The sequence below is a fragment of the Oryctolagus cuniculus genome, chromosome 4, assembly GCF_964237555.1.
Source record: "Oryctolagus cuniculus chromosome 4, mOryCun1.1, whole genome shotgun sequence".
Taxonomy (NCBI): Eukaryota; Metazoa; Chordata; class Mammalia; order Lagomorpha; family Leporidae; genus Oryctolagus; species Oryctolagus cuniculus.
The window spans coordinates 12,842,624-12,985,811 of NC_091435.1; the positions used below are offsets into that span (position 1 = coordinate 12,842,624).

Sequence of the window (143,188 nt, forward strand, 5' to 3'; positions counted from 1 at the left end):
CAGAGACTTAAGAAAAACATCCGCGTGGAAACAAGAAGGGAGGAGAGTGCTAAGGTGTTTCTTAAACAACAGTGACATTGTTTGTGCTCAATTCAGCCCACAGAAGCACAGAGCTGATGGGATTATTTCATGCAGAAATACTAAAGTGATCAGGACACGTCAATCCTTTTCAAAAAGAACTCTGGTTAGGATTTGCTTCTGAGCCACGCTCATGGCTTACTTTCTATTTCAGGGACTAGCAGGCACCGCTGCTGCGTGTGCCGCCGGCATCGCACATGGGTCCCGGTCCTTTTCCCGGCCTCTCCACTTGCAATCCAGTTTCCTGCTAATGGCCTGGAAATACCAGTGGAAGGTGGCCCAAACGCTCGGGCCCCTGCCACCCATGTAGGAGACTCATATGAAGACCCTGCCTCCTGGCTTCAGCCTAGCCAGTGAGCCAGTAGATGGAAGATTCTCTCTCTCTCTCTCTCTCTCTCTCTCTCTCTCTGTCTCTCTCTCTCTCTCCACCCCCATAACTCTGACTTGCAGAATAACTAAATAAATCTTTTTTAAAAAAGATGTAATTCAATGCACTTGATTGCCTGTCTATTTCTCTAGACATGACTGCAGATGACTTCTGGTTGTGAATATAGCTTTGAAATCCACCCACAAGGGAATCAGATTTGCCACTCATGGGAAGTTTAAGAAGCCGATGAATCAGGGCTCTTTCAAGAGGGAGCTCTTTTTGGGCAGAGGCAAGGAAAATACAAATGAGCCCAGAGCAGCTGCCAGTGCCAGGAGGCAAGGATGTGCTCAAAACACAAGAAAAAATTAAAATTTTAAAAATTAAAAAAAAAGACACAAAGGGAAGGGGGCACATCCCAAAGACCCTGGAAAGAGAGTTCCTGATGACCAAAGCCAGAAGAATTTGAGCAACAAAACAAATAATGCAGCACTGGATGATACCCAACATATAAAATAAATATTATGAGGTTTTTGTTTTTGTTTTTGTTTTTGTTTTTTTTGACAGGCAGAGTGGACAGAGAGAGAGAGAGAGAAAGGTCTTCCTTTGCCGTTGGTTCACCCTCCAATGGCCGCCACCTCTGGTGCGCTGAGGCCAGCGCACCGCGCTGATCCGATGGCAGGAGCCAGATACTTATCCTGGTCTCCCATGGGGTGCAGGGCCCAAGCACTTGGGCCATCCTCCACTGCACTCCCTGGCCACAGCAGAGAGCTGGCCTGGAAGAGGGGCAACCGGGACAAAATCCGGCGCCCCGACCGGGACTAGAACCCGGTGTGCCGGCGCCGCTAGGTGGAGGATTAGCCTAGTGAGCCGTGGCACCGGCCCACTATGAGTTTTTAATAATAAAAACAAGTGAGTAAATAAAACAATGCGGGGAGGCACATCTTTCTTAAAGAAGAATTTCGGCCAGCTCCGCGGCTTAATAGGCTAATCCTCTGCCTGCAGCGCCGGCACACCGGGTTCTAGTCCTGGTCAGGGCGCCAGACTCTGTCCCGGTTGCCCCTCTTCCAGGCCAGCTCTCTGCTGTGGCCCAGAAGTGCAGTGGAGGATGGCCCAAGTGCTTGGGCCCTGCATCCGCATGGGAGACCAGGAGAAGTGCCTGGCTCCTGGCTTCGGATTGGCGTGATGCACCAGCAGCAGCGCGCCAGCCTCGGCGGCCATTGGAGGGTGAACCAATGGCAAAGGAAGACCTTTCTCTCTGTCTCTCTCTCTCTGTCCACTCTGCCTCTGTCCACTCTGCCTATCAAAAAAATAAAAAAAGAAGAATTTCAAATAATGTGTGTAAATATTCTCTCCTCTAGGAGAGAATCCCCACTATGCACAAACCTTAAGGCTGGGTTTAGTGATTGACTTCCAAAGACTAGAGACAAAAAAGGGAAAAGTGACAGCACCACAGTGGAGAAGCTGACAAATCCTACCCTGCAGAAGTGGTGCGGTTCCATGGCGAATGGTGTCACATGAGATTATCCTCCCTGACAATGTGAAGAGCTCATTCTAAGGTCCCAGCCTAATCCCGATTAAAATGACAAACAGGGGGACATTCAACAGGATCCCAGGCCAGTCCTTGTCAAGTCCCCCAAGAGGATGAGAGGCAATGCAAGACTGGCCACCTAGCTTAGGGGAGACAAGACCAGCCAGACGTGAGGCTAAATGCAACAGGGTACCCTGGGCTGGGTCCTGGGGTGGAGGGAGGACGTGAAGGGGAAGTAGGTGGCATCTGGATCACTTAGACCAAATACCTGAGGCAGCAAACTTGATCAAGAGAAAAGTTATTTAGCTCAAAATGTTGGAAACTCAAAGTCCAAGATTGGGTAGCACCATCAGTTTGACCCCTGGAGAAGGCAGATGGCCATGGCGGGAGCAGACTAGAGCCCTGGCCACATATCAGGCTGGAGAAGAGACAGAGGCTGGACTCAAGGTCAGGCCTTTATAACAACTGCCTTGTGAGAAGGATCTTCTGAGGGAGGTACCCCCCAGTGACCCAAGAACCTTCCACTGAGCCCACCTCCTAAAGGTTCCATCACCTCACCAGGCAGCCCCCTGGGGAGCAAGGTTTTAGCAGGATTCTGTAGGACATCCAACCTCCAAACTAACATCCAGACCATAGCAACATCCCGATGAGGCTGGGCATCTAGTTCAGAGGAATCCCCCAATGACAGTCTCTTGGTTCTGACCAATGTTCGATGGTTATGATAAGATGTTAACAATGGAAGAAATGGGGTGATAGGTATTCCAGAACTCTCTATACTTTTTTTAGCAACTTTTCTAAATAAAAATTTTCAAAATAAAAGTGTGTGTGTGTGTTTTGAAGAGCATGAGGAATTGCAGGTACAAAACAGGATTCTATAAAAGTGTTTTGAAAAATAGTAGTGACATTAGAATGCAGGTTTAGTCTCCCAAGTCTCAGTGTTTCATGTTTCTTTTTATCTCAGTGAGGAGTCCCACTAGAGAGAGAAGCAATCTGCCCATAGCTTTCTAAAGCAGATCAAGGCAGAAACCTCAGGCTCTTTTACTCTATATAACAGCACAACACCACAGCCAGCACACACTGGCTAATCCTGTGGCAGTCACTTTGCAACTGACTGGTCTAAGTACCTTACATTGATTATCTAATCATCATTTTTACTCTCTAGCCCCAAGTCCCTATTTTTTTAAGCATTTGTTTGTTATTTGAAAGGCAGAGTTACAGAGAGAGAGAGAGAGAGAGGTCTTTCATCCAGTGGTTCACTCCCCAAGTGGCCACAAAGGCCAGATCCAAAGCCAGGATCCAGGAGCTTCTTCCAGGTCTCCCACATGGGTACAGGGACCCAAGCACTTGGGCCATCCTCTGTTGCTTTCCCAGGCCATTAGCAGGGAGCTGAATCAGAAGAGGAGCAGCTGGGACTCTAACTGCTGTCCATATGAGATGCTGGAGCCGCGGGTAGAGGCTTAGCCTACTACACCACAGCACCAGCCCCTCCAAGTCCCTATTTTGATGGCTCCTGTTTTGATGTATCTTTCACTATACTGCCTAAGTGGCAAGGGTGGAAAGAAAGTGGTCATTGTGGCTCCAATCTGGAGTTTGCACGGATGGCCCTTGCTGGTCAGTCATCTCTGGGCCACTTGACTTAGTAAGAAGCAAATAGGAGGTGGCACTGAGGGGAATTGTGAATGGGCTGTATTGGAGGCTGGGGTTGGACCAGGTAGAGTCTGGGTTGCTTTGCACTACAAGGGGGAGCATGGGAGGAGCAGGTCTGGGGAGATGTGAACATTGGCTCTAGACGGACCATATTGAATGTGGACCCTCTCTGGAGTTTGAGCAGCACGTCTGCTACGCCAGAGAATCTTGTTTCTGGAAATAGAGAAATAGCGTCTTGGGGTCTACAATATGTCGATGATCAAACAATGTGAAATCCACGCATAGCTTTTCATTATATACATTTTAAGGAACTTTTTAAAGACCCTCACAGACAAGAATTTCAAAATATTTTGCACCAAAATAAACCTATCTTTTAATTCCATTTCCACGACCTTTTTGAAGTACCCTCATACACACTTGGGGAGAACCACAGGTCACAGCAAGATGTCCCGCCCACAATTAAGCGCTCCCACTCCCAACCCCTGGCGCCCCACTGTCTCTCTGGTTCCTCTGTGAAAGCTCACGTCACGAGATCACCAACCCACCTGGCCCCAGGGTCTGCCTTCGGTGGAGTGTGCCCGCCGGGCACTCCGCATGGTCGGATAAGGATCCTTCTCCCCGTTTCTAAGCAGCCCAGCGCTTCCACGCAGGTCACGTCCTAACGTCCCATATCTGGATACCTCGAGGCTTCACAGAGCTCAGTGCCCTCACAGTGCCCGAAGCCCCACGTCAGGTCCAGCCCTGCCAGGCTTCCAGCCTCAGTGACAATGGAGGAGGACTCTTCTCCTGTGGACTGGGCTAGATGGTGTCCCCCAAATCCACGTCCACCAGGGCCCCCAGAAATGACCTTATCTAGAGAACCAGTCTTCACTGATGTGGTCTGTCCAGATGACGCCACAGTGCATGGGGCTGCGGGGGGCACTGTGAGGACTGAGTTTCTGTTTCAAGCCGTCCCATGCGTGGTGATTTGTTATAGCAGCCCTAGGAAACACGCGGCCAGACAGCTGGGCGAGAAGACGGCCTACTGCCCTGCGAGACACAAGCTGACAACGGCCGGCTCCTGGTTCACGGTGGACCTCTGGCCCTTGGCTCCTGCAGGAACCTTGGCAGCCATTAATCAGGACCATCAAGACTCGGTTGGAGACAACCAGCTCCCCTGCTTCCAACTCAGAAACAACCAGAAAACAAGTCAAATATGCTCCCCAAAGCAACCACCTGGGCTGTCCTTCTGCGTGGGCCACCTCCCAGTCCCCCAGGCCAATCCTCCAGTGGGGGCACCCACAGCCTCCCCTTTTCCACTTGAAAGCTGTCACACTCCTCTGCCTGCCTTTGCATCCTGGCCAAATGCACGTGCGGATGGCTGACCCCTTGCCATGGTCAGCCTTGAGTAAATGACCGATCTGTGCTGCCGGTGTGGGCTGCATGGTTCCCATTCCTGGGGCTGTGGGTGCTGGTTTGCTCAGGCTCAGTGGCCACAGTGACCTCATGGCATCATCTTCCCTGAGCTACAAGCCTGGAAGTCCAAGATCAAGGTGTTGGCAGGTTCGGTTTCTTCTTCTGAGGCCTCTCTCCCTGGATAGCAGTCACTTCTCACTGTTTTTTTTTTTTTCTGTGTGCTTGGATCCCTGATACATCCCACCGAGTGTCCCATTCCCTCTTTCTATGAAGGCACTGGTCAGACCAGGTTAGGGCCCACCCTAATGGCCTCATGTTAACATAATCACCTCTCTCTCTCTCTCTTTTTTAAAAGATTTAGTTATTTATTTGAAATTCAGAGTTACACAGAAAGAGAGAGAGAGAGAGAGAGAGAGAGGTCTTCCATCTGCTGGTTCACTCCTCAGTTGGTTGCAATGGCCAGAGTTGTGCTGATCCAAAGCCAGGACCCAGGAGCTTCTTCCAGGTCTCCCACATGGGTTCAGAGGCCCAAGAACTTGAGCCATCTTCTACTGCTTTCCCAGGCCATAGCAGAGAGCTGGATCGGAAGTAGAGCAGCCAGGACTCGAACCAGCACCCATATGGGATGCCGGCATTGCAGGCAGCGGCTTTACCCACTATGCCACAGCACCAGCCCCAACATAATCACCTCTTTAAAGGCCCTATCTGCAGCCCAGTCTCATTCTGATCCTGGGGGTTAGGGCCTCAGCAGGAATTTGAGGAAGGACACAGTACAGCCTGTAACGTGGAAAGTGTCCAGATCAGGTGGAATGAGATGGAGCTGCATGAATGCCACCTGGATCAGTTACATGTCCCCTAGTGAAAATGCATCATGTAACTGATGGCGGCTTTTAGATAAATGTGTCCCCTCCTGTCCCTCCCCCCCACACACACACAGCTGCAGGCTTGGGCGGACATAGCAGGAGAGAGAGGTTAACACAGATTTCAGGGTCAGTGTTCACTCCCGCTTTACAGAAGAGTCTGGGGCTAAGTCTACTGGCCTAATAAACCGTTGTGGGTGGACGGAGTGGAAAATAACAGTCCCGGCTTATCTGACCCAAGTCCTGTAAGGTCACTAGAAGACAGCAGTCAGTGGACTTCCATGGATTTGATAACGGGGGACAGTGGCTTTGACACACAACGGAGTTCCATAATTCTCATTTCCAGGGTGATGGATGGACCTGTGGTGGGACGGACAGTGCTGTCCTCCATGAAGGATACCGACACCCCAAGTCAGAGGTCCCTTAATTCCCCAAGCTGCCCATTATTTTTGTTTATCTTGCATGGGAGAACTTACACCCTAGACTAGGGGAGTATCTTTTCCTTTAAGCACCCTCCAGAAACCCACTAATCTAAGTCACCTAACTCCTGTTAATGTTTGGTCTCAACTCTAGGTTGTTGCAGGTCCATTGGTCCATCTGTCCATCTTTTCTTCCTTCCATCTACTCACTCATGCATGCACCCATCCATGCACTCATCTACCTCTATCTATGCATGCAGCCATCCATCAACCACCATCCATCCATCCCTCAGTTACTTATCCATCCACCATCCAACCACCCACCCATCCATGTGCTTGGATCCCTAGGTATAGACACAAAGATGAGTAAGACAAAATCCCAGCGTCCTGGCAGGCACAGCAAGGCAAGTGAAAAGACAGCACTGCACTCAGGACTACAGCACACATACACACCTAGGAGCATACAGCAGAAGGCAAAACAACGCATGCTCAGGACAGAGAGCGAGCGCTCGCATACACACTCTCCCCTCAACACTTCCTCACACATCGGTTTCCTTCTTTCTGCTGTGGTCATCCCCTCGCTCACTGCTTCTCTGCCTCACAATTTTGCAAAGGGGAGTGAGAGGACTCCAAACTTCATGATACCCCCCCAAACCATCCCCCTGAATTCTGGGCTCTCCATCCAGTTTAGTGGGAGGAGAACTGAGTTTGGAGACAGAAGTTACCCACAGCACGTCAGGAATTCTTTACTGTGTCTTTCTCCATTCTGGCCCAAAACGCAGCCATCTGTAAGAGAAAGAAGCCGAACCTGACTTCTGCTTCTTAAAATGACCCCTTCCACTGTCCCAAAGCAGAGAGAACAATGAGGGCTGTGCTCACAAAATTCACACCGACTTTGCATTCAGATACGCAACACATGTTAGTTTTAAGTACAAATATTTGGGTTTTGAGTTGCCAGTGAGTTATAAAAACTGCTCTGTGAAGCTGTACTGTGTTTATCCTGAAAAGCTGGGTTTCATGGTGACTGCTTCAAACTCCTGGGGACCCAAGCCCAGACCTGGGAATCTTCCAAGGTCCTGTGAGTCTCTGACTTGGGTCTGAATGCTCTGAGAGTGAGGATGGCTTATGTAACAGAACGGACTGTGGGTGGGAACTGAAGTGGTTGAATGGGCTCTTTGGAGCTCTCTGACTCAGATGATACAATTCACCTTTCAGTGCCCAGGACGCCTGTCCAACCCGTGGTCCCACGTCATCCAGCTGTGAGTAATGGTCACGACTTGTCTACAAGCATCATTCAGCTCCATGCTGCGCTCGATTCAGACTCGTTCCCCAAGACCCTGAGTAAGCGCTGTCTTTTTACCAACAAGCAGGAGACTATTTGTGACAGGCCATTCACAAGGCTTGAATGGAAAACAACTTGAGGGCCAGGGCTGGCTCCATCCTTTCCAGCTGGGACAGGGATGAATCTCAGGGCGGGGACTCCATGGCGACGGCAGCCTAGTGACCAGTGTGGCTCTCCTGAAGCATAATTGTGCCTGGGGATGACAGCCAACCCCAGAAACCCATAGAGAGAAGCTGGGTCTCTCCCCACCTCCACATTCCCTTGGGTTCAATCACTTTCTAGACTTCTCAAAAAAGATTTTTTTTTAAAAAATTTTACTTGAAAAGTAAAGCGACAGAGAAAGGGAGAGAGAAATCTTCCATCCACTGGTTCAGTTCCCTAATGGCCACAATGACCAAGACGGGGCAAGGCTGCAGCCAGGAGCCTGTAACTCCTTCTGGGTCTCCGATATATATAGCAAGGACCAAACTACCTGGGCCATCCCCCACTGCTTTTCCAGATGCATTAACAGGGAATTAGATCCAAAGCAGAGCAGCTGGAACTCCAACCGGCACACGAATTTGCAATGTCTGATTGCAGGCTGTGGCTGAACCCGCTGTGTACCTCCCAGATCCTTAACCAGCTTATGACCATGATCAACAAACTCAAGGAGCTCTCCGATAGTGAATTCCCGATACAAGCTTATGTGAGACATGACTGCAGAAGCCCTGGTTGTTGAACGGGGTGAGCTGCCTACCCCGACCTGTAAAACCGAGCAAATGTGACGCTTCATAGAGTTCTTGTGTGGCTTAAATCAAGGGCCAAATCCTGATGCAGATCCTTACTGTAGGTCCACGAGATAAGAATGGTTTTCACATTTTTAAAAGTTACAAAACCCCAAACATGAAAAAGACAGGAAACAAAGAACAGGGAACAGGCTGCATGGTAGGTAATCCACCAAGCCTGCAGTATTTACTACCTGGGCGTGTACTGAATCCAGTGGCAGCCCTCTGCAGTACAGAAAGGACCACTTGGTATACTGGAAAATCAGTGCACACTGAGCCTACCTCTCAGGTGATCGTTAGAAAGGTGGATCTCACACCAACAAAAAGAACTTCCTGGGCAAGGGTGAATGGAATTCAGCACATGGGACTAAACTTGAAGATTTGTAGCACATACAAATCTTGCCATTGGCTTTGTCCCCGTGTTCCCACGTCCCCAGACCACAGACTAGTGGCCTAAACAACAGAAGTGTATTTCCTCAAGGTTCTAGGCGCTGGAGTTCAAGATCAAGGTGTTGGCAGGTGTGGTTCCTGGGCAGGCTTCTCCCCTTGGCTACATTCTCACTGCCTCTTCTGTCTTTCCTGTCTGGGTTCTTTCTTGTGCCCGAATTTCATCTCACAAAGATACCGAATCACCAATAGCCTCATTCCAATTCACCTCTGTCCCAAATAGAGTCACATTCCAAGGCACTGGGAGTTAGGGCTTCAACTTGTAAATTTGGGAAGGCCACCACTCAGCCCCAAATGCTCCCCTTCAATGAAATGAGATACTAATATTTGCCAACACCAATCCCTTCCTTTAGAATAAGTGACCCTTACAGTGCTATAACTGTGTGACCGTGGGGAAAGGCCAGGCCGATTTTAGGAGACCTTCCAATGCTAGGCATCTATCTCCCCTATGGAGATAAACAGTAGCTGAACCCCAAAGAGTCACATACTCCCCCACGTTTCTCAGCTGTCGTTCATTGGCAAGGCTAAAGGACTAGTTCCAGCCAGTGGGCTGCCAGGGGCGGTGACGAGCCGCCCACCCCCACAAGGCCCTTGAGGGTCTCGGGGAACCCCCTGGTCTCATCCTTCCTCTGCTGCAGCTGTCAGATAAGATTGATTTTCAGTGGGTGGAGCCCCCAGTCACCATGTGGAAGATAGCTGCCTGAGTCAGCCAAGACGCCCACAAATTTGTGTTGGAAATGAACCTTCAGTAGGCAAGACACAGAGAGCTGGGTGTAATTTGTTAGCACAGCAAAGCCTAACATCTCTCACACACGGGTTGCCAGAGGAGTGATGAACCCTGGTGAAGGGGTCAGGGCAGGTGTTCCTGTCTGTCCTGCCATGAACACACTGCCCAACCTCTTCCCATACAGGTTTGCAACTGGCCCTTTGCCAGCTGACTATGGTAATGGGACTTAGAGAGAACACCCGTGTGTTACAATACAGGGCTTAAACACAAGCTACAACTTTTGCTTTCGAAATAGCTCACAGGCCATCTTCTGAGTTGGGAATCCAAGTAGCTCAGGGTCATAGGTCAGATCCATCTTTTCATCACCTGTAGTGGCAAGTTTCCTAGTATTATCTTCTGCAATGTGCCATCTTTAAGGTTTTTTTTTTTAATATTTATTTATTTGAAAGTCAGTTACACAGAGAGGATGAGAGAGAGAATATCTTCCATCCACTGGCTTGTTTCCTAGATGGCTATGATGGCCAGGGCTGGGCCAGGCTGAATTCAGGAGCCAGGAGCTTCATCCGGGTCTTCCACATGGGTAGCAGGGCCCAAGTACTTAGGCCATCTTCTGTTGCTTTTCTCAGGCCATTCACAGGCAGCTGGATGGGAAGTGGAGCAGCCAAGACTCGAACCGGTGCCTATAGGGGATGCTGGCATTGCAGGTGGAAGCTTTACCTGCTACGCCACAGTGCTGGCCCCGTACCATCTTTAAATTTTAAACCACACAACTCTGATCTTTCAGTTGCATTTGCTCCCCCTCAAGCTAGTCTTTTCCCCCAGATGTAGCTCCCCAAAATGCCTCCTGCCTTGAACCCCACTCAGACCAGGAGACCCATGGATGCAGACCACAAAACCTGAAAGGCCTCCCTACTTCTTTTCCAAATCCCGCCTCTCCCTGGTGCCAGACATCAGGCCTCAGAGCTAAACGTGTGTCACGAGAACACGTGCACAGAAAAGCAGCACAAATATATATACTCCATTTGTCTTTGCAACCAGATGTCTGAAAAGCTCCCTTGACAAAAAAAAAAAAAAAAAAAAAAAAATCTGCCACAAATAATACACCCATTTACTACTCAGGAAATACGTTCCTTTCATTGAAAAGTGATGACATTAAATTGAACCAGCTCCCAGCACTGTTCTGCATTATCCTCACCGTGCCTTTAGCACACTGAGCATCCCAGAGATTTCCAGCCCCGCCTAAAAATGTATCCGTTTTGCATTCTGTTTGGTCTCACTTTATGCTAGGGAGCTTTAAAAAAAAAGTTTTATTGACTTAAGCTACTAAAATCCAATCCCCTTTTAATAACTAACATAGAGAGCAAGGTCATGGCGGGATTGCTGCCTACGGCGGAGATGTGTTGAAGAAGACAGGGTCCCCAAGGCGAGCTGTCTCTCTCCAGCTTTTGGAAGACGACAGTGGCTGGCAGGAAGGGTATGAAGTATAGAATGTCTGGGCGCTGCAAGGCCTGGCCCTTGCGAGGACCTCAAAAGTCCTTGTTGCAATGGTGCCTGGATCTGCCGACTGTCCCCCAACCATGGCGGTTTTCTTCGGGGGAGCAGCCCTGGCGTTGGCTCACTTGGGAACTCCAAGGCATCTTTAAAAATTACATGGGACGCCAGATTTCTCTTTTTCCAAAAGGCTGGGGTGGACAACGAGGTAGCACCTCGCCCCCATCAGAATGGCTCTTCTCCAACAGACAGACAGTAGCAAATGCCAGCGAAGATGTGGAGAAAGGGGAACTCTTACACAGTCTTGGTGGGAATGTGAATTAGCACAGCCACTGTGGAAAACAGTACGGAGACTTCTTAAAAAACTAGAAGTAGGGGGCCGGCACCATGGCTCACAAGGCTAATCCTGCAGCGCCTGCATCCCATGTAGGCGCCGGTTCTAGTCCCAGTTGCTCCTCTTCCAGTCCAGCTCTCTGCTGTGGCCCAGGAAGGCAGTGGAGGATGGCCCAGGTGCTTGGGCCCCTGTACCCGCATGGGAGGAAGCATCTGGCTCCTGGCTTCGGATCAGTGTAGCTTTGGCCATAGCGGCCATCTGGGGGAGTGAACCAGCAGAGGGAAGACCTTTCTCTCTCTCACACTGTCTGTAACTCTACCTGTCAAATAAATAAATAAAAATCTTTTAAAAAAAAACTAGAAGTAGATTTACCATACAATCCAAAAATCCCATTTCTGAGGATACACCCAAAAGGCTTGAACATACTGTATCAAAGAAATACGTGTACCACATGTTTAAAGCAGCACTGTTCTCAATAGCCAAAATTTGGAACCATCCACTTAGCAGAGGAGTAGATAGAGAAAATGTGAGATTACACACACACACACTGGAATATTCTTCAGCTATAAAAAGAATGAAACTCTATTATCTGCAGCAAAATGGATACAACTGGATCATGTTGAGTGAATTAAGCCAGACACAGAGACAAATACTGCATGTTCTCCTTTCCATGTGGAAGCTGACATTAAAAAAAAATCAAGAACAAAGAAACGCCTGCATCAGTTTTTGCAAATATAGTGTTTTTCTCAACCTTTGCTTTAAATCTTTGTTGAACAAATCGTTGAGGATAATATACTGCTGGGGCTGGTGTAGATCCATAGTGGGTAAAGCCGCTGCCTGTGATGCTGGCATCCCATAGGAGAGGCAATTTGTGTTCCAGCTGTTCTGCTTCCCATCCAGCCCCCTGCTAATGGCCTGGGAAGGCAGCAGAAGATGGCCCAAGTGCTTGGGCCCCTCTCACCCTTGTGGGAGACCTGGAAGAAGCTCCTGACTCCTGGCTTTGGCCTGGCCCAGCCCCAGCTGTTGCAGCCATTTGGGGAATGAACCAGTGGATGGAAGATCTCTCTCTCTCTCTCTCTCTCTCTCTCTCCCTCCCTCCCTCTCTTTGTAACTCTACCTTTCAAATAAATACAAATAAAATCTTTAAAAAATTATATGCTACTATAGTTTTAAAAAAACCAAAAGGCAGTTACGGTATTGAATCAGAGCATCTCCTAAAATGTTGTAAAATGTTGTGGTTCCTACAAGGAAAAATCATCAGCACTAGCACCTGTTCTTTTCTCCTAATCCAGATTCACAGAGAGTGCCGTGTCGGGGAGACAGCGAGGACCCCTCTGGCCTTGCCAACCTCCGACCCTTTGCTCCGTTGCTATACAGAAGGGGAACAGGGGGTGGAGGGTGGCAGATGGGAAATGCAGGTGTGAACGGTTACAAAGCGACAGACAACTGGACAGTCCCAGTACCTAATCTGAACCTCCCACACCCACCCCCACCCCTGCCATCCCGCTTCCCCTGTCCCTGACCAGGGCCTTTGTAAACGAGGACAATATCCAGAAGACACGTTCAGAGGCATCACTTTCCCTGCACCTGGGGCCCTTGACCTTGGGAATGCTGGTTGACCTTGCACTGCCATTGGCAGTCAGGCAGGTGGCCTGTGAGGTGTGATGATGCAGGTGGCGTGGAACCGGCTGCTGGACCAAGACCTTCGGGTAAAAGATGGCTCTCATCTGAAATGCACTCAACATTCCAAGCTTGATCAACCAATAAAGAAGCAGTCATCGTGAGGGAAAAATGTATTTCACAGTCGTTACAAAAGTACATATATCTCGTAATGGTGACATAAGTACAGTCCTTATTTGCGACCGAATCGTACAATTCAAATGGACTTTTCCTTCCAGGTTTCTCATGACAGCTCAGTCATTTCCATCAGCAGCTGCCGGAGCTCACAGGCTGACGGGAGACACGCGTGGGTCAGACGGACAACATGCCTGGCGCTTACCCAGGGGACACACAAAGTCTCCCATATAAATATAATAAAATAATAAAGAATTTATCACTTCTTCCTGGACTTGGTCTCACAGACTTGTCAGGTGCTCACACACACTCACACAATGCTCGCAGTTTTCTCCCCTTTCTCACTCCCCCACAGCGATCACTGGGTCTGGAATTAACCTGAGTTCAAAGGTCAAGGTACCAATGGCGACAGTGGTGCCAGCGAGAGCCAGGGCACCGCAGCTGCCCCTGAGGCACGCAAGGACAGGAATCATGGACACGTTCAGGTTCCTGGAGGAAAGTAAAATACAAGGAAAAAAAAACGGGCAGCAGGGGCGCCAGAAAGTCCACAACACACAGGCACACACCCCACGCCTTGCAGAACGCAACAGCTGCGGCTGGAAACCATCCCCCACGAAAGAGGTCTCCCCACCAGCCCACAATCAAAGCATCCCATGAGCCCCGGACAGGGGGTCGCACAGAGGATTCCTGTCTTCTCTCTGCTGAAAAAGCTCTTTTCCACGTGAGATGCTGCACCCTGCTCCATACAAAAGAGTAACACCGGCACTCAGGAGTCTTGCCCTGGAGTTGGAGCAACCTCTGCCCATCCCTGGCGAGGACTCCAGCCACAGTCAGCCGGAAACACGGTCACACGGTCACAGTCGGAGAGCTGTGTTGTCTGCTGGCTTAGCTGGGGCTGTGCTGGGCCAACGGGATGTCACAGACCAATGAGAAAGTGAAGATTCACTTGCACACACTCTGGCCTGCAGGAAGCGATGGCTGGCTTGGCAGTCGGCAAGGGCAGGGACGGAGAAGCCGCCCTGGGGTGGCCACAGTCTGGGCCACCTGTTACCCATCTCCTGCACTAACCCTATGCACCTGTGGCCATCCTTCTCCTTGCAGTTCTGCTCCCCGCCCCAGGTACCACATGGACGCAGCCCCCGCCGGGCTCCAGCTGGACAGTCAGACAACACCGGGGTCCACACAACGCACACTCAGGGACGGCACAGACACAACACCAGAGACACATCTTTGGTTCGATCCTTGGCAAAGGTGTGAAGACGCCAGTGTGGACGGAGACCCTGCTGGAGGAACGCTGCTTTCCCTGTGGAAGAAGCCGTCCGGCACACGAACACGCTCTCTACTAGGCAGCTCCCGGAAGCCGAGCTGAGCCCCTCACTGCACCTTCCTTCGGGCCGCTGGAGGATGGAACAGCACAGAACGCTGCCACGGCCATCCTCGTCTCTCTTCCTAAAGAACCAATCGGAACCAGAGCCTGTGCGGACACAGAGGGATGAACGTGGGGTCCTGGGTCCCTCCAGGGCCACCGTCCTGCCGCCACCACACCCTCACCCCAGCCTCTGCCCAATGAGCTGGATCCCGCTACGAAACAAGCACTTGGCGGAATGGCTTTCCTCACTCCAGCCTGGTTTTCTGAAAATGACGCCATTTCCACTTAACGACATCACACAGAGGAAAATCCCTTCGGGGGCAGATCATTCGACCGTTAGCAAGATTCAGCCAAACTGCAGAAATGCACCTGCCAAAACCTGGCTTGGGCAATGAGAGCTTCAGTTTTTTTTTCTTTCGTTGGAGTTCATAATGGTTCCATCTTTGACCAAGGCTTCTCCCCATGTCTTCCTCTGGGTCCGAGGCCCATGGGGGCTTTCGTGGCTACAGAAGGACCATCTGCTCACCCCCCATAGCGGGGCTGTGGTCTGGAGAAATTGTGACACTGTTGGTCCCCGTGTGAGTGAGGCACACAGACAGGAGGCTGGGGTAACAGGCTGTCCTCGCAGGGGAGGTGGGCGGGCGCTTGGTGAGGGGCCCAGGAAGAGGATGGGATAATTGAACCTGGCTGTTCTTGTGGCCAGCCTTCTTAGCCATGTCCAGCGTCTCCAGGGATCCCCAAGCGAGGCTGGGTGCTGCAGGCTGGGGGGCTGTGCCTTTGGGATGTCTCCAGGCTGGTGTGGACAAAGGATGTACCTGTGAGGTCCCTGCCTGTTCATGCCCCTGCACCCACAGCTCTCCCTGGGGAGCCCCAGACCTTGCAGGCCTGAGCTAACACTGGCCCTTGATGCCATCGGCCAGGTCAAAGGGCAGGCTCCCGGGGGCTGGGGGCTGCAGCGGGGGCAGGCTGGCCTCCAGGGCCCTCTCGGCTGAGGGCTGCAGGCTCTGGTGGCGCTTCCGCAGCATCTGCCCGATGCCCATCATGGGGAACCTGCCCCGGCTCTTGACACAGTTGGGGCTCCCCAGTGGCTGCGGGGGGCCGCCACTGGGACCAGGAGGCGGGGCACACATGCCCTCCTCCTTGGGGGGGCTGCTCTTATCTTCGTGGGCAAAGGAGACCAGTGTGGGATGCAAAGAGGTGTGCAGGGGTGAGGCGCTGCCGGGAGGCGGCCCCGGGGACAGCGTCCGCTCGCTGGAATTCCTGCGGCCCAGGCTCACGGGTGAGTGCAGGACCCTGTGGTGATGGGCCGGGGACAGCAGTTCCGCGGGGTCGTCGCGGTCCACGGACTCGAAGGAGCGCACCATGTCCAGCACCAGGGGGTCCTCCTTAGGGGGAACGCTGGCACTGCCGGACCCCTGCTGCTGCGGCTCCAGTTTCTTTACGATCCTGGGGGTCCTGGGAGGTGGCACCGGGATGAACTCCATGGAAGAAGAAGTCACACAGTTGGAATCGGACGTCTTGCGGAAGATGTTGCGGCAGCCAAAGGAATCTGCACACCAAGAAAACAAAGTCAGGAGGGCAACCACGGAAACCACGCCCAGTCATGAAGCCACGCCCAACCACAGAAAACCACGCCACGCCCAGTCACAGAAACCACACCCAGCCAGCCTCAGAAGCCACGCCCAACCACACACAGAAAACCACGCCTAGTCACAGAAAACTACACAGCCTGCCATGGAAACTCTACCCAGCCACGGAAGCCACGCCCACCCAGCCATAGAAACCGCACCCTTGCCTTTCTCCTGCCTATGCTGGTGGCCAGCTGGACAGCACAGGGACCGCATGGAGGGCAGCAGAAACCAAGAATTTCACGGCTGTGGCTGCTTAAGACAGGAGGGAGCAGCAGCACCCTGCAACACTCCCCGGCCACAGGCCTCCCGCCAGCTTTTCTAGGGCGTAGTAGACAGACGGCTCCTGGTCCCGGCTTAACACCTGCTCCCCTTCTGGCTGCCTAAAGTTCTGGGCCCTGCCAAAGGGCCTCAGAAGAGAGAAGTGCACACACGTGCCAGGTCTCCACAAGCTCCTGGAAGCGCCGAGCCCCTGTCCTGAGCCCCCTGCAGGCCTGGTCATCAGGTGGCCACACGGGAAGGCCCACTTCCCTGCTGACCCGCTGCCTCACCTGTCCCTTGAGAGAAAAAGCATGCAACAGGAAATGCAGTCCTGAGTACCTCCCAGTGCACAGCTCGGCAGCGTTAAGTGAACCCAGCGCCAGGTCTCTCTGCATCTTAAAATCTAATGCTCTGTACCCCTCAACACTGGCTCCCCAGTCCCACCCCCATCACCCCTGGTAGCCACCATTCTGGGAACCCAAACACTCCAGGAGTCCCACACAATGGACTCCAATGGCGTCTGTCCCCATGTGCCCGGCTGATTGCACTCTAGGCTCGTCCCTGCGTGTGTGGGTCAGAGCTCCCTGCCCTTGGAAGGATCCTCACGGCTTTTGGTCTCCCCAGAGCCTCCTCCAGCTCCGACCCGGGGCCCAGTTCCCTTCCCCATGCGGTGAGTGAAGGCGGCCGGCCAGTCCCCAGGGTTTCCACCCCAGCTGGCACAGACCAGGCTTGCAAACTGTGCCAGAAAAGGAAGGGAAAACCCCCTCCAGACTCGGAGCTGCGGGGACCCAGGCCAAGTTCATGCAGAACGAGCTTCTTTTTCCTTCGTAACATTTTATAGGTCCCTTCATGGCCCAGCTGCAGGAGCAAATTGCCGCTTGGTGAGAGCCACGCTGGGAGCAGCCGGGGACACTGTGCAGCCACCGCCCCCCTTTTGTACATAAACACACAAACACCCACATCAGTTTCCCGTGCTGGTACAGAGGCCCAAGATCCACCCCGCGGGCAGGGGACAATGTCGCCAGCAGCGAAGGCCTCCAATGTCCCCATCGGCTGGGAGCCCCCAGGAGCTGCTGTGTGCTCAGCACCAAGGTGGGCAGCTGCTTTGGGCAACATGGGGACAGCGGCCACCGTCCGGGAGCAGCTTTGCCCCACGATCTCTCCCCTCTATTCCCGCAGTGACAGGTGCCTCTGCCCTCCAGCCCCGGGACACCCCTGGCACAGTGGTTTCAGTCTGGTTTGTCCCCTCCAGGTCCCTGGCTGGAGGCTGGGTCCTGGGCAGGGTTGGTGAGGTCGGGAGGCAGAGGCATGGTCTTAGTGGGAGGTCCTGGGGTCAACAGGGGCTGCCCTCAGCAGGGACGAAGGTGACTCTCCTGGGAGAGGGTGAGCGGTCCTACACTGGGGTTGGCCCTGCCCAGTCTGCTCACCAATTCCACTCTCTCCCACCACCCAGGATGCTTTGGACTCAGCCTGCGCCAGGACTGGACTTCCAGCCTCCAGAATGTGAGCTCAAGAAACCTCTTTTTCGGGCCGGCGCCGCGGCTCACTAGGCTAATCCTCCACCTTGCGGCACCGGCACACTGGGTTCTAGTCCCGGTCGGGGCACCGGATTCTGTCCCGGTTGCCCCTCTTCCAGGCTAGATCTCTGCTGTGGCCAGGGAGTGCAGTGGAGGATGGCCCAAGTGCTTGGGCCCTGCACCCCATGGGAGACCAGGAGAAGCACCTGGCTCCTGCCTTCGGATCAGCGCGGTGCACCAGCCGCGGCAGCCATTGGAGGGTGAACCAACGGCAAAGGAAGAACTTTCTCTCTGTCTCTCTCTCTCTCACTGTCCACTCTGCCTGTCAAAAAAAAAAAAAAAACAAAAAAAAAAAACTCTTTTTCTTCACTCCCAAGCCTGCTTCAGGCATTTCATTATAGTGACAGAAAGCAGACCCACGTCCCCTCTCTCAACCTCCCTGCAGTGCGGTACCCTCGTGCTGGGGAGTCCTCCTTCCTTCCTCCCTCCATGCTCAGCCCAGAGCAGGGCGACTCATAGTCATCAGTTATCTGTGATGTGCGGACAAGCCCACATGCAGGCAGCCTACATGGAGGTTTCATTTCACCCACCCGAGGGCTCCAACAGGCAGGAACTGTTACAAGTAGAGGAACCAATGAAGACCATCAGAGGGTAAGGAATGTGGGCCTAGAGCCAGCAGCAGAGCTGGGACTTAAACCTAGACTGCAGCACCCTACCCGCACCCCAGAGTCCAGACCCAATCATACTTCAGTGCCTCCGAGGGTCCACTCTTCTGGGGAAGCCCCCCATGACACCACAGCCCTGCTCGCTCTCTCTCACACCCCAAATCTAACAATACCACACCCTCATCCCTGGTTCCACAATGCTGTGCACCCCAATCTCGGCTCTGATGTTACCATGCACCCCAGACTCTGCTCCTGTACCCCTCTCTAGCCCTGTACCCCTCTCTAGCCCTGTACCCCCAGCTCTGCTCCCTCAATGGCACACCCCAACCCCTGCTCCTGCAGCACTGCGTACCCCAATCTGTTTTCATAATACCACACAGCCACTTCTGTGTGCTCAAGCCATCCCTGCACAGCCAGGTGGCTAAGGCTACCAGCTCTGGCAGCGGTGTGTTCTCAGGTCCCCTCAGGCGAGCGTCCCCAGGAACCAGCCATGTCCCGGGGACAACACATCCATCTGGGATACGGGCAGAGCAGACACAGCTCCACATGAGTGGCCTCGGGGGGAGGCCCCAGAGCCTACGCACCTTTGTCGGGGAAGCCAGACCTGGAGGCCTTCCGGTCCCTGGGCAGCCCCTTGCTGCCATGCACCTGCGCCATGAGTGAGGCTGGCGGTGGCTTGTGTGCTGGCAGGTTCTTGTCCAACTTCTTGGAAAACGGCCGGTGAAGAAAGTCCCCTCGTTTTTCTTGTTCTTTGGGCTTTTTATCCTTTGAATCAGAAGCGGACACACATATTCAGAGGCACGGGAGAATACACAATGGAATCCCTCTTTAGTCGTCCAAGCAGACTACAGAGATCCAGCTTTCGAATGAGAAACGAACCAAGCCCTGGCAAGTCTCCCTCTGCGGGGACAGCAGGTGGGCTGGGATTGCCTTGAGCCCCTTGCACTGTTTCCAGGTGTTCCTGCAAGGGCAAGGCCAGTCCCCCACGGCCAGTTATTCTGCAGGAGGCAGAGGAAGCAAATCAGGACTTCTGGAGCCCTGCTGTGTGCAGAAAGGTTCACGCCCTAAGATCCCGTGCACCGTGCAACCTGAACCGACACTGCTTCCACCTTCACGTCACATTCTGTGGGCTCAGTCAAGCCACGGAGGTGACCAACACAACACGGAACAACAGACCCACGGAGCCCTGAGCAGTCCTGGCTGGATTTCTGGTCCTTTCTACCCGAGAGTCATGGAGGCGATTATTGGCGGACTTAAAACCAGCACACAAACACAGCCATTTTTGCTGTTAAGTCTTGCTTTATTCAACGACATCATAATCCTTCTGGTGAGAGTGCATTTGACTATTTTCTGTATATTCAACCTCACAGCCTTTGGCGGACAGCCAGGCACTTCAAGAAAGCATAATAAATAGTTATTGAAATGTATAAAAGAAAAAAAAATGAGATTGAGCCGAATTGCGTGCAAGCTTCTGGGGAGGGTGGAGCCATGAGGAATGGCTCCTTCCCCAGCCCGGCTCACTGAGCTTGGTGTTGACCGCTAGACAGAGGCCACTGCAGCCCTGACCTCATCCTGGGTGAGGGGAAAAAAAAAAAAAAGGACCAATTTTTATGTTTTTGCCTTCAACGTCAGAACATTTGCAGTTCAACAGAGCTCATCTATTTTTCATTGATGTTGTTGCAAAGCCTCTCAAAGAAACATCTCTTTGCACTTTTTACAGCCCTTTCTAACAAGGATGTTCAAAGCCGCCCAAGCTGGGGTTAATTATGTCCAGTGTCTGAGTGGGAACGAGACGGGGAAGTGCGGGGGCTGAGCCGAGCCCTGAGCACCACATCAAGGGCCGGGGGCTCCCTGGGGGCCTAACTCTTTGTTGAAGTGGCAGAGGGGAGCTGGGAAGAGAAGACAGAACTGCAAACTCCTGCCCCAGCACCCCAATGCCACCAGTCTACACGGAGAGTGCACAAGGCGTCAGATGTTCCAGTCGGCAAGAAACAAACTGCTGTTATCCCTTTGCAAATAAGGAAACCGCCTGCAGCCGTGGAATAAGTCACCCAAGAGCAGAGCTCAGACTGAGATTCACAGCCTTGAACTTGGCGTCGTGAACCCTTGACAGGTCCTGGGAGGTGAGACTCGTGGTGGTGGGGGCGAGGACAGACACCGCGGGAGTGTCAGGGAGCACACCACAGTCCAACACACGGCATGATGTCATCTGGATGCTACAGAGACCCTGTGCCCAGGCTGTCATCATGGGATGGCTCGAACGTCCCCTCCAAAACTCAGCTGACAAAGCAACTGTCGTGGTGACGATATTGAGGGGTGCCCATCAGGTGATAGGCGCTCTACTCTCCTGCCTGGATGAAGGAGCTGGGTCAGACATGGCAGGGGTGGGCTCCTGGCACAGGAGAGGAGTCTGGCCCGCTATTCCTCTCTCTCTCTCTGCACACTCCCTCACTCTGGGACGCCCTCTGCTATGTTGTCATGCAGCCAGAGGGTCCTGGGCCAGGTACCAGAGCCATGCTCGTGGACGTCCAAGCCTCCTGAACTGCGAGGAATAAATCCCTGCTCTTTGTAAATGACCAGGTCAGGTGTACAGCAGCCGCAAATGGATAAAGACCTGCAGGAGCCTAAGAAGGGGGCCCCATGGGTTCCAGGAGCCCACGGTCGAGCCCAGCAGAGGATGATCCTACTGCTTCTTCCCATGAAACAACAGCCCGTCTTCTCTAATGCAGAGAATGAGCCTTCACACACACACACACACACACACACACACAGCCTCAACAGGGCCAGGACTGGCCTGACGTCTCACAAAATCTCCTTCCGCTCAGTGCACCGACTCCACCTGTTAACACCTTACACAGCACAAAAACCAAACGTACTTTGGAGAACCATTCTTAAACACGATTTCAAGAAAAGACACCACTGCCATTCACCCCCTTTAGAACTGTTTCTGAATGATCGGCAAACCCTCCCGCGGGCTTCGCTGGAAGCCCCGTGCTTACAGAGCTGCCAGAAACTTCAGGGGTTCGTTTCACAACCCGCCTTTGGTTCTCAAAAGCTGAAGGATCAAGATGCGGAATTTGGGGGGTAGAGGGCCAGGATCACCACCCAGATAAGAGTTCATCCGCGCCCAGAGGGCTACGAGGCACGGAAGGAGACCAAGGCCGGTCTTAGGCTGACCTTCTCCTGCACCCGACAGAGGGCTCTTTGGCAACGAGCAGAAGGGGAAAATGATGCATAACTCCGCCAACCATCTCCGAACATCCTGCAAAAGCCACCCTCGTGGGAATCAGTCCCAGCATCCCGCACACTGGCATCGCCTCCCTGAAAACAAAACAGAACAAGCCGAGAATACCCTACACCAGCCTGGAGGAGCCGAGCGCCTTCCTAGTAACCGGTTTCTAGGGAGCCGCCAAGAATTCGCGTGCGATTGCTCCGTGCAGAGGGGTCCCCAGCCCGGAGGACACGTGCGTGTCTGCAGCCGGCCAACCTCACGGCCTCTGAGCACGTGCTGCCAAGTGCAACCTGCGACCCCGTCGGAGCTCCCCACGTGCACGACCAGGGAGCACCATGCTCAACTGCCTTATGCAACAGAAAAAGATCTTCCGAGGGACTAATTACATCCCCCTTCCAAGGGCACACACACCCCACCCAGCCACGCTGCTTCCTGCTGACACCTGGCCTCCCCTGATTCTCCAGGCCAGGCCTCCCCAGCATGGCTCATGTGGGTCTGTGTGTGTGTGTGTGTGTGTGTTGGGGCCAAGGGCTGATGGGATTCAAGCTGTCTGTCCCCTCTGCACCCTCACAGTGCTGCAGCCCGAGAGGGGACCAGATGAGGGCCCGGATGCAAACCACACAGCCAGCAGCTTCCAACCCTGTAACCATCAGCCGCAGGCATGCAGGGACATTTATGAAGCCATTCACCTTGCAGACCTGGCCCCTCCAAGCTTATCTGCCCAAAAGGCTTTCAACGTTGAATGGCGCTGCTGGAGGACGGGAGAGGCCGGGAGTGATAATCCACTGGGCTTCCAGACGGAGCCCTGTGCAGACACCTGTGCCTCCCGGGTCTGAGCTCCCGGGGCTGGTCCCCAAAGCTCTCTTCCCTGACAGCTGTGCCAAGGGGATACCCTGACTCCCCTAAGAGGGGCTCTAAGTTCCCAAAGTCCCCAGGACCCCAGCCACGGGAGCAGCCGTGGAAGTGTGGGATCATTCCTGGCTCTGTTTGAAATTGCTGGGTGAGCTTGGGTGAGTCACTTGAGAAGGGGGGTGTTCCCCCAGCAGCAACCCAAACCGTGGGAGCCTGACCCCACCTGGCCCCGGCTCCATTGTCTGAACCACAAAGGCGTCAGGTTAACAGGATGCAGGCTGCCTGCCAGCCAGGCTCTGAGCAGGCCTGCTGCCTGGGAGATGAGCCTTTTCCCTCGCACTCAGAGGCATGGATTCAGGGTTGCCTCCGGCAGCAAAGGAGCCCTGGGCTGAGCGGGCAGCTGCTGTCCCGCTGAGGACCTCCAAGAAGTCCAGCTCCTCGTGGACCTATCTGGGGCTTGATGTGCCCTGATGACTGGTAAGCTTCACCCAGCTGTTTGGAGTGGCAGAACCAGGTGCCAACTTGCTACCACCTGGGCTGGCCCAGGGGCCAGGTGTTGTTGGTAGGTCGGTCTTGGTTCCTGGCTGGGAATCAAATTCACATAAGGGAGTTTCTTTGATGTTTGTCTCAGGAGAAAAAAAATGAGTTGATAAAAAAAAAAAAAGGAAAGAAAGAGAGAGAGAGAAAGAGAGAGAGAGAGAGAGAGAGAGAGAAAGAAAGAAAGAGAAAGAAAGAAAGAAAGAAAGAAAGAAAGAAAGAAAGAAAGAAAGAAAGAAAGAAAGAAAGAAAGAGAAAGAAAGAAAGAGCGAGCTAGGCCACTAAGCCAGGAAGCTCTAGACTGTTCTAACACCATTTTGCATACTGGTAGAAACGGAAATGCATGGCCCGGCGTGTGGTTACAGCAAGACCATAAACACGAGTCAACGCAACACAGAAAGCACCGATCTGACCTCAGGAGATTCTGCCAAGCCCACCCACACCAGGACTCTGTAGATTTTCATTCAGAGTAAGGACACAGCTGTGCAGAACCTGGTGGCCCTGGGCAGAGACTGACCAACCCCTAGGATCAGATGAGATGGTTCATTTCATGTGCCAACTCAGGGGCCAGGGTGCCCGGCTGTGTGGTCACACGCCAGTCTGGATGCTGCTGTCAAAGTGTTTTTATTAACGTGATGAGTATTGAAATCCGGAGACTTGAAGTAGGCGATCCTTGAAACAGTCAGAGGCCTTAAGGAACAAAAAGCAAGGAGGACTTTTGGAAAAAGAAACTCGGTCTCAGAGCCCGCAGTGTGGCCTAGCGGGTAAGGCTGCCGCCTGCGACACCAGCATCCTTTAGAGACTGATTCGAGGCCTGGTTGCTCCACTTTGGATTCAGCTCCCTGCTAATGAGCCTGGGAAAGCAGTGGAAGATGGGCCAAGTGCTTGGGCCCCTGCACCCATGTGGGAGACCTGGAAGACACTCCTGGTTCCTAACTTTGGCCTGGCCCAGCCTTGGCCATTGTGGCTATTTGGGGAGTGAACCAGTGGATGGAAGATCTCTCTCTCTCATCCTCATCTCTCTCTCTCTCTCTCTCTATCTCTCCCTGCCTTTCAAATGAATAAAAATACTTAGGGCCTCTGAACTTGCCGGTGCCACATCAGCTCTTCTCGTCTGCAGCCTACAGGTCTGTCCCACAGATTCCAGACTTGCAGGCCCCAGGTAGCACGAGCCAATTGCTTTAAATAAATCTGTGTCCCCCTCTCTGTCCATCTCTGCGTGTGGGGGTGAGTGTACTCTCTCTCTCTCTCTCTCCTCCTCTCTGTCCACAAGTGCCAAGTGGGCTGAGTGCATTCTATCTCATACTCTCTTGCTCTCTCGCACGCGTGCACTCTTTCTGTCCCTTTGTGCGAGTGAGGGTGAGCGTATGCATGTGCATACGTGTGTCTGCCTCCCCGGCGATCCCGGTGCTCACCTCACAGCCCCCGTGCTCTTACCTGCACAGTGTGGAACTCAAGGTCTCTTGTCCAGGTGTCCAGGGAGGCCTGTGAAAAGCAGCACTGTTCAGTAATTTGAGAGGCTGCACCTGTTACTTAATTCCCTAGACTCTACCCCCTGCTGTTTCCCTAGCGGCTCTGGTTGAGAATTATTTATTTCAATGTTTACAGACAAAAAAAAAAAAAAAAAGACAAACCACAGACTCCTAAACTGTAAACTGTAGTAGAAGTTGTAGTAGGTGTCTGTCCTACCTCGCATGCTGAATAGATTTTAAAATCTAAGACACAGAACAGAGGTCTGCTCTAAATATACGTGAGCAGCCCCCATCCCCCCCATACACTTCCGCCAACAGAAAACAGCTCCCAGAGCAAGAGACGGGCCCCAGCTGGCACCTGGAAGGTCCCGCCCCCACACCAAGGGCCTCTCCCAGCCACTGTGGGAACATATGTAGCTGCCATTCTGATTTCCAACAGTGTCGTCTGACCTGCTCCTGAACTTTGTCTGTAAAAGCTGTATAGATTCCCACTTGCAGATGTGCACAAAAATAAGTTTACCTCTATAATGTGCAAAAAAAAAAAAAAAAAAAAAAAAAAGCTGTACAGACTCCTAAGTAAAGAACCAAACACCGGTGTATTTACCCTGGCACTGCTGTGGATGGAGTTGTCTTCTCCCAAAACCCATAGTCCTAACCTCTGGGACCTCGGAAGTGGCCCTGCTGTGGAGAGAGTCTTTACAGGGCTACTCAGGTTCAAATGAGGGCCCTTCTGCAATCGCCGTTGTCTTTACAAGAAGGGGAAATGGGGTGTAGGCTTGCACTCGGGAGAACCTCCTAAAGGCAGACATGGGGTGATGTGTCAGCGAGCCAAGGAACAGCAGGGGTCACCCGCAACCTCCAGACACGGGAGCCCCAGGGACAGACCCTCACTCGCGGACCCGAGAGGCACTGGGGACTGAGCGCCTTGGCTGCCAGCACTTTTCTATCAGGTGGAGCTGGGTCTGGGTCTGGTAGCAGACGGAGTCCTGGACTGAGATTTCTCCCAGATACTCCCGGTCTGCTACATCCGGGTCGTGACAGCAGCTGCAGCTCTAGAAGACGAACGCAGCCCCCGCAGACGAACGCAGCCCCCGGCTACGCGTGCTCTGTGCCACGTTCCATCCCAAACACCACGGCTACTCTGCCAGTGCAAAGATGACTCCCTGCTTCTAGGGCGCCTTTTTCTACAAATGAATGCATACGTGCCAGTTTACAAGTGGTGACAGCCCCGCCCAGACCCCCGCCACCCACAGCCCCCACGGAGTCGTTCTTAGGAAGGGTCCCTTGGGTGCAGGGAGAGGTGCTCTCGGATGGGATTCACGCCCCACTTTGACAGACACATTCTCTGCCTTTGACAGGAAGATGGGACAAAGGAAACGGTGAAGTCACAAACTCCCCACACCGCAATCCGCAGAGGGGCATTTTCCGCAACTTAATTCAGCTCCTTTGTCCCCCAGGATAAAGAGAACTGCGTGGGCAGGAACAAAGAGGCCATTGCTTGTACTCGGTGCCTGGGACACAGCTTGACAGCCCCAGGGAGGACTCAGACCCTGAGCTACACCCCCGTGAGCCTGCACACGCCAGAAACTCCTGCCCGCCCTCCTTCTGCCCCTCTGCCCGCACTTGGACGCACGGGTGCCTCCCGGGCCGGGCCAGGGGCTCTGAGCAGCCCCCACTGTGAATCGGGACCCCTCAGACTGCCTGACTGCGGCTTCTAACGAGCCCTGCTCCACTTTCTAGGTTTCAACAGAGACAAATTGGCTAATCTGGTAATAGCTGTAATTTAATTAGCAGAAGCATCACTGCAGTTTGGAGAAAACAAATGGATCCTAGAAACCGAAGCACCGTTTGGCCATTAGCGTTCCTATTTAAATCCTAACTGTTCCATAGCTCAACAAATGCTTCACGCACACACCAGGGGTTTTCAGGCCAAGCGAAGCCATCCTCTGGGAAGTGTCTGGATGAAGAGGGGGCTCCTCTCCCACCAGACACCACGGCTCTGAGGCTCGGTGTGAGGGCTGCACGCTCACAGGCACAAGCAAGGGGACTGACAGGCCACTTACGGCACAGAGAGAGGGCACTCAGTGGCTACGTCTGTGCTATTATTTGAGACCCTAAAGGGTCAAACACAAACCAGGAGGCAAAGGAGACAAACAGCGGGTTCTGGACTCCAGGCCGGGTGGCTACCCTTAGTGCGCATGCCCAGAGGGGACCTGCCTGCTTCAAGGTGCAGCCACGGGGGGCGGGGGGATGACCGTGCCACCTGTGCACAGTGCTGCAGGTGGCCCCCTTGTTTAATCAAGCCAGGGGTCCCAGCTGGACTGTTCCACCTTCTCCAGTTGCTTGTCCTGGTTCTACGTATTCTCTGAGACACAGGGCAAAGTACACCAGATTCTTCCATTTGCTTTGTTAGCAAATATTTATTGATCACCTGGTGCCCACCAGGCATCGAGAGCCCCTAGGGGTGCCGGGAGAGGCCCGAGGAACACAGTCCCAGTGAGAGAGACGGTGGTCAAGTAATGTCCAAAGAAATGAAAACCATGAATGGGACAAGCTCCAGAATGCAAAATGAAGTGTGACACGGGGACAGGAGCCCCGGGTAGAGGCCAGGAGACAGCGGGGACCCTGATGGGCTGACCGCATCTCGAGATTCAAAAGGGACACAGTTACTGATTCAGGAGGGAGGCGTGGGGGGAACATTCCAGAAGAGGAAACAGCATGTGCAGGTGCCACAGCAAGGTGGCAGGGTTGAGTGTGCCGTGGGCGTGGGGCCGGGACACAGGCAGGAGAAGGAGCCGAGTGGACCGCCCAGAGCAGCCTCACCCTGGAGACACCACTGGCTCCAGCTGCCGTGTGGAGCAGATGGCTCGGAGCGGCCACAGGGAGGAGGGGGACCAACGAGGTGGCCCCAGCAGGGGTCCAAGCGAAGGGGCAGGGTGGCTCGGGATGTGGATGGAGGCGCAGTGGGTGCCGAGGGGCTTAGGGGCCAAATCAGCAGATCTCAGTGAGGGGCTGTCCCTGGGGATGTCCCCACCCCGCCCCCTGCAGCAGGTCTCACAGCAGGGAGGCGTCTGGCCTGAGGTCAAGGTCAGGACCTTGGCATTCGCCATCCCATTCCCCACCTTGACTTTCTCCACCCCAGCGCATCCTTCTCTGCACTCTGGGCTCTCCTTTGATGGCCAGAGTCACTGACAGGGGACAGCATTCCCTCTCCTGGCGTCCCCTATGCCTGGGACCCTCCAATCCATGCCCCCTCTCTCCGGCCCTTTCTACTACTACAAAGCTCTTCTCCCTCACAGCTTCCAGCCAGCCACTGCTCAGCCCACTCTGCTGATAGTTTCAGTTCCCATGCCCCCCCCACCCCACCCCCATCCTCTCCCTGGCCACCCCTCGCTGCCTTTTGAGCTGCTGCCTCCATCTGCCCCTGGACCTGCCCCTCTCCCGTGCTCCTATCACACTGATGCGTGGCACCTGCCAGCCTGGTACTGATGGAGCCCAGGACAGTGCCAGGTACCACATACACTGCATGGCAGGCAGGCATGGACCCCACAGAAGAACCTCCTGCAGTGGTGGGCGTGGCAAGGGAGTCAGGGTGGGAACAGTGCTGGCAGGGAGGGGGGTCCCTTTGCAGTCTCGTCAAACGAAGACATTCCTGGCTGTCCTGGGAAATACTACTGTGGCAGGAGGACCCAGGGCACACGAGCAGGCCTCCTGGGGACAAAGAGCTCACCTGGGTCAAGGTGATAGAAGAGCCCAGGACCCCCAGCCCCCCAGCCCTCCATCTGGAATCCACAGACACCATCTCCTTACGACCAGGTATTGGGGCTCCAAAGCTGTGACAATTTGCCATGGGACACGCGTCATTACTAAATGTTCCCTGAGCAGTGCCCTGGCTAAGAGCCCGGGAGCACCCACTAGCAAGGCTCGCTTTCACTAGAACCTGGCCCGTTCCTCACCTGCCTCTCCTTCCCATGCCCACCCAACAGCACTTCCAAGCGGCCAGGTCTACCCTTTGTTTCTCCTCCTTGGACCCATCCCGAGAACTTTAACAAAGTCTGACACCCAAGGGCCGCCTCCTGAGAGTGGATGCAATTGCTCTGAGCTGTGGCCTCGGCTTCCAGGGGTCGAAACACTCCTGGCGACCCGCATGTGGCCACAGGGGGAGCTATGGATTGCAGACAGCAATGGCGGCTCGGCTGCACACCAGCTCTCTCGCCGCTTCCACGCCCCTCAGTAGCCGGGTTTCCTTTCCACCATGGCCCTGACACAGATCCACTCCCAGGGACCCTAGGCTCTGCTTCAGGGTCACTCACCTCATAGGGCTCCTTGGTGGCCCCGCACTTCTCTATCTGGTAGAGCTGGGTCTTGTAGCACACGCTGTCCTGGATGTCGGATTTCTGCCAGAGAAGGGAGGAAAAGGCATGGCTTAACTCTCAGGAAGTAGAGCCGTCCATTAAGTAGTCATTAATTTTTAAACCTGAGCCTGGCTGACAAAGTGCGGCAAAAAGTTGGCAAGCCAGTGAATCGCCGGGCAGGCTCATCCCGGCGTGGCCTGCAGCGTGGGGCGAGCCCTCCTGGTACAGGCTCTGTCAGCAAAGGGCCTGCTGACCACGGGCGGGTCACTGCTCCCTGCCGGGCCTCAGTTCTCTCATCCATGCAATGAATTTTGTGAAAGCAGGGGTCGGCGTTGTGGCATAGCAGATGAAGTTACCGCGCCAGCATCCCATATGGGTGCCAGTGTGTATCCCGGTTGCTCCACTTCCGATCCAGCTCCCTGCTCATGTGCCTGGGAGAGGCAGCAGAAGATGGTCCAAGTGCTTGGGCCCCTGCACCCATGGGGGAGATCCAGAAGAACTTGGCTTCAGCCTGGCCCAGCCCTGACGGTTGCAGCCATTTGGGGAGTGCACTAGTGGATGAAAGACCTCTCTTTATGTCTGTCCTCTCCCACCTCTCCCTGCTCCCCAGTAACTCTACCTTTCAAATAAATAAAATTAAAAAAAAAAAAGTGTGAAAGAAGAAACCAAATGGAAGAGCAGGGAAGGACTTACATTATTGAGCCACTAGATAGGATACAGATTTACTTGTTTGCTTAATTTAAAATAGCAAGTGTGCATGTGTGTGCACACACACAACACACTCACCACCCAGATGAAATGAAATGACTGATTCATTTCTCAACAGCCAATAGTTAAGGGATGCCCGTACAGGCTCTCAAATTTAAAGTATTTGCATCTATTTCCCAGTTTTTAAAAAGAGGGAACCAAGGGAGAAGGGGAGAAATGACAAGGAACAAATGCATCATCACTCATGCTCTGGTTCATTAGGTTGGAGTTCAACATTACCCACGGGTTGTTAGTAATTGCTTGGGAAGATTCATAACTGGGACAGCACATACAGGGCGACTAAATTAACCGGTGTGCGAACCACTGAGCAGACCAGCTGTGGCTGCCTGCAGAGATACACGCTCTGCGGTTGAAAACAGTCATCAGCTGGGGTACGGTCTCAGACCAGGTCCGCCCCGCGACTGAAGAGCTGAACGCAAGACACACACAGCCCCGTAAAAACCGTCTCCAGTTAGCGCTGCGTCCCTGAGTGTCCAGCAAACGTTCTCAACAAAGCCGTGTGCAGCTTCGCCACCCTTGAAACCCGGCGTTAGGCAAAGCGGAGGAGCAGAAATAGAGCAGATGGCAAGACACCCAGACAAGCCATGACACAGCCGGGGGCTTCAGACAGAAGGTCTCTCTGGCTGGAGAGGAGCTGCGCCATCGCGTAAAAACATCCTGAACGAGCAGAATGTGTACCTGTAAACATGGAAGCAGCCGTGGGAAACTGCTTTAAAAACTAGGATCCCTCCAGCTTCCTTGGTCAGCACCCAAAGCACTGGTTTGCCAGGAGACGAATGTCTGATTTCTAACTTAGGAGAGTAGCAATGTCTCTCATTAAATGCATGACATCATGAACCTGATGCTTCACCAAAACACATTTCATTTGAAACAGGAATTCGAGGTGTTAATCCTCTTGTCTTTCTCTTGCTTGAGAACAATGTAAACGCTCATTAACTTTCTAGCAGCACTGTCTCCAAATGGCCTGGCCTTGAGCCCCTGTAAAGTTGTGAGCAGGCACCTAAATAGTACGTGTGTTTATGTACAAATTTAAAAGGGTGAGAAACAAACTCAGGATCTATGATCATCTTATAAAGGAGGAATGAGAGGGGCTGGCGCTGTGGCGTAGTGGTTAAAGCCACCACCTGCAGTGCCGGCATCCCATATGGGCACTGGTTCGAGTCCCAGCTGCTCCACTTCCAATCCGGCTCCCCACTCATGCGCTTAGGAAAGCAACAGAAGATGGCCCAACTCCTTGGGCCCATTGAGACACGGAAGAAGCTCTTGGCTTCGGATCAGCCCTGCTCCAGCCATTGCTGCCATTTGGGGAGTGAACCAGCAGATGAAAGACCTCTCTCTGTCTCTCTGCCTCTCTGTAACTCTACCTTTCAAATAAATAAATAAATCTTTAAAAAAATAAAAAGGAGAGAGAAACGAGAAACAGCTTTAAGTCCAACATATTGTCTTTTAAGCTGCTCATGGTTAGCAAAGAGAATTTTGCTGAGTGGTGGAAGACTTTCCCACCCTCTCCTTGGCACCTAATAAAACAACACAAATCATGACGCCGGGGTCTGGATGTGGCTGGAGTGCTTCTCCAAAGGGTCTGGTGCTGGAAGTTGGGTTCCCCACGTGGAATCTCTAAAGGAGGGCTCTAAGAGAAGGCAATTAGGCCACAAGGCTCCAGCCTCATGATGGGATGAACGCTGGTCGCCAGGAGCGAGTCAGTTCTCACGAGAGTGAGCTGTGCGGCCACCCCACACGTGAGCCCTTCTGCACACGCCCAGTTTCCCTTCGGCTTCTCTGCACGTGGTAATGCAGCCATCGGGGCTCCATCCTGAGGTCCAAGAGACGGGGCCACCCAGTGTTGGACTTCCTGTCTCCACGACTGAGCTAACCAAACCTCTCTTCCTGATGCAGTGACCCACACTCAGTGCTTTGTCATAGCAACAGAAAACAGACCAACGCATACACGTACCCCCAGTGCGGCCTTCCTGGGTTTGACAGCAGCTTTCCAAAGAGTGACACGGTGACAGGGACAGCACCTCTGAAACCCAGCCTCCCAGCTACATGTCTGCCCCATCACAGCTTACATAAAGCACATTTTCCCAGGACACCGTTCTTATTTTCAAAATCTTTTCCGGCTGAGAACATTTCTCACGTGCAGCTTTCCTTTGGTGGCTCACCAAGAAAAACAGAATTCTGGGGATAATTTCTTGCTGAAGCAAAATCGAGCACACAGCCAACGCTGAGTCAGCTTGGAAACATCTGTACTTCCGCCCGACAGTTTAACAAACCTCCTATCAAGCTTTTTCAAATACTCATCAATGTTTTCTATACATCTCCCAAACCTATTTGCTAACAGGAGACACACCCTGACCATCTCGTCTTCTGGGTGTTATTTTGGGCATTTCTGCCATGGAAGGGAGAACATCATTACCCCACCTGCAGGTGGATTTTCACCTCTTACCCTAATGTGGAAATCTCAGAAGAGTCCCCCGCCTCCAAAGAAATTTGTTTATTTATTAGAAAGAATTAAAGAGGAAGAGGGGCAGAAAATAGAGATTGTCTGCTTGTTCATTCTCTAAATGGCTGCAATGGCAGGGGGTGGGCCAGGCTGAGGTCAGGAGCCAGGAGCGTCTTCTGGGTCTCCCACTTGGGTGCAGGGGCCCAAGGACTTGGGCCATCCTCCACTGCTTTCCCAGGCACATTAGCAGGGAGATGGATCAGAAGTGGAGCAGCCGGGACATGAACTGGTACCCATAGGGGATGCCAGCGTCTCAGGTGGTGGCTTAACCCAGTATGCCACAATGCCATGCTCCAGAAAAGGTTTCTAAAGCTGTTATTTGGTGAAATTTCGTGACACATTGTGTTGTCACGTGACTTTGAATAGCCCTGAAAAAATTCCAGACGTCTGTCCTCAAGTTGCAGATTCTAAATGTCTTCCTAGCAGCGACAATTACACACGATCAATCTCAAGGTGCCTCAAGGTCATGGCCAAGGTCACGTAAGTGGATACATAATCGGGTTTCAGATGGGCTTCCTGCCAATTCTGTATTTCGCTGGCTGACTTCCTGTTCTATCTGATCAGCACCCCCATTCAGAGCGGAAGCAGGAGTAGCTGCATGTAGAATAACGCACGGCTCTATACGCAGTTGCTATGGTTTGCAAGCACCCCCAAAAGGCCTTGTGTTGGAAACTTCATTCTTAATTTGCCAGTGCCTAGTGGCAAAGTCTAACGAGAGGTCATTAGGTCATGAGGACTCCACCCTCAATGAACAGATTAGCATCATTCCAGAAGGAGTTAGTTCTCGTGGGAGTGGAAGTTCACAAGGCAGGCATATGGCCTGGCAGTTAAGGTGCCACTCGGGAGGGCTACATCCCTTACCAGAGTGCCTGGGTCTGAGTCTCTGCTCTACTCCCATTTCCAGCTTCCTGCTAATGTCCATTCTGGGAGGCAGCAGGTGACGCCTCACATGCTTGGGTCCGTGCCACCCGCACTGGAGACCCGGACTGAGCTCCAGGCTCCTGGCTTCAGCATGATCCAGTCCTAGCTACTGCAGGCACCTGAGGAATGAGATCCCTGTCTGTGTCTCTGTCTCACTGTGCTTCAAATAAATAAAAATTTTTAAAAAAAATTTTCTTAAATGATCCATTTGGCTTCCTGAGCTCTCTCCTGCCTTCTGTCGTGTTCCGACGCAGCCAGGAGGCCCTCACCAGAAGCTGAACAGGTGCCAGCACCAAGCTCCTGAACTTCCAGAACTGTGAGTCAAACAAACCCCTTTTCTATATAGAGTATCCCTTCTGTGCGATTTGGTTACAGCAACAGAAAAGAGATACCAGGTTTCTTTGCAGAATTTATTTTAAGCCGTTGTCCATTTGGAGAGAGATGATTAAGTCAAAACTAGATATGGAAGCGTGCTGATCCCCTTACCCAGGTCCACAGGGATGAGGATGAGGACGGGGTTATCAGGGTTTCACTATCCACCCCATGCGGTGGGGCTCTCCCCTGTGTCTCACACAGGACACGGGACATGAACTTCCCCACGCAGTCGGAGGGAAGATGCCATGATCCAGCTAGTGAGGGGTAACCTGTTGTTATAATCTGGGGGCGTAAATTCAAGCAGTGGCTTTTCTCATGCACCATATGCTTTTTGTTTCACTTTTTAATTTATTAAAAGGCAAAGAGAGGGGCCGGCGCTGTGGCATAATGGGTAAAGCCGCCACCTGCAGTGCCAGCATCCCATATGGGCTCTAGTTTGAGTCCTGGCTGCTCCACTTCCGATCGAGTTCTCTGCTACGGCCTGGGAAAGCAGTAGAAGATGGCCCAGGTCCTTGGGCCCCTGCAGTCATGTGGGAGACCTGGAAGAAGCTCCTGACTCCTGGCTTCAGATCTGCACAGCTCCGCCCACTGCAGCAATGTGGGGAATGAGCCAGAGGATGGAAGATCAATCTCTCTCTCTCTCTGTCTCTGCCTCTCTGTAACTCTGCCTTCAAATAAATAAATAAATCTTTAAAAAAAAAAAAAAAGGCAGAGAGACAGAGTTTCTATCCATTGGTTCACTCCCCAAATACCTACAACATTTGGGGTTGGGCCAGGGCAGATCCAGGAGCCTAGAATTCATACAGGTCCCCCACACGAACAGCAGGTTCCCAAGCGGTACCCAAGAGAAAAAAATCTCTTGCTGCCTCCCAGGATGCACATCTGCTAGAAGCTGGAATCAGGAGTAGAAGTAGGAGTCAAACCGTGGCAACCTGACAAGGGCCGTGTCTTAGCCACTGTGCCGAACACCCGCCTCGTGTGCCATCCTGTAGAGATGAATATGAAATCCCCAATGCCCCACAGAGCTAAGAGGTGGCAGCACACTGAAAAGACAATGGGGTCACGGTGTAGTAGGTTAGGCCTCTGCCTGCAGTGCCAGCATCCCACATGGGCACCGGTTCAAGTCCTGGCTGCTCCACTTCCAGTCCAGCTCTCTGCTCATGCCCTGGGAAAGCAGTGGAGGATGGCCCAAGTGCTAGGGCCCCTGCACCCGCATGGGAGACCTGGAAGAAGCTCCTGGCTCCGGCCAGGCCCAGCACCAATGATTGTGGCCACCTGGGGAATGAACCAGTGATAAGAAAGACCTCTCTGTCCCTTCTTTGTCTAACTCTTTCAAATAAATAAAGAAATCTTAAAAATAAATAAATAAAAATACAACAGAGAAGCGGAAGGAAAAAGAGGCTTGAAGCCCCGCCCTCCCTCCCCCCCAATCCTCCCACGCTAGCCGGGGCTTCGCTCGTGGGAGAATATTTCAAAAAAAACCGCAGACAAAAGGCGCCACCCGAGCAGCGGGTTCGGCTGCTACTCTATCCGCATTCTGGAAACTCAGGCTCCCGTTAGGAAAGCAGCAGCTGGGCTCAAGTGTCGCCCAGCGGCGGTCTGAGGGCGGAGGCTCCCTCCAGGGGCCGGCTTACCCCCGACAGGTAGCGCTCCAGCTTCTTGTTGAGGAGGAAGTAGACGGCGAGGATGTGGCAGGCGCGGTTGGAGAGCACCGTGTTGACCACGTCGCTGTTCTTGTAGCCCAGCTTCTCCGTCATGTGCAGCACCACGCTGGGGCTCAGGTCTTCCAGAGAAATCCTGCCAGGTGGGGAGACACCGCGTCACCTCTCCAGCTTCAGAGAGGCTCGGAGGCACGGTGGCAGAGACCCCGCCGGCACGGCCCGCTCCCCGCCCCCTGCACGATTACAGAGGCGTGGTGGGAACTGTGTGACTGGCCTTCACCTGTCCCTGCTGTACCGATGAACTCCCTAGTATCCCCTAGCGCTCAGATCATACTCCAGCTCCCCAAGGTCCCCTGATTTCTTTACAATTAGACATTATTTCCTTAAAACGTGTGCATTGCCGTGGGCGGAGCCCACACTTAACCTGCCCTCTTGGATGGGAAAGGAAGCTTCTTGGGACAAAACATCAGAGAAATACCATTCAGGAGCCAGCGCTGTGGCGTGGTGGGCTAAACCACTGCCTGCAGTGCCGGCATCCCATATGGGCAGCGGTTCGAGTCCCAGCTGCTCCTTCTGCAATCCAGCTCTCTGCTATGGCTTGGGACAGCAGTGGAAGATGGCCCACGTCCTTGGGCCCCTACACCTGCATGGGGGATCCCAAACAAGTTCTTGGCTCCTGGCTTCAAATCGGCCCAGATCCAGCCATTGCAGCCATTTGGGGAATAAACCAGCGGATGGAAGGACTTTTTCTCTTTCTCTCTCTCTGTCTGTAACTCTGACCCTTAAATAAAATCTTTAAAAAGTGGCAGTCCCAGAGTTAAAGCCTGGGCAGCCTGGCGCTGGGTCTGGGTGCACACCTCCCCTCTCACCGCCTCTTAGAGCCACGCCGAGCGGTGACAGGGAACTGGCCGTCAGCCGAGGTTGCTGAGGGAGAGAGCACAGTGGCCTTGGGGGGCGGTGTCATTAGAACCCTCCAAGTGCCTCAGGAGAGACCCCGAGGGGGCCCTTTGCAGAGAGGCTGAGGACCACAACACCCAGAGAAGCCCTGGCTGTGACGCCATCGCTACAAAGACGAGGAGACGCACTTGCCCCGTCACAGGGCCAGTGGCTAGGGGTGCCAGGAACAAAGCTAACCACCAACCACTGTCCGCCATCCGTGGGCGTTGGCTCTCCCTCCCATAGACTGGACTACGTGCTGTCCAAAAACATAAACAACAGACCCAGCCAGCAAACAATGAAACCAGCCTTCCTCTCTCTCGTTTGCTACCAAATTACAAACTCTAGATAATGAGTGGGAAGGGGATTGGAACGAGTGTAAACAATGTTAATAGCATGTTTATTTAAAAAAGAGAAATGGGGGCCGGCGCTGCGGTGTAGCGGGTAAAAGCCATTGCCTGTAGCCCCGGCATCCCATGTCTGGGTCGGTTTGAGCCCCGGCTGCTTCACTTCCGATTCAGCCCCCTGCCCATTTGCCTGGGAAAGCAGAAGGCGGCCCAAGTGCTTGGGCCCCTGCGTCCACTTGCAGACTCGGATGAAGCTCCTGGCTCCTGCCTTTGGCCTGGCCCCGCCCTGACCACTGTGCCCATCTGGGGAGTGAACCAGTGGATGGAAGGTCTTTTTCTCTCTAACTCTGCCTCTCAAAAAAAAATTTTTTTTTCGAGAAAACACTTAACACAGAAGGTGCAGGCTGTTGGAAAATACCTAGTAATTCTGGTGTGGGTACGGCCCTGCCCCTGGTCCAATCAGACCACACCCATGATCTAACCCCTGGCCAATCAGGTCACGCCTATAACCCAGCCCTTGACCACTCAGGTCACACCCATGATCCAACCCCAGAGCAGCCTACAGTGATACACAATGGCCACACCCTCTGCCAAGAGCAGGTGCCCCAGAGGTGTGAGTCGCTGGGCAGGGCTAGGGCTGGGAGGTGAGCAACAGAAACACCACTTCTGCCTGATGTTATCTGATACAGGGGCGCCCTCCCAAAGCACAGGTGGTCAGCTGACTCCTGACCGACAGTTATGTGTGTCTGAAACACTTCCCTGCAACGCTGGCCATACTTGGTGCTTTGCACCATCATTGTGAATCTGTGTCATCTCTGCGTGTCTGCAATAACACAGAGGATGGTAAAATGTTCCAGGACACTGCATATAATGGGAACTAAGTAAAATCACATTAAATCCATTTTCAACCCCTCTGGTCTAATTCTGTCCTGTGTTACCCGTGTACCTGTGCTGATTGGAGAGGTGGGAGCTGCCCGGGGCCCTTGTGGGGAGACAGGAAGAGGCACTGGAGTCAGGAGTTGGGCTCTGCAGAGACATCCGCACCTAGACTGGGGTGCAGAGCCAGGCACCCAGCGAACCCCTGCCGACTGACCAGCACGGGCATTTACTGCAAAACATGGGCCTCGAAAGCTATTTGCCACTCAGCCTGTTGGGGATCGACTCAGAGGCCCAGCTGATGCCCCAGGAGGGTAGTGTAAAGCCATGGCTTTTACTTCTACTTTTTCTTTTCCCAAAAGGAAAACATCAGCGACACCCAAAAGCACTTAAATCTGGTACTCGCTTTGTTGCGAAACTCTAAGACGAAAAGAAAAGATTCCCTTCTCTGGTTGCACATTCTTTTTCATTTTATCAAAACAGGAAAATGGTCAAAAATCTATTTCTCGCCATAAAAATAAGTATTTTCTCAAAATAAGGATTGTGACCCACATGGGCCTCCCACAGCAGTTTAGAAATCTGGCTTCATGATCTACAACTGACCACGGATTTGCCTCTCGTGCAATGGGAATGCACTGGGTCTTCCACAGAGAGAAGACCCAGAACTGATGCTTCCTTTAAGATAGAAGAGCGTCACCATTTTCACAGCCCCCGCAGCTGCGTAAGCAGCCCACACCCTTCTGACCAAATCCAAATGCAGAAATGGCCAATCCGGCAAAACCAGCACAGGAATCTGAATTTAGGTTTTAATCTCCAAAGCGTGGCTACAACGGTGTGTGGATGCTACAGAACGAGCTGTTACGTCACGACTGTCTGTGGGTGAAGACACAGCCGGTGAGCTGGAGACATCCCCCCGGGGCCTCTTCCTTTAGCAGAGCACCTGTGTGCTGTGTTCCTGGGCAGGTGCCCTGGGCAGGAGGCACGGCCCCCAGCTCTGCTTTCTGTCTCAGCCGGTGTGTGTTTCCGAAAACTGAGTTGCTGGTGGAAAAGCTCTTCTATTTCCAGGTTCCTTGGGTAACCTAAGTCCCCCCAGGTTTGCTCCCATTACCCCCATGAGCCAGAAGCTAGAATTCTAGAAGGCAACGGAGAGAAGCCAACACCTCCAGGGCCATGGGTGTGGATGCAGAGCCCGCAGCCCCTTGGGTTCTGCGAGAACCCCTACCTTGGACGGCTCTCACTGCTCCCCCTAGAACTCAGCCCTGTGGGTAAGCCTCGGGGAATGTTTCTGCATCTTCTCAGGCATCCTGAAAATACAGCCCCAGAGGACACCTCCTCCCCCACCCTCTCTCGTCTGTGAGTCCCTTGATCGGGGCTTTTCTCATCCCCACTCTGGGCCTGGTCGGTTGTGCAGGGCCCCCTCAGTCTGAAGGAAGAGGAAAAGGGGTTCCAAGCCCAGAGGTTCTGCAGCCAGGTGTTCGCCATACGAGTTCTAGAGGCCCCACGGTTGGGCAGCACAGAAGGCCGCGCACCAGGTGAGGACCACAGAGGGACAGGGCGTGCTTTCCGTAGGCCCACTGCCACGGGGAGAAACTGGGCCACAGCGCCCCTGGCCCGGGGGTCCTGTCTGGAAGAGACGTCCTTATGGAAGCCGGCAGAGACCCTCACGGCGCGGCCCAGGGAGGTGCAGCCTGAAGCCCACAGCACCCGTCTCCCTTCCCTGGGCCCCAACACGTCAAGGCAGGGGACCCAGAGCAGCAGAAGGAGTGGTCTGGCAGCGTCACGGGACTCTGTATGACGTCATCGGCAGCTGAGATCATGGTTGTACCACACACACAGCACACACACATACACACACACACGCGTAAATACAGCCACACATTTATAGATACACGCATATTCGTAAACATACCTATGTAAACACAGGCAGACTAGACACACGTACTCACGTGTACACACACACTTATACATACACTAAATGCAGGCACACCCAGACACACATACTCACACACACACAATGTACTCATATGTAAATGTAGTCACAACCAGATATACTCACACACACTCACATACGCTTCATAGAAAAACATACACTTATGCACATATACTCATAAACTCATAAACACACAATTACATACAGATATACTCATCAACACAAACACATAATACTTATATATATACAGACACATGTACATGTATGTAAACACAGGCAGATCCACACACAGAGACATACATAGGCACATACACACTGACAGACATCCCACACACACCTGTGTAAATGGTCCCTTTCCCATGAACTAAACAGAGGTGCCCCTCTGAGCAAGGCTTGGTCAGGGGTGTGTGGCCTGGACTTTGGCCTCCACTCCTCTCTGCCAGGTGTCCCCCACACGGCCACACGGGATGGCCCCACCCATCCTTGCCCTCCTGCGCCGTGATGGGCCTGTGGGATGTGATGGGCCCACGTGTGGACGTTGGGGTGCAGCGTGGGGGAAGGGCAGCCGGGAGATGGTGCGGCTTGTCCTGGAGTGGTGCCCAGCTTCCTGTCTGGAACCACGCATGCTCACAGGGTGCGTGCCACCTGGCCCGAGAGGGCGTCCCACTCACCTGTTGGGGTAGGTGACATTGCAGGGCACTTTGCCTGTGTAATTCTCATTGAGCCAGCGATTCGCCAGTGCTTGCTGGATATTGGGCCTCTTCACAGGGTCTGGTTCCAGGAGAGAGCGCAGGAAGTTGATGGCTCCTGGAAGACAGGGAGCCAAGAACACATCCAGTGAGCGGGCCGCACGCGGAGGCGCCCCTTCTGATCTGCTCTATGCCGATGGAGCCCGGGGTGAGCTCCACCTGCCTTTAAAATCCCATTACCCTCTGGTCACCACAGAGGGGATTCCAGTCTAAGCAATGCAACTGCCAAGGTGATAAAGCAAGACCTAGTTCAGGCTGGCCCAAGCCCTGCAGTTCCCCATACAACCCGCAGGGTTTTCCTCACTGCTCGCGGGTGAGCCACAGAGATGCTCTGGTCATGGGCTTGGAGGGACGACAGAAAGGCAGCATCGGATGCTTGTTCGCTACGAAGGCTGCTGGGCCCACAGGGAAGCTCAGAGGGGGACAGGCGACTAAAGCGCACCCTCTGACCAGCTCTCATCGTGGGACCCTCATAGCCTCAGGGGGCCAGGGGCGTCCTGCTTTCAGGTCCTACTTCTCCAGTCACTCTCCACAGCCACCCACTTCCTCCCCACGCCCTGGCAACTGAAGGTGCACCCAGGTGCCCACCTGGTCAAGCCCAGCGGGCCCATGCGACCCCTGTGAGTGACATGCCCTTGCTGGGGTTAAACAAACTCTGATGGTGACTCGCATTTTACAATCCTAGATTGTGCACAAGGCGCTGCTTGGGCAGAGTGTGTGTGCGCCAAGAACGTCTGTCTTTATTTTGCAGTTTGCTGCGGTCACATCAGGCTGGAGTTGGTGCGTAAGGAAAGGATACGAGGCACTGTTGGCAAAACCATCACATCCTTGCGACCTCTTTCCTTCTATTTTGGACACAAGCCGTTTTTGAAAATGCCTTGGGTCTCCTTTCATGGAGCAAGCTTTTACAGTGCACCTGCTGTCAGCTCAAGCCACCAGAGACAGAAGACAGTTCATCTCCAAGCAGGGCATTGGCATCCTTTCTGATTGCAACAATAGAGACAACTGCACGTCGCGTTCAAATATGTTTACAATGTGCAGGAAGGTCACAGGCTGCCAGGCTGCTCAGGCTGAGCCCACGGAGCACGCCCTCACGCACACACAGACGCCAGGGAGTCCTTCGAAATGAAGAGATCCTGTCTGCTTGGGGCCTGGCACCGTGTGCTTTCTTATTCTATGATTTCTTATTTTATGGCATTTTTTTTTTTTTTGACAGGCAGAGAAGACAGTGAGAGAGGGAGACAGAGAGAAAGGTCTTCCTTCCGTTGGTTCACCCCACAATGGCCGCTGCGGCTGGCGCACCGCGTTGATCCAATGGAAGAAGCCAGGTGCTTCTCCTGGTCTCCCATGCGGGTGCAGGGCCCAAGCACTTGGGCCATCCTCCACTGCACTCCCGGGCCACAGCAGAGAGCTGGACTGGAAGAAGAGCAAGCGGGACAGAATCTGGTGCCCCGACCGGGACTAGAACCTGGTGTGCCGGCGCCTCAGACGGAGGATTAGCCTAGTGAGCCGCAGTGCCGGCATTTTATGGCATATTAATGGAACGTATCTTCCATATAAAAAATCTTATGTAGCTTTGTGCATGACATCCACTTTACAACATACTAAGTAATACAGCTGGCGTCGTGGCTCAATAGGCTAATCCTCCGCCTTGTGGCGCCGGCACACCGGGTTCTAGTACCAGTCGGGGCGCCGGATTCTGTCCCAGTTGCCCCTCTTCCAGGCCAGCTCTCTGCTGTGGCCCGGGAGTGCAGTGGAGGATGGCCCAAGTGCTTGGGCCCTGCACCCCATGGGAGACCAGGAGAAGCACCTGGCTCCTGCCTTTGGAACAACGCGGTGCACCGGCCGCAGCACGCCAGCCACGGCGGCCATTGGAGGGTGAACCAACGGCAAAGGAAGACCTTTCTCTCTGTCTCTCTCTTACTGTCCACTCTGCCTGTCAAAAAAAAAAGACATACTAAGTAATACATCCTGAAAAGAGCATCTTATTTTGCATGGTCCCCAAATGTTTCTATCCCTCGATTTTCTAAGATAATCTGGCAGCGCGAGCAAACACATAAAAAGTCTCACTTTCTTGTAGGCTTCAAGGTGTCATTGTGATCCTGTTCTTTAAAGACTGATGGGCCTTATGTCAGCCCATTCTCTGCAGGGTAGAAGCAAGGCCATCAAAAAAGAGGCCAGTTTTGTGACCAGAATCAACTCAAGAGAAACTATCTTTGCTAGGTGTTGCCACCAGGGAACTCACCCAGGGTGGGTTTCATGCAGCTCATGAGGCCAACAGCAGGTCACTTCCCATTAAGGATATAGAGGACATGGGCAGGTGCTTGGTGCAGCAGATAAGACTTGGGGCACTAACATCCCAAATCTGAGTATCTGGGTTCAAGTCCTAGGTTCGCTCTCAATTCCAGCTTCCTGCTAATGCACACCCTGGGAGGCAGCAGGTGAGCTCAAGCACTTGGGTCTCTGCCACCCACGTGGGGTCCTGGATTGAGTTCTGAGCCCCCAGCTGTGACCTGGCCCAGCCCTGGCCATCTGAGGAATAAACCAGCAGGTGTAAGATCTCTGCCCTATCTCTCTCCCTCTGCCTTTCAAACAAAGATAAAAATCGTTTTAACAATTTAAAAAAGACAAAGAATGGAGTGGATAAAAATACATGTGTAGATGGCGTCACAGTCATGAGGTTCACCGAGTACTGTAAGTTCTAAAGCTGGGTCTCCAAATAAAACTTTCCTAAAATGCTCTCCAACGCTCTCAACACCCAGCAGCTCTCCAGAAAAAGAGGCTCCTCTTGCTGGAATCTGTCTTCCTTCCCTCAACACCTGTGCTTTGCAAGAGTCCTCGGATCTTAACTGGGGGCATTTATCGGCCAAAGGGGAAAAACCAGGAGCACTTAAGGAACCAAACCAGGACGGCCGCTGGGTTAACAGTGCTTCCCGAGACACCTCCGTCACCCACCCGCAGAGCACCTGCACGGCCCCCCAGGGGACACCCGGGCCTAACACAGGGCGATTAACCAGAGGAGCCAGAGACAACCAAATGCACACTCACAGCTGCTCTGTTTTCATAACCAGGCGCTCTGTATCCTCACAAACTGCTGACGCACAAGCCATTTTAGCTCATCTCTCTCCTGGAGAACCGCTCGTCGTCGGACGTCACAAACATGCATCACTAGAGCCAAAGGGACTTTAAGGACATCCTCAAGAGCTCTGAGAAGTGTGTGGAAGGCTCCAGAACACCCCTAATCCCTGAGGCCAAAAGGGGAGGCCCGTTGGGTGTGAACCCAGGGCGCCCTGCCCGTGGGACTCGGGCCTGCAGTGCAAAGCCCTGTCCATCTCAACCTCTGGACTGCGTGGCTGGGTCCCGAGGCACCGGGCCATTGCACTTCTAATCATCTTTCCTCACCGGAAGCTGCTTCCCGGGCTAGAGGCTGATGGGGGAGCTTTCCCGGAAATCCGCACCAGCGCTGGCTCAGCCCTCACGAGGCCCTCACTTCTCCTTCTGCATCACCAGCGGGGGAATTCAGGGCGCCCGGCCCTACTCATCTGAATGCAGTGGCTGCTGTCTGCCTAGCACCAGCCACGCCGCCGCCCGGGTGCAGGAGGGGTCGCTGTCTGCGGCATTCCACGGCCACCAAGGCATGCTCCCCTCTGTGATATGCGAGGGGAAGCTGTCTAGAAGAAAGACTGGAAGCCCCCGGCCCCCAAGCCCACACTGTCGAGGGACATCAGAGCAAAGTGGGCTGATTCTTTGGAAGTCTGCTCCGTAGACTCACCAGGGTAATAAAGCCACATTTTTTTAAAACTCAAATCTAGTTAAAAACAAGTTCTTTAGACTTCATCGAAAAAGAATATTAAGACAGAACAGATGTGATTATTACAAACAGGAGTGACAGGATCATGTGAATAAAGACGTGTGTTAATGAAACACATTAAAACTGGTCTATTTTCAGTTATACTGACGTCACTCAGAACTCAAAGGCGTACATACAACTGATAATAGCCTCCAGTCTTTGAAGGGGAGGTCACCTTTTACGCTCAATAAAGCAAGCAGAGGATCAGGAGTGCCGGGGACGTGGGTGAATCAGGGTTGCAGCCAGGCCAGCTCCGAGACACGGGTTCCTCCCGGGGGAGGTTGGTAAGGAGTGGCCACCTTGCAGGCTGTGTGACATGGCCATCTAACGACAGCGACTCCTGTTTCTGGAGCACTAGCATTTCTAGATGTACATGGATGGTGTGATGGGGGACTGTAACAGGAGCCAGGTGGGGTTGGACAAGGGTGGAGGTACGGGGTGCAGAGGGTTTGAAAACCAAGGCATTGTCAGAGGGGCAGCAGCTGAGGCCCAAAGCGGAAGTCACTCAGTCTGTAAACAAACAAACAAACAGAACAGATGCCCTAGGCCACCTTGGCAGCTGGTGCACAGAGCTGGCCTCCCTCGCTGGGTCAGTTCCCAGCCCTGAGCTTTATCACCCAGGTCGGCAGCCCAGACCCATCCACCCCCCATCCCCAGAGACCCTCCCCTGTGCCAGTATCACCCGTGAGGCCTGGCACAAAGGGTTAAAGCTGTGGTTGAGGAGAGAGATTTATATCGCTCCTTCCTGATGAAAAAGGTGAAGCGGGAACTAGATTCCTTGCCTGGGAAATCAGGTCTCGAAATGCAATTCACGCTTGGCAAGTCCCAACGGCACCTGTGTTGCAGGAATGCAAATATCCACCCTGACAAGTACGTGCAGAGCCAAAGGCCGAAGGAGCAGGCGTCTGCTCGGAGCCACTGGCCCCGGGGACGCCGGCACCACCTCGAGCACGTCTAGTATTTCTCCCTTGGCGTTGCCTTTGGAATCTTTCTAGCATCTTTAAGGGTGCAATTTTACTTCTTTAAGGGTAAATTTAATTTCACGATCAAAAATCACTGAGTACAGCCTGCAAAGGACGGGTTATAGGGGGTACTTCAAAGAGTTCAGAGTAGTGGGTGCAGTGAGTTAAGCCCCCGCTTGGGATACCCACATTCCATATCTGAGCGCCTGACTCGAGTCCCGGCTTCTCCACAGCTCCAATCCGGCTCCCTGCTAATGCACCTGGATGATGGTCCAAATATTTGGGTTCCTGCCACCTACATGGGAGACCCAGATGGGGTTCCTGGCTCCTGACTTCCTGCCACCTACATGGGAGACCCAGATGGGGTTCATGGCTCCTGACTTCAGCCCTAGCTGTTGTAGACATTTGGGGAGTGAACTAACAGATGGATAATTCTCTCTCTTTCATTCACTCTGCCTCTCAAGTAAATAAATATTTTTTTGTTAAGTTCATAGAAAATGGAATAAGCGACAAGTTTATATTTGGTAGCAAAAAAATTGAAGCACATGCATAGTCTTTTCATAATATGCATTTCCCATGACCTCTGCGAAGACTCCTCACGGGCGTGGATTTGCACACACCAAAGCCAGCTTGTCTTCTAATCCATTTTCTATGAACTTTTTGAAGTGCCGCCACAGCATTCTTGAAATGCCACAATTACAGAGTTGTGGAACACAGGAGCTGCTGGCAGGGGTGAGGGTGGGAGGGAGGTAGGCAGCTGTGGCTCCAGGGCCAGGCCAGCACCAGGGAAGCTCGTGATGGAGCTGGACCCCAGCTTGACCGTGGGGACATCACAGAGATCTAAGTGGAATCAAAGTGCACAGAACTAAATCAACACCAACACACATGGGCACACATAAGCCTTGCAACATCTGAATAAGGCCAACAGACCTCATCCATGTTGATCTTCTAATGGTGATATTTCACTAGCTAAACACGAAACAACTGTTGTGGAGGAACTGGGTGGAGTTCTCTGTATTACTTTTTTTTTTTTTTTTAAAGATTTATTTATTTGCTTGAGAGGCAGAGTTGCAAAGAGAGAGAGGCAGAGACAGGGGTCTTCCATCCACTGGTTCACTTCCTAAATGGCTGCAACGGCCAGAGCTAGGAGCTTCTTCCAGGTCTCCCACGCAAAAGCAGGGCCCAAGCACTTGGGCCATTTTCTGCTGCTTTCCCAGGCCACAGCAGGGAGCTGGTGGAAGTGGAGCAGCTGGGACTTGAACCAGCGACCCTATGGGATGCCGGCGCTACAGGCAGAAGCTTAACCTACTATGCCACAGCGCCAGCCCCATCTGGATTACTTATTACAACTGTGTATGAATCTACAATTATGACACAATAAAAACATTTTTTTAATCTTGTTTAGAAAGACTTTATCTCTTTATCCTGATTTATTTTCTCTAGAGCACTCACACCACTGAACATCAAGACACTCATTTATCTGCTCATTGCTTGCCCATTGATAGATAAACTTGACAAGGATCAAGACAATCTGGTGTGTGCTTTGTCTTCCGGACACCCAGAACATCCTCACACATTACGGGTGCATGACACGCAGTCGTAGAGAAAGTGAATGCAAATAAGGCGCGCAGGGAGCGAACGGACGTATGCGCAGGTCTCCCGGCGCTGTGCAACCCTAGGACCGCGACGAAAGCTCCATGGCCCCAGCCTAGCAATCCATTGAGCACTTCCTAGCTGCGCGAGCTACGGCCCTCGGAGCAGAAATCCTACGCCTGTCTGCCCGAGGACAGACGGCACGCTCTGCCTGACAGAGGCGCGAGGGTGCGCTGAATCCAGCGTTTCCAACACAAGCGTGCATTTCTGGGATCTCACTTGGCAAACGCAACAATCCCGGATCTGTGCACGGATGCCTCAGAAACTGGAGAGTAAAGTGTGTGGCAGTCGTAAAAGAAAACGTTCTATTCCAGGCCAGTATCGGAAACTGAAGTTCAGGAATTTTTTCCCCCACAAGCTTTATCTTGGTGAGGCGGAGTTTATTCTAAAGAGCCAATTGAACGACCGGCTAAGCCAAGCTGAGGCCAGGAGCCTGAAGTGGGTTGCAAACCAAACCAAAGATCAAATTGTACTAATTGACTGGCTGTAAAACCAAACCTGCGTTCAAACTGGGAAGTGCCAGAGGACTTCTCCAAACACAGCTGACGCTTCAGTCTAAGGAAGCCGCGGAACCGCTGGCCTATTTAGAACCTTTTGAACTGCTCAAAAACTCAAGCGACAAAACCAATCTCAGGCCTGACTTGAAAGCAACTCGCATTTCTTTCCAGCGAGGGGACTCCAGAAGGCACAGCCCCTTTCCGAGTCAACGCTACAGTAGGGCGAGTCTCCAAACAGCCATGCCTACCACGATCTTTCAGGTGGAGAACAGGAGGAGGCTGGGGTTCGAGATGACAATGCAACAGGGATGGATACAGGGTGGAGTGGGGGCAGGGGGAGGGATGAAGGCAGCGGCTGCTGTGAGAGGCGGGACCCAACCACCTCTTGAGACCTGGTTTCAAAGCCAGAAAGACACTTGAAGTCCTGGGAGAGGCAGGACTCCATGGCCACACAGCCAGCGCAGTAGCTACTACCCCCATCCACAGCAGCGGTCAGCCAGAGTCCAAAGACGTTAAATAGAGAATTCCAGAAATAAGTAATTCATAGGTGTAAGTAACTCTTACCAGGTACACTGTTCTGCTTCATTAGGTTGTTGCTACGGATCTCTCCTTATTTATGCTTTATCAGAGTAATGTATGTTTAGGAGAACACAGAACAGGTGTGTACAGGGCCCCTCACGCTGTGGGGTTGCAGGCATCAGTGGACGACCTTGGGCTGTGTGTCCTACCGTGCATGCGAGGGGACTGCTGTACCCCTGCACCAGGCAGGACAGACGCCCTGAGACCCCGGGTGCAGAGAGAGCAGCAGGTGCGTTACCTGTGGAGAGCTGGGTGGGGAGGGGGTTCATCTCTTTGTCCACCATCTTCTGGTACAAAGCTCTCAGGCTGAAAGGCTCCACGGTGAAGGGCAGGGTCCCAGTCAACATGGCGTACATGTTCACACCTCTGAAAGGAGAGACCAACGCGTGAGACCAGGGCTCCATGGTGGGGAGGACGGGCGAGGAGCACGGGGACTGAGCAGCATGGCTGCACTGTCACCTTCATGCTGACCTCAGCAGGCCCTCACCCTCTTCCCAGAACCCTCAGCGGGGGTAAGAACATCAACTGTGGAGACCCAGACAATGAACTATGGGGAAAGGAGAGACCGAGGAGCGCCCTGAGCGACCGCCTGGTAAACCGGGGCCCCCCCTTCGCGCTCAATGCTACACAAGCTGAGCACCCCCAATCTGCAGACCACAGATCTAGAACTTTTGGAGCACCAGTCTGACATTATCAGTGCAAAATTCCACCCCAGCCCATAAGACGGGCTTTAATCAAAACACAGGCACACTAAGAATATTGAAGAAATTCAGACCAAAGGACAGGAAGAAGGGCAGGGCGACGTGAGTAACGGGAGTCTCGCCATCATGGGGTTTTCCACGCCCAGTACACGAGCTGGGTTCTGGGAGAGGCCAGGCCGACAGACACAGGGCCTGCCCTACAAGGGGCACCAGTCCCAGCCTGGCGAGGTGCCTGCTGACCCCTCAGCCCCGTGAAGCGACGCTCTCTGGCGCTTTGCCCATAACCAGAGAGATTGCTTGCGGTGGTCTCTTAGCCTCAGTTTTCATGTTATTGTTGACTGTGCGACTCTGCCGCGGGCCCTGGCCCCACCTCTCCGCTGGTGGGCTTCACCGCTGCTGCCCAGAGCCAACGTAGAGAACAGCAGCATCTTCCTGCAGGGCTTTGACTTTGCTGATGTGCAAACTGAACACCATTTTGAAGAGAGTTCCCGATCGGGAAGCAACGCCCACCTACCCAGAGGTTGCAAATGTTGAAAAGCACTGGGGGTTTGTGTTTTAAACACAGGCAGCAGGATTCCCAGTCAAAACAAATCCAATGAGAAGCAACTCAGACCCCGAGGCCTGATCCCACGAATGTCAGCGTTCCAGACCCCGACAGGTGCCGGAGCTCATTCTCACATTTCAGGCCCATGCTGAGACCTGGTCCTGGCTCAGAGCCTACAGAGGACGGAGGCAGGGAGACGGACACGTAGACGTCTATTCCACAAACAGTCGCTGGATGCTGCTCTGCCTCGGGCAAGGCTACAGACGCTGGTGATGGGGGAACCAGCGGCGGCTGCCATTTTGGATTCAGTATAGGGAGAAACAGGCACACCTAAAATAAACACAATCCCTACCAGTGGGGAGGAGGGGGCAGAGGTGGGGCTGGGCTGCTTTTGATCACAGGAGAGGTTTAATTAAGAGACAAGGAACCTGCAATGGAGACCAGTGTGTGTGTGTGTGTGTGTGTGTGTGTGAACTGCTCTACCTTCGGCTGGCTGTATGTAGGGATGGAGGGAGAAAATGCATAAACCAAGAAATGAAGACAGGAATGAACAAGGCAAATACAGAGCCGTTTAGAGCACTTGCAGAACACAGTCCTCAGGGAACAGATGCACGGGAGGTGACTGACAGTCTGACGGCCAGACTCGGGGAGTGGGCATCTCACATAAGTCAATGAGAGGGGCCCAGAAGCAGGAGCGGGAGACGGTGACAGTAAAGCCAGCACACCTGCTACGAAAGGTCAGGAAGGAAGCCATGGCCAGCAATGGAAGAAGAGCAAGCAGGCATTTAGACATCTATTTGGAGGGGACATGCCAAGTGGCAGATCTGGAGAGCTGGACCAGTGGCAGGCAGAGTAACGGGATTGAGGGAGCTGGGCGAGACTGCGGGGGGTGGGAGGGAGGAAAAATGGGGGTGGTGATGCCTCTGAGAACCTACTGTGCTGGGATGCACTTCAGATGGGTTTCAGCTCCAATTCAACATCCTTGCTTTGGGTGACTGTTGGAGACTGGTAAGAGGGGAAGCTCAGAACCCCCCAGCCCCCTACATCGTAGACGTTCTGCACACAAATAGGCCCTGGACACATGGCTTTAATGGCTGGAAGCCCCTGTCATGAAGACACTGGAGACCACTGGATGGCCCCCAACCTTCCAAAGCTGCCCGTTCCACCCTGGGCAACTAGGAAGGGCTTCCCAACACCAGGCCAATGCCCACATCTTACGCCCACTGGCTGCAGAACGAGGCCAGGTGCTCTCCGGGAGCCAGCATTTTACCTATGTGAAAACCGGAACTGGAACCGGAACCTCCCCACCCCAGGACCTCTGTACATCATCGTGACATGGTCTAGAGTCCCCGCTGGGTCTCTGCCCCAAACACACACCAACTGGTACATGTAATCAATGAGACTTAAAGTGTTCATGCTGTATAACAAAGACCCAATATCTCAACAGAATTGGAGGGATTTGAGCTAAAAGGGAAAATAAAACACGATACAGGATTTGATTCCAGCTCCCTCTGTGTGCCTTTGTCATGCTGACAGACAAAGAGCTCGGTCCTTTTTACCGTTATTTTTTTCCTGCACATCATTGCCGAGTGATGCTCAACCCACGCTGTGTTTCTCAGGCGGTGGTACATGGACACCTGCCCGGGAAGTCAGTTCTGACTTTCTTCTTCGTAACACACAAAGCCGTGGACAGACAGTAACCGGGGCGCACACTCAACTTCAGTGCCTGCTTTTGCATTTGAGTTGATCAACACATACCTTGTAGCAAAAGTCATCGCTTTTATTGTCACAGAATGACGAGAAAGGACCAGAGGCAGACTCAACCTGCTAATGATGCTTCTGTGCTTACAAAGCTCTTCAGAAAGTTTGTGGGAAACTGGAATCAAAAGATAAGTTATTCTCACGCAAAAGCCAATCAAAATCCATGCAGAGCTTTTTCCTCAGACTCATTTTCTATTAATTTTTAAGAACTCTCATATATATGGATTTTAGCTTTCTTCTTCTTCTTTTTTTTTTTTTTTTTTGCATTTTCCATTAACTTTTTGAAGTTTCCTTGTGAATGTGTAGAGAACAAAGTTTCCTGATGGAGGCTGGCATCCCATATAGGTGTTGGCTGCTCCACTTCCAATCCATCTCCCTGCTGGTACGCCTGGGACAACAGCAGAGGGATGGCCCGAGTAGTTGGGCCCCTGTGCCCATGTAGGAGCCCTGGAAGAAGCTTCTGGCTCCTGGCTTCAGAGAGGTACAGCTCCGGCCTTTGCAGCCATTTGAGTGAACCAGCAGATGGGAGACCTCTCTCTGACTCTCCTTCTCTCTCTCTCTAGAACTCTGCCTTTCAAATCAATGAGTCAATCTTAAAAAAAAAAATTTCCTGATGACTGGAATGTGGCAGTGGTTTCCAAAATGCTGTCCTTGGTTTACGAGCGTTAACACTGGGTAGTTGTCAGAAATGCACATTCCCAGGCCCCCCTCCAGACTGAATCAGAAACAAAGCCTGCCAGAGCGCTGGGTCATCACAACACAGACCTTGGCTGCCCCAAGATCCTGTGCCCAGCAGAGAGAATGATACTCATCCGGGTACAGCGATTCTGTTCCCCAGCACATGAGCCATTGCCATCTGACGAACGTCGCTGACTTGAACATTTTCGGGTGCTTTTAGGCCTCAGTCATATTTACCTTGTAAATCGGTTCTGGCTTTTTCAGTGATACGAGGCTGAACATAAAAGGTTAATCCTGGGTTTGTGCACATGACAGTCACATTTCAATAAAAATAAGACGTTCACATGTGGGGTGACCAAGAATACTCTTCCCTTTACAGGGGTGGGGTGGGGAACGTATGCAAAATCATTTGGCCTGGTCCTGCCAAGGCCACCACAGGTGGGACTCGAAATTCAAAAAACCCACAGCAGGCTGAGTTTTGAGTTGGTCATCTTGTATGGCCCACGAATGATGTCATGTAAATGCACAAATGGCCTTGCGGAAAATCCGTTCCCCGCCCCATGCTTTAAAAGCCTGGTATACAACACTCACGTTTGAAGACTTCTGCTCTGTGACCTTTATATTTCTTTTTACCTCTAGCGGACATGTGGGTTTCCTATCACAGGTGGGGTACGTCAACCAGTGCAGAATGCGGAGGAGGGGCACGTGAAGGCGCCGGCAGGGAAACCCAGTTGAAGAAGTCTGGTGAATGCATGGGGTAAGGGGCCCAACTCTAATCCTTGCTGAAGGTTTCCTTCTTCTTGGAGACACAGACACTCAACTGCCTGCCTCCCCATCACCCACTGGCTTCAAAAGACATCAAAACTCTCCCCACACCACTGCATATTACGTTAGTCATTGCGTCCCTTTGGTATGTGGGTAGCACCGCAGGTTAGGGAACAGGTGCCTGTCTTAAAGATGGCACCAGGGAGCTCTGTGGTCCAGCTGGGATCCAGCCAGTGGCTTCTGCAGACATTCTGACGACCCAGCTGAGTCCAGAATTCCACTGTTCTAGAGGAAGTTTATCATCAACAAAAGACAGTCACAGCTGCTTAAAGAGGACCTCACTCTGTCTCATCCCAGGGTCCCTCCCCTGTAACACTGTGGACAATTAAGAGTTCCCGCATCTCAGGTTGCAAGAGGCACAAGAGAACTGAGCCATAGAAAGAGCTCAAAGGTGCACCTGGCATAAATTAAGTGTTGGACAACTGTGATCTCGTGTTGCACCAAGAAAGTTTTTTAAAAAAAGAACAACAGGAAAAAAAGCTACAATTACATTTGCTCCTTGGTGTCAAATAATAACGGAAACCTCCGTGAATAGTCATACGTCCTAGGAGATCGTAAAAGGGAAACCGGATGCAGCTTCTTAAACCCCGTCGCCTAGAGATTTCATGCATGTTTAATGTCTGGATAAAGAGGAATCTACTCCCTCTGACACTTCAGAAGTATGCGACCATGCCACGGGGAAGACGTGGAATGCAGTCTAAAACCCCGGTAATCCCATAGAATCACGGGGCGTTTGCAAACACGCTCAGAATGTCCTGGTGGACGTTTCGAAATACAGCCCCAGGCTCTCGGCTCTCTGTGGCCGACCCCCAGGAGTCAAACACAGATGTAAAGGGAGAGGAGGAGAGAGTGACAGGGGACTGGGAAGGGGCAGAGGACAACAAGCCAACACGGCTAGAATGTTTCGGAGCAGAGAGGAGTAAGTGGGATCTCTGCTGAGTGGAGGAGCGTGCGGAGGAGGCGGGGTGGAACGGAAGAATCTGATGTCACAATGTAAACAGCGGCACGGAAGGGCAGCTGGAAGCAGAGCAAGAGGCCCTGAGAAGCAGAGATGTGGCATCTTTGGAATTGAGTCTGCGGCCAAGGGGTGGTCCCGACACCTAATCTGATTCACTGGAGGGAATGCCGGGGTGCTGCCCGCCATAGCGGAGGGGGAAGACAGCGTCATGGCTCCCTGCGAAATCGCTGGTGACTTCAGCAACACGCAGGGGCCACACGGTGCTTCTGGATGATTCTTCTAGAGAGGACTTGCCTTGGGGACCTTCACAGTAACTCTCCACCTGACAGTGGTCCCAAGACATCCGTCAGCATCAGCTCTCTGCAGTGCAAGGTCCCACGTGAGGGCCTGAAAGAGCAGGCACAGATCCGCACATCTGGGGAGCTCTGGACTTCGACGCTGCTCCGCTCGACGGTCCATGTCACCAAGAAGTTGTTCCTTGTGCGTGGCAAGACTTTGCTTCCTTTTCCTTTCTCCTTATCGTTGTCTACTCTCACTGGACATGCTAGCTACAGAGAAACAAGCCTTGGATTTTATCAACGAGAAAACTCAGAAGCTAAAGGAAGCTTCTTTCTTAGAAGTGAAACCCCCGGGGCCGGTGCTATGGCACAGCAGGCTAAGCCTCGGCCTGCGGCGCTGGCATCTCATCACGTCCCAGCTGCTCCACTTCCAGTCCATCTCTCTGCTGTGTCCTGGGAAAGCAGAGGCAGACGGCCCAAGTGCTTGGGCCCCTGCACCCACGTGGGAGACCCAGAAGAAGCTCCCGGCTCCTGATTGGCTCAGCTCTGGTCTTTGCAGCCATTTGAGGAGTGAACCAGCGGATGGAAGACTTCTCTCTCTCCCTCTCTGTCCGTAGCTCTGCCTCTCAAATAAATTAATAAAATAAAATTGAAAAAATAACTGAAACCCCCTCAATTCCTCAAAAGGAGCATGAGTTTCCTGTCCCCACCTCCCTCTCCTGCCACCCCTCGTTTGGAGGATATGTGGGATGCAGAGAAAACACCCTCCTGGTTCACTTGCTCCTTGTGGGAAGCTGCTGAGATCTGGGGGTACTGACAACGCATTGTCTCACTCCGTGGAGACGGCAGGGCTGACTGTGCCTCTCAGCCAGCTCACCGACCCAAAGGGCACCGGGGATGCAAAGTCCATGCCCAGCCCCAAGTGAACACGGATTCCTTGAGCGGGGAAGGTGGCCTGGGTGTGTGGTGTGTGACTCTCCACAAGGCACCAGGTCCTCACACGAGGGCCTCGCCCACCCCAGGGGCCCCACGAGAACACCGAAAACAGTGCCGGAATCTCCATCTTTTGGAGCCAGCTATCTCCATTTCTGCTTTCGGGAACTCACAGAAGTTCTCGGGTGAGCATCTGATGACGCTGCAAGTAAAGTTCATTTTTCTTCTTTTCGACTTCAGTAGTAATTTCCAGGACAGTGTCGCTAACGAGCATACCTGTCACCCAGAGGAGAAGTTAACGGGCAGCAACAAAGACCTGACACAGCAGGATGGACTCTTTGGGTTTTGTGTCTGAAATCGCAAAACTCACGGGCAAATACCTCGCTCTCAGCTGTCTGGAGTAAAAGGAAGGAGTGAATCACTTTAAGGCTGTTTTTGCAGTCCCGCAGAAAATGACCATTAAAAATAATGGGAAACTCTCCCAGAAAGAGGGTATCTTTCTTTTTTTTTTTTTTTTTTTTTTTTTTCTTGACAGGTAGAGTTATAGACAGTGAGAGAGAGAGACAGAGAGAAAGGTCTTCCTTCCGTTGGTTCACTCCCTAAATGGCCGCTATGGCCGGTGCTGTGCCGATCCGAAGCCAGGAGACAGGTACTTCTCCTGGTCTCCCATGCGGGTGCAGGGCCCAAGTGCTTGGGCCATCCTCCACTGAAGAGGGCACCTTTCTCACTCATGTTGCCCGTTCCTGCTTTCCTGGGGGAGAGCTTGGAGGCTCAGTTTGTAGGGGAAGGGCTTTCTTTCCCAGGGTCTCCTGGAATGACCAGTGGGTTTTCTTCCTAAGTCAGCCTCAGACCTCTTGGAGAAAAAAAAGTCCCTGCCCCACCCACCCAGGGCCTGGGAGTTGGCTTTTGTAAACTCTTCATTCTGTTGTTTCATAGTAACAGAAAGGAGAGTTTGTAATACCAGGATCTACCCCAGTGAGAGAACCGGCTCCGTTTGCACTCTATGCAGGCTTGTTAAAGGAAATTCTCTTTGGGTTTTTCCATTTCTAATTCTGGCAACAGAATCCTGGGCACCAAACAGAAACCCGACCTCTATCACACACACACTATCCCAAAGCAGTGGGAAATTAATATCCCCTACGCAAGGCTGTGAAGTGTTATGTTTTCTCCAAAACGAACAGCCAGCAGGACCCGGGCCTTTGAGTGTGCTCTTCCCCGAGTCCCGCGCTGGCCCGCCCCAGGCAGCAGGTCCAGCTCCCCCGACGCCTTCCTGGTTTGCTCCTCGGCTTCACCTGCCACTCTATTTGTTTGCAGGTGAGACCCGGAGGCATAGAGGTGTATCGGTCTGTTCAGGCTGCCATAACCAGATACCACAGACTGGGCTCAAACCACAGACATTTATGCCCTTGTAGCTCTGGATGACAGCCCAAGTTCAGGGTCATAGCTGGGTTCTGCTGAGAACTCTCCTCCTGGCTTACAGACGGCTACACCTTCTTGCTGTGCCCTCACATGGCACAGAGAAGACACACACACACACACACACACACACAAGCTCTGTGACATCCCTACGGACATTTAATTCTCATCAGGCCCACCCTCAGAGTCTCACCTGGAAACCACAGATTAGCCACTCAATTTAAGTGGCTGTGACTTCCTATTTTCAACTTTATGATGGCTTGGGAGCAATCCATAAGCTAATATGCTATAAGCTCCTCCCACGAGGCTGGGCAGTGGTGGCGGCCATGCCCCATGTCAGCCCCACAATGGGGAGGGCACAGAACCAACACCCTGCCGTGCGCGGTGCTGCGGAGCTGTGACGCTCAGTGGGACAGGAGTATCAAATGCATTCTCAACTTGCAATGCTTTCAACCCCACTGGAAACCAAGCAGCAGCTATAATTCCCTCCCAAGGGCCCCATCTCCAAGTATCACTGGGGCTAGGGTTTTGATATATTCAAGGGGCGTGGGAGACACATTTCGCTCCCTAACAGTAGACAAGTGCATTGGATTATTTAAAAACACAAGGACACAAATTCCTAGTCACTCACCCCATCAAGAGATGAGGTCTCTCTCTCTCTCTCTCTCTCTGCCCTCTGCACTCAGAGTGTGGCCACACAACTGGCTCGGCCCACTGAGCCCTCATCAAACATGACTCCCGGGAACCTAGAACAGCCGGGTACACTAAGGCTTGCCCTCTCTCCCACCACCACGGGAATGAATATTTTGTGTTTTTCCTTCGTTCCTCCTTCCCAGTAGCACCAGAGCTGGGCTGTAGGGAAGAGAAAGACCGAGGTCTTCCATGGAGGTGACTTTAATTCACCAGGACTAAGAGTGGGGCCCCATTAGCGCTCTTCAGAGTGCCTTCAGCCATACACAACCTTCTTGGGGAAAAATTCAACCAAGTGGAGGTTAGCAGAGAAAGGCCCAGCTGCCCCTGGAGCCAGGGGCATCCTGGCCTGGGGCCACCTCCATCCCTCCATGTCCCTTCCAATGCCACCTGTCACCACCATTAGGGTGGAGTCACTGGTTCTGGTTAATGGGTAGGGACACAGTAGGGGACAACAGGCCAAGGGGGTTAGGGAGACCCTTCTGTGGGGAGCAGGCCCCTCTGTTTGAATCCTGGGGCCCAGAACTGAGCAAGGGAGCCTTGGTGCTCACTAACTTTTAGTGAATTCTTTTCCCGAGTCAAGAGACCTGGCAGAAGGGGCAAGAACAAAGGCCCAGGCTGCAAAATGACGGCTCTGCAGACGGCTCCCCCCCCACGTCCCCCCACGTCTCTCCAGACAGGAGAGGTGATCCGCTCCCCTGGTGCAGCCAGCCAGCCAGAGAGGCCTCAGCACCGTGCTGATGACAAGGAATGGGGTCACACTCGTCCCGGGCCTCCACCTGGGCGCCCTCTACAGCTCTGACGACTCACGTGTCACTCTGGACTTTGAGGTCTGGAAAGGGCCCCCCTCCCCAGGCTGAGCTACGACAACTGGGGACAACCCAGTACTATCTAGTCCCCTCAAGAGCAGGACTCGGGGATGGACGGCCGCTGCTCTCCAACCTACTGACAGCACTTCCCCCGGGGGGCTGTGTCACCTGTCTCCCGTGCCACCACGGTCACAGGACACCCTGGCAGGATCTCCCGGGTGCTCAGCCTCCCATGCCTCCTTTCTTCGTCCCCTGCACAAATTCTCCCTTTCACAGCGTTCTGTATAGCATACACGAGCTCCCTAGCTGTTCCAGAAGTGTCCTTCCCCACTGAGGGAACAGACAAGGAGTCCATTTACAAACAGGGGAATGACAGGCGGTGGCAGGTGCCAAAGGGGAAGTTAAAGGGGTGAGGAGGGCAGGGGACGTAGAGGGGGTCTCTGCAGTGGCTCCCTGGATGAAAATAGGAATGTGGGCGAGGGCAGCATTTGCAGAGCTGGGAACCAGCATTCCAGGCCAGGGGAGCAGCCAGCGCCATGCACAGAGGTGGGAAAGACGGAGGAAGGGAGGCCAGTGTGGGTGAGGACTCACGGGCCAGAGGCAGGCAGAAGGCAGAAGGCAGGGCATGGGCAGAAGGCAGTGGGTGGGTGGCAGGGCCGTGTGCAGAAGCCAAGGCCGTGTGCAGAAGGCAGAAGACCAGGAGAACCAAGTCCCACAAGCAGCACGGCTAAGCCCCCAGAAGCAGTTTTATGGGGCTGGTGGCTGGCGAGAGAAAGGTCCTCAAGACTGGGGCGGGCACAGGGGGCACCCAAGAGCCCAGAATGGGAGCTCTAGGAGGACAGACCATTGCCTTCTTGCTCCCACACCTCAGTGCATTTGGGTGAGGGCCCACCAGTCTGGGCAGGACAGTGAGGGGCGGCCAGCTCCTGGGAAGCCCTGCGCCCGCCCTCTCACACATCTCAGCAAACACTGGCAGGCTCTTTGGGAGGGAGGCGCAGCGGGCAGGGCAGGAGGCCACGCTCCCGTCTGTGGGCCCAGTAACTCACATGGACCAGACGTCGATTTTGGGGCCGTACTTCTTCCTGGCGAGGAGCTCGGGCGCGGCGTAGGCGGGGCTGCCACACTGCGTGCTGAACGGGTCGGAGTAACCCAGGATCCCCGCACAGTTGCTCAAACCAAAGTCTGCGAAGAGGGGAAAACAAAGGCGGCCCGGAATTAGCAATCTGTACAATGATGAGGAAGGAGAGAAACCAAAACCAAGAAACAAAAACACAAAGAGGCAGCAAGGAGAGAAAGCATTTTCTGAGGCTAACCCATAGCTGCAAACCGTGACCCCTGGCCGTGACCCCTGGCTGTGACCCCTGGCTGTGAGGCTCAAGGCTCCAGGGTGTCAGGTGGGTGGGGGCTGCAGCATTGCATAGCTGGGGTGGGGGTGGGGACCAGCTAGAGCGCATAGCAATGCATCCCCATCAAATCAATGCCATCCCAGAAAAAGGACAGACACAGGGAAAAGAGAACAACAAGAGGGCCTGGGGGTGCAGGGTGCTGGCCTCCAAGTGGGGAAAAGCTGGAGGAGACTGGTTTTCTCCGGATTGTCATGTGCCCCCGCCATTTGCAGGGGGAATGTGTTCACTCCATGGAAGTCTTCAAAAAGTTCCTCCAGGGCCCTCCAGGGCATTGCTTTGTTCCTGGGGAGAGGAGAGCAAGCCCAGGGCCTTTTGTGCCTGTTTACTTTTGATCCTAAAGATACTGTAGCTGACAGGTAATTAGAGAGAGCGGCTGGTGCTGTGCCCCCATCTGATGTCTGTCTTCCATCAGAGCTGATCTCATCACAACCGAGCTCTCCTTTGAACCGGGGTGTAAACACCCAGCTCCCCCCTCCCCCCTTCCTCCACCCCTCCACACACCCCCCCTACCAGGACAGAACACAAGGCTCGGGAGAGACCGGCTCCAGGTCCTGAGCCAGCCCTCGCCCTTGCTCCCGCAGCAGGATGACGTACAGTTTCATGACTGCGTTTTCTCCTTGGCTCTAACGTGTCTCCACCTGCACTAAGAAAGCTCGGGAGGCAGAAACCCAGGCTGGGAGTCCTCCCGGGGACTGGCAACACTATGCTTCAGGATGGCACAGCCACGGAGTTCCCTAAGCTAAGGAATGAACAGCTGTTCTAGAGAGAAGCCCATCCGAGAAGCCAAGCCTCTGAGGTTCTCGCAAATTCTCCCATGGGGAAGAATCCAAACCCACCTCATGGCCGGCCAAAGAGCCAAGCAGAATGCTGCACGCTCCCCTGGGTTTCGGTGACTTCCTTCTCTCATTTCACCCCCGTCCTGTCCCCTACATGGCTCCCCTCCTCTGCCCACCCCGTCCCCGCCCATGGCCCAGTCAACACCAGCAGACACCTCGCATCCTGCTCAAGAAAGCCCATTGGATCCCACTGATGGAGATGGAGAACCCCAGGGCCCCTGCTCAGAGCCCACCCTGAGTATCACTGAAACTGGAAGAGAGGGAAGAGATGCTGTTGGGAGAAAAATTGCATCATGGTTCACCTTGGAGGCTTGTTCCACCGCTTGTGGTTTGAAAAAACCTAAAGGAATTTTAATGAGCCAACAAATGCGTAAGTGCACCTATTTATCTAGGGAAAAATGGAAAGACAGTACCATACAATAAAGATGATTGTCTGTTGGGGGCACTATTTTAGAAACTTCACAGAGCCACCATTGTGGCATAATGGGTAAAGCCAATGCCTGCAGTGGGTTCGAGTGCCGGCTGCTCCACTTCTGATCCAGCCCCCTGCTAATGGCCTGGGAAAAGCAGCAGAAGATGGCCCATGTGCCTGGGCCCCTGCTACCCACATGGGAGACTCAGAAGAAGCTCCTGGCTCTTGGCTCATTGGTTCTTGGCTTCAGCCTGGCCCAGCCCTGGCCATGGCAGCCATTTGGGGAAGTGAACCAGCAGATGGTTCTCTCTCTCTCTCTCTCTCTCTCAAAAAAAAATAAATAAATCTTTAATAAATAAATAAATATGGAAAGCTTCATGAACAGGCATGTCGGAGACTCAATCTTGTCCCAGAAAAATGTAACTCTAAATTTCGGAGATTAAAGCAAAAGACACTATTCCTCATCTCAGCCAGGACCCCTTAACAGCACAGGGGCATCCCTTGAGCTCACTTCCTGGGTCATCCAGAGGGCTTGGCAGAGCAGAGGGCAGAGAGAGGCAGAGCGCAGACCAGACCCCCCTCCACTGTCCCAGGCGAGTTGGAGAATTTGGGTCTGGCCTTATCTTAAGCACAGTTTCAAGATGATAAATTAGCAGAAGATGTGGGGAGTGGGAGAGATAGGATCTGCATTTTAACCGACTTATGTTGATCTAGCCAAGAGGGTTTCATTTCAGATACAGAGCAGTAACCACAGCGTGCATAGTTCACATTCAAAGTTGTAATTGCTAAAAGTTTACACATATGCCTGCAATTAGGATTGTGAAACGAGAGAGAAGCCCACCTCCTGGTAATGCCACACAGCTCTGCCTCAGTTAGATCTCGTGAACGCTTCAGCCAGTTTTCTGAGAAGAGGAATCTCAAAGAATAAAAATAAAATAAAAAGTCCCAGGAAACGCGGCTTCGGAACTTGCGCAAAGCTGTTCCGGGTTGCGGGTCCTTCGCGTTAGCTTCAGGCACTCTGACCAAGCAACACACGGCCGTTTCTGAAGGGGGAGGGGGGCGCTCCTGATTGAATCAAATCTTACTCCTGGTAATTGCAGTTCATTTGAAACGTGGCTTAAGTGGACTTATTTAACCAAAAATCTTTCAAAGAAAGAGAAACTATTAAGGGGAAATGATAATAGCTATAATCACCTCTGAAAAATGACTGGGTGGCGCCTTTGAAGAAAAGGAGGTTCAAAGGGCCTTTAAGTTAGAACAGGAAGGCAGCAGAGACCTTTGATCCAAAATCGCCCAAGCCCAAGGCAAGAAAACCCACAAGGCACCGGGTGTTTCTCCCTCAAAACATGAGGATATGCAGGCTGGGCTAAACAGAACGCGATACCAGCAGCTCCTGGGCGGTACAACGTCTCGTGCAATTTCAGGTCATGAGCAAGGGCTGCTGAAAGCGCTTAACAAACACCAGTGTCTCCTTGCCAGCAATGTTTGGACTCCTGGTTTCTCTCTTGTCGTTATTTTTTCAATTTTTGTTTACGTAGAGAGTCCCCCATGCACTGGTTCACTCCCAGCAACAGCTGGAGCTGGACCATTCCAAAGCTGGGAGTCGGGAACAAAACTCAAGTCTCTCCTACGGCAGGGACACAACCACTCGAGCCATCGCTTGCTGCCTCCCAGGGTGCACAGTAGCCGGAAGCTGGCACCAGGAGCAGAGCCACGACTCTCTCCCAGGCATTCCGATATGGGATGTCAACAGCTGCGTCAGACGCCTCCCTGAAATCCTGGCTTCATCCCAGGGACCTGCAGTGCCTGCTTTAAGAGCTGAGGAACAAAATGATTGCTGACATCCGAAAAGCAGCCATCACACTCGCCGAGGGGGCACCGTGGGTGCTGAGGGAGGCGACTTCTTCAGCTTACACAGGTCTCCTCTAAGGGGCTTCCATTAACCCAGCTGTGAGCTACTTTCTATAAGTGCAGCCAGTGTTCACGAGGACTGGTTCCTCCAGAATCTTCTGAGGAAGTTTTTCCTTCATAAAAAGATTATTTGTTGGTGCACATCAGGTTAAACCACCTGCAAGGCCAGCATCCCATAGGGCCACTGGTTCAAGTCCCGGCTGTTCCACTTGCAATCCAGCTCCCTGCTAATGCATCTGGGAAAGCAGGAGAGGTTGACCCAAGTCTTTGGGCCCCTGCACCCATGTGGGAGACCTGGATGGAGTTCCAGGCTCAGGGCTTCAGCCTGACCTAGCCCCTGCCATTGCAGCCACTTAGGGAGTGAACCAGTGGAGGATGGAAGATTCTCTCTCTCTATCTTCCCCCTCCAACCCACCTCCTCTCAACATGTAACTGCCTTTCAAATAAATAAAATATAAAAGTATTTGCTTTTCGACACCCTGATTCCACGGGATAGCTTTATAAATGGTCACCTGGTGGCTTCACTTGAAGGGAAGACAGTGCAAGCACAGAGGCCAAAGAAAGTGAGGCCGGCAATGCTAAAGCAAACTTCTGGGCGATGGTCCCTGGGGATGTGCACGCTGCCTGTGCTCCATGCACCTGCCTCCTCCCTCCGCACGATGCCACATGGAAGAGAATTATTTTACTTTTTACTAGAATGTAAATCTGACCTTCAAAGGCTGTCCCCTGAGAATCTCCACCTCTGCTGCTGTAAGGACAACTCCATCACTGTCACCTCCACATTTTCCAAAGACAAATCGCAAGGAGCTGGCCCGCCCTTCCTGACCCCCAGGACACGCCTCTGTTTAAGGCCACAGTTCCCATAAGGACCTGCAGGCATTTCGACACTGCCTTGCTCTACTGCTTCTGTACTTGGCCCCCAGGACAAGTAAAAGCTAAGCATAAAATAATTTAACAGAAAGAAAGTCTGGGGACCGGTGCTGTGGTGTAGTGAGCTAAGCCTCTGCCTACAGCGCCGGCATCCTACATGGGCCCTGGTTCATGTCCTGGCTGCTCCTCTTCCAATCAAGCTCTCTGCTAATGGCCTGGGAGAGCAGCAGAAGATGGCCCAAGTCCTTGGGCCCCTGCACCTGCATGGGGGACCCGAAAGAAGCTCCTGGCTCCTGGCTTTGGATCAGCCTAGCTCCGGCCATTGAGGCCATTTGGGGAGGGAACCAGCAAATGGAAGACCTCTCTCTCCGTTTTTCCCTCTCTGTCTGTAGCTCTCCCTCTAAAAAAAAAGAAAAGTCTGAATTATCTTGGAATCTTCTAATAGATTCCTTAAAACATTTTTGGCAGGGTGAGGGGGCAGGTTGCTTTCCTCTTAACTGTTACTTTTCCAATAATGGATGATCCATCCACACCTCTCGGTGGTCCTCAATCAAGCAGCCATGAGGGCTGGAGTCCCAGCAGGCTCCTGCCTGGTACTGGGCCAGGAGGCAACTGCCACCCCAGGCTCTCCAACAAGTCACTGCGGTGACCTACTGTGGAATCTGGAGATGAATTCATGGCTTGCCAAACAAAAGTTCCTCCTTGGGCACAGAAGTTGAGTTCACGAAGGAACCTTCTCTCTTCCTCTGCTAGGAAGTTCTTTCAAGCCACAGAGGTAGACGATATTACTTGCATTTGAGGTGGGAAAAAAGAGAGGAAGAAAAGATGCTGCTAATATCTAGGGTAAACACAATGCCCCGAGCTGGTGCCAAGACCGGCCACACAGGCAAAAAGAAAAGAACTTGTTTTCAGACAGCGAGCCACAGAGAGCAGTGGCTCCTGGACCCTGAACAGTGACAGTCCCTGAACAGTTCCTTCCCCGTGGAGCAGACATCTAGCTGTTCTTCTGTGGGTTTGGATCATGGTCATAGCCGGCTCTCCTTATCCTTGGGTTGTGCATCTGTGGGTTCAACCAACCAAGGATCAAAATATCCTCTTCCCCGCCAGCACCCCCCCAAAAAAATTGCCTGCCCTGAACATACACAGAGCTTCTCTTCCCAGTCATTATCCTTTAACAACACAGCACAAAAACTATTTACCCAGCATTTACCCAGCACAAGGTGTTGGAAGCCATCGAGAGATGACTTAAAGTGCACAGGAAGATGCGCGTATGTTACCTGCATACTACCCCATTTAATCAGGGACCTGGGCATCCACTGATTTTGGTCTCCAAGGGAAATCCTGGACCCAATTCCCATCGATACTGAGGGATGACTGTATGTTTTAAAAAGAAGGTAAGCTTAATCCCCCAATTCCCCCTAATGTCCCTGTATTCAAAGAGAAGCAGACTAAGCTATGGTGAAGCTGCAGACAGCATTTCCAACCCAAACTATTTTCCACCTAGTTTTAATAAGATTTTTGCTTCTCTCTGTCTCTCTATGACTCTACCTGTCCAAAAAAATAAGTTTTTTGCTTAATCCAAATAAAGAGTTCAACTCCCTCTGAATTTACAGAGTAGCTGTGATGTAAGCAATCCAGAGAAACATGTTTATTTAGGGCTGTGAAATTCATTTCATGGTCACATTACAATATCATTATCTTCTTAATTACGTTTAATGTATTTAAATTAAATTACTACTACTAGTAAAATTAATTGTCATTTTCCAAACAATGATTCACCGTTGGAAATAAAAGCATGTGACCTGGAATTGGTATCTAGGGATTACAAACACACCACGGATAATTTTCACAGTTGAGAGTTGACAACACAAAACATTTATACTTTTGCTTTAAAAAAAAGTCATACCAATCAGCTTGATATTATTGTCTTCATCTAGTAGCAAATTTTCTATCTTCAAGTCTCTGAAAAAAACAAAATCATACAAGATTTCAGACAGGCATGTGCAACGGCGGAAAGACCTCCTGCATCTGAAAGGGCAATGAACTCTTTTAGAATCACTTTGCACGGAGACTCACTCAACACTATTTACAAGCCAGGATCCGATTCTTTGCTGTAGGCTACAGATGCTAACGACGTCAGAGAGGGCAGAGAGCACAGAGCACAGACAGGATCCTGAAAAGTTTCTAGAAGTGGGACCTAAACCGGAGCCTCCACAGGACCCAGGGTCAGCGGGGAGAGGAACAGGCCAATCAACAGAGGGGCTGCCTACACACCCAGGGAAACACCGGTGGGCCCTGGTTGGTGACACAGTGGAGAGCAGCAGCCAGAGGAAGGAATACACTTGGGGAAGCAGTTTTTAAAAAGAAGGCAACAATGGGAAGCTGACTACAAGCTGTCACAGCAAATCGGCAGGTGATAATACATTGATCTATTTAGCAAGCAGATATTATCGTGGGCCAAATAATGGACTCCAGAGGGGCCAGCATCCTAGTCCCTAGGGTGACACCTGAGAACACGAGGCCAAAGGAAATTAAGTTCCAGGGGGAATGAAGATTGACAGTCAGATAAGGAGTGAAGCCATCTGCTGCTTGAAGTGACAGGAAGCAGTGGGCGGGAGAAATGCACTCGGGGTCATGCTGGGTGTGAGGTGCCTGGGGTAGCCAAGCTGCTTAAGGGCAGAGAACAGGACTGGTTTCCCTACCCCTGCACCCCAGGACCTTTGCACACACATTCCAGGTACTCAGTAAATACCAATGAATCTATGTCACCAAAGAGATCGTTTTGGATATCAGAAGCAAAAGCATGTATTTGGGAAAAGTCTACATGAGGGGAAAAGCATCAAGTGTGGCCATGAAAGCCATGTAGGCCGATGATTCTAAGAATAAGCTCTGGCATTTTAAGTGGCAGGCTGTCAGCTCGGACACACCTTGACTATTAACTTCCAACCTGGGCTGGCGTCGTGGTGCAGTGAGGGAGGCTGCTACCTGTGACACCGGCATCCTCTATGGGTGCCAGTCCGAGTCCCGGCTGCTCCACTTCTGATCCAGCGCCATGGTAATGCATCCGGGAAAGCAGCAGAGGATGGCCCAAGTGCTTGGGACCCTCCACCCACACAGGAGACCCCAATGAAGCTCCTGGCTCCTGGCTTTGACCTGGCCCAGCCCCAGCTGTTGTAGCTATTTGGGAAGTGAACCAGTGGATGGAAGATCTCTCGCTTCCCTTCCACATACACAAAAACATGTTCTCTCCCATTGTTTGGAAACACAACATTTCTGGTCTCTTCATCTTCTTCTTCTTATTTCTATTGTAAGGAACTGAATAGTGTCATCGTGATGGAACAAAGATGGTGACAGACTCACTTCATCAATGCCCAGAAACAAAAGGGGACAGTAGCTAGCGCCCGTCTGGTGGGGAAGGCAGCAGGGAGAGCCACTCACAGTCGGTCCCAGTACTGCCAGCTCCTCCCACCTCACAAGAGCATCGGAAATCCAGCTTCGATCTCAGTCATGCTGGCCACAAACCTACATCGAAAAGTGGTAACCGCACAACAAGGGGTGCCCCTGTGGGCAAGGCATGGCCTGGGGACCACCAGGCTTCAGCCTCTGAAGTGGAAACCCTGCAAGGTCCCGAGAGTGCCTGGGGACAGGGGACAGTGTGGCAGGGAGGCGGGATGGAGGACGACAGGCTGGCGGGGACGCCGCCGGCATTCACAGCAGACTGGGAAGCAACATTCAGAGACAGCAGGGAAGGCGGCCAGGCTGCTGCGCACAAACGGCCAAGGGCAGGCGTTCAAGACAGGAAGACGAATCAAGGAGTCAGATGCGGAAAGAAAAGCCAAAGGACTCAGAAGAGGGAGGCTGGGGGCGGGGGAGGCACCCAGGGCTGGACAGGTGGAGGAGAAGGAAGAGCTGCGGCAGACTTGCAGGCTCGCCCACAGATACTCCCACAGTCCAGATACAGCCGCGACCAGGGAGGACTGCGCACTCACGGTCTCGGGGCACCGCACACCCGCATCTGCCTTTCAACGTTCAAGGAAGAGGAGAGCCAAGTGCAAGTAAATGCATTTTGCATAATGTGCATTTTCTATGAAATTTTTTAAGACTACAAGTCTTTTCTTAACATTTATTTATTTATTTGACAGAGCTAGAGAAAGAGAGAGATCTTCCATCCTCTGGTTCACTCCCCAAATACTGGCACCAGGAGCCAGGAACTCCATCATGGTCTCCCAAGTGGTTGGCAGGGGCCCATGCACTTGGGCCATCTTCCACTGCTTTCCCAGGCGCATTAACAGGAAGCTGGATGAGAAATGGAGCAACCGGGACTGGAACCAGGGCTTATACGGGATGCTGGCATCGCAGGCGATGAGGGTTTAACCACCGTGCCACAACGGCAGAACCTCTGCGAGCCATTTGAAGACCCCTCAAATGTCCAAATACAGGATGACCCCTGATATAAGGTGATCTCCCATTTTTCAACCGGGAAGACCTTGCCCCTCAGAAAACACAATGATTTACTTTTCAGGAATGCATTGCAATCATTCAGTGACACTCGGAGACTACCTGTGAAACTGCGTATTTAAGCCCCCGTGGTACTGAAGACCCCACATTAAAATGTTACCTATAACTGCAGGTACACTGTATATAATTAATTATAGGTACCTTGTTGCAACCCTCACGTTTCTCTACAGTACCAGGAGGCTGAGCCACCAGGCGACATGTGCAGTAGGCTGTGGTCTTCTCAGCTCACTGGACGCTGGAGACAAAGCACATTCTGAATCTGTGTATGACCTTCCTGGGAATCTCATGTCAAACCACAGGCACCCCCTTTAAAATCTCTACAAATTAGCCACTCAGCAAACTGTTTCCCGAAGGGTCTCTCAACTGTGACACGTGAGAGACACGCCACCAAATGTCTTTACTCCCTCCCTCCCAGACCCTGGGTGACCTGCGGGACACCAAAGACATCCATGGGTCAAGTCAAGGCTAACGTATCTTCTCCAACGAGGGCTCTCTTGTTCAAGGCTGAATAACTGAAACGGTGCCCCTATAACTGGGAGATTTCCAAGGACTCCGGAAGACATTTCCTCTCTTTCGAAAGCAGCAAATGCATCACTTACTCAAGCAAATACCGTAATTCCAAAACACAGGCGCACACAAAATAGTGAGCCAGCCACACCCCAAACCACGGTTGTGAGGAAAGTGATTAGAAAGACAGCAGCAATATTCCAATCTAAAGGAAGGCCACCATTTGTTTCAAACAAAATTAAGCCTCTTTGCAGAGGTGGGGGTGGGGACGGGGTTTGAAGACAAAAGGTGCTACAGGACAAATGCCTCTGATGAGGAGGTCAGCCTAGCAGGGCAAGGCACAGAAAGCACTGCCCAGAGTACTCCACCTAGCTGGCTATGGGGCCACAGGCGCCTTGAATGGCCATCTGGTCAACCAGAAGGACCGTTACAACAATCAGCAGAACCAGAGGAGGAGATGGCCAGACAGGAGGATTAGGCAAAATTAGAAAAAATCAGTTCAAAGTCACCAGCTTCCCACCGTGTCCCCCTAGTAGAATGAAAACGAGGGACTCATTCACCCCTTTGCTTTCCTTCCGTCCAGGTTTCTGAGAGATCTCAGGAAAACTCCTCTCACAGTGGGAGGCTCCCCGACTAACAGGGAGTTCAAGGGAAGCGGAACTGCTAGGTCCTATCCAGGACAGCCTAGGGCTCAGCCAGCCTGGGGAGGGGGACATCAGTGTCTCCCGGCTTTTCTTTACTTCCACATTCCCGCTATGTCTTTTTTAGAACAAGATTTATTCATCGGAAAGGCAGAATTACAGAGAGAGAGGCAGAGAGACAGAGAGAGATCGCTCATCTGCTGGTTCACTCCCCAGATGGCTGCAACAGCCAGGGCTGGGCAAGGCTGAAGCCAGGAGCCAGAGCTCCATCTGGGTCTCCCATCTGGGGCCCAAACACCTGGTTCACCATCTTCTGCTGCTTTTCCCAGGCCATGAGCAGGGAGTTGGATTGGAAATGGAGCAGCCAAAACTCAAACTGGCACCCACAAGGGATGCCCAAGTTGTGGGTGGAGAGCTACCCGCTAAGCCAGAGTGCCAGCCCCCTGCTGTGCCTTTTGAAATTTGAAACTGAGCCCAAAAGAAGCATGCTGGGGGAGAGGGGACACTTTCCTCTGGACTCTTGCAAGAAAAAAAGACATCAAAATCTCAGGGCTTTTTAATCAAAAGCTTTCATCATTTTCTTTCCGTTTATTTTTTTCCTTTGGACTCAAAAGGCAGAGAGACAGATGAAGAGAGATCTCTCATCTGCTGGTTCCTCCCCAAATGCCTCTAACTGCCCAGGTTGGGCTAGGCTAAAGCCAGGAGCCAGGAACTTAATCCAGGTCTTCCATCTGGGTGGCAGACACCCAACTCTTTGAGCAGCTTCCCAGGGTTTGCATGAGCAGGTGCAGACCCCGGAAAAAATGGAGACAGACTTGAATCCAGGCACCCTGATGAGTTTTGTAGGCACCCCAAGCAGTGTCTTAACTACTGCACTTAATGCTTGTCCCGAAAATCCTATTTTTAAAAACAGCTTTTACCTAGCTGTTTACCCAAATGAGCAGAACATTTATGGACACGAATGCCTTCAGCAGCTTTATTCATACTTTCCCCAAACTGGAAGCGCCCAAGATGTCTTTCAGCAGGTGCACGGATAAACAAACTGTGCACCTCCGGATCTGGAATATTCAAAGAGGAGAAATGAGCTATCGAGTGATAAAAAGACATGCAGGAACCTCAATGCAAACTTCAAACTGGAAGAAGCTAATCTGAGAAGGCTACACACTGTCTAGTTCCTACCAGAGGATGCTCAGGAAAAGGAGAGAACATGCTGACAGTAAAAAAGAGGAGTGGTTGCCAGAGGCAGGGGTGCAGGGAGGAAGGTTGAAGAGGTGCAGCAGAGAGGTTTTATAGGATGCTAAAAGTATTCTTTATGACATTGTACTGGTAGATATATGACATTCTGCATTTGTCAAAATCTATAACAAGAGTGGACCCTAACATGAACAACAAATCTTGGTGACTAATAAGACTTCTATGGGACCAGTGCTGTGGCACAGCAGGTCAGGCTGCCATCTGCAATGCTGGCATCCCACATGGGCACTGGTTTGAGTCCCAATTGCCCCACTTCTGATCCAGCTCCCTGCTAATGTGCTTGGGAAAGCAGTGGAGGATGACCCAAGTGCTTGGACCCCTGCACCCACATAGGAGACCCAGATGAGGCTCTGGCTTCTGGATTTGGCCTGGCTCAGCCCTGGCCATTGCGGCCATTTGGGGAGTGGACCAGCAGATAGAAGCTTACTCGCTCTCACTCTCACTCTCTCTCTCTTTCTCCCTTTTTTTCTGTAATTCCAACTTCGAAATGGATGAATAAGTCTTTAAAAAAAAAACAACAACAAAGAATAATAAGGCATCCATTTGGAGCTGGTGTTGTGGTGCAGTAGGTTAATATACTAACTGCAATGCCAGCATCTCTTATGAGCACCGCTTTGAGTCCTGGCTGTTCCACTTCCAATCCAGCTCCCTGCTAATGTGCCCTGGGAAAGCAGCAGAAGATGGCCCAAGTGCTTGGGTCCCTGCACAAATGTGGGAGACCCAGCTGGAATTCCAGGCTCCCGGCTTCGGCTTGGCCCAGCCCTGGCCATTGCAACCATCTGGGGAGTGAAGCAGCGGATGGAAGATCTCTCTCGCTCACTTGTTCACTCTCTAACTCTCTTTTTGCCTTTCAAGTAAACAAATAAATCTTTAAAAAATAATAATAATGAGGCATCCATATTGGTTCATCCAGGGTCACAGATGTACCACACTCATACAAGGTAGTGTTAATAGGGGTTCCAGCTGGGGAAGTGGAGGTGTCAGAAAATATTTTTGAAATAAATAAACAATGGAACAAACAGTATGTGGGGTGGCGAAGGTACGTGGGAACTGTAGTTTTTGTGCAATCTTTCTGTAAATTTGAAGCTGCTAACAAAGTGTCAATGTATCTTGTCTCGAGTATCTTGTCCCATTCCTAAGGACATCAATGCTTGCAAGGTTACGGCTACAACCAAGTGGTCCACTCTGCTCCCAGCATCCTCAGCTACCTGAAATCCAAGACCTGAGTCCACCAAGCACAGTGGACCGTCCAGACCCTCCGCCCTGCTACTCATCCATGACCAAAGAGGCCACAAAATGGAGAGGCAGCCTCTTGGATAATAAAGGAAAAGTGAGTTTATGCAGAAGGTTTCCATCTCCGTGTTCTGTCATCCAGAAAACTGGCTCCATCGAGAAAAGCTCCTGTGGTCCACGTGAAAAGTGGGTGTGGACTCCAGCTCGTCCCAAATGCGCACCTGACGATGGGGGGAGGGGCACACTACTGGCCACGCCCACAGGGCAGAGAGGAAGTAGAAGGAGCTCCCTGGTCTTGCGGTCTCTGTAGCAGGTGCACTGGACGATCCGTGCTAACTCGAGAACAAAAGGGAAGGGGAGGCAAGTGGGCCCTGGGTGGATGGGGAAAACCAGCAAGGTGACAGGTGGCCCGAGATGGGGGATTTTCGAGGAGGGGGCTGGGGAAGGGAATGGGGTGTCTGGGAGCAAAGGGAAACTCCAAGGCACCAAGGAGGGGAAGCCGCTGTTGAGGCTCCGTAGCACAGCATGCCAAGAAGAGGGGCGCACAGGCACGGAGGCCTTCCAGAGCCGGCTCTGCTAACCGGGGCTGCAGGGAGCAACGCCCACAGGGAGACGGGCCCACTCCAGGGAAGACTGCTCCCCACAGGCATCACCAGAGCACAAGCCCTTTGTTCCAGGTTCTTTCAGGAGAACAAGCGCAAACAGGCCTCTGCTGACAATAAAGCTCCCCTGGCCTTTCATCTGGGAGGCTGGGAGCCCGGCCATGGTGACGGTGATGGTGACGGTGACGGTGACATGGTGACAGTGACATCCAGGCACTGACCCTCCCCGATGGAAGGCGTGAGGGAGGAGCCTGCTGCTGTAACAGGACAACCCAGGTAGGGCTGGAGGAGCAGATGGGAGCCCAGAGCTGTGCTGGAGTGGGGATGTGTGTGTGTGTATGTGTGTGTGCACCGAGATGTGTGACTCCCGTGGGCTTGTGTGTACACACTGCACTGTGAACCCCACTCACGTGAGTGTGTGCATGTACGTAGGGGAGATCTGTGTGCACTGAGTATGTGCCCATGCACCCACCCATCTGCTGTGTGTCTGAGTGCACGCTTGAGTGAATGGGTGCATCCCCGAGAGGAAGGGGAAAACTGCAGGAAAGAGCTGGACCGGGTGAGGAATCGGGAGATAAGCAATCATCCAGGGAGAGGCGGCCCTCCAGGGCAGGAGAAGAGAGAAGGGCCCAGCGAGGGAAGGCGGAATTCAGGAACAAGCCTGGGGGAGAAAGCTTCCCTGGCAGCCACAGGCTGGGCTGTAGCAACAAGGCAAGAGTGAAGCACCCGATGCCCGTGACCGTGGGCACTCGGTGGCGAGGAGGCGTTCTCTTGGTTAGGTCTCATCATCAAAAGCACCGTGCAAGACCAAACGCTCCGCTCTTCTTTGATTTAGTTAGAGTACGGGCATGTTGGTAAGACGCAAGAAAAAAAAGTCCTTAACCACGTGTCTGAGTGCCTTATTGAAATGAGATCTTTACTGAGTTCTCATCATGTCCCAGAAACAAATTCAACTTATAAAAATGAAAGGGGTGCTCAATAAAAAGATGCCGCTTGATGCACTGTGACCTGAAAAATGAACCAACTGGCACCAAGTCCACAAAGAAGCGCCCCTGAAGTGGTCCAAGAGGAACCTTGGGACTGGCTACTAGAAAGCTTCCATCCCAGTGCAAACTCTGACATAGCTGAATTCATTCATTCAGCCAAGTCCTACCGGGCAGCCCCCTGGGCCAGGCACTGGGCTGAGCTGTGGCCTGTGCAGAATGCAAGTAAGTGATCCTGTGAGAAGGGCTCACTAGGCTAATCCTCCACCTAGCGGTGCCGGCACACCGGGTTCTAGTCCCGGTCGGGGCGCCAGATTCTGTCCCGGTTGCCCCTCTTCCAGGCCAGCCCTCTGCTGTGGCCCGGGAATACAGTGGAGGATGGCCCAAGTGCTTGGGCTCTGCACCCACATGGGAGACCAGGAGAAGCACCTGGCTCCTGCCTTCGGATCAGCGTGGTGCGCCGGCCACAGTGCGCCGGCCGTGGCGGCCATTGGAGGGTGAACCAACGGCAAAGGAAGACCTTTCTCTCTGTCTCTCTCTCTCACTGTCCACTCTGCCTGTCAAAAATTAAAAAAATAAAAACAAACAAACAAACAAACAAACAAAAAACAAAATAGAGAGTGCTCTGGGAGTCTTGGACCCCCACAAGGCCCAGCCTAGAGGGCTCCCTGGAGAAGGCAAGCTTGGAGCTAAGATCTGGAGACTAAGGATTGAGCCTGGCAAAGAGAGCAAGCACAGCACAGGAAGGGACACCTGCGTGGCCCTGAACTTCCACTTCCCCTGGATGAAATGCATGAGTGTCTACAGTGATGGCGTGTCCATTAGACACAGAAGTAAATGAACGAGCCGGACTCCAATCCTCCCACAGACTCGGTCATTACCAGGTGAACATGAACTTGATGCTTACCCAGCGTCTGGGGTCTGAGCACGTTTCATGGATTGATTTACCTAACCCTCGCAACAACCAGGGGAAGTGGGTAATCCCTGCTTCCTACGGTGTGGACATGGAAAGGCAGGAAGGAAAGCTGGAGGAATCCGCCGGCAGAGCCGGCGTGTAGCCGCAGGTGTGTGCCTTTGGGATCACCGCCGCTGACCTCCGTGCCTCCAACCCACGGAGCCACTGGGCTACATTCCCAATCACACACTTCTTTTAAAAAACCCAATTAAACACAAAGCCTACGACACAGCCAGCACCTCTTCTAGTTCTGCGCTGGCCGTCAGAGGCCATGGGACCCCAAAATAGCGCCAAGCAGTGAGCAGAAGCCATACCTCTCTCCCCTTCTGCCTCTCCAGGAAGAACTTCTGATTCCCACAGGCCCGCAGGTGGTGCCTGCTTCTTGTCAGGAGCCAGAGAACAAAGAAGGGTCCCTCCCCTCCACCGAATTCCTCCTGAGCGGGACTCCCAGGCCTCCAGGGGCAGTGGCTGCTGCTTCCTTTGATCTCATTCTCCTGTCCCAAAGCCCCCTCCCCCCCACAGGGTGGGGGGGTTTCCTAGGTGTACTCCCCCTGCTGTGTTTCATCTGCACAGTATGGTACTCTAAATGAATCTCAACCCACGGGATTCCTGTGAGCAGTCCACAGTCCCTGCACCCCAGGCAAATCGGCAGACGCCTGAAATCCTGCTGGACGAGCAGGGACGGGACCCTAACTCCTGGGATTCTAACTGTTGAATTTCTCAGGCAATCCCAAAAGGGAGCACAGAAAAAGCTGACCACGTTCTGCCCTTGCAAAGATGTACAGCCCTGGCATCAACGTTGTGGCACAGCGGGCCAAGCAGCAGCTGCCTATGATGCCTGCATCCCCTATGGGCGCTGGATGGAGTCCGGGCTGCTCCGCTTCCAATCCAGCTCCCTGCTAATGCGCCTGGGAAAGCAGTGGAGGATGGCTCAGCAAACAACAGGTCACCGGCTCAACCTCTCAGCCTCCGATGTCCATGTGTGTGCAGCAGCAGGTGCGTGCAGGTGATTTTCAGAGAGAAAAGCACAGAAATGCTCCTGAATCTATAGTTATCTGCATTTCCAATCTTCTCTATGAAGGATGCAAGCCCTCGCCACGATTGGATTATGAATCTATTTCTAAGGAAAGAGAGCAAAATGTAGAAAACTGGGGATCCAAGAGAAAAAGCATCTGTCTCTGCTATAAAAACATTATTAAATTCATTCCTTTGACATTCTGACAGTAATTGCATGGAGAGCGATTGGATTTTGTGAAGATTGCTTTAAAAGGGTTGTTGAAAATTTCCTGAGGGAGAGACCAGCATGCCACCCGCAGCTCTCCCTCGGTTTCCCTCTGTTGTCCTCGGGATGCTGAGTGGCTGACGGCACAAAGCCCTGATGCGAACACACAAGTCCCACAGAAAGCTTTGGCCCCCTACAGTTCCCCTGTTCTGGATCCCACTGGGGGAGCTGGAACTCCCAGCCAATTCACCCCTGAGGTCTCTGCCTTTGTCTTGGCTTCTTAATAAACAAAGATGGAGCCAGGCACCCCTGATAGCCGGCATCCTCTTAATACTGGCAGAGCTGTGACACCGCAGGCTACGCAAGGGTATGGCTGGGGCAGAGCCACAAACAGGGCAACTCACCTAGAATCTCTGAACGGACCCTTCCCTGTTGATCTAAACCCTTTGTACCAGCGAGGCGCTATCTCATGGCAACACGTGAAGCCGGGTCTCAGTGGAGCCCGGCTGGGGCTGGCGCCAGGGAAGCCCTGAGCCCAGATCCACCCTGTAGGACAGGCGGAGCAGTCCACGGTGCCAGCCCCATAGCGGGGAGGCATCGTTGCACCAAAGAAGGGGCTGGAGCCGCTTTCTCCACCAATCAGAATGTGAGCGGCTTTCAGTCAAAAAAAAGGCACCCCTGGGCCTCGAATCTTTGGAATCTGTTTCCCCTGCAGGTCACATGCCACTCCTGAGAGTGGAAAGTCCCCAAGAGAAGTAATACACACGTTCGCACAAAGCTCGCACATAGCAGACTTACACACGAGAGCCAAGGGATGCAATCAACCCCAAGGTCTGTCAGTGGAGATCAGCCGGGGCGGGCCGTCGGCACTGACATATGCTACAGTACGGACGAACCAGAAGAACACCGTGCTGAGGGGAAGAAGCCCACGGCCAAGGACCCGGCACTTCTGGTAGGATTCCACAAGTACACAACGTCCACAGTGAGCAAACCCACAGAGAGGGAAGACAGGAAGCAGTCACCGGAGGCAGGCGGGAGGGGGAGAGGGAGAGTGATTGCTAGTGCCGACAGGGCCTTTCTCCACTGGGCAATAAAAATTTGCCAAGTCACAGGGTGCAAATGGTTGTACAACTCTGTGAATACACAAAAGTCACCCCTGGATCGTACGCTTTTAAATGGTGACTTTCATAGTAGGTGAACTGTATCTCAGGACGTTTCAACTTTCATGTGTGTATACATACCTGTACATAGACAGCATGTACACACACCATGTGTTTCTGCCTTGGTCTTGCCTTTCTAAATGAGAACACGTGGAGCCTGCACTGTGGCGTAGCAGGTAAAGCCACCGCCTGCAGCGCCAGCACCCATTAGGGTGCCGGTTTGAGTCCCTGCTGCTCCACTTCCCATCCAGCTCCCTGGAAATGTGCCTGGGAAAGCAGAGGAAGATGGCCCAAGTGCTTGGGTCCCTGCACCCACATAGGAGACCAGGAAGAAGCTCCCGGCTCCTGGCTTTGGACTGGCCCAGCTCTGGCCATGAGGCCATTTGGGGAGGGAACCAGCAGATGGAAGATGTCTCTACCTCTCTCTCTCTTAACTCTTTCAAATAAGTAAATCAATCTTTTTTTTTAACAAGAGAACCTATTAAAAATGAATTTTAATTTTTTCAACCCAGGGTAATCACTGACTATAGTTCCATGAAGGAAAAACCATACATTCATGGCTGAAGCCCAATTTTTGTGGGAGAAAAGTTTACTTCCATACAGCGCTAAAAGTAGGAGCCTGTGACCCATGGCTACATGACTCAGAATGTTATTTCCACTCACTTTTTAAAAAAATATTTATTTACTTACTTATTTGAAAGGCAGAGTAACAGAGAGGGAGAGAGCAAGAGGGAGTACTTGCACCCACTGGTTCACTCTCCCAGTGTCTGCAAAGGCCAGGCTGGTCCAGGAACCAGGAACTCTATCCAGGTCTCCCTTGTGGGTGCAGGGGCCCGAGCACTTGGGCCACCTTCTGCTGCTTCCCCAGGCCATTAGCAGGAGGCTGGATTGGAAGTGGAGCAGCCGGGGCTTGAAACAGGGCTGTCTGTGACACTGCCCACTGCGCCACAACACCAGCCCTCCATTCGCCCTCTGAGGGAACAACAGGCTGCTATAAACAAGTTGGCTTTCATAATTATTTTCAGAGTTGCTTTGACTTCTGGGGAACACGCCTCCGCTTTGAGGGCAAGATCACAATTCCAATGGTGATTCCGTTCAACTGGAGCAAACAGCCACTGAGCTGCTACCGTATGGCAAGCAGAGAGAATGAAAGCCCCACCCCTAGCACCAGCAGAAAAACAGCCTCACGTCACCTGAACACTCAACACTTCTCTTAGGCACCCAACCAACAGGTCTCACAAAACAGCAAGAAGGAAAAATAGCACTTAATAGTTGCACGGAACTTATTACACAAACGCTGTTCCAAGCTCTTGGACTCTTAGGAACACCTGCAGAAGGGTTATTAGTCCCATTTTACAGATCAATAGACTGGGGATCACAGAAGTCACCAAGGTCACACAGCTGTTAAAGGGCACACTCAGGACTCCAGCCCAGGAACCCTGGCTTCAGGCCCTCCCCATGAACCGCCACACCGGCACTGCCCCACCACAAAACAATTCCCTGCAACAGTGTGCAAGGATTGTATCACAGGCTGCAACGACCCAGTCTTGCTGGAACCATGCACTCAGCACAGGCTCGGCCACCTGTGACCACGTGGCAGCCCCTCACCTGTGCACCACCCCAGCCCGGTGCAGGTGCTCCACGGCAGAGATGAGCTGCCGGATGTATCTGCGTGCCTCGGACTCCTCCAGCCGCTTCTTCTCGTAAATCTTGTGCATCAGGTTGCCGCCAGGACACAGCTCCATGACCAGGTAGTAGCTGTTCTCCGTCTCTAAGATATCCAGCAGCTGCGTGATGTTGGGGTGGCGGATCATCTGCTGGATCTGGCCCTCGCGCCGCAGGTTCTTGGTGACGTAGGTGTCCTTTTTGGCTCTCTTCTTGTCGATGACCTTTATGGCCACCTACGGAGAAAGCAGAGCCGTGGCCGTTATCAGCTGGTACAGGCAAAGGTTACTCCCCGAGTCCTCGCAGGGACCCTGGGAAAATTCCAAGCTGCTTCTCTGAGCCAGGAGAACAGCAAAATGGAAAACAGCATCAAGGAGAGAAAAAGGAAGGGAGGGAGGGAGGGAGGGAGGGAGAGAGGGAGGGAAGGAAGAAGGGGAGGGGAGGGAAGGAAGGAAGGGGGGAGGGAAGGAGGGAGGGGGGCGGGAAGGGGGAGGGGGAGGGAAGGAGGGAGGGAGGGGGCGGGAGGGTAGAGGAAAGGAGGGAGGGAGGGGAATGAGGGGGAGAAAGGGAGGGAAGGAAGGAAGGAGAGAGGGAGGGAGGGGGAGGGGGAGGGAAGGGGGGAGGGAGGGAGGGGGAGGGAAGGGGGAGGGAGGGAGGGAGGGAGGAAGGAAACTGGAATGCCAGGGAAAGTCAAAAGACTCAATTATTAAAGGAGAGGATGGGATGGACTTCAGCAACTCGCATTGGTGGTTAAGCCTGGGAGGCCTGGAGGGCTGAGGCCAGGCCAATCTCAACTCCTACAGGGCAGCGGGCAGGGGTGAGGTGCTGGTCTCCTCCAGCAAAGGACTCTCCCTGCTCACTCTCAGGGCCCAGCGCCAGGTCTGGACCCCTCCACTCCCCCAAACCATCCCCCACCTTCAGGTCACGGCTAGGGAGTGGGAAGGGCACTACCCAAAGACACTCCCCTAGCTTTGCCATTGCCCTTTCTCTGCCCGGCACAGGCCCTGGGGCCCGGTCTGGAGTTGACCTCCTCCTCTGGGCAACCGCTGGGCCCTGCTGCTGTCAGGACCCAGACCCTGCACTGCTGCTGGGTGGCATCTCAGCTACCCCTGAGCAGCTCCTCCTGGGTCCTCTCCCCAAAGCCAAATCGACTTGTCCTAGAAGGCGGGGAGCAGGAGGTGGGGGCAGGGCAGAGAAAGTAAGCAGGAGGGAGCAAGGGAAGGCAAGAGGGTCTCATCTACCCATATCTGCACCCCTCACCTGTAGGGGCTCTAAGACATTCCACTGGTTTCACCTGTTCTTTCTTATTGCTTCGCTCCCTCGCTAAGGTGAGCAGCCAAGACCAGCCGGTCAGCCCCTCCCCCCACATTTCCTTCCCTTGTTCCCATACAAGCATTCTGGGGCAGTCCAGCACCCAGCTCCGAGGTCTGTAAGGAGACAAGAGCATCCCAGGGACACCTTATAAACGATCAAACAAGTCACCGGTGCAGGAAAAAGACGCTTCTATGTATTTCCCTTTTTGTAATTGGGTTTTGTAACTGCTTCTCAGTGCAGTCTACATATTAGTACAGAGGCACCGACACACAGATAAATAAAATAACAATTGATATAGATAGATGCATATTTGCAAGGAGAGGCTCAACTGTTATTTTTTGGACACTGCTCACAATTCTTTAAATGTGCAGCGTAGTAACTAACGCTAACAATAACATACCGCATACTTGAAAACTGCTAGAGAGTAGATCTTAAATATTCTCACCACACACTCAAAATCACAGCTGTGTGAGGTGACAGATGTCAATCAGCTTGCTTCTGGGAACCACCCCCAACACAGATATACGTATCAAAACACCATGTAAATTTCTCTGTCAAGTAAAAATCAATAAAGCTGAAATAAGTACTCTGAAGGAAATAAAGGACAAAAAGTATAAAGCGAAGGCAAATTTTCAAAGAAGGAAAAGAGAAAGAGAGGAAGAAAGAAGGAGGAAGGGAAGGAAGAGAGGGAGGGAAAGAAAGACGGCCTGGCCACCTCCAGCCTCGGCCATCGCACCAATGCCCTCCAACTCTTCTCCCTGCGGATTCACTGCTGCCCCCAGGAGCCCTCCTGCGGCTTCTCCACCAGTGCCTCGCCCAAAACACACACCATGGTCCAGCCCAGACTCCCAGCTCCTCTCCGGGTTCTCCTGCCACCTCCCTCCCCCACCCAGGTCCCCCAGTCCTTCAGTGGCTGCACTAAGTGCCACCTCCCTTCCAGAGGTGCCTCCGCCCCTCCCCACGCACGAGCAGACGACACAGCACCTGCATTAAGACTTAAGGCACTCACTGCTTAACGTAGGGAACCCTTGCCCTGTGCCACACACAGTATTTTATAAACAGTAAGTGACCCATAGGTGACAGACAGATGGAACCATCAAAGCAAAACTAGCTGTCAACAGCTTATCTGTCATCTCTTCTCAACAGAGTCTTGTAAGAGGAAATTGCTGGCCCCCAGTCCAAAGATGCAAACACCACTCAATGGCCAAGGACAATCATTCAGGGGCTGTGTGTGCCACGCAGCTGAGATGCATCACTGGTCAGCTAGGGCCGATACCCTCAGCCACAGAACTTAAAGTCACACTCTGCCACTGCTTTGGCCCCAGTGAGCTCATCATATGCTAGACTAACAGTTTTATAAACTGCATTTGTTCTTGACAGCCCTCCAAAATCACACCACACACACACACACACACACACACACACACCCGGGTCGCCGAAGAGTTCATGGAAATGCATATTAGGATATAAAAACTAGGCATGCGATTCAAAATTTTTGCACCAAAATAAACATCTCTTCATTCAATTTTCCATGAACTTTCTGTGACGCCCCCTCTGCATATCCCTCTTCTTGAGAGTACAGGGAAACAGGGTGTTGAAAAGCACAATTAAGTGCTGTCTCTGCTTAACCCGGTGTTGCAACTCTAAAAATTACACCCTTGGGCAACCAGCTCTCAAAAGTACAATAAGTAAACAACAGTCAAAAAGCCTGGCAGTCAGGCAATCAGCTTGTTTTTTAACAGAGCACACAATCATTGCCAGGATCATGTATTTAGCTCCTTAACTGCCTCTACTGGACTGCCTGCCTAATGGTCAGCCAAAGATAGTAAACCCTTGTCCCAGGATCGTGTCGATATGATTTTATTTGGGAAAAGGCGACATAGTGGATTGCGAGATGAGATTAACCTGGACTATCTGTGCCCACCCTAAATGTGCTCCCCAATGTCCCTTACAAAATAGGAGCAGAGGGAGATTCCGCACAACACAGAAGAGAAGGCCATGGGAAGGAGGAAGCAGAGGCCCGAGTGCAGGGGCCACAAGCCAAGGGATGCCAGCAGCCAGCAAAAGCCACAGGGAAGCAAGCAAGGATGGCTGGACCCCCAGAGGGAGCTCAGCCAAATCAGAATGCTTTAAGGGCTGATTCTGAGGTCAGAGTGCTATTTAAAGCAATTGTCATTCTACGAGTCTGCTGTGGGGACTGCTTCCCATGTTGGAGCATTCACTCCTTTATAATTCTATTACTATTGCCAGACACTTAATCCTATTCATATGATCACTTTAACACTTAATCCTATTCATATGATCACTTTAACACCTAAGATGGTATTTTTATCACCCAGCTTAAGGGGATTTGGGGTCCCATGACAAGCTTTAAACTATACCCTTAGAAGTAAGTCCATAAAAATGTATGCAGAACTATACAGCTTTACAGTTATAAACTTCATACACTTCACAGCTACAACTTTAAGAACATAGTGAAATCTTCCCACCATGCCCACCCTCCCATCCATACTCGGCCCAAGTGCTTGGGCCCCTGCACCCATATGGGAGACCCAGATGGAGTCCTGAGTTCCTGTTGGCCTCACCCAGCCCTAATGAGGAGTTGCAGCCAGAGAAATGAACTCGTGGGTGGAAAATCCATCTCTCTTCTTTCCTTCTCCCTCTCTATCTCTGTCTCTTCCTCGGTCACTCTACCTTTCAAATAAATGAACAAATAAATACATCTTAAAAAGACAAAGAGTAAAAGAGAATACACCGTCAAATGGCAGTGAAATAAGCAAGCTGGGGGTGCTCCAGACAACAGAAGGGAAAGCCCAGTGGCTGCCACTGGGCCTCATTGATTCTACTGAGGCCTTCCCAGCCCACTCTGGGGTGTGTGTGTGTGTGTGTGCATGTGTGTGCATGTGCACACACAAGCATATGTGTATATTCTGGGGGTAAAAAACAAGACTCCAGCTCGTCAGCACATCCAAGCTGCAAAGACCCCCAACATTTTACAAAGGAACCCATTTCCAGAGATTTCCAACAAGACTCACAGCAAGGCCTGGCAATGTGGCAGCTGCAAGGGATTACTCAGCACTCATGAAGTAATGGCCTGTCTCACAAAATACCAACACTACTCTCGCCCCTCTTCTGTGTCCAAAACTAACAAAGCCTACCAGGGATGCATAAAATTAGCAAAGCAACTTTCTAATAAACAGCTAAGTTCATGAGAAAGAACTGCAAATCCTGCAGGTCAAAGAAGGGAGCAGATCCAAATTCACCAGGCAGCAGCAGCGGCAGGGGGTGTGGGAGCGGTGGATTAAGCTGCCGCTTAGGAAGTCTACATCCCACACCTGGAGTGCTGGCTCGAGTCTTGGCTGCTCCGCTTCCAATCCAGCTTCCTGCCCATGTGCCTGTGAGGCAGCAGAGACGGCTCAAGTGCGTGAGTACCTACCATCCACCTGAGTGGAGTTCCCAGCTCCTGGCTTTTCTGCGTAGCCCAGCCCTGGCTGTTGTGGGCATCTGGAGGGTGAGCAAGTAGACAGAAGACTGCTTCATATTCTCTCTCCTCTCTCTCTCTCTCTGCCTTTCAAATAAACGGAGTGAATATTCTTTAAAAGGAAATAAATTCACAAGGCAGCAGCTGTAGGGGTAGAGAAATAAAGGATAAAGGACAGATCACAAAACCCCAGGGACGAAAGAAAGAAGCAGAGGGCTTGCCCAGCATGGAGTGGGAACGTTCTTGCGTCCAAGGCAGACACAAGAGAGGACACAATACAGGAGACGAAAAGGATCCGTGTGGATCCCAACCCATCGGGACCAAAGCAGCTGCATAAAGAGATTCACACTGGAGTCCGTGCTGAATTTCACCCAGAATGAGGGCTGCAGGGACCCCTTGGGGCCCAGCAATGGTGCACACTTCCAGAACCCAACTGGTCCCTGAGATAATGCCAACACCAGGCGCACAGCGAGCGTTCCTTAAACTCACGCTGCTTCTAGCACACCGCTTTACGTCCAATCAGTCAGCCTGGAGAGGCTGCAATTCAGCCAAGGAAAACAGCCTGCACTGCCCTGACCTGCGGTTGCAAACTCCGCCATGGAGTTGCTTTTCAGTCCCAACGCAGTGGGTTCCTATCAGCCCACTCTCTCATCCTCTTTAAATATTGACTTAGTTGAGACTGTCTACAGAGGATCAGAGCTAACAGGATTTTCAATTCATCCCTGCATCCGAGATCGCCCACCACTGCCTTTAAAATTCATTACTCTGAAACACTTCTAGAATTGTCGATGTATCTAACCTCCGAAGCAAAAAAATCAGATGCAAAATGGATCTTCCAGACGACTGAGAGGAAGGAAAAAATGTTGATCCAAGAGATTCCTCTTTACCATGACAAAAGCATACGCATATGCGTGTTTTACACATTAGCACAAAAACACACATGCGTTTTACACACCATACAAGGCCGGCTGTATTTCAGAAAGTTCATAGCCTTCCCTCCATCAAAGCAGTTTAAAGCAGTTTTCCTCCATCATGTCTTAAAGAATCAAAACACACAGAGACAAGGAGGCCCTGATCCACTGAAGTTTCTCTTTACATGGAAATAAGCAGAAAAAAAAGAGAGAGAGAACTTCCTTCCCAGAACACTTGGGCTTCTTTCTTTCTTGCGTTCTCCTTTTTCTTTCTTTTTTCTTTCTTTTTTTTTTTTTTTTTTTTTAAGATTTATTTATTTGAGAGGCAGAGTTACAAAGAGAGACAGAGAGGTCTTCCATTTGCTGGTTCACTCCCCAAATGGCTACAACAGCTAGAGCTGAGCCAATCTGAAGCCAAGAGCCAGGGAGCTTCTTCCAGGTCTCCCAGCTGGGTGCAGAGGTTCAAGGAGCTGGGCCATCTTCTACTGCTATCCCAGGCCAGAGGAGAGCTGGGACGGAAGAGGTACAGCGGGGACACGAACTCGCACCCATATGGGATATCGGCACTGCAGGAGGTGGCTTAGCCTACTACGCCACCACATCAGCCCCAACTTGGGTTTCTTAACGAATACTCTGTGCTAAACTCACACGAACCTTTCCTCCATCAACACACAGTTATCATGCCCAGAAACACCTGTTGCTGCTCTAGGTGACAAGTGCATGCTACGGGACAGGGGAGAGCCCCAGCCCATTGGTGAGGGATAGTTCAGATTGCCAGTTGTGGTTCAAGATTCCCAGGTGTCATGAACTGAATGGCGTGCCCTCAAAATTCACATGTAGAATCCCTAACTTGCTATGTAACTGTATTTGGAGGTAGGCCTTTCAAAGAGGTTATTAAGGTTAGGTGAAGGCTGGCGCCGTGGCTCACTAGGCCAATCCTCTGCCTTGCGGCGCCAGCACCTCAGGTTCTAGTCCTGGTCGGGGCACCAGATTCTGTCCCGGTTGCTCCTCTTCCAGTCCAACTCTCTGCTGTGGCAGATGGCCCAGGCCCTTGGGCCCTGCACCCGCATGGGAGACCAGGAGGAAGCACCTGGCTCCTGGCTTCAGATAGGCGCAATGCGCCGGCCATAGTGACCACTTGGGGGGTGGGGTGTGAACCAACGGGAAAAGGAAGACCTTTCTTTCTGCCTCTCTCTCTCTCTCACTGTCTAACTCTGCCTGTCAAAAAAAAAAATGTTAGGTGAAGACTCTTGGTCTAATAGAACCAGCGCCCATGTGACACCACAGATGCACATTTTCTCCCCCATCCCTCAGAATGCCCAACAAAGGCCATGTCAGGACACAGCATGAAGGCAGCCACCTGCCTGCCAGAGAGAGGCCTCAGGAGAAACCAAGCCTGCCAACACCTTGAACTTCTAGCATCCAGAAGTCTAAAAAAAAAAAATGAATGTCTGCTGCTTAAGCCGCCTAGCCTGTGGCAATGGGTATGGCAGCTGGAACAGACCAGCAGGTATCTGAACATGCTGCCACTGTGCAGGATTCCCTGCAGAACAGTGAGAGTCTGAGCAAGAACAAGGGGGCCAGGGCCGGGAGTTTGGTGCTGTGGCTAAGACGCGGCTTAAGGCATAGGCATTCCATACCAGAGTGCCTGGGTTCGAATCCTGGCTCGGCACCTGATTCCTGCTTCCTGTTCATGTGCACCGTGGGAGGTGGCTCCCTGCCCCCTACATGGGAGACCTGGATGGAGTTCCTGGCTCCTGACTTCAGCCTGGCCCAGCCCCGGCTGTTGCCGGGCATTTGGAAAGCAAACCCGTGGATCAAAGAAGTCTCTGTCCCTTCTCTCTCTCTCCCTCTGCCTTTCAAATAAAATGAAAATAAATAAATAAATAAATCTTGAGAAAACAATGAAAGCCTTCATTCACCAAGGGCTTGGGCCAGATTCATGGTTCCTCTTCCGACCTCCGCCTGCTGCCCACACCCCTGCAGCTTGGGGCAGCCCAGCACAGCAGCTGGGCACATGGGATCTGAAGCCAGGAGCCCCGACTTCAAACCCTGCGTCCACGATGTGGTAGCTGGGGCCTCTCCATGCCTCAGTGTCCTCCCTTGTTTAAAACACAGAGCAGGGATCCCAGGGGCCACCTCGCAGGGATGCTGGAGAAAACAACTACGGGGGGGGGGGACCCCAGGATGCGCATTTAAAGGCACTGGAAACACCTCCTGGAGCCCCCAGTAAGAGGCAGGCATTAGGACCGGCATGTTTTGTACATGAACAGTGGGCAGACTCGGTAGCCAGGAAGCCCCTGACACCTGTCCCCTTAACTGCCTCTCCAGGGCCCTCCTGACGCCCAGCCCAGGAACCTACACCCCCTTCTAACTCCCACTTCTTGCCCACCCAGGTGCCCTACCTCCCGCTCTTCTCCCTGACCACCTGCCCCGGGCCTCCCTGGGCTCCCACCAGGGACGTACGTGCCACCTCCTCCCTCTCCGTGACTCCGTGGGCCATCCCTAAGCTGTGAGCGCCAGCACCCTGCTGCCCCCTCTCTCCTGATCCAGCCCTGTCCATGGCTCTCTCTACTTGGAGGCACCCTGTGCCCCTCGAACCCATCACCACCTCCCCTTGCTCCTCTCAGGGGCTCCCCAGCTCAGCCTACAGCACCTCCACCCGCAGGGGGGCCCAACTGTGTGTCCTCCTCACCTCTCTCCTCCCCCACTGCTGCAGCCGCAGGCCTGGGTCAGGCCTCCCTGCTCGTCCCCCACCCCCACCCACTCAGGCCTCGAATTCCTTCCCACACAAACTCCATACTCCCACTCCTCTCTCTGGCCTCAGATTACACTGCTCCCCCACCGGGCTGGCTCCGGTCACCCTGCACCTCCCCAGCTGTCACATCCATCACACACACACTTAGTGGTTTGCAACACTCTGCTTTACTCCCCAGAAAGGCAGGAATCTGCCTCCTAGCACCTAGCCTCCTAGCACCGAGGCTGGTGCAGGGAGAGGGAGGGAAAAAGGAAGGGGGTGGGGGGTGGGGGGTGGGGGGCGGAAGGTCCCACCAGTCCAGTACTGAGGTGGTTGTGTAAGTCCTTGGTGGTCTCTACCACTGCCTTGGTGAGGTCTAACCACTTGCGCCCTCAACTTCCTCAACTACAACAGAGCAGTAAACCAAAGCCTCTCCTCCCACCACTGAAATGATAAACGTGGTTTTGTGCATAACTGCGCTGCAGAGCCCACAGGCCCCCCATGAGAAACGTCATCTTCCCGGAAGGCTTCTCTGGGCAGCCCAACTATGCCTCCCCCCACCCCCGGCAGCACCCTGGGTCGCCTGGCCCTGCCCTGTCCTCCTGCCATGACCCACTGGGCTGCAGCACCATTCCCCTGCCTGCAAACTCTGGGGTCAGCCCAGGGAGTCCTTCTCACTCCTTCTCGAGGCTCTGTGGGGCCACCTTTCTGGAACCTTCTTTCTGACACCAAACCCCTTGGACGTGTCAAAAGGTGGCTCAACTTGCCGGTGCCATGGCTCACTAGGCTAATCCTCCGCCTTGCGGCACCGGCGCCCCGGGTTCTAGTCCCGGTCAGGGCGCCGGATTCTGTCCCGGTTGCCCCTCTTCCAGGCCAGCCCTCTGCTGTGGCCAGGGAGTACAGTGGAGGATGGCCCAGGTGCTTGGGCCCTGCACCCCATGGGAGACCAGGAGAAGCACCTGGCTCCTGGCTCCTGCCATCGGATCAGCGCGGTGCGCCGGCCGCAGCGTGCCGGCCGCGGCGGCCATTGGAGGGTGAACCAACGGCAAAGGAAGACCTTTCTCTCTGTCTCTCTCTCTCACTGTCCACTCTGCCTGTCAAAAAAAAAGAAAAAAAGAGTGTAAAAAAAAAAAAAAAGGTGGCTCAACCTCACACGCCCGGTGCCCAGTACTAACAGGGACAGAGACTGAGCTCAACAAGCACGCACGGGGCAATGCCAATGCAGGGTGAGCTGAGCCAAGGAGAAAAGGGGGCCTCCAGCCCTCCCCTGCTGCCCAGGCTCTGCCCCGGCTGACAATAGCCGTGCTGGCACCAGAGAGTGGGCAGGAGGAAGCTGAATGGCTCGGGGGGGTCAGAGCTGAGAGACACGATCAGGATCATGGCCAAGGGGGCAGCAGTGGACTGTGGTGTGGGCTGGCAGGGTCCAGCCCTCCTGCTGCAGGAAGTGCCCTGGTCTGGCTTCCTAAGAGCATGGCGAGGAGTCGGGGCGGGGGGGGTGCAGGGGTAACAGGACCAGGGAGAAACAGAGCAGGGCGGCCGGCGCCGCGGCTCACTAGGCTAATCCTCCAACTTGCAGCACCGGCATACCGGGTTCTAGTCCCGGTCAGGGCACCAGATTCTGTCCCGGTTGCCCCTCTTCCAGGCCAGCTCTCTGCTGTGGCCAGGGAAGGCAGTGGGGTGCTTGGGCCCTGTACCCCATGGGAGACCAGGAGAAGCACCTGGCTCCTGCCTTTGGATCAGCACGGTGCACCAGCCACAGCGCGCCGGCTGTGGCGGCCATTGGAGGGTGAACCAACGGCAAAGGAAGACCTTTCTCTCTATCTTTCTCTCACTGTCCTGACCGCCAACCAATCAGCAACCACACCCCCTGGGGTTGGGCCGGGCCAAAGTCAGGAGACTGGAATCCATCCTGGTCTCCCAAGTCGGTGGCAGGGGCCCAGGCACTTGGGTCATCCTCTACTGCTTTGCCAGGTGCATTAGCAGAGAGCTGGATCAGAAGTGGAGCAGCTGGGACTCGTAAGAGATGCCAGCATGGCAACGGCACAGCTTCACCCAGCACACCACGAGGCCAGCTCCTCAGTGAGTACGTCTTGAACGAATGGATGAACCACAGTGCTCTTCGAAGAAGACGACTCCATTAAGCGGCACCTGTTACAGACTGAACTGCTACGCTCGGATGCTGTGGCCCTAGTTCCCAGTGTGACCGAAGATGCAGATAAGGCTTTGAAAGAAGCACAAGATTAAGCGAAGTTATGAGGGTGGTGTGGTGGTCACACAGGTCGGTGTCTATGAGAAGAGACACCCGTCTTGCTCTCACTGGAGAGGCCACAGCACACAGACCAGCCACGTGCAAGACAAGGCCAGAGCCTCAGGAGAGAACACGCCTGCCCACAGACTGACCTTGAGCTTCTGCCATCAGAACAGGGAGGAGATAAATGTGAGAGCCACTGTGTACGGAGGCCAGGGCCGATGGAAGCTGAAGTGCAGAAAGGAACACTAGGCATCCCTCATTATCCACAGCTGGAGCTGGGGGCGGGAACGCTGGATGGGCTGAATCAAACAAGGTGGGCGCAGGAAGACAGCCCCCAGGGCTCCAGCCCGAGCCTGCGTCCTGTGCAGAAGGCCTGAAAACGTGAGGATTAGCAGGACCCAGCGGGCAGTTTTGAAAATAAATCGGTTTCACGCCTTCTTCCTGAGAAGCGACGTAGGGAAACGCAGCCAGTGGAACCGGCTTCTACGTGGATGCTACCGAGTTCACAGAAAGCAGAAAATAGCCTTTGCCGGCTGCATAATTGATTTGCGCGCCGCTCCCATTCGCAGACGGCGAGAGTGCATCACGGTCCTTTCTGGAGGCCTGTTCATTGCTGCTATTTCTGTGCAAGAGCCCAACCGGGTCTGACCCCTGGCTGCCCTCCTGCTGCTGTGAGCTAAAATACATCCTCCTGTAAATGGGGGGTGAGGGGAGGGGGTTGTGAAGTGTCCTTCTCTGGTTTTGTCAATGCCCCCCCCCCTTCCCTGGGGGAACAGCCAAACTCATTAGCACCGGTCTTGGCCACACAAACACAGGCCGGTGCAGGATAAAGGTAAAAAGCTCAATTCTGGTATAAGAAAAACAGAGGGGCCAGTGCTGTGGCGCACTAGGTTAATCCTCTGCCTGCGGTGCCCGCATCCCATATGGGTCCTGGTTCTAGTCCCGGCTGCTCCTCTTCCAATCCAGCTCTCTGCTGTGGCCTGGGAAAGCAGTAGATGGCCCAAGTTCTTGGGCCCCTGCACCCACATGGGAGACCAGGAAGAAACTCCTGGCTCCTGGCTTCAGATCGGTGTAGCTCGGCCATTGCGGCCATTTGGGGAGTGAACCAACGGAAGGAAGACCTTCCTCTCTGTTTCTCCCTCTCTCTGTCTGTAATACTACCTCTCCAATAAATAAATAAAATCTTTAAAAAAAAACACACACACACACAGAGAAACGCAGCTCCTGTGGCAAGGCTGGGGGGCCCTCCACGCCCACCTTGTGGAGTTCAATGCCACTGTCCCTAAGGGACACCCTGGCTCTGATGCAGCCAGCAAATCATCCTAGAAGCACCATCTGCTCGTGGGAACCAGACACTGGTTCCTGCAGGAGAGGAAAACACACAAACACGGGGCATTCAGGGCTAGCGAGGCGGGACGGAGCGGCTGACTGCACAAGGTCAGGGGTTGAGAACTGGCTGAACCCTTCGCGAGAGCCTGCCTGGTTAGGGAAAAGATGCACGTCTCCTGCCTCCTCCTCCACGAGGTCTGCTCATTATCCACGAGGATGAAATCACCCTGAGCAAACCCAAGTTCCCGTCCAGCCAGAGGTCGCCAAACAGGATTCTTACGGGGACGGAGGTACTCATTACAATAGGCAACGCTTACAACTCTTCTCTTCGGTTTTGGAAGCAAGCAAAAGGCCCCATTTGCAACAGACTGCGAGAATTCAGACATCACATGTAACTCATCTTGCTACCTGCCCACCTCAGAAGTCCAAGTTATAAATATACTGGTTACCAAACTGGGCACAATGGTCTCAAGTCCTCACTAACTTCACCCTACACCCCTCACACACACACGCACACACACACACAGAGCCCTCTCCTCTATCCTCTGCCAGCTTGTCCTCTGCTTAATATTACCCAGAGTGTAGAACTCGGTGACAACGGACAGGAAGCTTCAAGTCACATCATCTAAAAGCAAAAGCCAATGGGGTATACTGGGTATACTGGGTAAAGCGGCCACCTGCAACACTGGCATCCCATACGGGCACTAGTTCATGTCGTGGCTGCTCCACTTCTGATCCCACTCCCTGCTAATGGCCTAGGAAAAGCAGAGAAAGAGGGACCAAATGCTTGGGCCCCCACCACCCCCGTGGGAGACTCACAGGAAGCTCTGGGCTGCAGGCACAGCCATGGCCATTGCAGCCATCTGGGGAGTGAACCAGCACTCCTGACCCACAGGCCTTCCTAGCCCCGCCCTGCGCCCGAGTGGTTGAAGCCCCTTCTTTCCCATGCCCCAATCAGTCACCATGTCTCTTCCACTGTGGCTGAGCGGCCTCCTACACAGCTTCTGCACTCCCCAGCACCCCCTCCCCAACCTTCAGCCCTTTCTCCCACAGAGGCCCAGGGTGTCCTAAATATGTGAGGGTCATCATCTGTGCTCATCTTTAAAATAAACTAGATTGGGCAGCCCTGTGGCATAGTAGGTTGAGCCTCTGCCTGCAGTGCCGACATCTCATACGAGTGCTGGTTCAAGTCCCAGATGTTTCTCTTCTGATCCAGCTCCCAGCTAATGGCCTAGGAGAGCAGCAGAAAATGACCCAAGTCCTTGGGCCCCTGCACCCATGCAGGAGACCTGGAAGAAGCTCCTGGTTCCTGGCTTCAGACCAGCCCAGCTCTACCTGTTGCAGCCACTTGGGAAGTGAATCAGTGAAGGCCTCTCTCTCTCTCTCTCTCTCCCCCCACCTTCTTTGTCTGTAACTCTCTCTCTCTCCTTGTCTTTGTCTGTAACTCTGCTTCGCAAATAAATAATCTTTAAAAAAATAAATGGTCTAGATTCCTTGATAAGAAACTAAAAATCCTTCATGATGCACTGCCAGCAACCCTACCTCTCCCACCTCCCCCTCTTTTTTCCTCCAAACAAGTTTTATCTTGACTGGCTTCTATTCTATCAATTGCTTGTGGTCAAGTAAAGTTTCCATTCCTCTAATGCTTTTGCGTAACTGTTACAGTGAGACACATACTCCTTTTTTGTTGTTGTTCGTTCTTTTTTTGAGTTTATTTTCATTGTGGCAGAAAAACATGTAAAACTTATTATCTCCAGCATTTTTAAGTTTGTAGTGCTGTAGTGGTAGGTATACAGTCAGCCCTCTGCAGCCACCAATTCAACCAACAGGTTCAAAATGTGCTTTTAAAGAATTTTGTTGGGGCCGTGTTGTGGTGCAGCAAGTTAACAGCACTGCTGACAACACTGGCATTCGAGACTGGAGCACCCGTGTGAGTCCCAGGTACTCTGCTCCCAAGCCAGCTTCCCACTAATGCCCCTAGGAAGGCAGCGGAAGATGACCCAACTGCTCAAGTCCCTGTCACCGACATGGGAGACCCAGGTGGAGCTCTTGGCTCCCGCTTTCAGCCTGGCCCAGACCTGGCTGTTGCAGCCATCTGGGAGGGAACCTACAGATGGAAGATCTGTCTTTCTCTCTCTGTCTCTGTGACACTCTACCTTTCATGTAAATAAATGAATAAATCTTTAAGATATTTGTACTGAACATGTACAGATTCTTTTTCTTGCTATTATTCCCTAAACAATACAACAACTAGTTATTAGGTACTATCAGTAATTTAGAGATGATCTACAGTACATAGGAGGGTGTGCCTGGGTTACAGGCAAATACTATTACATAAGGGACTTGGGCATCTGTGGATCTGGGATCAGTGGGGGTCTTGGTACTAAGTCCCTGCATATACCAGGGCACTACTGTACTCACATTGTTGTGATTTCCCTCAACTGGTTTTTTAAAGGTGTGTGTATTTGAAAAGCAGAGTGACATAGAGAGAAGTGGGGGGAGTGGAGAAGGGAGAGAGATCAATCTTCCACCTGCTGGTTTACTCCCCAAATGGCTGCAACAGCCAGGGCTGGGCCAAGCCAAATTCTGGAACCCAGAACTCCATATGGGTCTCCCACATGGGTGACAGGGGGACCAAGTACCTGGGCCATCTTCTGCTGCTTTCCCAGGCATGCCAGCAGGGATCTAAATTGGAAATGGAGCAGTAGCCAGACCTCGAACCAACACTCGGATATAGGATGCTGGGATCACAAGAAGCCCTGTGGGTGTCACATGAAGAGAGGCTTAACTGGCTGCACCACAACGCCAGTCCCATAACACATTTTCTGTAAGCCAAAATCATCTTCAATCGCTCTACATTCTTACTGAGCTACGTTATATTCTCTTTCTCATCCCGCGTCTGTGAGAGCTCACGTGTACTTTCCAGTACAGCTCACCCCCTACAGAGAGGTTCTGGCTGCAGGGCTCTGGGCACCACATTTACCCAGACCGAGTGCACCGTCCGCCTGAGGCCCAGCACTCAGCCCCGCGGTCTGACGCCCTAATGAAGGAATGAAGAAGCACTCCCTCTTCTCGCCTGCAAGGTGCACCTGCCATTGGCAGTCCCACACTTTCGCAGCGCGACGTAAACCACGCCTGGCAGAAGGCATCAGGGTCAGAGGCCCAGTACTGAGCAATTCCAGTACTAACCTCAGCACACCACCGAGGGTTCCTAACGGTAGCCTAGGAAAATCATCCCGAGTGACCGACTGCAAGTGAAACCAAGCAAGCAGCAGTGACAACGCAGTGCGACTGGGATGTAACCAACAGAGGCACAAGAGGCCGATGGGAAAGGGAACACCAGCCGCCACGCTGAGGTCGTAGGAGACGCGGGAGCTCCAGGAAAGGATGGTGGGAGTCATGGCTGTGCACACTTTTGGAATCCCAACCATCACTCGCGTCTGCCGTCCCCCAGGGCCACCAGGGACCCATCCACATGACGTCTTGCACAAACATCTGCAGGTGGCCTCCCCGAGCCCAGGCAATACAAGGCTTCCTTCCTCTCCCCCTAAATCACACGCTGGACATCGGGGCGACCCCAGTGCCTGTGTTCATCAAAAAGGGACCACGGGGGCTTTTCCCCCTCAACTCACTCTGATTTATTCGCGTGCATTTACGGTGTCAGTTTGTACAAAGCAGAATTTGTGTTCTTGCAATGACTCCATAAATCCTCCCGGCCTCCCGCTGCTCCAGCTGGGAGCAAGCAAGTGTGCGCTCCACTGCCACCCTTGACAGCAGATAATGGCTCTCAGGAAAGACAAGGGATTCCCAGCGCGGGGAGCGGGCCTGGGTCTGCCCAAACGTGTGCACGGGGCTGGGGGCTGCCTATAGAAAACACCTGGCTGAGACGGGCAGGTCTCCCATTCTTTGCTTGTCCTTTTTTAATACCAGGTGTTCTCTCAGTCATTTTTCGTACATATCTCCTAGTACAGCCATCACAAAGCCCCACAGAGCGGGCAGCCTCACCAACAGAACTGGACCAGGTCTCACAGATCTGGAGACTGGAAGTCGGAGACCCGAGTGCCAGCAGGGTGGGCGCCCTCCAATGCCTCTCTCTGGCTTGTAGGTGGCCACCCTCTCCCTGTGCCCTTCTCCCTGTGCCTGTGTGTGTGTGTCTAGGTCGGTCCATACTTCTCTTTTTATAAAGATACCAAACTGGATTAGGGCTGACCCTCCTGGCCTCCTTTAAACTGAATTATCTCTTTAAAGACTCTCTCCAGACACAGTCACAACCTGCGGTCTTGGGGGTTAGAACTTGGGGCAGAGGACCCGGAGAGGGGAACCCGCAACTCAGCCAGCAGAACTCAGCACGCACATTTGCAGTAAGAAAGGGAACAGTGGATCTGAGGGAGACAGGCCGAGACACCACCACCCCAGAAGCTCAACTCTGACAGTCCCAGGATGTCTCCAAGCAGACGCGCGGAGTTTCTTTTCGCTCTGTCTCCCGTTCCAGCTTATGGATTTCAATATGCTGGCAGGAAGTCTGCCTGCCGGCGAGCCCTGGACACCTGGGAGTGCACCTGCTGCTCCTCTCGGAAAAAAAAAGGCTGCCGTCTTTTTATTTGCATTTGGGTTTTCCTCTCTTCAGTTGCTTATAGTGATGCTCAAAGCTTAGGAAACACCATATGTTCAACCACTGGACACTGAGGGAAAGGCAAACAGAGACAGAAAGGGGACAAAAGGGGACAAAAGATGTGCTGAAGGAAATCTACGCAGAGAAATCGTCCAAGATGCCGCCGTGTGAACAGAGGAAGCAGTGCTCAGTGGAGAAGAGCTGCGATGTGCCCGCTGGACGGAGGGCTGGGACTGCCTGCCTCGCTTACGGGAAAGGGGGAACTCAAACAGATTCTACGGAGCAACAGAACGGTTTGCAGGCACCGCACTCCCTCCGAGGCCCTTCAAACTCCAGCAGCAGCTGCAACCACAGGCTGAAAATTCACAGCCACCCTGAAAGAGGTTATCATCTTCTCAGTCGACTTTGTTCAGTTTCCTTAAATGGTATCATCAGGCGCCCAGCACTGCAGCATGGGTAAAGCCGCCGCCTGCAGTGCCTGCATCCCATAAGTGTGCAGGTTTGAGTCCCAGCTGCTCAACATCCAATCCAGCTTTCTGCTATGGCCTGGGAAAGCAGCAGAAGATGGCCTAAGTGTTTGGGTCCCTGCACCCACATGGGAGACCCAGGAGAAGCTCCTGGCTCCTGGTTTTAGCCTGGTCCAGCTCTGGCTGTCTCAGCCACTTGGGGAATGAACTAGTAGATGGAAGATTTCTCTCTCTCTCTCTCTCTTTCCCTCTTTCTCTCTTTCTCTCTCTCTGTAGCTCTTTTAAATAAATAATTTAAAAATGAAAAACTGTATCCCGACTTACAAATGACATCGTCCAAATCAGCTATCAAAAAAAAAAGGGGGCATTTAGTCTAGCAATTAAGACACCCACATCCAACACTGGAGTGCTTAGGTTCGAGTCCTGGTTCTGCCCCGGACTCCAGCTTCCTGCTAATGCAGGCCTTGCAAGCAGCAGTGATGGTTCAAGTGCTTGGGTTCCTGCCACCCACACGGGAGACCTGGATTGGGCTCCTGCCCCCCGACTGTGGCCACCTGCCCAGTCCTGCAGTTGCAGCTCTCTCTCTCTCTCTCACATAAAAAACAATGAAGAGGAAACCATCCATTTTTCCCCACTCTTGTTTCTCCGTTCGGCAAGAATCAGAACATGTCTTAGAAGACTGCCTTGAAACATCCCTCTTAGTTTTCTCCAAAAGCTTTTGAGGCTCATCTTCTGAATGTACAGAAGTGGCAGAGTCTCTTAGAAAACCTGACCACTTATAGCACCGGCGGGGGGGGGGGGGGGTGTTCCCGTTAATGGGGAAGGATGCATTTTATTTATTGGAAATTTTGTCTAACATCACCCAAGCACGAACAGAACCCCAAATATTCCAATTCCATCTAAGATATCAATGTTCAGAACTCTTCTAAAATACAGACTTCTAATTTGTCATCCGGTCATTTGCTTATCCAGAAGGGTAACATAAGGGCAAAACTAAGTTAACCCATGTGACCAAGAATTAAAACTATATTCAACTCAACAGTACTTTCAGTGTTTAGTAAACTTATTTAAAAACCACTCCAACGGCAGAAAAGTAACTAATGAAACAATATGAAATAGACGCACACAGAAACATGAATATTTATATAGTCAAGTCCAATAAAATAACCACTTCAAGAGAGCACATTTTCATAGACTTCAAAGGGATGTTTCCCATTTAAAAGAAGGTGATCACTAACTACGAAAATAATCTCCAGTTCTGAGCTATCTTTTTTCATGTTTGGTGGAATGAAAGCTGTGATTGGAGTTATTATTCTCAGTGATTTCCTATCCTACTGGGTCCCCTTCTGTGAATTTGGGTCAAGCACCAGTTATCCATTGCTTTCATCAAAATTAATGCAGCTTTGTTTTGTCAAAATCAGGTTGGGAAGATGCTAACAGTGGCTCTCACGGGAAGCAAGAGTGACTAGCTACAAATCCTATCCTTCCCCTTCACCAAAAATCAAAAGGAGAGAGAGAGAGACAGACACTCTGATTATTTTATTTGTAAAGCTGTGTGAACCTCACACATTTCTATCTTGACTAACCATGTGAGGGACAGTAATTCAACCACAAGCTCCGTGGGTCTCTACGGTCCGTATCAATCAATCAATCAATGTAGGCAGCTGTCTGATTAGCATACGCTTTAGAAACAGTCAGCCCTGCATCCTCAGGTCGAAACTCTTTATTAAAAACCTAGAAAGTTCCAAAAAGTAAAATTTGAACTCGGTGCAGGCACACCCTGCAGAAGTCTCTGTGCTGCCACAGCCCTCGGCCTCCTTCCCACACTTGTGCGAGCGCTGCCGGCCTCCCACCTCGCTCGGCTTCTGTAGGGCTTGTGTGCTACAGCGCCTGCACCTGTACTGAACATGACAGCCTTTCTTTCCTTGTCATCATTCCCTAGATAACACAGTATAGCAACTGTTTACACAGCATTCGCACGGTATACATGCCAGGTATACATGCATAGGTTACACGCAAACACTACACCGTTTTATAGAGGAGACTGGAGCATCCAAGGACTTTGGTATCTAAGAAGATCCTGAAACCAACCCTTCTCCATCCCCAACAGATATCCAGGGATGGCTGTATTCACTGGGAGACCACGTAGTTGTCTACACTGTCTAGCTTAGCTGTCATTGATGAGCTATAGGGACAACTGTCATTTCTTTGCCAACTACATGGTGTGAACTCAAAATGAAAAGGCCCATCTATGGATCAGAGTCAGCAAGCCACATAAATCTCACCTTGGGGTGAGTCTCATTTATTAAGCACTTGACAAGCAAGACCCATAGGATGCTTCACGGGCCTCCCATAACCTACACAACCCCATGGAGAATGCACTCTCATTCCCCCTCTTTTTTTTGGAAAAAGATTTTTATTTGAGAGGCAGAGGTACAGACAAAGAATGGGAAAGACAGAGAAAAAGGTCTTCCATCCGCTGGTTCACTCCCCAAACAGCTACAATGGCCGGAGCTGGGCTGATCCAAAGCCAGGAGCCAGGAGCTTCTTCCAGCAGGTGCAGAGGCCCAAGCACCTGGGCCATCTTCCACTACCCTCCAGGTCATAGCAGAGAGCTAGATCAGAAAAGAAGCAGCCAGGACACAAACTGGCATGCGTATGGGATGCTGGCACCAAAGGCAGAGGCCTAGCCTACCACACCACAGAGCCAGTCCCATTTCCCCCTCTTGCCAGAGGGAAACGCTGGGTTTACCCAGATGAAGAATATGCCCAACTGGGACTTGGCTGGGCCTAGGGCACCAACCCACAGCTCAGCTGCTTCTTGCCACCAAGAGGGGCCTGGTTTGGGGCCGGAGCTGGACTGCCCACTGGGCTAACCAATCACTGTGAACAGCTTGGCTGCTGATTCAATGTTGATCAAGAACAAACAAATCTTTCCACCCAAACGGGCCACTTGCAAAGCATAATCGCCCAGCGACATCCTAGCAAACTCCACTGGCCTCTTACACAGGGGAGGATGTCCCATCAGGCCCAGGAGTCAGAGCAGGGTCTGCACAGGAAGAGAGAGCACGGGTGGTGCCGGGTAAACAGCAGGGGGAACGGGAGTTGAAACATTAGCTAAGCACAGCTGTGACGGAGGTCTCAGACTCTTCCTCCAGGCAGGCGGCCAAGCCACCTCCCCCGCCTTCATCCACAGCCCAAGCTGGCCACTTTGGGCCACCAACCTGAAGCCTCCACACCTACAAACCCCTGACAATGCGTCAACAGCCAAGGCAGCCAACAGGGACGGCGTGGCTGCACGTGGCCACTGCTCCTGATCCCCTCACCCCTGAGGATGCACCCTTTTGACCCAACCAAGTCACACAGCGGACACTCCCCTGGCCAAGCGGTTCAACCGTGTTTCCCTAAAAGCTCATGCGGAAGGCATAGCCTCGGTTCCTCTGCAAACCAGGCTGTGAGCTATACTTCACTCTGAAGAGGTTACTGGGGCGGAACCCAATTCCACAGACCGAGCAGTGTCCTCACAAAACGGGGAAATTTGCATGCAGGGATACTGAGAAAGTTCCAGAAGCTGGGCGCGACGCCTGCAGCAGATTCTTCCCCAGCGCCTGCAGGGTGCACGACCCTGGCAACACCTTTATCTTGCAGCTGGAGCCAAGGGAACCACACACTTTGTGGGGCTTCTGCATGGAGACCCCAGGAAGCTACACAGCATCTGAGCCATCCTGGAACCCTCCTGGGAATTCCTAACCACCAGTCCCGCGGGAAGTTCACAAACCACAACAATCCCACGGCCGACGGGATAAAGGCTCCTTCCAGACACTGATTAACTCAGGCAGAGGAAACCTTTGAACCGGGACAAAGCGCTGGAAGTACAGCCAGAGCGCCACGTGCTCACCTGCCTCCCAGTGAGCTCACCAGGGACCCGCCGTGTGAACAATCGTGAAAGGCACAGGAGAGTTCCTGTTTAAAATCGCTGAGACCTCGTTCTACCCTAAATAATTCCACCACCTGGCGGGGAAGCCCAGGAGGCCACATGGCGAACGAGGGGCGACACAGCCAGGAAGAGCACGGAGCGAGGCACCTGCTGCAGGCTGGGCAGAACACGGCGTTCAGCTGGACTGGAAGGGTGAGCCTGGCGGAGGCACCAGCAGGCCCCACAGCGCATGCTCAGGGACAGAGATCTCCCTCTGCCCGGCCGACCCCAGAGATCCTCAGGCCACTGCTCGGGCTCTCCCTCTCCCTCTCCATCTCTGTAACTTGACTTTCAAATAAACACATACATCTCAGAAAGAGAAGGTGACTGGGAATTCCTGGGCCCCAGGGTGTCCACCTGTCAGCCTTCCCTTGCACACCACACCAGCTGGGGTGTTCAGAGCTCAGGTCTGTGCCCAGAGCCTCGGGGTCTTCATGGACCACCTATGTGTGTAGGACAGGTCTCTGCTGCACGTGGTTTCCCTCCCCAAGTGACCCCCACCACTGCACCAGGAGCCCCGAGCGGCCTTAACAGGGATCGGCATCCCGGGACAGAGGGACAGACTGAGTACCTCGCTCAGAAAACTGGAAAAGGCCGCCGAGGTCTTAACTGCCAGCACCTGGGATGGGACCTTATTTGGCAACAAGGTCCTTGCAGCAGATCCGGGGACGATGAGGTCATCAGGACAGGCTCTGATCTTCTGCAACGGCCTCCTTACAGAACCAGAGCTGTGTACAGGAAACAGACATGCACGGAGCGATGCGAACGGCCTTGGGCTTCAAACACCCAGTGAACCGGGAATTCAGTGACTTCTGTCCCGACACAGCCACATGCACGGCGCTTACACAACTGGAAGTTATTGTCTCACAGCTGCGGAGGCTGGAACTGCAGGGCGCAGGGGTCAACAGGGCCGGTGTCTTCTGAGACTCTCTTCTCAGCTTGGGAGGGTTGTCTTCTCCCCATGTCCCCACTCGGACGTCCCTGGGGTGTGCACACACCTGTGCCCAATACCCTCCTCCTCTAGGGACACCAGTCATTTTGGATCAGCCACGTGACCCACCCAGGTGCCCACATGCACCTTAATTACCTCTGGAGAGGGCCCCACCTCCAAACACACAGAGGTGCTGGGGGTTACGGCTTCAACACAGGACCAGGGGGAGGGCACTACTCAGCCCAAAGCAAGCAGATTTCAGGCCCGGCTAGGTTCAGGGTGACCCCTTCACTTCCCCTGCAAGTGGATGCCAGGCACAGGGAAACTTTTCCCTGCCCAGGGCCATTTGGGCATTGATAACATTATTCACAGGCCATAGAACACGATCAAGTTCAGAATTAACCTGCTGTAGATTCACTGAATTTTGAGTCCTGCCTGCCATGGGTGAGGTAGAGCCAGACCAGATGATTCCACAGGCCTTAGATGGACCACGGGCTGGACGCTCCTCACCCCTGGTGTAGGATGCAAGCCCCCCCCCAACACACATGCACACGCACACGCACACGCACACGCACACAGACGCCACAAAACACCAAGCTCCAGCTTCCAAGCCCTGTCACAGGCAGAAGCTGTGCTGGGCAACTCTGCTTAAAAGGCCGCTTATGCCTGGGTACCAATGAGGCATGGCCCGCCCAGCTGTTGGCGATAAATCAGAAGTTACTCTCCTAATGCGGAAGTTTTCCTGTCACACGGAGATGGATGAGCCTCTGGCATCACACGCACAGAAACCCACAACCGCCACCGTCCTCTCCCAGAAAACAAGCAAAAACCAACCTGTTGAAGGCTATGGCTCTTCATCCTTCCCGTTTGCTTGTAACTGTCACAGCCCCTTATGAAATCGTCACCCTATTCACCCATGCAAGGAAGGAACCGTGCTGCGGGAGCTGATGAGCAATCAGCACTGGGCAAGTTTTCTTACTGAACTTGGGTGGACAGCCTTGGCTCTTGTCGCACAGGCAGTCTCGGGCTGGGCCCCTGCACCAGGCTGAATGACGACTCGGGAGACGGCAGGGTCAGCGGTCTGAGGGCCCCGGGCAGGGCCTCTCCCCAAGACCCCAACAGTTACCAAGGCAGGACAAGGTCTGTGTCTCCAGACAAAGGGAGCGATGCACACGCCCCGAATGCCTTTCTCGCCCAGATTCTCCATCTCGCTTCTCCGGCTCTGACAGAGCGAGCAACACGGCACTTGCCACGGAGGGCCTGTGCAGATTTCGAGCTGAGATTTCCTGAAACCCTGGACTGCTTCTTCTGTCACTCCCGTAGGAAACATGGCATGCGTTTTGTGTCTGTGGTTCACAGCTTGGCTCCACTTTCTCCTCCAAGAGCGCATCTAATTCTTGCACCTGTTCCCAGTGCATTTGGTGACAACCCCTTAGAGGAGGCCACTTCGGGCAGAAATCCCAACCCCACCTGGCGTGCCAGCCCTCTATGCCAAGGTGGACAGGGGATGGTTTTCCTCCCAAAACACACTTTTTCCAACCGCTTTTTCCAACTGCTCTGCCCAGAGGGGAGCCTTCTTTAACTGGTCCACTTGAAGAACTGACTTTTCTAATTGGTTTGCACAGAAGAGATGCCTTTTTCTAATTGGCCTGCTCAGAACGGATGTTTTTTTCTAATTGCTCTGCCCAGAGGGGCACATTTTGCTAATTGTCTATCTAGGCGTAGATGTTCTAATTTGTACAAAAACTCATACAGGTTCTGCATTTGAAAAAAAAAAGGCAATCAATAAATATTTGATTACAAAAAAAAGAAATGATCATGTCTGTAGCCCTAAAGATAATGTTTGGATTGCTTTTAAGGTTTATTTATTTCTATGAGAGATTTATTTATTTATTTATTTGGTTCACTCCCCAAATACTCCCAACAGCTGGGGTTGGGCCAGGCTCAAGCCAGGAGTCAGGCAGTCCAGCCAGGTCTCCCACATGGGTGGCAGGAACTCAAGTACTCAGCCTTCCTAGGCACATTCGCGGGCAGTTGGATGGGGAGCGCAAAGTAGCTGGGACTCAAATCTGACACTGCAAAATGGGGTATAGGCTGTCAAGTTGGCTTAACCTGCTGCACCACAACACCCTCCCCACGTTTCTTTTGTTGTTGCTGTTTTCAAAGATTTATTTATTTATTTGAAAGGCCAAGTTACAGAGAGGGAAAGACAGAGAGAGAGAGATCTTCCATCAGCTGATTCACTTCACAAATGGCAGCAACAGCCAGGGCTGGGCCAGGCTGAAGCCAGGAACCTGGAACTCTATCCATGTGTCCCACATGGGTGCCGGGGCCCAAGCACTTGGGCCACCTTCTGCTGCTTTCCAGGGAGCTGGATCAGAAGTGGAGCAGCCGGGACTCCAACCAGCGCTGAAACGGGATGCGGAGGTGTGGGCAGCAGTTTAACCCACTGTGCCACAACACCAGCCTTGCGTTTCTGGTTTTTGTTTTTTTTTTTTTTTTTTTTTTTTTAACTAGTTACGACTGGGAATTTTCCCTAGCAAATGTCCCTCACCGGACACCCAGCAAATGCCTTTAGGCTAAGAATTAAATCTAAAAATGGACTTGACAAGCATGAAGAGACACCTGCAGGGGGCTGAGGGAACACCTTGGAAGAGGGAGGAGGCGTCAGCTACTTCTCCTTCTCCTGCTCTCCTGGCCTTCCCCTAGGCCTGGGGAGCCCTGCCCGTCCACAACAAAGAGGTCTTAGACACGCCTTCTTTCAGCTTTGACATTTAATACTTCAAGTTCCAAAATTAGCTCGAATTCAAGAAGGGTTCCCACCCCACAGCTAACAGGAAACAATCAATATCCCACTCACACATCGTGGGACACCTGGCAGCCAAGCAGCTGGAGTGGGGTGGAGTGGGTCTGGGTCGGGGGTGGGACACTAGAGGTACAAGAAACACAGCAATTGCTTCCCAATCCACGCCTGGACTCTACAGAGAGCTTAGGTCCCACTGGAAACGACGGAGACTTAAGGCAAAGGGTCAGCGAACAACGCAGCCAAGCACCCCCAAACCACAAATGGAAAAGAAATCATGGGGCCGGCGTTGTGGCATAGCAGGTAACTGGCATATGGATGCCAGTTCAAGTCCCGGCGGCTCCACTTCCAATCCAGCTCCGTGTTAATGGCCTGGGAAAGCAGCAGAAGATGGCCCATGCCCTTGGGCCCCTGCACCCAGATTGGGGACCCAAAGTAGCTCCTAGCTCCTGGCTTCAGCCTGGCCCAGCTCTGGCTGTTATGGCCATTTGGGGAATGAACTGAAGATGGAAGATCGATCTCTCTCTCTCTCTCTCTCTCTCCTCTTTCAATAATCCTCTTTCAATAACTGCCTTTCAAATAAAATATCTTTAAAAAAGAAAAAGAAATCTTAACCCCATGACAGGACCATGTTTTGCGAAGTGTTGGGGAAAGACCGGCCTCCAAATCAAACACAGGGAATTAAGTTGCCTAACTTGTCCAAATGCACACTGACACGGACCAAGGAGGCAAGCACTGAGCTACATTTAGGTGAGCTGGAATTGTTGCCAGTCCTGCACTGTAACTTCAGCCCTGCAACTGTCAATCTAATATGCCCACATTCCCAAGATGCATCTGTGCCTCTTCTGGGGCCGGGAGGGAGGAGACGCCATGTTGACCACATAGAAGTTAAACTCCAGGTGGAGATCCCAGAAAGCTTTCGGCAAGCTAAGATCCCACCTGTTTGATTATTCCATGAAGGCACCACCCCCTCCCTACCTCAAAAAGAGTGAGAACAGGGGAGAGGCTCTCTTTCTTGCCCCTGACCTTGGCTGGAGGTACTACTTGGGCTCCCTCTCTCTCCTCGTGGGCAACCCTCTGGCCCACTCACAATGGGTATTTTCTCCATGTGGACTGGCCCATATTCACGTGTGAATGGATTTTCACTCTCACTTGTAAATGAATCCTGTTCTCGGAGCCAGTGCTGTGGCACAGCGGGTTGGACCACTGCCTCTGATGCCAGCATCCTGTGAGGTCACAGGCCCCATTCCCATCCAGCTCCTGGCTAATGGCCTTGGAAAGCAGCGGAAGATGGCCCAGGTGCTTGGGCCCTTGCACTCCCATGGGAGACCCAGAGGAAGCTCCTGGCTCCTGGTTTTGGTCTGTCCCAGCCCTTAGGGGATGAACCAGTAGATGGAAGATCTCTTTCCCTGTCCCCTTCTCCCTCCCTCTCTCTCTCTCTGTAACTCTGCCTTTCAAATAAATAAGATAAATCTTTTAAAAAAATAAGTTTAGGCTTTAAAAATGAATAAATCCTATTCTCATGTGTGCAGTGTCCTATGCCTCTGCTTGGAATTCTTACGTCTGTGGGAGACAAGGTCCTGGATTCAAAACTAAAGCCCCTCCTAGGTCCACGTCAATACCAACCTGGTAACTCAGAGAGTCACCTGTCAGGGTATTTGTTCTTCCGGGGGTGAACACGCCTCCCAATGGTAAGTGGCGCTCAGTGCCAACAAGGCTCCAGGGAGATGAAGGCAGCAAGGAGTGCAGCAACCCAACTGCCTTGCCCTGTGCTATTAACCACACAGCCATGAAGGACCCAGCACTACCCAGAAGAGACAGGGAGCTAGGAACCACAGAGCAGGCGCCCCCAGGAGGGAAGCAGGATCAAGCAGATCAAAGAAGGGACATCCATGCCCCCGTCCCCTGCAGTGTTCCCCCCACCCACCCTCCTCCCCTTTACCCTTAAACTCCCCTCAGCCGCGACCACCTGGGAGGGGTCTGCTCCTTGCTATCTGAAAGGGCCCAATTCGACACCAATCTAAGTTCAGGGTTCAACAGAGCCTCAAAGTCTAAGTAGAGAAAGTGACAAACCGGCATTCACTCCCTGATGTAACACAAAACGTGTCTATTTCCAGGCTAACTGTGTCACCAATAAAGAGAATATTTCAGAAAGTCCGTGGGAAATGACTTTATAGGAAAAAACTATGCAGGGATTTAAAAAATGTTTTGCCCCAAAATAAATAAATCTTTCAATTCCATTTAAGGTTAAAAGTCCCTCCCCAAGGCAAAGATTTTTTCTGCAGACAACAATGAAGCATTGGCAGGACTCGCTGATATTTTAAGATAAAACCAACAGCATGGCCTGTGCTTCACTTCTGCAGAAAAAAAAAGGGGGGGAGAAAACTAAAAAACAACACAACAAACACCTACCTGGTCTGACTAGACAAAATATCAAGATGCCCTCACTCTGCCCCACTGAAATAAAAAAAAAAAAAAAAAAAAAACATAAAAATATTTACAGCATTACAAATATTTTTCTTAAAAAATGAATTTCCTTAATATCTAAAGTTTGTACAAACCAAGAAAACAGAAGAAGAATGAGGACAAACTGTGAACAATGAAGGAAGAAACCTGCTTCTCAACCAAGGGCTACACAAATCATGATTAGCTCCCCTAATTACCAAACCTCCTCTAAAACTCACTCTCCTATGGCACAGCCCCTCTGAAGAGCCAGTCGGCAATGGGGGACACGTGTCTAAGCACCTGGCCCAGGGACTACTCGGAGAGGCACATACTCAGAAGGTAACAGCAGCTTTGCTTCCGCAGGGGAAACTTGGAAACAACTTCAGTATCCCACATCAGAATGCTACGTACTACCGAAAACAGAATTTTAAGAGGAAAATGTTCTTTCTATTTTAGGTGAAAAAAAAAAGTACAGTGACAACACAGTATGAACCCTCCATCCCAATTCTGCACCAAGTGTTTGCAGAGACAAAGAAAAAAATCAACAATGCAAGCATATGTGTCGCATGCCACCTGGCCCACCTAAATGGCCCCAGAGACTCTCACCGTGTTGTTGACTACAAATGATTTCTATTTCTTCAATTGTGTTTCTATTTCTTTGCCACAAGGAGCCACAAAGGGAAATCATGTTTAATTGACTGGAGGAAAAAAGAGTTAATTTTTTTTTAAGATATCTGAAACAGAGGGGAAATAATGAAACGTGATTAATAAACTATGCTAGCCAGTAGAGGAGCTGACAGACATGTATGTGTAAGAGTATGTGTAAGAAAACTACATGGAAATCACCAGCTATTAGCTCAGGATTTACTACGCTATATGAAAAACCTCCAATGTTGTCCAGTATATCCGTGACTGCAGTACTTAAAGAATATCATTTAAGAATATTTAGGGGCTGGCACTGTGGCATAGCAGGTAAAGCCACCGCCTGCAGTGCCAGCATCCCATATGGGAGCCGGTTCAAGTCCTGGCTGCTCACTTCCGATCCAGCTCTCTGCTATGGCCTGGGAAAGCAGTAGAGGATGGCCCAAGTGCTTGGGCCCCTGCACCTGCGTGCAAGACCCAGAGGAAGCTCCTGGCTGCTGGCTTCTGGTTTCACATTGGCGCAGCACCAGCCGTTGGCGACCAACTGGGAAGTGAACCAGCAATGGAAGACCTCTTTTTCTCTCTCTGCCTCTCTTTCTCTCTCTGTGTAATTCTAACTTTCAAATAAATAAATAAATCTTTTAAAAAATTATATTTTATCATAAAAACATCAATTTATATATGAAAGCATATATATTTTTAAGTAAATATACTGTTGAGTAACAAGCCCCTTAGAAATCTGGAAGATATTTTTCTAACTGTGATTATGGGGGGGGGGGGGGGGCGTTATTTCTACCCCTACATACTAAGGTACCTTCTTGGTTGCTTTAATGGCTCTCAATGATGGAAAAAAAAAAAAAAAAAAAAAACACTAGCTCATTCTTGATCCAGGAAAAGCATCCCAGAGTAATGAATTAGGTGGGAGTGCAATGGCCACACAGCACACTCCCTCCCGAGGGAAACTCAAGCTTTATTACATCAAATTGGCCTTGAAACTAAGACTACTGCTCACAGATGTTGGTTTTTAATAGAATAAAATGTCATCCTATGGGAATGACACTGCACAAACCTGGAGCAGTGTTTCCAAAACAAGTATTCTTTATATTATTCAATGTAAATGTTCGACCGAGAACTGACTCAGACTCGCTCTCTAATTAACATGTTAACCTGGAATACAGAAGGCGCTTAGAAAGGAGACGTCCACATCAGAGCCGCAGTAATTAGAGCTAAAATCTAGTTGACATTAGCGGTAACACTTATCACTTGGTTGGTTTCACTAAACTCCACTTGGTTTCGCTAAAGTAAGGCTCCTATGAGATGGTAAAACAGTCAGATCCCACACTGACAGCCAACTTGTCCCAGGCTTCCAAGCCAAACTTTATTTTCATTCTGGGCACTTCCTCATTCCCTTTGCCTCTCGGGTCCCTTCCCGGCCCAAAGGCTTGGGAGCCCTGGCCTGGCTCCAGGTAACGGCACAATGAATTTTTGTTTTGTTGTTAATAAGTGATCTGTGCTCATTCCTGTAGGAGGACGGTTTAACCAAGAGAGGCGAAGGAACTGTTCGCTGTGCTGGGAAGACATGCGCTGGCAGCTTCACCACTAGATTCAAAAACCTCCCTCGTCATAGGGATTTTCTCCTCATGCAAAAGGAAGGTGCTGAAGGGACACGGAGCTGCGGCTGACCAGAGGTACTGCAGGCAGCTCCCTGTCCCCCTGCTTCCTTCCAAGTCTGTGACCACAAAGTCACCTGTGCGTTTACACTTAGCGTAGTACTATGTAATTTAAATCTTTCCCATTGACACACAACCGCATATGCAATTGCGTTTATACATCTGTGCTTGAATATGCACGCACACAAGCCCTTCCTCTCATAGTGAACTCACAGAAGACAGGTGGGAAGAGGGCCCTCAGCCCCAGGAACCCTATGGGCAGGTTACTGCCCCCAGCAAGCACCCAGTTTTTACAGCCAGGGCTCTGGGCTCTGACTCATCGCCAGCTCCCTGCCCGCTCAGCCGCTCACTCACACTTCCACTTGGAAACCCTCAGTGAGGACTCCAACTACTCTGATGACACGTGGTCTTGAGTGAATCTGGTTTCACCGGGATGCGAGTGGCTTGCAGACCGTGAGACTTCCCATGTTCAGCTCCAAAAGAGTCCCGGGGCATGCAGGGCTGCCGGTCACCCTCATCTGCCACCCCGGGACCACAGCCCCTCTGACAAAGTGTGCACTGGGGAATACAATGTCAGACAGCAAAGCACCCAGGACCCCTGCCAAGCAGCTGGGGTGAGATCCCTAAATGTTAATCATCATCCAGGATCAGGGTGACCGCCTCCGGGTAGAAGCAAACAGCAGGCACTCAGTTCTTTCCCACGGGTGTCCGGTGACTCGTGCTCTGCTCCCAGTGGACACAGGAATCTCTGGGAATCTGGACTTCATCCCAGTGACAGCAGGATTCCTGCAGGGCAGCGACCACAAGTTCCCCTCCTCTGTCTCCCAGCGCCAGGCTCTGTGCTCGGTGGACCCCCTTACTGCTGCCCAGGTACAAGGTGCTGTACACACAGCCCTGGCAAGAGCAGGTGGGCACCAAGAAACATGCCTCATCAGACAAGAAAGTAAGAAGAGAGACAGAAAGATGGCCCAGCTATGTACCAAAGAGCTGTGGGGTAGGGTATAAGACAAGGACTCAAGGGGCCAGCATTGTGGCATAGGGGGTAAAGCCACCACCTGCAATACCAGCATGCCATGTAGGAACTGGTTCGTGTCCTGGCTGCTTTGCTTCTGATCTGACTCCTGCTAATTGCCTCAGAAAGCAGGGGAAGACAGCCCAAGTGTTTGGGTCCTTACCACCCACGTGGGAGACCTGGAAGAAGCTCCTGGCTCCTGGCTTTGGCCTGGCCCAGTCCTGGCCATTGTGGCTATCTGGGGTATGAACCAGCAGACAGAAAATCAATCTCTCTCTCTCTCTCTCTCTCTCTAACTCTGATTTTCAAATAAATAAATAAATACTTAGAAAAAAAAAAAAGACAAGGGCTCAAGCAGGTGGTTAAAATGGCAGAGGGAACCCAGGGAGAGAGAGCAAATAAGTCGAATAGCTCAGAAAATGGGCAAGAGAAAACAAAACAAATGAAAAAAAAAAAAAGCAGAGTAACAAAATGTGTTGGTGGGAATTTGACTTAGGAGATTAATAAACGTATAAAAAACATTACAGGCAAAGAGACAGACTCCAAACCTACATATATCTCCATGTGAAACATCCAAAAAAATATATGTTTGCAAATAGCTGCTTCTCCCATCTGCTGCAATGTCGGCACATTTTCTCCGGGGAAGAGCTGAGGTCCATTCGCAGCCTCACAGCATGGCAAAGTATTCGTGTGCGCGTGGCAGCTCACCTGTCACTCCGGCACCCAGGGGCCCGGCTTGGCAAATCCCTCCGAAGGCACGGCTGCTCCAGGGCCAGGCAGACACCTCGTTCCACTCGCCCAGCACGCAGAGAGAAACAGGGAGTGTGTGGACCCACAGCCTGCCACCTGGGACACCGCCTCCTTTCTGGACCCTGGGGACAATGCAGTGGCCCCTTCCTCCCGGGGCCGGCAGCCTGGCGGGAAAATTCTCAACAGAGACGTCAGCAGGTGAACATGCGGCACGGGGGTAGGTGGTGGGGCGAGTTCAGTTATGTCCCCAAAATTCATTTCGTGACAACCCCCCGTAACTCAGCTGGTAAGCTTATTTGGACAGGGGGCCTTTAAGGAGACGATTAAGTGAAGATGATGTTAACCTGGGAGAGCCCCAATCCGTAAGACAGCTGTCCTTACACAGCGGGGGGGAAAAGACACCCACGGAGGGAAGACGATGCGAACGGACACAGGAAGAGGACAGCGGCCAGCGATACCCCAGGGAGCCACGTTTGGGACAGACCCTACCCCATCCCCTCCAAGCCTGCGGAGGAACTAACCCCACCGACTCCCTGATCTTGGACTTCTGGCCTCCATGAGTCTCCCGGTCCCAGGCCTTTTGTGACAGTCACCTGAGCAAACAAGGGGAGTGAGGACCACTATGGGGCGGAGAATGCAAGGGGTGGGGCCATTTCAGGAATGGTCCCCAGCAAGGCCTCATGGCCACTGTCCCCAGGCAGCAGGGCCAGGCCCCGTGTCCAGCAACACTGCTCTCCAGGGCGTTTCTCAGGTAGACAGAGGTCTGGGTTCCTAGGCCTGGTCTTACACCCATGCAGACACTTGGCCACATGCATGTGACGACCAAATGACCCCGTGGCTCCGGCTCCCTATGAGGTTTCCGCTTCCCTCAACCTTCCCTTCTCTTTCTTGTCGGCCTGCGGCAACAGAACACCACCAATCAAAAGAACTTCCTTTCTCACAGTCCTGGGGGCCAGGAAGGGCAAGATCAAGGCCGCTCCATGGAAGTGGCGCCTTCTCCCCCACCCCGTGCCCTCACGTGGACGGGCCAGGCAGCTGCCTCAGACCTCGTGGATAACCGCATTAATCCTACTCGGGAGAGTCATCCCATTCAAATTCCTCCCAAATCCCATCACACACGGCTGTTGCAACCTCTGAATCTGAGAAGGACATGAGTGCTCTGACCCGAGCAACCAGCCTCCATACATTCTACACCTTTCCCACTTAGAGATGAGGGGGCATGGATTCCGCACGAGCCAGGGGTTTGCAGAGGTCTACACCTGCCACACCCTCCCCCCGCCCTGTGACCGGGACAGAGCAGAAGCAGGTGGCCCAGGGCAGGGCCATGACTGGAAGGAGCCTGTCTCACCTGAGCATGATCTGCAGCCACAGCCCGACGAGAAGGGAGACCCAGACCCTCATCTCAGCAGCACACGGACCGAACGGGCAACAAGACAGCAACTCTGAACACTGTGTAGGCCAATGCTCCACTTGGAATCCGATGAAACCCATGGATCCTCTGCCCAGAAACACGACTACAGACACGCAATTTACAGGGGTCCAGAGACCCCCAAAACTCACCTAGGGTCCCTCTCTAGTGAGCAGAACCCAAGGAAACAACCTCTGAAAACAACAACAAGAAACTAAAGCAAAGACCAACCAGGGAAGGGGGATGGATGGGAAGACAGAGGAAGCTGCACCATATAGCAAACAGAGCCGATTTCCTGCATATATAAAGCGCTCCCGTAACTCACTAAGAAAAAGACCCAGAAACCCAAGAGAAAAACGGGAATGGGCATGAACAATTCACAGCAATGAAAAATAAATGGTTGTAGAGGTACAAAACACACTCAACTCCCTTTTGAAGAAAGAACTACAAATAAAGCAAGACACTATGTTTAACCTGTCAGACTGTGAAAGATCAAAGTGGGAGAGTACTGGCAAAGACACGGCAAAACAAAGTATAACAAAGTATAACCTGGGAAAACCTCTCTGGAAAGCAATGAGGCATTCTACACCCACAGTAACAATAGACACACCTTTCAGCCTGGGACTAGGAATTCACCCCTCAGGGATACTGGAAAGACTTACAAAAGGATGAATGGGCAGGGTATTTATTGCATCGTGGTTTGGGGATAGGAAAAAAAAAAATCGTGCACCATCTAAATACCCATCAGCTAGGAATGGCTAGGTTAACCTGATAGCAACAGTATGCAGTAATTAAAAAGAACAGGGGAGGCGGGTGTTTGGCCTAGCAGTTAGGATGCCCACATCCCACATCAGAGGGCCTGGCTGCCTACCCTCCCCTGCTCCTGACCCAGGCTTCCCACTAACATAGACGCTGGGAGGCGGTGACGAGGGCTCAAGTGACCGAATTCCTGCCACCTACGTGGAAGACCTGACTCGAGCCCTGGCTCAGCCCCAGCTGTCACAGGCATGTCTCCCTTTCCCTACCCGCTCAAATAAATTAATTTCAAAAGCATTTTCATATGCACTGAAATAATTCTGTAAGTTTTTCTTTTTTAGTTTTAATTTTTATTTATTTGAAAGGCATAGCAAGAGAGAGAGAGAGAGAGAGAGAGAGATCTTCCATCTGCTAGTTCACTCCCCAAATTCTCACAAAAGCAGGAGCTTGGCCAGGTCAGAGCCAGGAGCCCAGACCTCCATCTGCAGTCTCCCAGGATGCATTGGCAAGAAGCTGACCTGGAAGCAGAGTGGCTGGGACTCAGACTGGCTCTCCAGGTCAGGACACAGGCCTCCCAAGCAGCAGCTTACCCCGCTGAGCCGCAATGCCCATCTCTCTAGAGTAGTTATGGGGAAGGAAGTTTAAGCCACATTGCTGATTGAGAAAAGCAAGATACCAAACAGCATGTACAGTGTAAAAACCCATCCGCCCATGCCTACACCTCGGCAAACATGTATGTGTGCTTGTGTGCATACATGGTTATCTGGAAGGACCCACAAGAAGCTAGAAGCAGGGGTACCCTTAGGGATGGGACGCAGGAGCTGAGGAGCACAGATGAGAGATGGACAACAAAACCTTTGAATTTCAGACCATGTGACTGGATCAGCTGTGCTACAACTTCACCAAATGCATCTTAAAATGCCCCCCCAAAAAAAGTAAGTAGGAATTTCATAGCTAGGATGGAGCCCACTCAGTGGATGTGACAAGATGTTAGGAAGATGGCTCCACCCTGAGTCGTCTTTTCACCCTTTAGAATATTCTGGAATCACTGCTCTAGTTGTCAAAAGCCCAAGTTCCCATACCTCCTGCAACAACTTGCCCCATGGCTCAGCAATGAGGAGGTGGCAGGGTGCCTTCCCAGGACAGCAGCCTGTGTCTGAATTAGGTCTGCTGCTCAACACATTAGCCAGGCTCTCTGTTGCCAAAGATTTGTCAAGAGAAACAACACAGAGGACGTGACATGAGCATGCCACCCCACAAGTACTGAGTCAAACACACAACGGAGCTCCGGGGCCTGCAGCCAGGGTGGGAGGCCAGAACACTCCCCCGCTCGCTGAAGGCCAGGGCTGCTCCCTCGCTCCTGCTCCAGCAACCACAGAGGGGTTAGCAAGGCAGGATGGGGAGGCCACCCACTTTGTTTAAGGAACCCACCTGGAGTCAGGTGAAGACCCCAGCCTGGGCCTGTCTCAATGAGCAGTGGACACTGGGATGCAGCGCACCACCTTCAGTGCTGAGAACAGACTCCCAGGGCTGCTGGCTCTCAGCTATGCGCTCACCCCAGAAACTGCCCTGAGCCACTGTTCTGTCCAAGGCCATGGTCCCTTCCCAGAGCAGCACCCATCCAGGGAGTGGTCCATGCAGAGGCCTAGTAGGCCAGTCCTCTCAGCCCGGCCTGGGTAACTCTGAAAGACCAGCTGAGCTCTGGGGCTCACCATGGCATGGGCAAGGGCTTTGCTATTGTTATTTAGTTGAAAGGCAGAGAGGCCGGCGCCGCAGCTCAATAGGCTAATCCTCCGCCTGCGGCGCCGGCACACCGGGTTCTAGTCCCCGTCGGGGCGCCGGATTCTGTCCCGGTTGCTCCTCTTCCAGGCCAGCTCTCTGCTGTGGCCTGGGAGTGCAGTGGAGGATGGCCCAAGTGCTTGGGCCCTGCACCCGCATGGGAGACCAGGAGAAGCACCTGGCTCCTGGCTTCAGATCAGTGCAGTGCGCCGGCTGCAGCGGCCATTGTGGGGTGAACCAACGGCAAAGGAAGACCTTTCTCTCTGTCTCTCTCTCTCACTGTCCACTCTGCCTGTCAAAAAAAAAAAAAAAGGCAGAGAGAGGAGAGAGAAAAAGATCTCCCATCTGTGGATTTACTTCCCAAACACCCACAATAATCAGGGCTGAACCAAGTTGAAGCCAGGAGCCAGGAACTCCTTCTGGGTCTCCCACATGGGTGCCAGGGACCCAAACACTTGAGCCATCATCTGCTGCCTCCCAGGGTGCACACTAGCAGGAAGCTGGATCAGAAGCAGAGCTGGGTCTTAAACCAGGCACCCCAATATGGGATGTGTCCCAAGCAGCACCTTAACCCCTGTACCAAACACCTAGCCCACCCCTCCTGGTACCAACAGCCTGAGAAGGCGCTGGTCATTCAACAGTGGCCCCAAAAAACATCGTCAAGTCCTAGCCCCTGGTACCTGTGACTGTGATCTTATTTGCAAACGGGGTCTTACAGATGCAGCCACGTTAAGATGCGGCAGTACTGTATTCGGATGGGCGCTAAACCCAACGCTGGATGCTCCCGTAAGGAGACCCACGAGGAGACTCCAGGACAAGGGCAAGGCTATGCACACAGAGGCAGAGACTGCGGTGCTGCGGCCACAAGCCCGAAAACAGCAAGGGTTGCTGGCAACCACCAGAGACTGGATGGGACAAGGAAGGACCATCCATCCCCCTGGAACCTGAAGAAGGAGCACAGGCCCGCTGACGCGTTGATGTTGAACTTGCAGCTTCCAAAACTGGGAGGGGATGCACCTCTGTTGTCCAAGCCACCCGGCTTGTGGCAATGTGTTCCTGAGCTGCCACAGCAAACAAACAGGGCCAGAGGGAAAATCTGCTCAGGGCTCCTTCCACATAACAGACCAAGCTGGTTCTCGCCTGCCTGGGGTTGCCACAAGCTGGGAAGACCTCAGAGAGACCTTAAGATGCAGAATCTTGGGCTGGTCTTTTTTTTTTTTTTTTTTTTAAGATTTATCTATTGATTTGAAAGGCAGAGCCACGAGAGAGGGGAGAGAGAGCGAGCAAGAGATCTTCATTTGCTGGTTCACTCCCCAAATGGCCACAATGGCCAGAACGGGGCCAGGGCCAAAGCCAGGAGCTTCCTCCGGGTCTCCCATGTGGGTAGCAGGGGCCCAAGGACATGGGCCATCTACCACTGCTTTCCCGGCAACATTAGCAGGGAACTGGATTGGAAGTAGATCAGCTGGACCCGAACCAGTGCCCATGTGGGATGCTGGTATCATAAGCAGTGGCTTAACCAAGTATGCCGCAATCGGGCCCCAGGGCTGGTCTTTTCGATAAGGGCATGGCCACGGCTCTCCCAAGTTCATAGGGGTAGCAACAACCTTCCCGGTACTGTTCAGACTCTCTGCTTCTACCTCCTCTTTCCCGGCCATCTTCTCAGCCAGGAGCATCCTGTCCCACGTAAGTTTCAGTCCAAGTCAGCACCTCCAAGTAGCTGAGTGGAGGAGAGGCTTCACCAGTTAACTAAAATAGGGCTTGGGGGTTACCCACAGGTCTCATCCAAGAGAGCAGGTCTCTTAGCGACCACGCATAATCAAAAGGAGGTGCAGAACCCAAGGCAAACGACTTGATGTCCAAGAGAGCACCCAGCTGCCCAGCTCTCTGAGTGATCGCAGCTGCCGCTCCCTTTTCCTCTTGGAAGACATCCCCTGGGGCGGCCGGTGGCCAGACTCCCAGAACAGTGGCAGAGAGACCCAACAGTCTCGGCAGAATGAGTGGGATTGGCACGGCCGCCGGGAAGCAGACCTGTCGCTGTGACAACACCTGCAGAGAAAATGAGGGGCTGTACCCCTCTTCCGTGGGCACTGCTGCGTTGACTCAGAGCGCCCTTTGAAGTCCACGAGACCTGTATCAATGAACACCAGGAGCCCAGCCCTAACGTGCCAATTTCCATCATTCCAGAGTACTTCAAAAAGATGAGGCAGGCAGGAAGTTCAAAAGAATGAGCCCGCCACTGCAGCCTGCAATCTCCGAAATTACAGGCACGGCCTTGTCACCCGGGACACGCTGAGCAGGTGCTTCTGCGAACGCCTCCTCCTTGCCACAACAAGTCCCCGCGGCGGATTAATAGGAGCTTCCAGTTCTCTAAGCATTCCTTCTGCCTCGGAGCTATTGCCCCTTAGATTTCTAGCACTTAAAAAGAAACGCAGGGTTCTGCACCTGTTTGTTCTAGAAATCCTTGCTAAAAACAGATCTGCCAAAAAAGGCCACCTCTAAAATTAGTCATATTTCCTGCCCTGTAGAACATAGTAAATTGTATTTTTAGTAACTCTTTCACTCCAGGTATCTAGCACTGTCATACTCTGGGCGTGATTACTGACAACTTACGACGCAGGCAACCCTTATTTTTTAGCCCCAAAATAGCTCCAATGAAAATGATAAACAGGCTTTTCTTTTTCCTGCTTACCCAAATGCGAGAACAAGATATTTAAATACCTTAGCCAATCATTTCATGTTCCCAAATTTGTCTCTTACTCACCGGAGGAGGCTCCTGGCTGCCAGTTTTGCCTGCCAACCAAACCAGCTCTAGACCCGAGTCACACCTATACTTTTCTCAATCAAGCTTTGCCAGCTGTCTTGTATCCATTTATTTATTTTTTTTCATGTAAAACTGACTTGCCATGCACCAGGCACGATGCATTTCCTGGCATCAGGGCAGCAAGCATAATCCCTCTGAGTCTTTCAAAGTCATCACTCGACATTTTCGCGCAACGACTGTGCGCTGTGTCAAGGCCACAGAGAAGGATACTTCTCAGAATCTGAGTTTGGGATCATTTTCCCTGCTCCAGTCATCAACGTACGTTTAGTCAAAGACACAGGGCCCGGCCTGAGAATGTGCCAATTTCGAGTTTCACATGATCGGGTGAACCACTTATTTTTAATTCCAGATTAACAAGAGACTGTAGGAGCTCAAAGCTAGAGAGAGACAAAATTAGGTCTCAGCCCAAAGTCCTCCTCTCTTTGCAAGCCCTAAAAGGGCCATCCAGATTCAATGACTTCCAAACTAACAGTTTCCCAGGAACAGCAGTCCAAACACTGCCTGCGCCTCCATGATTCAGGATCCCGTCTCAGGGCCCACGGTAATTCCCAGTAAACCATGCACCACGCACCCAGAGCTTCCTGCGAATGGGCCCCAGGTCGAAACACAACACGCACATAACCCCCCATGCTAAATACCTTCAGCCAGCCAAACTCTGGATTTTGGTCTCCAGCACCCAAAACAAAATGCACAGTTCGAGAATACAGCTCTGAAACAGGCCAAAGTGGGGGCAGCTCCTCATCACCCCTTCTTTCTGCTTCTTCAAGAATGATTCCCCAAGAGAAACAACAGGGAACCCTTGCATTCTGGTGGGCTGCTGCAGCTGATTCTCACTAAAGTGAGCATGACTTCCTTCCCCCTCCAACCCTGGACCTCATCTGAGTGCTTTAAAAAGATAGGAAATGAGAACAGTGAAATACTTTCACCCAAGATAGGAGACCGTGCAAGGGGGAGGGGCCTTCCCTGGTCTGCAGCTACCTTCCTCCAAGCTCTTTCTCACCAAGGTCTCTGTCGGTTCCGCTCACCTGAGCAAACCATTCCCCAGGCCAAAACTCTCAACAGCTCACCTTGTAAAAACAACTGAAGGTTGCTGCGAATTGCCTGGGGTTGCCGTCCCCTTTGCTTTGGCCTTAGAAGGCAACTCTGAAAAGCAAGAGTGGAGATGGGGAATCCTAACTCTCAACCCTTCCCATGCTGAGTCATGCACAAAAAAAACAGAGTGCGGGGGTAACTGTAAATAATCTGTACAATCTGCTACAACTCAAACCTATTAGTTAAGCATTGAAGCTGCTGGAGTTGGGAGATAAATGCTGTGAATGACACCACGGTTTCTCTAGAGCCAGAAACTAAGTGAACTAAAATCCAGATTTCTCCTGAGGCTTGTAGTCCCAGGAGACGGACTTGGAAAACCAAGTTTATCATCATGCACAGCCCTCCCCATTCCCTTCGCTGGTGCTGGGGCCGACGTTGTAAAGTTGCTGCCTGCGACACCAGCAACCCATACGGACACAGGTTCAAGTCCTGGCTGTTCCACTACCAATCCAGCTCCCTACTAATGGCCTGGGAAAGCAGCAGAAGAAGGCCCAAATCCTCGGGCCCCTGCCACCCACATAGGAGACCCAGAAGAAGCTCCTGGCTCCTGGCTTCAGCCTGGCCCAGCCCTGGCCAGCTCTTATGGCCATCTGGGGAGTGAACCAGCAAATGGAAAATTCTCTCTCTCTTTCTCTCTCTCTGCCTTTCAAATAAGTAAATAAATCTTTAGAGGAAAAAAAAAAAAAAAAGAACCACTGTGCTGATTAATTAGATCAAACCAGTTAATCCAGAGAAATCCAAAAATCCAATGAATGCAAATGATAAGGGTGAGGTAGACAAAGTGAGATTCAGCCCTTAAGAAACAGAAGTAGCTGGGGTGCAGCCAGACTCCTCCTCTGGACCCCATTTGGACAGCAACTGCCTGCATTCCAGCGTATGCAAGGGGCCCAGCATGGAGCTCCAGAACCCAAGTACTGGGGGCAGGGGCTGAGCTCTGGATGCGTCCCCAGACAGCTCAGTGAAGGCCAAGAGCTTTATGCTATGGAGGAAAAATGCATCAGTGAGAAGCCAGGGCCACAGTGCAGCAAGAGAGCGGGGAGGGAAGCCAGGGGAGGAGGAACGGACTTGGCGATGTCTGCCCGAGTTGTCAGCAGACTGACTCGCCTCTTTTTGCCACGTTTAGAGGGGAAATATGCACGACCAGGCAGAATCCTGTATGTTCCAAATGAAAATAAACCCCCAGCAGCCGCGCCAGGAGCAGTTTGCCCAGGGACAGAAGAGTAACTAACACAGCGTCCGCGCACCCTGGATGGAGTGGCGATGTGTGATCCGCTCGCTCCCGTCCTCGGCCCCCTCTGCACTACCAAGACGCTCTGCTATTTTTCTTCTTCCCTGATGAGTTAGTTCCTCAACCCAGAAATTCAGGCCCGACACACTTCTGCAACCATTCACCATAACCCCAAAAGAAAGGCATACCCCACCTGGAACAGCTGTAGGAGAGAGCGCCAGTTACTAGAGTGACAAAAACTTGCACTCAAATGCAAAGGGCTTGGGGACAACGTGGGGACACAGAGAATGGGAAACTAAAGTGATGATGAGTCTGGGGACACTTTGGTCTTGTCACCAGAGACCTCACAGAATAGCACGGCCAGGGACCCTTCTCCAGTGGCCAGAGGGCCCCAGGTCCCCCAGGCCAGTGGGCAGAGGGAGGAAGCCCCTGCTTCCCTCCTCTCCCCTCCCTGCAGACACCCCCTCATCAATGGGCCCCACACAGGGGCTACTGCAGCCTAGGTATGGCCTTGAGGGTGAGCGGTAGCTCGGCCAGCCACAGCCCGCAGTCCTGAGCCCCAGAGGGGAGGCAACTCTCTGTCTGGGGCAGCCACGCGGCCTGGGGTGACCCAGCCTTCGAAGAAAGTCACCATCCCTTGGGCTTCTTCTCGCAGGTCTGAGTGAGCCCTTAGGCCACCGGCGTGGGCCTCAGCACGCAAGCAGTCACGGCCACAGGCTGCATGGGGGGTCCCTCCAGGTCCTCGGGAAAGAACCCTTTGCCTTCTCCTCTTTGAGAAGAGGTAGGGGGCACATCCCAACCTCCAAAACCTGGGAGGTATTTGCCCGGTTTTGTACCTGCCAAAGCAGGGTCCTCTCCGCCCTCCCACACACAGACGGGCTGGAGGGAATGGGGGAGGGGCAAGAGTGAGAGTGGTGGGTGACAGCAGGACACAGAGTTGCCCGGGGAGGGGGCTGTGGAGAGAAAGACAAGTTGCAGGACAGGTGCTGAGAGGGGCAGGGGTGAAAACCCTTCTGAGAAATTCCCTGGCTGTCCCAGCCCACAGGTGGGGGCATGGGGGAGGGTCTGCAGGGTCTCGGCCTTTCCTCGCCTCCCCTCCCTCTAGAATTCAGATCTAAGCTCCCCTAAAGGCTGGCTGATCCGCTAATGTCCACCCCCCCCAACACCCAATCCCGATCTAAGGAGCGCGGCTTCCTCCCTCGCCGCGGATCTGCCGCCCCTACCGGCCAGGAGAGCCGAGTCCCCGGCCCCCGCGCCGCGGCCCGCCAGGCGGCGCCCTTCCCGGAGCAGAAAAAGCGAAGTGGGCCGGCTTCTAGGGCAACCCTGCCGCCCCCCACCCCCGCCCCCACCCCCACCCCCACCCGGGGAGCCCGGAGCCCAGACGGCCCCGCGGCGAGGCCCCCCGGCGCGCGGGAGGCGCGCACCCACCCCTTCCAGCCCGAGAGGAGCGCGGGCTCAGGCACAGGCACCGGCCCGGGGCTCACGCCGGGACCCCCGGGCCGCGCCCGCAGCCGGGCCGCGCAGCTGCTCACCTTCTCTCCGGTCAGCACGTGCAGCCCCTCGCGCACCTTGGCGAAGGAGCCCTCGCCCAGCTTCCTGCTGCCAATGAGGTAGTTGCCCACGCGCTTGTGGTGCTGGAAGTCGCGGAGCCGCTCGCGGGGCACACCGCTCACCCAGGCCGGCAGGAAACTTCCCTCGCAGGCCGCCGCCGGCCGGGCCGCGTCCTCCGCGCCGCCGCCGCCGCCGCCCCCGGGCGCCGCCGGCTCTCCCAGGAGCCCGTCCCCCGCCGCCGCCGGCATCGCGCGGCTCCGGCTCGCCAGCCGCGCTCGCCGCTCCTCCTTCTTCCTCCGGCTCCTCCCGCCGCCGCCGCCGCCGCCGCGGGCCCGGCCCCTCCCGGCCCCGGTCTCCGCGCCCCGCGCCCCGCGCCCCGCGCCCGGAGCCGCCGCGCTCACGCCCCCCGCGCGGCCGAGCGCGGCGCGCAGACAATAGCAGGCGCCCAGGGGGCCGGGGGCTGGGGATCCGCCCCCAAGAAGTTCTTCCTGGGAAGATCGCCCCGGGTCCGGTCCAGCGGGCTGATGACAGGGGCTGGCCCGGGAGGGGCGCGGCCGGGCGCCTGGGTCCCGGCGCCTCGGCAGCCTCCGCCCTCGCCGCCGCTGTCCGGCAGGCACGGGCTCCGCGGTCCGGCTCGCTCGCTGCTAGCCGTGCGCCGGGCGGGCTGCAGGCGGCCTCTGGGAGGCAGCGGAAGAAAGCCCCATTCAGTTTGAATTCGCAGAAATTCAATCCGGTCGCGGACGGCGGGAACAGCCGCGAGCTCCACTCCGCAGCCTGTGCACTTTCAAATCCTCGTAGCCCCTCCTTCGCCGCGCGCAACAGCCACGCTCGACCCTCGCTCGGGAGGGGAGGGGGCAGCGAGCGAGCGGCGGCGCCACCTGAGCGCCAGACGCGGGGGACCCTGCGGGGCCGCGCACACGCGCGCTCCCGGGCCGGCTGCGCCTCTCCTCCGGATTCCGGGCTGGGGCTTTCTGGACCTTTCGGTGCTGTGATCCCCCCCACCAGCCGCACCCACTTGGGGCTGGGGGAGGTAGCGAGGCGCCTTGGAACCCTGCGCCCTGTGGGTTGGGCTGGGTGCCCAGACCAGAGCCTGGCGCGCAGTAGCGTCCCCTGGCCCGGGAATGGGTGGACTGAAGGAGGGTTGGGGAGGTGGCGGGCCGGGTGGCCGGGCTGGAGGAGCCGCTGCGAGGGACACAGCCCAAGCTGCAGCGTACGGCCCCGGGGCGTTAGCTGCGTGCGCGCCTACGCGGACACCTTTGCCTGCCACCGAGAGGTTGCCCGGGATTGCGGGATGGGCTGGACCCGCGCTCGCGGCTCCGCGTGGCTTTTGTTCTAAGAGCGCTCGCTTTTGCTAAACAATCGCGGCTGCTCGCAGGACCCCGATCCGTCTCCAGGATCCCCAGCCGAAAATGAGGCACCCCGGGCTTGGGGGGAAGCCGGAAGGCAGGTGCGGGGACGCCTTTACAGAATGCTACCTGTTGAGGTGCGCGCGCTTCGTGCCAACTCAAGCCCTGGTCACGCGCTGAAAGGGAGGATTCCGTCCCAACCAAGTTCCTTCGTTGTTTAAACCCCCGGAAAACGGTGTGGCAGCGACCACGACAACGCTTTGAGACGGCGGGTTGGGGGCTACTGGCTGCAGGGACCCAGGGTCTTGGGCGTGCGCTACCCGAGGACCAATTATTGTCTCGCTTCCAGCGTGCAGCTGAGCACGCGCGAGTGGCCAGCTGCTCGCTCTGACCGAGTTCAGCTGTGTTTCTGTGGCTCTCCGCGTGCGCATGTTGCAATCTTCAAGGTCCGCTTTCTCCTGTGTTTCTCGCTGTGCCCCAGTGTCACCGCTACTCATCCAATCGCTTTAGTGTCTCCAACTCAGGAATCAGATTTTAAGAGGACAGTCACGTGGGACGGGGGTGGTGGCCAACTCGATGCCCACAGAGTAGACGTTGGGGGAGGGAGGAGTCCTCACGGGTGAGGAATGCGCGGCTCATCGTAGGGGTCATTACCACTCCCGATCTCCTATCAGGACAGATTTGGAAGCTTCCTCCGATGTGGTATTGATCCAGCGTGACCTTTTAAAAAATATGCTAGAACTTCAGCTATTGACGAAAATTCTGAAATGTATCGATTATGGCTTCAGGCAAATTTCAGAAACCATTCATCCAAGTATCTTTATGGCTTAAAAAAAATCGCCACAAAAATAACAAGACCTTCACAATGAAATAGAGATTTTCTTTCCTTTTAACTCTCCTCTCCGGGTGGAGGTCAGGAGAGGGGTGAGGAAGAGAGAAGATCCAAGCCCATTAAATCTTTCGGGAGCCTGCCTGCTGCCTGGGTTGGATTCAAGTTCACTGTTAATTCCTTCAGTTGGGACGGATGCCAAGAGAAGCCTGATACTACCCCTTCCTGGGCTTAGTAACTGGTTTTTAAACCTCAGATCCTGTTCTCTCTATGACCTTGTTTAATAGGGAATAACACCAGAAATTCCCTTCTGGAAGAGCAACTAATGCCCAAAACGGTGCCTTGGCCCCGTGGTAGTTGTGCAAAAAAATGACCAACTGGATGGCAGTAAGTTAGCATTGATGGTCCTCTACTAATTCAAGAATTTAATTTCTTACCTTCCTGCGGGGTGCCACTGGGCACTCCAGCTGTTTTCATCCAAGCTGGGGGCTCCCTCCCTGCTTGTGCCACACCCACCTGCAGCGCTCTGACTGTCCCATCTCTGTGGGTCCACAAGCCCTCCGCTGTTCCTATGTTCATCCCACAGTCTTCTCTTGTGTCAGGATCATCAGTCCCTAAATAGTTGTCAAATCTATGAGTGACAGCAGTCATTCAGTGGCTCCCAGCTGGCAGCAAGATCCCATCCGTCCATCCTGGGGGGGGGGGGGGGCATTCCTGATGGCATTCTAAAAGCATGGTTAGTTACATCCGTGGTTACCTTTGGGGATCAATAAATGTCATGTCCAGGAAGGGCCCTTCTCTCAGTTGCATGAGTTAACCCCTTAAAGAACGTGCCCCACCATGGAAAGCTTCCTGAGTTGACTTGTACCAGCTGCTTCCTTCCTCCCGGTCTCCTCCCTCCATATGGCTGGGAGACTGTCTGTGTGCTCCCGCAGAATACCAGCTCCAAGACCCAGCTGGAAGCAGTCAAAGACAATTAGAAGTAATCGGGCTGGCACGGCCAGGAAATGCGAGTTGGCTAGAAGGGGTTTAGGCTGGCAGAAGCTGACTGGGAACTGCAGAAGGAACGGGTTGCAAAGCGAAGATAGCAGGCATGAATGAACTTTGCCTGGAAGACTTCCTGTGAACTCTGCAGATTAATTCTTCCTAGCCCAAGCATCTCATAAATAACAGAGACTGGACCTGAACCCATGTCTCCAGAGTTCATGGCCACCATTATTCTCTTTGTGACACCCAGCTGTTGAGTGTGCACAGCCCAGAGGCTGCCGGAGAAAGGATTCCTGGTCATCAAGACGGATCCCAGCTCCCCACAGTTAAGTGCTATGATGACTCCTCTCTCTGTACCTCAGTTTCTTTCAGCTGTAAAAACAGGATATTAAGGAATTATGAGGATCACGTGAAATGACGCACCTTGAGTTCAGAGTCTGACATACTGTAAACCCCGGGGTGATTTTCACTTCTACTCCTGCCATCAATGCTGCTGTCCTCACAACAGTGAGAGAGGTGGGCACTCAGGGATGCCCCAGAAAACCACAAACACAGCGGGCCCTGCTGCTGATAAAACCAGTGTGACCGCTGGGTTGATTCCTCTTGTCTGCACAAAGCCAGAGTCTTGTGGCCAATCTACTTCAGCTCCATGGTGCTGTCTGATAGTGTCTCAGACTTAACCTCAGATCACACACACACACAAACACACACACACACACACACACACCTGTCCTTTCCAAGAGCTTCACCCAAGTTCACAAAAAAAAAAAAAAAATCCATCATCTTCTCTTCCTCCCCTTCCTGACCCTCATATCCAATCCATCAGCAAACCCCTTGGGTTCTGCCTGCAAACTATACCTACCTCTGACCCATTCTCACGATTTCCACCTCTGTTATCCACTCCAAGCCGCCAGCCCCTCTCATCTCCTGGTAACTATGCCTGGCCTCTGTGCCAAATTCAAAACGGGAATCAGATCACAACACTGCTCTCTCTGTTCCCCCCTCCAAGCTGCTCAACAGAGCCCCACAGAAAAGACACCCCAATATATCCCTACTCCCCTCTGGAGCCTCATCCATGACAGCCAACCACCCGCACCCGCACCCTCACCCTACTCTCCCTGCAAGCCACCAAGCCTTTGCCCCTACTGTGTCCTCTGCCTCTCAGTCTGCTCAGGCTGCCTAAGCTGGGTGGCTTCAGCTACGCACACGTATTTGTCACAGTTCTGGAGGCCAAGGTCCGGGTGCTGCCTCATACACATGCATAGAGATTTACCATAAAGAATTAACTCAGGCAGCTATGGAGGCTGAGAAGTCCAAGATTAAGGTGCCAACGGATTCAGCTCCTGGAGGGGCTCTCTTTCTGGCTTCTAGCCCTGTCCTCATGCAACACGGAGGGAAAAAGAAGAAAGTATGTGTGCACTCTCTGCTCTCCTTTTTTAAAGATTTATTTATTTATTTGGAAAGAATGACAGAGAGAGACAGAGAGAGATCTTCCAACTGCTGGCTCACTCCCCAAATGGCCACAACAGCCAGGGCTGGGCTAGGCCCCAGCCAGGAGCATCAGATGGGTCCCCCACTTGGGTAGCAGGGACCCAAACACTTGGGCCAAATTCCACTTCTTTTCCCGAGCCACTAGCAGGGAGCTGGATCAGAAGTAGAGCAACCTGGACACGAACCGGCAACCATATGTGATGCCCCCATCACATGCAGTGGCTTAAATTACTATGCCACAATCCTGACCCCTTTCTTCATCTTCTTTAAAGGACCCCAACAACCTCCCTAATGACTTCAACCGAACCCAAGTACCTCCCACAGTGCTCACCTCCAGCAAGATTCCATCGCATTGGGAGTTGGGGCTGTAACATACGAATTGGGTGGACATAAACATTCAGAAATTCCTCACTGTACTCTGCTCTGCTTTCTTGATCAGAAGCTGGGGGACGATCCCAGGTCCCCTAATCACCACTGTCTGGCCCCGCCCCAGCCTTTCTGCACATCATGCATCATTAGCTAACAGAAGAATTCACATCAGTTTGTTTCTGTTTTCACCATCTGCAGGAATCCAGCTTCACACGGTCCTGCCATCCACAGTCATCCCCAGCCCTGTGGGATAAACAAAATCGTTAAGATAAACTGCAGCTCTTACCTGATGCCTGGAACCTTAACATTCCTTGCAGAAGTCAGCGTGCATTCCAGTTAGCCATGCACCACTTTTGCGTGCACAAACCCTTTGCCTTGCAGCTACCTAAGACTTTGCGTCTGTCTGGACACCCTCCTGAAAATTCGTCTTGTGCAGCACTGGTTTTGTCTGCCTCTCTCCTGCCTCTCATGGTGCCCCCCACCTTGGGCATAACCAGGTTTGCCTGAAACACTGTCTGTCTCTCTCCCTCTAGAATTCAAAGTTGCTGAATCCAGGGACTTTGTATCCCAACACTCGCATGTGCCTGGCACATGGAGACAAAGCAACATGGAGCTTTGTCTCCACCTGAGCTGGCCATGTAGGCAGGGAAGGAGCTTCCAGGCTGGGCAGGGTGGAGTGTGGACGGCAGTACCAAGCCCATCTCCTGTGATTGCTTCTAACAAGCACTAAGCTAATGTTCAAGGAGCAAAAGGTGCCACCTCCAAACAAGACGCTGCTGGCTGCCCCCAGGGGAGCTGCACTTTTCCCTAGCTGGACCTCCATCACTCCCCAAGAGCTGAAGGGAGGAAAATGGATAAAATGGATGCTCGGCCTGTGGCTTTAGGAGTCCACGTCTTGACGTTTGGCCTCTTTCTCCAAATCCCACATCGAGGCCATTGGGGAATGAATGAAACGCAAACTGTTCTATAGAAAGATACTGTTACATGGAGCTGGCACTGTGGCATAGTGGGTACAGCTGCCACCTGCAGCACCGGCATCCCATATAGGCGCTGGTTCAAGTCCTGGCTGCTCCACTTGCAATCCAGCTCCCTGCGAATGTACCTGGGAAAGCAGCAGAAGATGACCTAAGTGCTTGGGCCCCTGCCCCCAGGAAGGAGACCTGGAAGAAGCTCCTGGCTCCTGGCTTAGGACCAACTTAGCTCTGGCCATTGCAGCCATTTGGGGAGTGAACCAGTGGATAGAAGTTCTCTCCCCCTCCCTCCCTCTCTCCCTCTCTCTCTTTCCCGCTTCCTTTCCGTCTCCCTCTCCCTCTCTGTCTCTATAACTCCAACTTTCAAATAAATAAATAAATCTTTAAAAAACAAAAAGGTGCTGCTACACATACTCATCTGAATCACTTCCCCCTTGCAGGTATTTCTTATTTGGAAATAGCTTTGCATCGTATGTCAATGCCAAGGTCACCCCCAGGGCCCTGCACAATCCGAGTCCCACCCCCCAGGACTCGCATTCCTTCCTGCATCCCTTCAGATCTCTGAGGTCACATCCCCCATTCACTCCACCCCAGCCCCGCTGGCCTGCACTGGGGCCAGGAGGGGAGCAGCATTCCCTCAGTGGGATCGCTACATTTTCTGCACCTTACAATATCTTTCCCCCAAAACACCGGCAAAGCTGGCTCCTCACCATCTTCTGGTCTTTGCTCAAATGTCACCGTCTCTGTGTGCCTTTTCTCTGACCTTTTCTGCACAATGCTAGCTTCCCCCAGACCGCTCCCCGTGCCCTCCCTGTTCTGTTCCCTGCTTTATTCTTCTTCGCGGTGCTTATGGCCATGTGACAAATCATGTCATTTCCTTATCCATGTTGCTGGTTATCTGTCTCCCTCCTTAGAAGACACACTCTGTGAGGGCTGGGATTTGGGTTGAGGACGCTGTGTGTGGTGCCTGGCCCATGGGATGTATTCAGTGCCAATCCATGGTTGTTGGATGAAGCTGTCATTCACATTGGGGAGAGACAATCATTAATGAGAAGGCAGGAAAAAAGAAACGACACAAAACAGGGTCCTGCTGGGGAAGGCACCATCAGGGTGCACTGGGGGAAATGAGTATTCACGCCACAAAGCTCAACCGCGGACAAGCCCCACGTAGACTGTGGCAGAAGGGGCAAGGTTATTGTTCACCCTGAGTTTATTTACAGCCCCTGTCTGCGTGCTCACGTCTGTCGGTTCCCTACTGGGGACTGGGCAGCAGCCAGGAGTCTGGGGTGATCCCATCCGAGTACCGTGGGTGACTCTCTGAGGTGGTCAGTGGGTAGAGATGCAGTGGGGGTGGAGCACCCACCCATCAGTGTCGGGCCAGGGCCCTTGGGCTGAAGTTGGAAGAAGCCTGCCCCTGTCAGTCAGTGGACAGATGCAGCCGAGAGGCAGGCGCCCCCTGCTGGTGGATTTGGCTCTGCTGCCCCTGCAGAGCCCAGCAAAGAGGCCCAAGGAACTACAGGGAGAACCTGGAGCTGAAAACCAGAACCTCTCCCCGCCCCCCCCCCCCCCCAGCTGGCTCAGCGAGTGACCTGGGACAGGACGCTTTGCATCTCTGAAAGTCAGCTCTTTATCTCAAGAGGGAAGAATTCTCCCCGTCATTCCCAAGTCCCAGGGCTGTTGCCAGGATAAAATGAGGCAGACACGCTACAAAAATAGAAACTATCTGGGTTACTGTTCTTAGCACAGCAGTCTTAAAGTGGACAGTGTCGAGGGCGTAAATCAGAAGACAATAAATCTGAAATAATAGCAAGAGTGAATGGCTGAACGATGCGATAGTTCAGGGCCTCTTTCTTCCATGCTGGATGCATTAACATGGGAGGTACTTGTAAATGTCCATACCTCTCTGCCCCAGATCCCCTTATCCGCATCGTTTAGTTTTTCTCCTTCCAGACCCTTGATAACTGGCCAAGCCATTTGTTACTGTCTGTGAGTCTTTGTGTAGAAAGAAGATAGAGATAGAGAGAGAGAGAGAGATGGAGATGGAGAGGGAGAGGGAGAGGGAGAGAGGGAGAGAGGGAGAGAGGGAGAGAGGGGGAGAGGGGGAGAGAGGGAGAGAGAGGGAGAGAGAGGGAGGGAGGGAGGGAGGGAGGGAGGGAGAGAGAGGGAGGGAGGGAGGGAGGGGGAGGGAGGGAGGGAGAGGAGAGAGAGGGAGAGAGAGAGGGAGGGAGAGGGAGGGAGGGAGAGAGGGAGGGAGGGAGAGGGAGGGAGGGAGGGAGGGAGAGAGGGAGAGAGGGAGAGAGAGAGGGAGGGAGAGAGAGGGAGGGAGAGAGAGGGAGGGAGAGAGAGGGAGGGAGAGAGAGGGAGGGAGAGAGAGAGAGAAAGAGAGGGAGAGAGAGATAGGGAGGGAGAGAGAGAAAGAGAGGGAGAGAGAGATAGGGAGGGAGAGAGAGAAAGAGAGGGAGAGAGAGATAGGGAGAGGGAGGGAGAGAGGGAGAGAGAGATAGGGAGAGGGAGGGAGAGAGGGAGAGAGAGATAGGGAGAGGGAGGGAGAGAGAAAGAGAGGGAGAAAGAGATAGGGAGAGGGAGGGAGAGAGAAAGAGAGGGAGAAAGAGATAGGGAGAGGGAGGGAGAGAGAAAGAGAGGGAGAAAGAGATAGGGAGAGAGAGGGAGAGGGAGGGAGAGAGAGAGAGATAGAGATAGAGAGAGAGAGGGAGAGAGAGGGAGAGAGAGGGAGAGATAGACATAGACATAGAGACAGAGATAGAGACAGACACAGACATAGACATAGACAGATAAAGAATGACATAGACATAGGGAGACAGAGACAGAGATAAAGTGGATACATAGAAATATCAGATAGATAGACACATAGATAGATAACTGGTAGATAAATAAATTACTGATAAAGTGATAGATCATAAGCAGGCCACAGATGGTTGATAGATGATGCCTAGGTTGAGAGAAATGATAGATTAAATAGATGGATGATAATAGATAATAAATAGAAAGATAAACAGATAATAGGTAATTAAGAGATAGCTCACTAGACAGTGATAGACGACAAAAAGAAAGGAATAGGGGCCGACACTGTGGTGTAGCAGGTAAAGCCACCTGTAGCAGGTAAAAGCTATGGGTGGCCAGCTTCTGTACCAACTGCTCCACTGCTGATCCAGCTCCCTGCTAATGATGTGAGAAAAGCAGTGGGAGATGGCCCAAGTGCGTGGGCCCCTGCACCCACCTGGGAGACCTGGATGAAACTCCTGAGTCTTGACTGCAGCCTGGCCCAGTGCTGGCCATTGTGGCCACCTGGGGAGTGAATCAGCAGATGGAAGCTCGCTCTCTCTCTCTCTCTCTATCTCTATCTCTTTCTCTCTCTTCCTCTCCCTCTCTCTTTGTAACTCTGATTTTAAAAATAAGTAAATAAATATTTTTAAAAAAAGGAAAAATAGATTAATAGATAGATAAATGATAGATTAATCAGTAGATAGGTGATGGATAAGGAAAAGAAAAATGAAAAGACAAAGTGAGGAAAGACTGGAGGGAGGGAGACATTATCTACACCAGGTAAGTGACCTGGTGTACCACTTCAGCTCCACCCCTTAGAGTTCCCCTCACTTTTTTTTTTAAGATTTATTTATTTATTTGAGAGGCAGAGTTACAGACAGAAAGAGGGAGAGATGGAGAGAAAGGTCTTCCATCCACTGGTTCACTCCCCAAATGGCCACAATGGCCAGAGCCGAGCTGATCTGAAGCCAGGAGCTTCTTCCCAGTCTCCCATGAGGGTGCAGGGGCCCAAGTGTTTGGTCCATCTCCACTGCTTTCCCAGGCCATAGAAGAGAGCTGGATCAGAAATGGAGCAGCCGGGACATGAACCTGCGCCCATATGGGATGTCGTCACCACAGGCAGAGGCTTAGCTTACTACACCACAGCACCAGTCCCCTCACTAATTTTTTAATTTGTTTATTTTTACTTTATTTTAAAAGCAGAAAGATAGAAAAACAGACAGATCGAGAGAGATCTTCTACTTGCTTATTCACTCCCCAGATGCCTGAAACAGCCAAGGCTGTACCAGACCAAAGCCAAAGTCTGGAATGCATCCTACATGGCTCACCATCCCGTGTGGCAAGGACCCAACTACTTGAACCGTCACCTGCTGTCCCCCGGGATGCACATTAGCAAGAAGCTGGGTCACAAGTGGAGTACCAGGACTTGAAACAGGCACTCCAACATGGGATGGGAGTGTCCCGAGTGATGCCTTAACCACTGTGCCAGCCACCAGCCCCTCACTGCTGTCCGGAGGTCCCATCCCGAGTACAACTACAGGAAGTCATTGTCTGGTTTTGGCTTACTCCCCCCCACCACCACCACCACCACTATTCAAGAGCCAAGCTCATGCCTTTTCCACCTCCATCAATGAATCTTCAGTGGCTGCTTCCAGTGTGGTGTGGTCGGCCGTGAGCTGAGGGAGACAGCCCGGGGCAGTGCTGGAGGGGTTGTGCCTGTCGGGGTGAGCTGCTTGTTCCTCCAGCCTAGGCCCTCAGGTTCTGCTCATGTTCAATCCTGAGTGCAGTGGAGGCTGGGCGCACACCAGCTGACGGGTCAGACAGAGCCCAGACTGTACTGCCCAGCCCTGCCCCAAGGGCGACTTGACGTCCCATGTGCAGATGCTCCGTCTCCAGCAGGGCCCGGCAGCGGCACACCGAGAGCTCCCTTGTGAAGACTGCAAAATTTTCCACTGCAGATGGCATGGCCCTGGTCCAGAACCTAAGGCGTCTGTCTGCTTGACGATGCTCCCAGTGGGACTTAACTGTAAACTGCCCATAGAGGTCTTTTCCCGCCACTGACATCAACCTAAGCTCGGCTGGGTGGTTCAGCCTGAACAGCAGGGCTATTTGCATTGCATCCTGGATCCACTCCAGAACACTCAGCCACTTACAGCTTCCTTTTCCCCACTCTGTGGTTACCAGAGCTTCCCGGATATAGAACATTTCACCTCCAGAAGCTACGGGGCAGCATGGTGCTCCTTTCTTCATGATGGGAGATGCAAGATGCAATTGTTTATCCTTTACTTTGGAGGCCATGTCCCAGCGGGCCTCAGACCACCAGACTTTTACAACTCGCCTGGTGGGCCTCTGAACCACAGGACGTCAGACCCATGTAACCCACCAAGGCCTTCCCCCATTTGCTCCTATCCATCTTCTTGCTCATCCATCTGATTGCCTGGAGGCATTGATAGATTGAGCCAGGGGACGCTCTGCAGGAGGCCCAGCCAGTCCAGCCCTCTTCAGCCGGTGTGTGCCAGCAGGAGTTAGCATAGTCTAAGGGAAGAGTGTAAATGCACACAGTCACCTCCCCATACGCAAGGGTTCCGCAACCTCACATTCAACCAATGGCAGATTGAAACAATGCATTTGTTTCAACAGGTAGAGACTTCCACATAACAGTTTTTACATTGCGTAAGGTATCATACATGATTTAGAGATGATTTAAAGTCCATGTAAGAATGTGCATAAATTACATGCAAATATTATGCCATGCTATATAAGGAATATGAGCATTCATGGATTTTGGGATCCAAGGGGGTCTCGGAACCAATTTCTGGAGGACACTGAGAGACAACGGTATTATCGTCTGATCTAAGTGGATGCAAACTTTGTTTTTCTCCTTTCTGATGGTGTCGGACGAGAATGGCCAGATCAATGGCCACATCCCAAGGACTAAAGGCCACATCCATTTGTGTGAATAAAAATCCCTGCAAGTTGGGTTCCTTCTGTTGCAGTTTGCAGAAGTGCACTGTCGTGCAGATCCAGTGGTTTTTGCAGGGGTTGGGCTGGAGATTTAAACGGAGACCCGCTGGGACCCTCACACCTGCCTCCTGCACTCTCCAAGGTGGCCACTAATCGTGAGCATTCCCCTTGGAACACCCAATGTCTTTCAGTTTTAGGGTCTTCCGATAGGTTGTCTCTTATCTAACAGGCCAAATAATCAATTCAGTTATCGTGGCAGATACCAAACAAGCCTCTTCCAGTTGCACATCTGGAAATGGTAGAAACAAGCACCACAGGAGTCCAGGGGTGCAGTGCCCTTGACCCGAGCAAGACTCCATTGATTATCTTGTCCCTGCTGTCCCAGTTTAACAGGTGTCTATGATAGGACTTGACCGACTCAGACTTAAACAGCCACTGGAGTCAGTTTGAGCACTTCCTGGTATTGAAGACGTAGTACCATATAACAAATGACCTAAGGCACAGTAGATTTTCTGAGGGTCAGGAATTTGGGAATGATTTGCCCAGGGGGTTTGGCTCAGGGTCCCTCCCGAGTTGGCAGTCAAGATGTGGGCTGGGACTACAGTCAACGAATGCTTTGAGTAGGGCTGGCAGAGCAAATCCCACGACATGAGGTGGAAAGTTCATGCTGATCCCTTAATTCCTTGCGCTTGGATTTTCCAAACGGTGGCTTGGGTGTCATCCAGACGTGGCTGTTGGCTTTCCCCAAAGGCAGAGATCTTTTGGAGATGAAAAGGAAGAAACCACAATTTATCTGTGGCTTAGCCTTGAAAGTCACACTCCATCACTTCCACAATAACCTCTTAGTATGCTGGTCAGCCCTGTTCAACAGCGGGGAAGACCACACTGAGGCATGAAGACGAGGAGATGAGAATCCCTGGGCCCATCCAGGAGCCCAGCAACACGCCCCCCCTTCTCTTGTGTATGGTAACCAAGTGAGTAGCCACGGTCCCTCTGGGGGAGAATTGGCTGAATCAGCACCATTCACACTTGCCAGAATAAGGTCAAGTCTGCCCTCCTGAGGACTTGCCTTACTTGAATCAACAGGTCCCACGTTGGAAAATTGGCTCAAGTGTGGATATTGAGCGAAGGATCATGGTTTGCTTACTGGGGAGTGGCCATGAGCCCCTGGATCCACTCTTGATTTCTTCTAGTTACATAAATGAAAAAATAGCTTTGTTTTTTGGCCATCTCTGTCACCCCAGGAACATCACACTCTTTATTTTTAAATTTATTTTATTTATGTGAGAGGCAGAATTACAGAGACAGGTAGAGACAGATTGAGAGAGAGAGCTTCCATCTGCTGGTTCACTCCCTAAATGTTCACAACAACCAGGGCTAGGAAAGATAGATGCCAGGAGCCAGGAGCTTCCTCCTGGTCTCACATGTGGTTACAGGGACCCAAGGACCTGGACCGTCCTCCTATGCCTTCTCAGGCGCATTAGCAGAGAGCTGAATCAGAAGCCGAACATCCTCAAGACCCAAACCAGTACCCACATGGGATGCCAGCGCTGCAGGCAGCGGCTTTCCCCCTCTGCCGCAATGCCAGCCCCACATCACACTCTGTAACCACCTCTATATCTCTCTACTGGGAACTCTGTCTTGCTGCCGCTCTACTTGGATGCTGTTCACAGCTGTACCTGCCTGGCTTCTGGTGGCTGAGCGTGGCCACCTAACCTCTGCGTTTTCAGGATCCTAGCATTAGCCATTGATATCAACACTCCCAATTCTGCAGTGGCTCCCAGAACTGCAGCCCTCGGAGAGCCACCCGTGAGCCTCTTACTGATGCTGGCGTCTTTTTCACATTGTTTTGTGCTTGGCACCGTGGAAGTCCTCTGGGCCCTCAGGTGGAATATAAGCAGTTGGTGCTATGGTCTGAATGTAGTCTGTCTCACGCTCGTGTTGAAGCTGGATCCCCAATGCACACACAGGGTGGCCACTTGTCTGTGGCCTTGTTCCTCTACCTGCTATGGCATTCCTGGCATTTCTGCTTCACTTAACAAGGCCCATTGCTTTGTCCAGGTTTGAAGCGTGTTCTCTCTCAGAGTTCTTGCCAGTAGTTAACTCCGAGACCCCAGGGGATGCTCCACTCCCCTCCATTCTTTCATCACACGCCGGCTCCGTCCTGCAGCCCCTTCAGCGTCTGCTTGCATTGCTCGCTTGTTCAGCTCATTGCTTCACCTGCTGTGTCAGGCTGTACCTTAACTCTTATTGGCCTCTTGGCCAGGAGGGCAGGTGGGACCATGGTTATCTCCAAGCAAGAGGGAGGGGTTACTGGGACCGGCTTTGTGGCATAGCGGGTAAAGCCACTGCCTGCTGCTCCAGCATCCCATATGGGTGGTGGTTCAAGTCCCAGCTGCTCAACTTCTGATCCAGCTCTCTGCTATGGCCTGGGAAAGCAGCGGAAGATGGCCCAAGTCCTTGGGCCCCTGCACCCATGTGGGAGACCTGGAAGACGCTCCTGGCTCCTGGCTTTGGATCGGTGCAGCTCCAGCCGTTGCAGCTAATTGGGGAGTGAACCAGTGGATAGAAATCCTCTCTCCCTGCATAACTCTGACTTACAAATAAATAAATAAATCTTAAAAAGAAAGAACAGAGCGAAATATACCTATATATATTATTTTTTTAAAAAAAGGAAGGGGCTTCCCTTCACAGGACAACGACACCACAATAGTGAAGCCATGTGAGTCCTCCTAAGTCAAAGTGGACATGAAAAGTAAAATGAACATGGGAAACCAGTGCTCTGTTTAGATACAAAGCCTAATATTCAAAATACAAACCAATCAACCAATCTCAAAAGAGAGTCAACCAAAGTGTACGTGTTTAAGCTGATACAGAAATCAAGACACATCAGAGAGCATTCGGAGCCCAGACCTGGACCAAAGATACAGCACAAGGTATCAGTGACATCTTTTTGGTGATGGCTTTTTGATGATGCAGTAAAGAAAAAAGCAGCCATAAAATAAAGCTTGGGTGACTGACTGATGGTGTGCCAAACTCCAAGAGAATGAGGAAATACCCCAAGGAGGAAAAACCCAGGCACCAAGACTAAAACAATAGCTCCATGGAAATAGGCTACAAGGAACCACTGGACTTTCTTTTCATTCTCCAACTTAATCCCCAGGAAAAGGGAAACTGGAGAGGAGGAGCTATTTGTGAGTTGACATCCTGGGCTATTTCTACTTGAATTTATTTGGGCTATTCATGAGCTGCTGGACTTACTGAAATTTTAAGGAAGAATTCTGATATCCCAGAAATATTTCTCACAGCTTCTGTGAACTCTAAATAGGATCCAACAACTCTGATATGGAGCTGAGCCCTCGTGTGGGGACTATGGAAACATCTGGAATGCTTCCCGGGTGGTAGAGGAAAGACAGATGCAGCATTTTGTGGCATCAGGAGTTACGAATATAACTCAGCATTGACAGCTCAGCTGCTTTCCCAAGGGACTCTGGGCCCCATAAAAATGAGAAGTAAAACAGACACTTCTGAGTGTCCACTGTCGCCCTTCAGAGCCCAGAATGTCCTACAAACTCTATTGACCTCATCCTTATGTTCCTAATGCATAATCCCTGAATAGTCTAGGTCCTCAACATCCTAGCCAATGTCAAATACAAACACCATGATATAACAGAATTTTTCTTGGTCTAAGAAAAAAAAAATGTTGCCTGTGCTGAATGAATGAATATAAACAAATTTTATGTCTGAATAGTTTATTTAAAAAATAAAAAGATCATAATCATTGGCTATTTAAACTTTTTTTAAGATTTATCTACTTATTGGAAAGGCAGAGTTACAGAGAAAGAGAGAGACAGAGAAAGTGAGATATTCCATCCACTGGCTCACTCCCCAAATGGCCATAGTAGCCAGAACTGTCCTGATCCGAAGCTAAGATCCAGGACCTTTCTCTGGGTCCCCCACATGGATTCAGAGGCCCAAGTACTTGTGCTGTCCTCCACTGCTTCCCCAGGTACATTAGCAGGGAGCTGGATTGCAAGTGGAGCAGCCGGGACTCAAACCGACACCTATATGGAATGCCGGCGCTACATATGCCATAGTATCAGCACTCCGTTATTTAAACTTTTAAAACTCGGCCGGCGCCGCGGCTCACTAGGCTAATCCTCCGCCTAGCGGCGCCGGCACACCGGGTTCTAGTCCCGGTCGGGGCGCCGGATTCTGTCCCGGTTGCCCCTCTTCCAGGCCAGCCCTCTGCTGTGGCCAGGGAGTGCAGTGGAGGATGGCCCAGGTGCTTGGGCCCTGCACCCCATGGGAGACCAGGAAAAGCACCTGGCTCCTGGCTCCTGCCATCGGATCAGCGCGGTGCGCCGGCCGCAGCGCGCCGGCCGCGGCGGCCATTGGAGGGTGAACCAACGGCAAAGGAAGACCTTTCTCTCTGTCTCTCTCTCTCACTGTCCACTCTGCCTGTCAAAAAAAAAAAAAAAAAAAAAAAAAAAAACTCAATGTACAATCTCTTCATGTGCAAATTTTCATCTTCTTCCCAGATCCCAAAGCAACAGCTCACAGAACGTGCCAAATCCCTAAGGGACAGGTGGGGATGAAGCATGGTTTGAGCCCATTGTCACCGCAGGCAGGCAAGCAAAGCTGTGGTTGGAATGAGATTCAAACTATTTCAGAGAATTCTTCATGATGCTAGAGCTCACCGAATCAACCCAGAAAAAAATACATCAAAAGGACAAATACTAGGGACGGCATAGCAGGAAACCCAGATCTCCTGAACAAAGATTTCCTAAGTGTTCATTACAGGCTGGTGTGAGCGATAGTGGCAATGTCCCCGACAATGAACCCTGCTACAGGGTATAATCTACTGCTGTTACAACATCACCAAAGAAAATGACTGTAAGCCATTTTATTTCCAATCTAAGAACTCAGAGCCCATACTGTTTTATTCCACTGCTATAATTTGCTCTAAGGAAGATAGATGATGATTGATGATGATGACGATGGTAGATAGATAGTGTTTTATAGATCCCGATACTGGCTAGACTAAATAGTACATACCATGCAATCAAACAGGATCTATAACTTTTAATCATGTAGATTTTAAAATACAAATTTATGGAGACAATTATACAAAGATCATAAATTGCCAATGCAGCTATATAAGAAGTCTTCAAAAAGTTCAACAAAAAATGTGTTTTATGAAGAAACTATGCAAAGATTTTTAAAAATTTTTGCTTTAAAATAAATTTATCTTTTAATTCCATTTTCCACAAAGTTTTTGAAGTAGTATTACATTATACTACGTTTTTTCACTCTCCAACGTCAGTAAGACTATAAAATTAAATCATATATCAATCCAACACCCAGCATTAACATAAGAAAAGCTTTGCAAAAAAGGGAAGAGACAGGATGGTTTCTAGCAAGACTAAGCTCATGAAGTAATCTCACAGTCTAGGGGAGGAAGCCTGGCATCAGGGTCTTGAAACCAAAACTTGAGTTTTCTCTTTGTGGGCCTCTGGCTCTTGGCTTTCATTCAAGAAACTTTGCAAGTCATGGGTAATGAGCTACAGTCACGACTCTCACTGTGCCATTTTCTTTGCTCCTTGAAACTGAGATGAATTGGTTTGCCGTGGGATTCAATTACTATGGACACATTTCATTTTCAACTCTGAACATCTCTGCAATGATGTGATATTTTTAGAAAGCTTCCTGATATTTCCGCTCAGAAGCACTGCTGATATTATGGAAACAGAATGGTAACAAAGCAAAAATCCATGAAGGGAAATATTTAAGATACAAAAGAATACATTTATGCATTATTGTTTTAAAGAAAATAAATCTAATTTCAGGCATCCAAAAAGAAGTGAAAGTTCAATATTGGTTCCTCAGAAATGAGAAAATCATTTTGTATGACTATATATCAAAGATCTTGAAAATGTGCATATCTTTTAACCCAGCAAATTTACTTCTGGGAATTTATCTTTCAAGGAATTCTTTTAAAATTATGCGAAGTCATGCACACAAATACAGGAGATCTCTCTCATTTGCATTTTTATTTTCTGTTGCTTCTGTTACCCATCATCACCCACAGCCCAAGAATATTCAATGGAAAGGGATCCAGGATTACCTGCAACAGATGAACTTCCTTCTGAGAAACCACTAGAAAATCAGTGCAACTCAAAGCCACATCACAATGCCTGTGTCGTCCCTTCATCTCCTCACGTGGGCACTGTATTATCTCACAGCATCACGAGAAGAATGGTGAGCACAGCACAACCAGACCCTTCGAAAGGAAGACTACATGCACTAACTTTTAATACTGTAGGTTGTTATAATTGTTCTGTTTTATTAGCTTATTTTCATTAATCTCTTAACAGTGCCTAATATATTCTTTTTGGATGCCTGAAATTAGATTTATTTTCTTTAAAACAATAATGCATAAATGTATTCTTTATTGTAGGTATGTATGTCTAGGGAAAAAACATAGTCTCTATCTTCTATCTCAAGTATCCACTGAATATCTTGGAACAAGCCCCCCACAGATACGGGGAGACTGGTGTATGTTTATGGCAGAATTTGCTTATAATAGCAAAATACTGTAAAAATCTAATATCAAATAATTAAAATGTAACACCTGCAAAGATGTCCAAGTATACATCCAACACATTTTACTTCAGGAACTTATGTGTCTATCGACAAGGGAAAGTTATAATGCTAAGTGGAAAATACAATCACGGTAATAGTACTTATGGAATGATCACAGACTAAAAAGAATAAATGAATATATACTCCATGCATTAACAGAATAATGAAAAATATTTTAATAGTGATTATCCCTAGATGTTAAAAAAGTGTCAGTTTACTTTGTTGGGCTTGAGGGATGTTCACATACCCAATGAGCATTTGATGAGTACCTGCTACGTGCTGACTGGATCAGGGGCTAAGCAAGTGAAACAGTTTGAATCCATGGCCTGAAATATTTTTTGATACTCTTCCAAGTGATTGATCTGTGTCCCCTTCTCTTGATTCTGGACTTCTGACTGTTTCAACCAATTAAGTATGGCAGAGGTGACACAAAGTGACTTTTGAAATTTGGCCATAGATGGCCAAGCCACTTCCACCTGACTGTCTTGGTACACTCTCTGGTCTAAAGATCTTCCCTTGGGAAGATCACTCTCTATGCCCAGTCGCCATGGAGTAAGAACCCCAAGTCACAAGGGAGACCATGTGTGGATGCTTCTACTCTTAGTCCCAGCTGAGCCTCCTCTCAGCTAGCCCAGAGATGCACCATGTGTGTCAGTGAAGCAGCGAGCTAGGCGGTGGTTCCTGCTGCCCCAGCTCTGTTAGCCCCCAGCCTTGAGTCCAGCTAGGGAGGCCAAGACTTCACGGAGTAGAGAACACCCAACCCCTTAACTCTTTCTGAATTTCTCACCCTCAGATGTGCAAACGTAATAAAGTGATTGCTATTTATTGCCACTAAGTTTGAGGTGCTTTGTCACCTTGCCGGATAACCAGAACAGCATGTCACAGTGAAGGGAACACTTGTAGACAAGGTAAGTGACAGCAAAGTTATCGAGCAATTGAATTGCTTTGGGAGAAGGAAACCTTAAGGCTGACTGGATGAGGCCCACCCACACTACAGAAGGTAATCTGCTGTGCTTCAAGCCTTAAGTGTTAATCACATCTAAAAAATATCCTCTTAGCAATGTCTAGATTGACATTTCACCAAGTAGCTGGGCACCGTAGCTGGCCATGTTGACCCACAAAATTAGCCATCGTTATCCATTGTTTGATCCTCACCAGGAGAAAGTCACCTCCCCAAGGGCAGGGATGCCCAGTAGACAGGAGGCATTTGGTAACTATTCATGGAGTTGCTAGAGAAGTGTGCAAATCAAATAGGAAAGTCACTTTATTAGGGTGGTCAAGAATGACCTCTCTGAGCTGAGCCAAGGATGAGTAAGCTATGTGAGAAGCTATCGCAAGGGTGCTTGAGATAAAGAGGCCATGGCTGCAGCAACCCAGCGGTGGCAACATGCTGTTCACACAAAGAAGGAAGCCTACCTGGTGGGAGCTCCAGGGACCAGGGACAGAACAGTGAGAGCTGAAATCCAAGAGAGATGAAGCTGGGCCACTAGAACCTTGCTATCAGATCACTTTCAACAAATGAGAGAAAGGCAACCGCTTCCTGGAAGCAGAGGTCACCCCAAGGCAGGAGACAGGGCCAGGATCAGGTTGGCTATCAGCCCCTTGGCCACCTTGGCCATGCATATGAGCAAGACGCAAACTGCTCAACTGTACCCAGGAGTTCTGTTCACAACTCATCAGGAGTTTGGGTTTCATTCCAGGGCCAATGAGAGTAATGGCTACTCATCTGCACATTCTTTAAAAGATTTATTTATTTGAAAGGCAGAAAGAGAGAGAGAGAGATCTCCCATCAGCTGATTTACCTTCCAGATGGCTGCAATGGCTGGAGCTGGGCCAAGCCAAGGCCAGGAGCATGGGTGACAGAGACCCAAGCATTCAAGGCATCTTCTGCCATTTTCCCAGACACATAAGCAGCGAACTGGCTGAGAAGTGAAGCAGCCGGGACTCGAACCAGTGCTCAGATGGGATGCCAGCACTGCAGGCAGTGGCTTAACTCATTGTGTGCCACAATGCCGGCCCCTGGTTTGTACCTTTAAAACACAGCTCTAAGGCCGGCGCCGCGGCTCACTAGGCTAATCCTCCGCCTTGCGGAGGCACACCGGGTTCTAGTGCCGGTCGGGGCGCCGGATTCTGTCCCGGTTGCCCCTCTTCCAGGCCAGCCCTCTGCTGTGGCCAGGGAGTGCAGTGGAGGATGGCCCAGGTGCTTGAGTCCTGCACCCCATGGGAGACCAGGAAAAGCACCTGGCTCCTGGCTCCTGCCATCGGATCAGCGTGGTGCACCGGCCGCAGCGCGCCGGCCATGGCGGCCATTGGAGGGTGAACCAACGGCAAAGGAAGACCTTTCTCTCTGTCTCTCTCTCTCACTGTCCACTCTGCCTGTCAAAAAAAAAAAAAAACAAAAAAAAAAAAAACACAGCTCTGACTTATTGGAAAAGGATAGAAGCAGAAAGACCTAGAACACTGCTGCACAGGTGAATGAAACAGGTGCACTGGGCAAGCAGCTCAGCATCGGGGTGTGGGGGAGAACGGCGTCATCATTTGTGTCGAAAGTTGGACTTGACTCAACGTGGGAGGTAGAGAAGGGTGAAACTCTCCAAGGAGTCCTACAGGAGCATCCTAAAGACCCTTGTGGGCTGGTGAGGCTCACCTTTTACCCAACATCCCTCTGTAAGGAAAGTCCTCGTCTACCTTCAGGCTTAGCTCTGTTAGACATCTTGTATTTTGGAGGGGTTAACGGCCACTAAACAGTCTGAAACACCCCTTTTCTGACTCTTCATGAATGTGAGACGTGGCTTCCACTGCCCTGGCGTCTTGCCGCCACCACTTCCTGCCACGCGTGTGTGGACGGGAATCTAGCACTTGACCCAGACGGCACTTAGGTGGGAAGGGAGACGCCCAGGCAAGCAGTAAAAGATGACAGGACACGTGGTTATCAACCGAGGGGCAACATCCAGGTCACCCCTACTTCCCACCACAAAAGCAATCAATTCCAGCAGGACTAAGACGCCCAGTCATTTTTAAAAGTATTGACTCAAAATGGATGTTAATATATTTGTCCTTGGCTTTCTTAAGAAACAAAAAGCAAAAAAATGCAAAAAAAAAAAAAATACTGAATTTGTTCATCCGTGCGGGCTTCGAGGATGTGCCTTCAAGTCCCCAACTCCAGGGACGGGGAATGTTCTAGAGTCCACCTGCTGGGCTCTGCAGCACTCCGCACGGAGCACGGTGCGCATCCTCAGGCAGCCCACTCCCAGCTGCGTGGCTGTGAGGCCTGTTCTGTCACATGGTGCCCCACGTTCAGGAGGACCCTGGGCTTGGTTTAAACTCTACGGTCACTGTCGAGATTCTTAATACTTTTCAGAGAACAAGCCCTGCCTGCTCATTTCACACTGCACCCCGCAAATGAATGCAGTGGTCCCCCCACCCCCCTGGAGACTGGACCCTTATGACAGCCACCATTGGCTCAAGGACTACCTGGCTCCCTTGCCCAAACTTCTTTAAACTGCTTAGCATCCTCAGCCTCCCCTCCCTTCTTCTCTCAGGATTCAACAGCTTGCCCGCTGTCTCATGGTCCCCGCCCCATTTTCTCACAAGCTGGAGCCTTAATGAAATCCTCACACGCTTACTCCCATTTCTAGCAATGCTAACGAGAGCATCTGAAAGTGTGAAGTGGTAACCAGGCCAGTCAGGCAGGAGCCGTGAGTCTGCCTGACCTGCCTGGTTACCGCTTCACACTGCACGGCTCCTGCCTGACTGGCAAAGAGGATGGTGTCCGGGTTGGGAGGTAGGGCGTAGCTCACCCTGACACCAGAAATGGTTCAGTTGCTAAACAGTCCACCAGTGGCAACCTGGGGAAATGTCCATTGGGAGGGAATGCTATCACACATGAAATGATGTGGACATTAGGAAAATCAAGGGCTGGGGAGAGGGGGACAAAGCCCGCAAAGAGGTGCTAGCTGAGTGATGCCAAGTGAGGTTGGCACCCTGCAGAAAGACGAGGGACTGACTGATGGCTGACAACCAGCAGCGCTTGGCCCTGGGTGGGCATTCATGAAGAGACTCTATCGGCTGCAAAGGAAGAACTGACAGGCCAGCAGCAGGCTAAAGACTTCGTTCTGTTGCAGGTAGCTCCCAAGATAGGTAGACGCTTGGCCAAGGCAGGTATGCTATGCCATGGGCAAGGTCTTGATGAGCAAAAGCTGGATGGGTGCGAGGCAGACTCTAGACACACAAAACAAGAACAAGCAGCAAGAGAGACAAAGAGAGAGAGTCCAGGTAATAGCACATGAGCGCCTGGATCCAGCCATCCTTGAAGCCAAAATTTACCTCTGGACTTTTCAGCTTTGAGAACCCGTGTTATTCCTTTCTCTTCTAAGGCTCCTTTGAGTTGAGTTTTTGTCACTTATTCTGCAGGGCCCAACCAAAGCCCAAAGCTTCCCACTGTGTATCTTTTTTTTCCTTTTTTTTTTTTTTTTCACAGAGAAGCATGTTCCCTCTATGAAATCCACTACTTCAAAAATACTATACACTTTCTTTTGTGTTTTTGCAGAAAAGGTGGGAACTGTGCACTCACATGGAGCTTGATTTGATAAATTGGTCTTGTTTCAATCAAGAAAATCCTCCTGGTAGTCTGGAATCCATTTCATTCCTTCAAACTCTGCTTCACCACCACCAGCACCCCCACCACCCCCACCCCACCCCGGAGGCTTCCTGTTGGCAGACAATTTGTTTAACATAGAATGGCTACAGATTACTTCTTAAGCCCTGCTTTATACAATCTGGCTCTGCAACTGAGCTCTTCAACTCCTGGGGGGTTTGCAGCCCAGCTTTTTGCTGATGTAGATTTCTCCTTAATCCTTAGAAGTTCCAGACCTTTTTCCTTGGAACATTTTACAAAACATGTCAAAAGGGCAGAATGGATGTGGGATTGGAGAATGAAGTTGTGGTTTTCTTCCTCAGCGGTGGGTGTCTTGAGGGGTGGGTGTCTTGATGGGGAGTTGTGACTTGTTGCAATGAAAATCCTGGGATTGCTTTAGCTCATTTCAGCTCTCCTGGAACACAAAAAGCATGCAATCATAAACTTCTGCTCAGAGAGAGACTGGTTTATGTGGTTGGGCTCTGAAAATGCATTAGTCTATGATTAATCATTGCATAACGTTGTTTGATCAACAAGCGTTTATTGGGTATCACAGCACTTTGCATTATTGTCCCCAAATATTTTCTGCCTTCTCTATGGAAAGATTACATTTCCCTGGGCCAAAGACATCCGGTGAAAGCATTGAACTTGTTTAGCCAATGAGAAGTTAACAGCGGTGACATGTGTGACTTCCAGGCAGAGACTGTTGGAGCCAATGTGAAGTTCACACATTCTTTCACC

General features: G+C 52.2%; 1 protein-coding gene across 4 annotated transcripts; it reads right to left on the bottom strand.

The window, feature by feature from the left end:
* Positions 1 to 13,177: 13,177 nt before the first annotated feature.
* HUNK (hormonally up-regulated Neu-associated kinase) lies at positions 13,178 to 119,754 on the bottom strand. Of its 4 annotated transcripts, none has more exons than XM_051859488.2 (12): positions 119,407 to 119,696; positions 77,400 to 77,692; positions 64,623 to 64,678; positions 58,328 to 58,463; positions 47,927 to 48,054; positions 40,070 to 40,205; positions 35,283 to 35,445; positions 29,040 to 29,123; positions 24,692 to 24,739; positions 21,811 to 21,954; positions 19,218 to 19,398; positions 13,178 to 16,111 (listed from the first exon to the last, which is right to left on the bottom strand). In XM_051859488.2, exons 1-12 carry the CDS (start codon positions 119,671 to 119,673, stop codon positions 15,453 to 15,455), a joined length of 2,295 nt encoding a protein of 764 aa, XP_051715448.2. In that variant the 5' UTR covers positions 119,674 to 119,696; the 3' UTR covers positions 13,178 to 15,452. The 4 variants fall into 4 exon arrangements, with proteins under 4 accessions (XP_051715448.2, XP_069927980.1, XP_051715450.2 ...); XM_070071879.1 differs by lacking the exon at positions 119,407 to 119,696 and adding an exon at positions 116,193 to 117,043; XM_051859490.2 differs by lacking the exon at positions 119,407 to 119,696 and adding an exon at positions 108,746 to 109,146.
* Positions 119,755 to 143,188: the final 23,434 nt, after the last annotated feature.

Coding starts and splice junctions, on each gene's coding strand:
- HUNK (XM_051859488.2), bottom strand. CDS start 119,673: ATGCCGGCGGCGGCGGGGGACGGGCTCCTGGGAGAGCCGGCGGCGCCC. Junction 29,124..35,282: donor TGGAGCGCTACCTGTCGGGG/GTAAGCCGGCCC, acceptor CTTCTCTGGCAG/AAATCCGACATCCAGGACAG. Junction 16,112..19,217: donor GTCTGGCTTCCCCGACAAAG/GTGCGTAGGCTC, acceptor CTTGGTGTGCAG/ATTCCTTTGGCTGCCGCAAC.